The sequence below is a fragment of the Miniopterus schreibersii genome, assembly GCF_964146895.1.
Source record: "Miniopterus schreibersii genome assembly, chromosome: 1".
In the NCBI taxonomy this organism is placed as follows: Eukaryota; Metazoa; Chordata; class Mammalia; order Chiroptera; family Miniopteridae; genus Miniopterus; species Miniopterus schreibersii.
Genome location: NC_138101.1, coordinates 179,372,749 through 179,516,927, shown reverse-complemented (window position 1 = coordinate 179,516,927; position 144,179 = coordinate 179,372,749). Strand labels below are relative to the sequence as shown.

At 45.5% G+C, this 144,179-nt stretch overlaps 1 protein-coding gene and 1 pseudogene across 2 annotated transcripts; one reads left to right on the top strand and one right to left on the bottom strand.

The window, feature by feature from the left end:
• Nucleotides 1–43,593: 43,593 nt before the first annotated feature.
• Nucleotides 43,594–118,934, top strand: MAP3K9 (mitogen-activated protein kinase kinase kinase 9; the record flags this gene model as incomplete). Its single annotated transcript, XM_081161705.1, has 11 exons — nucleotides 43,594–43,984; nucleotides 49,402–49,815; nucleotides 85,293–85,473; nucleotides 94,286–94,434; nucleotides 95,276–95,451; nucleotides 99,016–99,256; nucleotides 101,055–101,177; nucleotides 102,922–103,075; nucleotides 107,473–107,585; nucleotides 108,519–109,322; nucleotides 110,686–118,934. The coding sequence occupies 11 exons, from the start codon at nucleotides 43,594–43,596 to the stop codon at nucleotides 111,168–111,170; spliced, it is 3,231 nt and encodes a 1,076-aa protein (XP_081017831.1). The 3' UTR covers nucleotides 111,171–118,934.
• A 6,410-nt stretch (nucleotides 118,935–125,344) lies between these two features.
• Nucleotides 125,345–125,847, bottom strand: LOC308562382 (ferritin light chain pseudogene; annotated as a pseudogene). Its single transcript has one exon. The product of its transcript is annotated as a ferritin light chain pseudogene (transcript).
• Nucleotides 125,848–144,179: the final 18,332 nt, after the last annotated feature.

Here is a 144,179-nt window from a genome sequence, read left to right as displayed (position 1 = left end):
AACAGGCAGAGCCAGGAAGGAAGCCAGCATCAGGCTGGCTCAACACAGAGAATAAGAGTGTTGTAAGCCAATGGGCAGCTGGAACACAACCTCGGGAAATCCAGGAGCAGACAAAAATTGCAAAATCATGGCAGGCATTAAGAAAATGTGTTGCTTATAGCAAGGCCCCAGCCTTGGTGCTGGATCCCAGGTCAGGATTCCTCTCTCTATGAGGAATTGATGAAAACAAATAGAATTCAGGTCCTTGAGATGATGTACTGGGCAAGTTTCAGGGGCAAGGACTTGGGCTCAGGGTAATAAAACAAGTATCCAAAGGCCAGACCTGGTAGAGTGAGACTTAGAAACAAAGCAGGATCTTCATATGTAGAACTGAGACTGAATTTCACACTGATCATGGTTGCCTTATGTTGAGGTCCCAGCGTGTTAATGTAGAACTCTTAATTCCTTCCAGTATGGCTGGAACTGATCCAAGAACTTAGAGAGGGGAGTCACACGGCACCAGCCACTGAATAAAAAGGGGTCCACGAGATGGGCAGGCCCAGAAGGCTAAAAAGGTAGTTATAGACTACATCTTGCAGCTCTGGGCTGGTGAAAGCATTTTAGAAAAATGCTAATTAACTGGCTTAGGGAGTTAGCAATTGAAAGAATTCAATGAAATGGATGACCTTTCGGAAAGTCTGACTCAGTAGTTGGGGTGGGAGTGGGAGGAGAGAGAATCCTACAGTGCTTTTTATCTGTAGCTTTCAAAATGTTTATGAATGCTGCCACTACAAGCTTCCTATTTATAAACAGGAAACCAAGGCCCAAAGGGGTTAAATGTTTTGCCCAAAGTAACATATTCTATCATACCCATAAATTATAAGAGGGGGACAAAAGTTAAGGAACCTAATTTGCTAAGTGTCAGCCTCCTTAGCCATGCATAAAAGCCATTAACGGCGTTATGCTTAGCATGTGAGTGAGCAGCCATGACATACTAGCAAACCGCCACCTGACATTTGCTCCTCTCTCAGCTAATTCTATTAAAATTATACTTCCTGACTAGTTTATAAGCCCCTGGAGGGCTGTGAATGCTCTGACAGCAGATGCTCTCTCCTGCCTAAAAGGGACAAAGCTGAGTAAGCAAAACCTTTTAATAACCCCCACCCAAGCCCACCTTGGAGCAGAGGTGTACCAACTGCAGCTCTGCTCAGTTTATGTGGCAGGAATGATCTACTTTAGACATCACAGCCCAGGTGTTCTGCCAACAACCTAAACGCAGCAGGTTGCCATGTCTCCCCCACCCCACCCCAGACCAACCTTTCTTATTTGTCTCAGTGAAACTGACACGTTCCAACTCACTCAGACCTGAAACCTCATATACACTCCCATTGTCTGGTTTCCTACCGTCTTTTTCCTGTTCAATCTTCCCTTTACGTTGCCAGAGCAACCATTCTCCTGGATGCCCTCATCAGCTCAACCCAAGTAGCCTCCTGTTGAATCTCTGCAAAACCATGCTACATTCCACCAACAAATTAATCTCTCTAACGCACTTTTCCAGTGCCCCTTCCTTTGTCAGAAGGTTTCAATTCTATTCTGTTGCTAATGGTACTAAAAATCATATTCCTTAGCCAGGCATTCAGTTCGCACGACCTGAATCACTGTTTTCTCTAACTTAGCTCATGTTACTCCTCACCACCAACCCCCTTTGACTGGTGAATATCAGCATACCCTTTTATCCATTTGCCAGCCCATCCATTTATTAATTTCTGCCTCTATGCTCTTATGCCATTTGCCTTACCGAGAAAACCTTGCTTCTCTACCTGCCTCCTAAAATCTGCTATGACTACTCCAAACCCATTCATCTCTTTTTTAAGTAGCCTAGAGCACTCCTATGTTCCATTTATTTAGCACTTCAATGTGTGCTACTTTCTATCCCCCAACTAAACTACATTTCTTGAGGGCAAGGCACTTAGCCTGTTGTACAATGCCTAGCAGAAAGCAGGTCCTATCAACTGACAGTCAATGTAAGTTGAAAAATTAAAGCAATACAGAAAGCAATGACTTTTTTTTTTTTTTAATCCACTTTACTGAGTCACACCCAGCTGTAAACAAGATTTTTAAATTAAAGATTTCAATCTATTTTGGCTTTCATTTGGTAACTCCTCAACATCCTAAAAAAGTGTGGAATAAAGATGAAGATATTTGGAAGAGAAAGGAAAGGCCCTAAAACTCTTCCCAGACTCTCTTTTTAGTCATTCACTATATACCACTTTATATCACATCAGGAAAATTAATGTCAAAGGTAGAAAGGGGGGCTTTCCAAATCTTACATAACATAACTACAAAATACCAGTATCTGGATGTGAAGCTAAATGAAAAAAAACTAAAGCAGCTCATCCTTCTTGGAAATCTCGACTCAATCTATTTTTTTAAAACTTCAATTCCATGTGATGAGTACTTTAGAACATCTTTTAACTGACACTAATTCAGTAAGTCTCACTATGGTTTTGTGTCGTCTTCTGTTATATATCTCAATTCACTTTTCTTAAACTCATTGCAACACTTTGGGGGTAGGGCAATACAAGGAAACAGGAACTATATAGAATATTGCAGAACTCCCCAAATTGGGGGAATCCCTAAATTAGGAACAATATACACACCCATTATTTCCCATCTTTTGACTTTAAAGGATTCTTCTTTGTCAGATATCTGATGTGCTTAGCTAGACTGTAGTAAAAAGCTTGTTTACTTTTCTGTTTCAGCCAGGAAGGGTGGCATAATTCCAGCAGGACCTATTAGGCCAACTGACACAGCTAGGTGATTCTCAGAAGAGCTCCCCCAATTAGTAGTTACCAGTGTCGTTTGGAGGACCTGCCTGGAGTTGTGCAGAGGTGAGGCAGTTGTCACCACTAGAGGCTGGATGTCTGGCTTCTCTAGTAAGGAGCATCAAGAACATTCCTTGGTGGGAAAGAGAGTTTGGTAATGGAAAGATCATGGTGTGTGGAATCACATAAACCCGTGTTTCAATCTACAATCTGTTACTTTCTAGATTAGTCCTAGCCTCAAATCAAGAAATCCAAGCAGAACTGAAGAATCCAGGGGAATTCAGTGTTGCAGACTCACTGCATAGCTGGAGCTTTTTTCTCATGGCAAAATGAACATTCCAATGATGTAATAAAAAGACGTTTCCCTTGGAGACATTTTCACAGCTTTCTTTATGGAAACCTTGACAGCACATGGGAATGTAGTTTTTACTAGTTTTGTTTATTTGGTTGGTTTGGTTCGGTTGGTTTTGGTTTTTATTTTTGCTTTTTGCTTTGCCTGTTGTCAACAGGATTCCACAGCTATTAATATACATGGTGACTTTCTAATTGCACAAATAGTATATTTTGTGTATTCACCTAGCAAAGTGACAAATTCAGGATAAAATCTCGCAAAAAATCAGTAGAGATCATGATGCAAAGTAAAACCTCTCTGTCATTCCAGTTTTCTCACTCTAAGTATTTCCATCTTTTAAACTCATTATGCCCTCAAATCCTGTGGCAAGTGTTTTTTTCAATGTCTCGTCCACGAGCCACCCAAATCCCAACCATCTATTAAAAACATAGAATTGCAGGTTATAGTACAGCTATACATAGGGTATTGAAAAACTCCTTCTCTGTTGAGAATCCCTGAATTAGAGAATTAATATAAACACCCGTTGTTTTCCATCTTGGGTATTAAAAATAGAATTTCAAGTAGCCAATAGAATATTGAAATAGATTCCAATGAACTGATATGAACTGGTCTTTAAGAATGATGGTTAAGTGTGTGGGGGGGGGAGTGTAGAACAGCGTGTACAATGGGCTATTGTTTGCATTTAAAAAAAATATATTTAGCCCAGCCAGGTGTGGCTCAGCGGTTGAGCGTAAACCTGGGATACAGGCGATCGGGGTTCGATTCCCAGTCAGGGCACATGCCCGGGTTGCAGGCTTGATCAATGACTCTCTCATCATTGATGTTTCTATCTCTCTCTCCCTCTCCTTTCCTTTCTCTGAAATCAATAAAGATATATTTAAATTAAAATATATATACTTATGTGATTATGTACTGAATGTTCCTAACAAGACATCGGAGAAAATGTCAGCGGTGGGTGAGAGAAAGATTTTTGTACTTTCTGAATTTATGTCATGCACACGCTACTCCCATTTTTAAAAAGTAGTCAATAACTTGGAAAAACAATGGAACCTGGCCAGCGTGGCTCAGTGGTTGAGCATCAACCCATGAACCAGGAGATCACAGTTCTATTCCTGGTCATCAGGGCACATGCCAGGGCTGTTGGCTCAGTCCCCAGTAGGGGGCGTGCAGGAGGCAGCCAGCCAATGACGACTCTCTCATCACTGACGTTTCTCTCCCTCTCCCTTCTTCTCTCTGAAATCAATAAAAACATATTTCAGAAAACACACAATGGAGACCCCTAGGTTCTACTCAAGACTTAATTGAAATCTCTCACCAGAGGCCCAGAGAGCTGCATTTTTAAGAAGCTCCCTAGTTTCTTTTTCTCTTTTCTTTTTTCTTTTTGGCAAGCAGGGTGTTGCAAGTCCTGATTATGCAGAAACACTAATCACAAATCATGTGAACTCCAATCCTCATGTTCCAATCTGCCCTCCGAACGGAGGAACAGGTAAGGATTATCCTACCTGACGACGCTCCCTTGTTTCTTACAAACCAGTGTTGAGAACTATCATTCCTGATCTTTTTATTTTTTATGTCTTTTCTTTCTCCTGACCCCTCCACCACCACCACCACCACCATTCTCCTCTCCTCAATTCCTTATCTAGTTTAAGTCACATGGTTTTGCAATTCAGTCATTCCGTGGCTAGTGCCCTTTCACTCCTTTGCCTCTCGACTTTGCCATAAGCCAAAACCATAACTCCAGACGGGCCTGCTTTTTCTGCCCCTGGCACACAGGCTAACTTTCCAGGTTCTAACCTCAGCTGCTGCCTGGATTTTTCCTGACAGCTCTTAGGGTCCCGTAGCATCCGCTTAATGACTTAAAATCTCACCAGTGTTCTCAAGACACCTACAGCACCCTCACTCCCATAGCACAAAGGAAATACAGGATTTCAGACTGCATTCCCTCAGTTGCCTGCCCTCCTACTTGTCAATGTACCTATACGTGCATCCATCTTTCCTTTCCTTTCTCTTCTCCTCCTGGGCAAAAGGTGTTCTGCCGAAGGAGTCACTCCACCTGTTCTCTGCACCCCATCTCCGGCCGTCTCTAAGTCAGACTGAATTTATTAACCTTGGTCCCACGGGCACCGTGGTGTTCTTTTTCTACTGGCACTTTCCCCGGGCCCATAAACAGACACTCTGACCCCCAAGCCCTCTGTGTCCTCCAGCTTCCACCCTCTTTCTCGTATCCTTCACAGCCAGGCTTCTTCAGAGCGAAAGGATGCTCCTTGAACTCAGCTCTCATCGCTGCTCTTGCCCACGTCGCCAGTGATTTCCTAGGTGCCGAGTCCGACGGGCACTTTCCAGGCCCTGTCCGATTTCATCGCTTTGCTTCTGGATTATGGATCCCTCTCCCTGGTTTCCTCTTACTTCCCTGATCACCCTTGACTCAGGTCTCCTTTATAAGCCCTCTTCTTCTTTCTCCATAAAGGTTATCAATGGATCAATAGAGGTGGGGGGGACTCTACCTGCACTTCCAGGATTCTCCTTGTCCAGAAGATGCTCAAGTCTCCTAACCTGACCCCTGAAGTGCCCCTCAGCCTGTGGAAATTACCAGCAAACGAAAACAAATGCCACGCGAGGGGGGATTAGAAATAGGACGCCTCAAAAGTATTTGTGAAAATCGTCATCTCAAGAACAGAAAAATAAGCTCTGCTTTAAATATTACAGCTGTGATCTAACGTTGCTTCTTGGGTTCTCTGTGTTTGTCTTCAGTTCCTCACTCCTACTAGCCTAATGGGAGTTCTTAAGCTTCCTACTCTCTAATTTATGAAGAGCTTTGTTGTAAGCATTTATTTATTTAGCCTTCAGGCTTGTATTTTGAAAACCCGACATTAACTTGGTGGTTTGCTTGGCCCAGCCTCTCTCCCATTCTGCTTCCAAGTGGCCTTTTTGGCTGGTATTTAGTTTTTCATCATGAAAGTATCACATTCACATTTTTTATCTGAGAAAATATAGAAGAGAACGCAGTGGGCCCCGTACCCAGTCCCAACCACGATCGATGTTTGGCATCTTCTCATTCTCTCCAGCCCTCCTCCCAACTGCCTCTGTACCATGTTCTAACTGGAGTTCAGAGCCCGATTCGGAAAGTTTTTTGAGTCAACACATGCCATGTGCCTTGGCAGTTGGCTAAGTCTGAGAAACTTCAGGAGGCAATTTTTCCTTCTGACTTGCCCATGTGTTTCGCTTAGATTCTTGGAAACGTATTTCTCTGTGCGACATGGGTATTAGCCTTGGGCTTCAAGGAACAGAAAATTCAATTCAAACTCACGTCAACAATATGGACAAGTATTGCTTTATGTAACTGCAAGTCTGGGAAATAGGGGAGGCTTCAGGGGCGGTTTAACTTAGTGGCTCTGGATCTATTCCTTGGTAATGCCCTGAGATGGCCTCCTTTGGGTGTTGGCTTTGACCTTGGGCTTCTTCCTTCATGGAAGAAGCAGTTACTGGTTTCACATGGAGTTGCCATCAATTTGGGTGAAGTTCACCTAAGAGCAAGGAAATTTCTTTCCTAGGAACCTCTAGCATATTTTTGATCACATGCCTATTCTTGAGTCAACCCCTGTTCTCGGGTCAATGCCACACACTGATTCTGGCCAAGGTTCCTGAGCGAATTATTGGCCGGTTGGATAGAATTACCCTTAGACTGGGAAGTCCCAGATGTGGACTGGGACACAGGGGGGACGTGGGAAGGGGCAGATCCCTAAATAAAACAGAATTATATTAAGAAACATAGAGGAGGAATAGAGATTGAACAGACAACCATACATGAGCTTAGAAACTCAGTCATTTAATTAAATTAATTTATTTAGTTACGATTTTTGACATTACTATTATTACATCTTTTTAAGTTTTAATAGGTGATACCTTCACACAGTTCAACATTAAAAGAAACTACAAAAAAAGGACATATGGTGAAACATTCCTTCCACTGCTGACCCCAGCCAAACAGAGATAGTTTATGTACATACAAGGGAAAAAATTACATGCATATACATACACACTCTCTCTTTGTACAGAAGCATAGCATGCTGTACACACGCTATGCACCTTACTTTTTCACTTAACAATATGTACTGGTGATTATTACATCAGTACACAAAGAGCTTCATCATTGTTTTTCTTTTCACTGCATCATATTATACCGTAAGGATATGCCACAATTTATTTAACGCCCATGGACAGGCATTTAGGTGGCTAGTACTGTCTTGCTCTAACAACACTGCTGTACTGAATAATATTATATATATTTTATTATGTACATTTGGGGAATATCTGAAGCCTAAATTCCTAAAAGTGGATTTAATGCCAAGTTACTCTTCCTGGCTGTTGCACCAACTCGTACTCCCACTGGCAGGGTTTGAAAGTGCCTGTCTCAGAACACCCCCGTCTAGAGAGCATGTGATCAGACTTCTGGGTCTTTGTTAATTTGATCATCAAGATTTAATATCTCAGTGTAATTTGAACTTGATATTTTTTCTATTGTGAATGAGGCTTAGCTACTCTCCTGTGCCTGGGGCCATTTGTGCCTCCTTTTCCTAGGCCTGTTCACATTCTCTGCCCATGTTTCTAGTGCTCTGCTGGTCTTTTCCTTTCTGATATGTAGGAGCTCATATGTTAAGGGAAATTGGTCTTTGGTCTGTAATAGAGCTGCAAATATTTCCATCCAGTTTGTCATTTGTCTTTCAGCTTTGCTCATGGTCTTTCTCATGCAGAAAATTTAATGTTATGAGATTGAATATATCAATCTTTTCTTTCATGGTTCTGGGTTTAATGTCATAACTAGAAATGCCTTCCCCACTCAAAGGTGAGCAACTGTCTTTTAGTTTCCTCTACAAGAGAAGGTGGTTGCATTTTATACATTTTAATATGTCTACTTGGAATTTATCCTGGTCAGGTACAAAAAATAAATTGAACTTTAACTCCCCCCCCGCATTTGATTGACTTTAATGTTATGCTATTTCATGGTGATCCCCCTTCTTGTTTTGTGACTCTCAAGATATTGCCAATATTCTCTAGAAATGATTAAAAATCTAAGTTTTCATTTCCTTTAATAAGCAAGACAATAACTCACAAAGTTTTTGTAACTTACCCTAGGCCATGATATATTTTGGAGGTTGGGGAGATGGTGAGGTAAAAGGCATTGAAATTAGACAAAGAATAATGATTGTTGTATTTTCATCATCATTGCTATTTGGAAACATGCTTACTCAGGGCATGTACTCACGATATAAACAATTAAAAGCAATAACGTATGGCTTACGTGATTTAAGTCACTTAAAACTGTCACTTAATAATGCTCTAATTATTAATGTAGGCTCTTTTTAGACATGGCAGGATGAATCTCCTACAGAATTCTGGCTCCTGCGTGCACTCTGAGAGGCTGCTGAGCCCCAGGGTCTTACTCAAGAGTCAGCTCACCATGGGGTATAAAGCCCCCTCCAAGGCTGCCCATGGAGAGGGGAGCCTAGCAGCAAAGACAGAACAAAGACACATCTTGGTTCCTCAAGCTGTGGATTTGGGCAGCTGGATTTGGGCAGATACCCAGGGACCCTCTACTCAGCTCCCTTTCACTGCAAGGAGAAAGTCACGCCCTGATTCTGTTGTGATAGAAACTAACATCTACCCAGAGCAACAGGGTGTCATGGTCACTGCTGAGTAAAAATCCTTTGACAAGTACAAACAGCCTTCTGCTGTCACACTGTCAAGTCACATTATGGTTATTTGTTCACTTCTCCAATTTTCCCAGGAGACTGGGTGTTCTTTAAGGCAGAAGCTCTTTGTCTCCTCTGAACCCCTATAGCTTAGTACACTCATCCCGCCCTATAGGAATGTGCCCATTGCATGCTTTTGCTCTTATGTGGACAGCCTCTTTATATATCCCAATCATCAGCACTCACCATTTGTTGAGGAGCTTCCAAGTGTCAGCCACTGAACTAGAAAGCACTTCACCTTAAAGAATGTATTACCTTTTACAATTCTCACACCTGCTCTATGAGATACGTACTGTATTTCCACCCATTGTAATGGTGAGGAAACTAAGGAACAGAGAGGTTAAGTAACTTGCCCAAGGTCACTCAGATAATAGATGGTGGAGCCAAGATTCAAATCCCAGATGGTCCAATTTCAGTGCCCACGGCTCTTAACAGCTACATCACATTGTTTCTCCCCAGTCTGTTGGGAAGAAAAAAAAATTCTATGTAAAAATTCTACATAAAGAATTCTATGTAAAACAAGAACTTACAATTTTGCCTTCCAGAACAGTGCCATAATATATCCCAGGGGATATGGGGTTTTTTTTTTGGGGGGGGCGTTGGTGGCAGTAGTGTTGCTTACAGTTGTTTGTCTAGGAACAAATAGGAACTTTGATGTTCCTATTTTTGTAAAACCACTCCCACCCCACCCAGGGCAAAGAAAGAAGTGAGTGAACCAAAGAAGGCCAAACTGCTTTACATAAGAAAGAAACAGGAATTTGTGAGTTTTCCTCTGGCCATTCAGGTGACAGCTTAAGGGACAGCAGGAGTGAGATGTGAGAGGGTGAGGAACTCTGGCAGCTGGGTGGGACACCTAAACCTCATGCAAGATCAGGCCAGTGAGAAATTTCTTGTAGTGAGGAAGACGAGACATTCACAAATAACCCTGAACAACAGCACAATAGTTGCAATAGTTTGCAACCCACCATAAGCGTATGGAAGAGGTGTCTGGGCAGGATTTGCAGCGAGGGAGAAAGAGGAATGGTATCCAGCCTGGCGCCAAATGGTCCTGGGAGGCGGGCAGCAGATGCCTGAGCTGAAAGCAACAGTTTGGAACTGGCAGTAGCAGTGAAAAAAGCAAATAGTATCGACAGCCCACTGCTAAAACAAAAGCCACCTGGAAACCCACAGGAAATGTTGGGAGTGACTTTCCACTGAGGGTTGGGGAGTTGAGCGAAACCGGCTCCCAAAAGTTGAAGGGCAGAGGGATGGCTGAGAGATAGTAACAACTGGCTTTCCTCTTCTGTGAGTGAATCAGCTGCGTCAGATATCAAGTTCTACCAACATGCTGATCATTTCAGTGTCAGTATAGACCAGGGGTCCCTAACCTCAGCCAGGTTGACATTTGGGGGTGAACAGTTCTTTGTTGTGTGAGGCTGTCTTGTGCACTGTAAGATGTTTAGCAGCATCTCCGGATGCTAATAGCAGTGGTATAACAGTCCCCCAAAATAAAAAGCAAAAATGTATCCAGACATTGCCAAGTGTCCCCTGGGGGTTGGGGAGATAGGGGGACAAAAAATCACAACAGCATTCATTTGTGTAAAAATGGCTCCCAAACATATTTCAAGTGTTTCTACTAAGTCCCACTAAGTGGTACAGCACTTCTTCAAGAATGTTTATATTATATTTGCTTAATAATAGTGTTTACAGTTTTCTATAGCCTATATTACAGACATAGTAATAATATTACCATTAATAGAACACTGTAGTCCTAACATTATACACAAATAAGAATGGAGTTGGTTATACGAGTTTTCCCCCATAAGCAAAAGTTCATTAGATTAGTATGTTAAGGTTCAGTACCCAGCAGTGGCTCAAAGGAAGTGAATGGTGTCCTATCATGGTCAGATCTATTGGGAAGGCTGCATGGTGACAACAGTGATTCACCACTTCTGTCTTTTGGAGAAATTCAAGATGAATGACATTCACACAGGCAAAGCACTCTCATGGCAGAACCCAGAATCAAACTTGGGTGAAACCCAGTATTTTGCAGGGAAGAAAACCTGGTACAGTAATTTATAAGCATGCCAACTATTATTACCTCCCCCAGGCATGGTCTTTCTTTGCTATTGCACAGATAAAACTGATACGCATGATTTCCCAACTAGCTGACTGCAATCTGATCCATTCTCCTTATTCAAAAAGTACATTTAAATACAAGAAAATGAAAAGAAACATTACCTACTCTGACTTATGACTCTAAAATATATCACCATCAGATCTCATTTTTTGTTAATGACACATTGTTCTGTGACACACCTCACAAGTGATCACCGTGCAGAGTAATAGAACCTCTGGGTTTATGGGGAAGGAAGCAGGTCTGGGACTCAGATTGGGTTCATTTCTGGTTTGCAACTGATGGACTGTTTGTTAAGAAAGTGAGTCTATTTCTTCATCCGTCAATAATAAAATAACAACAAAATCACCCCTTTTCCTCAGTCTTGTTGAGAGGATTAAATGAAGTTTAAAACAATCTGCTGGAAGTTGCTGAACTAGTGTCAATCATTGTCATTACCTCCTACCACGGCCAGCACCTCACACAGATCAAGTCTATACGACAGCTCTGTAGGGTGTCTGGCTTTTTCCTGCTCCAAGCCCACAGAAAAGCCTCCTCAGAGGTGCAGTACATACGTCACTCTCTCAAGGTGAAAAAATGATTTCTCTAAATTGGGGCGAGTTGATACACTTTTCCAGCCCAAATGCCAGGTCTGCTTAAGCAGCTGCTAAAGGAGAGGGATTAGCTCAGCTCCTATTTCTTGCTGCTCCTGCAGAGTAAAATAGCAGCTGAGAGCCAAGATTCTCTGACACCAGTTCCTTTCTCAGCATTATAGGCCAGCACCCTGGGACCTGACACTAACCATTAGGAATTTTGTAAGCAGCAGCAGACTGGGAAAGGCAACTGCCAATGCTAAAGAAATATGTGAAAACTCCTTTTTTTTTTTTTTTACAGTAAAAGTCACAAAGATAGATGAATATGCTGAGTTGACTCATACCCCTCAATATAGAGAGCAGTCATCCTGCTGGTGACACTCATCCTGATGATGCTAAACAGGTGACCTATTCTGTCAGCAATGGGATCCAGAGAGGTTGCAACACAATGTGTATTATTATGCTGTCTGGGGGGGGGGGGGGGTTGACTAAGTCTCCGAGCTCCCAGTGTTTAAAATTAATAGGAAAATATGATTCAGTAGTCCGCATTAAACAAGTGGAAGGGAAGCGAGGAGTTGGAGAGGTGCGGGTGGGGAGCGTAGGCGGGAAGCGCAGAGGAAAATGCCCGCAGGCTGGCAGCTGGCGCCGCCGCAAGTCCAGGTGAGAGGAGTGAAGAAGCTGAAAGAGACTCGGTGCCCAGGGGAGGCTGGGAGCTGCCCCCAGGGTCATCCTGACCCCGTCCTCTGACCAAGCCAACTCCACTTCCTCTCTTTACCTTCTGCTTTCTCAGTGCTCACAGCTGTTTCACTAGTGGCTCCCCCTGCGGGAATGAGAGGCCCAGCTCCTCCTGTGTGGGTAGGAACAGGGTGCAGAAGACCCCTCAGGCTCTCTCCACCCCCGTGAACATCTCCCACTCCCAATGCCCAGAATCGGCTCTTCTTTGCTAAAAAAATTTAAACCATTCCCCAGAGCTCACCTCGACTATGAAACCTTCCTTCACATATGAATTTCCTCTTTTTTTCTTAACACCTACAGCTTGTACCTCACACAGTTAATGAACACAGAGATGTATTTTTCTCTGTCTCGCGCGTGCTGACCTTTGCTTCCTAAATAGATTATAAGATGCTTGAGGACAGGAGCCACCCCTTAAATCTCTTGAAATCGCATGCCTACTTCTATGCTTTGGCAGTTATCTCAGCAGAGGCCTATCTCTATGGTATGGGAGACTCTAAGGAGCACTAAGCTGGTTTTCTCAAGAGAATGGCACCAGCCCTGCTGTTGGGGCTATACAAGTATCTCTCCTGGTTCTAAGAGCCAGCCTCATACCTAGAGTTTAAGTCCCTAGCAGCCTGTATCTGGGTCTCTTCGGTGACCCTTGCTGTATCCCTTTTGTTCTGGATTGAGTGCTGTGTTCTTGCTCCTTTTATCATCATTTCTAAGTCTTTCAATGTCTAACTTGGAATTTTCTGTAAATCAATCCTCCAAAAGACCCTACCCCACCTCTGAGCCACACTCTCCCAGGCACAGTCCCTGCTACCCACTTCCCAGAGCAGCTTATTTGGATTTCAGGCTGTCCAGACCTCTCGACCATGTGGGCTGTGCTCCACCACCTGTGGTTAGTTCATTTCTCACCCTTCCTGGCACTGACCAGTCAGTCCTCTTCTTGGTCTGACTCTTTCTGCCAAGACCTTCTGGGAATGCCTGCCTTGCTCCAGGGTTTCTGGCTGGTCTTGGAGTCCTTTCCAGTCTGCCATCAACTGAGCCATCAATTTGAGAACAAATATATATATATATTTACCTCAGTGTTGGAGACAGATACACACACACACACACACACACACACACTCAAACTCATTTATCAGTTGTAAAGATTCCCACTACCTTCCTAAAGTCATACTCTCCCTTTGCAGGCATTTATCATCATTTCTAAGTCTTTCAATGTCTAACTTGGAATTTTCTGTAAATCAAAGGGGTCCTTAGAAGTCCTTTACTCCAACCCTCTCATTTTATTCCTAGTCTCTATTTTACTACCCTATGTTTATGCTTCTATTTAGAAGCGAGTGGCATAGGATTTTTTTAAATGATCACTTGAGCAAGGAATTCTTTTTGTCCATTAGCAAATTGCCGTGGTGCTAGAGGACCTATGGAAGGCCTCAACTTAGTAATCAGTTACCATCAAAACGCATTTAGACGTTGCTAAGATGAGATAATGTCCTTCGCTGGCCCAGAAGGGAAACACATACACAACAGAAGCACACACCACTCCCTCACACTCACATTCCCAATGTGACCGCTTTCTATCTGGAACAATCGAAATACCTCCCAGCTGGAATGACAGCATCATTTGATTGACGATGAAACAGGAGACCGATAAAGCAAGTCTCAGCAGGCACAGCAGAGATGTACCGCTGTTATGATTCATCTTTCAGAAATGATGCCATGAGACCAAAAATGCAGAGTGTGTTCTGTGTTGGCAAAAATGTGGTTAAGGGCAGTCACCTCAGCCGTGCCTTTCAAGCTCTGGAGGAAGAAATTTTGCCTTCTTGCCCTGAGGTTGCAATGGACACCTGGATTTTCCCACAGCCATTCCCTCGCTGTGCTCTATGCTGTGAGCTGGCCAAGAAAGTTGTGGTATGTCTTATGTGGTGATTTCGCTACTGCTTTGGAGGCACTACGGAGAATGCAGTGGAAAGAGTATTGCCAGGATCGTGTCCTGCCTAGCCCCGCCCCTTAATGGCAGGCTATCTTGGGCAACACTCTCAAAACCAAGAATCCCCAACACGTGTGCGTCGCTTCTCTCTCTGCTTCGCTTGGAGAGGGAACTCTCCCCACTATAAAAAACAACACCTGGTAGTTCCCTCCCCCGAAGGTTTCTAGCAGCTGGTTTCCCACTTCCTTCTTTGACTTGTCTTCTCACAGACCCAAGTAAGAAAAACAATTTTGGGTTAACATTTTATGAGCTGTGTAACTACAGGACAGTGTCTTTGGGAGGAAAATAGGATAGCACTCAGAAAAGAAGGGAGTGAAGGCCCTGGCCAGATAGCTCAGTTGGTTGGAGCATTGTCTTGATATACCCAGGTTGCGGGTTCGATCTCCAGTCAGGGCACATACGAGAAGCAGCCAGTGAATGCATCAATAAGTGAAACACCAAATTGAATTCTCTCTCTCTCTCTCAAATCAATTAAAAAGAAAAGCAAGGGTGAAGGCCTGGGGAGGGGGTGGGAGTGAAGTGGAGGGGGTAATTTGCGGGGGGAAATGGTATACCTGTAATACTCTCAACAATAAAGATAAATTTAAAAAAGAAAAAAAGAAAAAAAGAAAAAAAGAAAAGCAAAGAAGGGGGTTAGGCCCTGGGACTTCAGACAGATCTTTGATGCGAAGGTATTACAAACCCTGCTTCTTCAAAATGCAGTCACTGATATTTATTCGCTCACGTCACCCAGGGAGCACTTACAGTTCCTTGAGTAGAAGCTGCTGCCTTCGTGTGAACATGATTGCATCTGGAGACTTATTCCTGAACGTTGGTTCTGAGTTAATGAAAAACCCCGAATGATCTATGTATCAGTTGCTATTTTACGCTTTTTGTTTGCACAATGAACAGGGAAAGGGGCTTGGCTCAATTTGCTGTAATCTCCCCCAAGATAGTTTATTTTTATTTTGAAACCATTGTGGGTAAACTTTAATACTAAAGAAAGGCTTACAACAAATGAGTAGAAGTGAAAGCAGAAATAAGGCATTTTTCATAGTCTCAGTTTCCATGACTCTAAAAACACTGATCAATCAACAACTCAGCTCACCCAGGCAAACCAAATACTTATGGACAGAATTCTCAGATGGCCCCCAAGACATCTGGCCCCTGGTATACCCAAGCCTTCTTCTGGTTATCCAAACACTAACCTACATCCTACCATGAAGAAATTTCGCAGATGTAATTTAGGTTCCAAATCAGATAGGGGGATTGTCGGGGTGATCTTGACCTGATTGCGTGGCCCTTTAAATCTGGATCTAGAGGTCTCAAACAGGAGCCCAAGAAACGTGGAGTTTGAGAAGGATTCCATGAAAGGGAGATTCTCCATCGCTGGCTTTGAAGATGGAAGGGCCGGGTGGCAAGAAGTGTGTCTCTAGGAATGGAGAGTGGGCCCAGTTCACAGCCAGCCAGGAAACAGGAACAGTAGTTCACTAGCTAAAGAAACTGAATTCTGTGTCATCCCCAATGAGCTTGGACGAGAGCCCTGAGCTCCAAATGAGAGCTCAGCCTGGCGGACACCTTGACTCAGACTTCTGAGAACCGGAGCGAAGAGTCATGCTGTTCCCAGAGGCCTGACCCACAAAAACTGTGAAAAAATAAATGGGCGGTGTTTAAGGTGCTAACTTTGTGGTAATGTGTTACTCAGCACAGAAAATGAGTACACACTACATAAATGGTCTTATCTAAGACCAAAATCCAACCTCCCCTGGAGAGAAACCTACCAACTAACTACTGTGAACCAAACCTATCAGGCAAGCCCCTTGCTGCTCAAAGTATGGAGCAATGGTATACACACAGCCTGGGAGCTGGTCAGAAATGCAGCATCTCAGGCCCCATCCAGATCTTCTGAATCAAAATCTTCACTTTAACAAATCTCCCAAAGTCTCACATGCACAGTAAAGTGTGAGAAGCACAGGTTATTCAGAGCTGGAGATCTAGAATCAGCAAAACCTGGATTCCCAACCTGGCTCAACAGTGTTACTAGCTGTATCATCTTGGACAAGTTGCTTAGCCTTTCTGAGCCTCTATTAATCTATAAAATGGAGCAAACAATACTACCAATTTCATAGGGTTGTGGTGAGGCTTAAATGGGACAGTGTGTAAAATGCATTAGCCCCGTGCCTGGCATGCAGTAAGGGCTTAAATAAATGCTGGTTGTTATTGGATTGGGCACTAAGAGCTGGGTGAGTCAAATGTAAATGGGGCAATCACATCAGTTGGAAACATGCAGGATCACTGGGGTCAATGTCATTGTCTGATGAAATATGTTGTCACAGACTCCTCAGAGGTCACAGAAGGTCATGACCTTGGTTTTCTACCCCAGTAAGTACCCCTGACACCAGGCTATGTTGGTCACGTCCTCCCATCATAAGCACCATCTCTTGTAACCACCTGTGTCTCCCCTTCCCTCCCTCCACCCCCCTCCCAAGTCCCATCTCCCCTGCCAGCATTAACCTATTGACCTCACTGGGCTCCACCTCACTTAGCTAATTAGATCTGGCCAGAAACCATAGAGACAGTGTCAGAAACCCCAAGCAGGTGGTGTCCCTGGATATCAATGACAGCTCAGAAAAGATAAATGGACATGTGAGGGGCAGAGTACATGCAGTGTTGCTGATTTAAGAGAACCTAAGGCTCTTTCTATTTTTGCTGGAGGCATAGTGACAATGATGACACTGGTGATAGCAATATCGAGAATAAGAACAAATGAGCATACTGACAATTACAAATGGCCGAACATAAGTGAAGGAAGTCATTTGTGATCAGTTCTGGGGAGGCCCAGCTCCCCCTCCTGGTTTCTCTGTTCTTGGCAAGCACTCCTCTCATTTGCTTTACCTTCTCTGTTGAGCTGAAGAAATCTCAGTGGTTCAATATAAATAATGAGGCTGATGCTGATAATAATAACAGCTCTCATTTGTTGAGTGCTCCAAGGGCCAAGCACTTTTCATGAATTATTTAAACTCCTTATAACAACTCTGTGAGGTAGGCATTATTATGTTCTTTTTTAGTCAAGGAAATGGAGGCTCAGAGAGGTTAAGTGGCTTGCCCAAGTTTACACAGCAGATAAATAGTTGCCCTTGGATTCAAACCTGGGTCTGCTTGACTCTGAAGTCCGTGCTCTCTTCGCTTTATCTCTACCACATAGCTGTGGTCCTGTCTCCTTGTCTGGTCTCTTGACCCTCTGCCTGAACTCTATACTTTGGCCTTTGATGCTACTCTCTGGTCAGGGTCAGCTCCGGAATTGCTTTCCTCCTTTCCTTCCCAGGTGTGCACCACTTCTGTGTTCTGTCTTCTCTGCTCAGATTCTCACCTGTCTGGCCCCTGGACATATATAGCACTCACTCGCTTCTTGTTGGTCCACATGGTCCCAATCCAGGGGTTTCCTCATCTCAGTGCTCACGGGTATGTTGGCTGGGCCTGACCAGTGAGACACCTGACACTAGGCTTGACACTCCTAGACTCCGGATAACAGTCCCTCCCTCCTGACCCGCCTCACAAGTAGACTGTCCTATATCCTGCAGCCTGGTTCATGATTAAGGAAGAGTGTCTCCTGGATACTCCAGGTATTAGAGTAATTAAACAAGGAGGCCATTAGTTTGAGGTGGCTCTGATGCCTTGCTAGCCTAAGTAAACCAGAGTCAGTGCACTCAAATCCAAGAAAACGAAACTTAAGAACACTTAATCACTGCCAACTAGGCCTTCCCAAATAAAACATCAGCTTAAGCTACAGCCAATCAAATAATTTCCTAGCAGGTAGTAAATACTCAGTAAGTATTTTTTAAATAACTAATTGAAAATATTAATGTCATTATTGGGTTGGGGGGCAGGGTGAAGGGATTAAGAAGTACAAATTGGTAGTTTCAAAATAGTCATAAGTATGTAAAGTATAGCATAGGTAATATAGTCAATAATATTGTAACAACTATGTATGGTGCCGGGTGGGTACTTGAAATATTTGGGGAACCACTTTGTAAAGTATGATTGTTTAACCACTATGCTGTACACCTGAAATGAATAGAAAATAATATTGAGGGGATGGGGGGGTGAAGGGAGTCTTAATATATGGTGATGGGAGAAGATAAGACTTTGGGTGATGGGCACACAGAGCAATATACAGATCTTGTAACATAGAAACATACACCTGAAACCTATATGTTCACATTAACCCTTGTCACCCCAATAACTTTAATAAAATGTTAAAAAAACAAAGAAAATAATGCCTGGCCAGGTGTTGCTCAGCGGTTGAGCGTCGGCCTTGGATCCAGGAGATTGCAGTTTGATTCCCGGTCAGGGCACATGCCAGGGTTGGGAGCTCGATCCCCAGTCAGGGGCGTGCAGGAGGCAGCCGATTTAACGACTCTCTCATCATGGATGTTTCTATCTCTCTCTCCCTCTCCCTTCCTCTCTCTGAAATCAATAAAGATATATTTTAAAAAGAAAATAATATTGAATGTAACCTCAGAACAATACTGGGTATTGTTAGCAGTCACTTTTCATATATGCTTAGGGTCTGACTACTTGAAATGACACGCAATAGTGTGTAGCAGTGGTGTTGCACCATGCTTGGATTTGGGTTCTAAAGCCAACACACAGGGCAAAAACCATGCATAGATAAAAATCACCATAAAAAAATCTCTTAAATCACTCACACAGTACAGATCGCATGGCTTCATGCGATCTTGCAGTAAGTTCGACAAAGCCAGTTTCCCCCCAGAGCTGGAACAGATGGCATGGCTGTTTCTTTGGTGGAGCACCAGATGAAGAAGTTGGCTTGAATTTAAGGGCCATATTGTTGGGGGGGGAGAAAAATCACACACATATGTATATATTCGTCTGTATTATTTCCTTTTGTTGAACATATAGTTGACTTCAAGCAACTTAAACACGTGTGCATGTAACTCCATTGTACTATTTGATCCTCAGCGCTGCCAAACGCTCCTTATTTATCATGGAGACAGGAGTAAAGGAGGTGAAAACAACCCTTTGGGGGCATTGCAATACTTGGCATGACCGACTAGGAGAATGCCAACTGTAATGATTTTCCAAATTAAAAAAAAAAAAAAGCTTTCTATCTAAATTGTATACTGGCTGGAAATCTCTACAAAAAATAATAAAGAGCATGCGTGGAGTGCCCACTATGACTGGTACTAAGTTCTTTATGTATATCATCTCACTGAATGCCTCGGAGCAACCCTCTGAAGAAGATGTAACCATTCCTGGGACCCTGCTATGATTCTTCACGAAGGCCAGCAGGCACACAGGCTCGGCCCACTGCCTGAAAGAGCCCACTCAGCTGGAATCAATGATGAGCCACTCTGAGTCCAGGGCAAGATACATATATTTTCCACACTTTTCTCTTGGGCTGCCTTTCAGTCCACACAAAGTCAGCCTTGCAGCACAAAAGTCAGCACCGAGGTCACTGTGGTACTGTCAATCAAAAAAAGTAGTGAGCCTGGCCGGTGTGGCTCAATGGTTGAGTGTTGGCCCATGAACCAGGAGGTCACGGTTCGATTCCCGGTCAGGGCACATGCCTGGGTTGCAGGCTAGATCCCCAGGGGGGGGAGTTAACGTAAGAAAACATTCAAACCTGTGAAGAATTTTTTTGTGAGTTTATTTGAGCCAAACTGTTGACACCAAACCTCTGGGATTGGATAAAACTAAAATGATGGACACACTTCTTTTACTTAGGTGGGTGCAGGATAGTTAACAGTCAACAATGAATTCAATAACAGTGAGGGGACTTGTGGTCTGCGCAGAGCAGTGCCTGTGCTTTGAGGGGTCTGGGAAAAGGAAAATTACTTTGACATTCCAATGATATGTTATAGTAGATACAAAAAGACAATCAACAGGCTTAGTTAAGGTGAAAATTAACCATTGTCAGGGAAAAATGCTGCCTTAGGACATGACTACCTACCATAGGCTGCTTTTTGTTTAAGAAGTTTTAATTTCAGACCACTCTGGTGGTTACTTTAGGTCTCTGAGTTTGCAAGAGCACCATGCAGGCCTTCCCTGAGCTGGTCGGGTTTAGCACGTGGCCCCTTTTCATCTACAGGGGTGTGCAGGAGGCAGCAGATCGATGATTCTCTCTCTTCGTTGATTCCTTCCACCTCTTAAGTGAGTTGGTTTGTAACTCATAAACTCCCCCAAAATGGGACTTTGAATTTTCTAACTCTTCCAAATGAAGTGAACGCCATAATGCGGACCTCTTCAAACAAGTTGATTTACTTTCACTACTTTTTTTAAAAATATGGTTTTATTGATTTCAGAGAGAAGAAGGGAGAGGGAGGGAGAGATAGAAACATCAATGATGAGAGTCATTGATCGGCTGCCTCTTGCACTCTCCCAACTGGGGATCGAGCCCACAACCCAGACATGTGCCCTGACTAGGAATCAAACCGCAATCTTCTGGATCCTAGGTTGATGCTCAACCACTGAGCCACACCCGACTGGGCCATGCTAGATGTTTTGAAGGAGATACAGGGCATCCTATAAGACTGCACCCAAGAGATAGTCTAGCTGAAGAGAAAAATTATGCCAGGACACCTCCTGGAAACAGAGACCACACTCAGACTGTACAATTAAAGAGAGTTTAAGGAACTAGTCTATAAAGGTGTGGGTGAGGCTTAGGGAATTGGAAAAGGAAAATGCAGTACCCAGGGGTGAGCAACAGTGGGATTCTGGTACCCAACCCCCACACATGTAGAGCAAGGGGAAGCAGCAGGGCAGAGCTGCTTAAAGAGGAAGGGACACTCCCCTCTCCCAGGGGCTGTGAACTTGAACAGAGAGAAGCAGCCCACCCGTGGTGACCCATCAGGGTGGGAACCACAGTAACGAATATCTCAGCCTCATTCTTTCCACTCTTTAGCCTCCTCCTGCTGATGCTTCCCACGAGCTAACCCCAACCAGAAGTGAGAAAGCAAGCACTGATTTCATCCATAGAGACCTGACTCATCCTGGCCGGTTTGGCTCAGTGGTTAGAGCATCTGCCCACGGACTGAAGAGTCCTGGGTTCGATTCCAGCCAGGGGCACATACCTCGGTTGCAGGTTCAATCCCTGGCCCGGGTTGGGGAGCGTGCAGGAGGCAGCCAATCGATGTGTCTCTCTCATGTCAATATTTCTCTCTCTTCCTTCCACCCTCTCTGAAAAAGCAATGGCAAAAATGTCCTCGGCTGAGAATTAGAAAGAAAAAAAAGAACTAGTCTCCCAGGCACAGCAAGGAAAGGAAAGGATCAGAGAGTGAATGTGAAAGGGCAAATGAAAGATAATTTTATAAATTGGCACACCATTTAAGTGTACTGTAGAGGTTGCTAATGAATTACAAGAATGTTACTGTAAATAATTTTGTGAAATAATATCTTCTTTAGGCACCTTCAATTCACAGTACCATTTTTATATATCCTGATGTTCTCTTATTAGGTTAGTTTCAAGTATGAATGGTCCGAGTTAAATATTAAAATAGACTGGCTTCCTGGCTCACCCAGAGTGAAAAGCAAGCTGAGTTTAAGCCTTCTGAAGAGTGCATTTCAAATGCTTTGCATAAGCAGTGTTTTTACTCATTTTGTTTTTTCCTATTGTGTAACTTTATTTCACTCCTTCAGATTTTTCTCCATCAGTTTTTGTATCTTCCTTTTTCCATTTTTGCTCTCTGCTTTCCTCCAGTAAAAGGGATGCTTGGCTCACACCTCCACCAACAGACGCTTGGAAATAATGCACCATGGCAGCTTTTCAAGGATTTTTCCCTTTCCTCCCTCCAGGGAGAAAAACAAAGGGTTAGGGTGGCTTCAGGGATAGAATCCCAATGTTGTTTTACTGGAATTTGCAGCTGTTTCTGGATTGCAGAAGTCGCTGGAGGGAAACAATGTGCTCAGGGACTGAAGGAAATGGTTTGGCTCCAATCTGTCCCAAGTCATCTGGGGAGGAATTTTCCCATTGTTACAGAGGTGCTACTCAACAAAGATTTTGCATCTCTCCACAGCATGTATCAGGGAGAAGCATATGAAAGTCACATATTACAGGAGCAAAGAAGGCAAAGGCAAAATATAACAGACCTTTGTCAGGGCACAAACCATTCTGTGGGCTCTGGCCCAGATGTATAGCTCACAAATGGTTCACCATTAATTTCTAAGAGCCTAAGGACTAGGGTAAGTCAATGAGATTGCCATTTTCACTCAGCAGGTAAAATAAAGGCTGGACTTCTATAGGCAGGTGGATCTGATTGATGACTGAAGGGGTGAAATGGTGCAGTGGAAAATTTTTAAATGATATTTATGTCGGAGGCTCATTTTGGCTTCTCTTCAATGATGAAAGATTTGATTTATGTCCTTGAGTATTGGTGGCTCTACAGATAGACAAATAAACCCATATATATCTTTGCACTCATAAGTATGTATTATGGGTACTATTTGAAGAAGCTTCTGGAACTCTGTTTTCCTCCCTGGCTATTATCCTTGCCATAGATCCTGAAATCTCTATGAAAGGAGCCTGTAGAACAGTCTGCAAATTAGAGCAAGACTAGGCCAGGTGGGCAGCTGTGGTCACCTACCCAATATTCATTCTAGCTTCTCCTAGTAGATATTTCTCAGTTTGTTTTTAGGTTCACATATATTCCCCCTTATTTTTTTACAGAGTTAGTGCTATAGATTGAATTGTTCCCCCTAAAAAGATACTAAAGTCCTAACCCCCAGTAGCTATGAATGTGACCTTATTTGAAAATAGAGTCTTTGCAGGTGATCTTGATTAGATGAGGTCACTAGGGCAGGCACTCATCCAATAGGACTATGTCTTTACAAAAGGGGCAACTTTGGACACAGAGACAGACAGTCATAAAGGGAAGACAATGAGAAGACCTAGGGAGAAGATTATATAAGCCAAGGAATGCCTGAGGATTCCAGGTCTTTGGTGTGATTGATTGAATCATTGGCCACATGTTTGAACTCAGTCTCCAAACCCCTCCTACCGCTCTCCTGGAGATCAGGCTGATAGCACAAGGCTCAAAGCCCCAACCCTCTAATCACAAAGTTGGTCTTTCTGGTGTAAACAGCCCCTTCCTGAGTGACCTCATTAGCATAAACTCAAGTGTGCTTCTAAGGCTGACTGTGAGTAGCAAAAACACTCCTATCACTCAAAAAATCCCAAGGAGTTAAAGTCTTCCTCCCAGGAATTAGGGGCAAAGACGAGTCAAATTCTTTATCATACATCACTACCTAACAGATTTGTAGTGAGATTAATGCATTTGAAACAGTGCGGTACAAGTCTCTACAAGTTCGACCATCAACAAATCAACAAACAAGAAGTGCTGGCGAGGGTGTGGAGAAAAAAGAACCTTAGCACACTGCTGGTGGGAGTGCAGATTAGTGCAGCCACTACGGAAAACTGTGGAGTTTCTCAAAAAATTAAAAATGGAACTGCCGTTTGACCCAATGATCCTGCTTCTAAGACTATGTCCTAAGAATCCTGAAACACCAATCAGAAAGAATATAGGGTGCCCCCCTAAAATGTATACATACACTTTGAATAATTATAAAGGTAGTGTTTATTAAAATACATTTCATTTTCAAAATTGAACTATCAGTTGTTAAAGTGTGCATACATTTTTTGGGAACACCCTGTATATGCACCCCTATGTTCATAGCAGCATTATTTACAATAACTAAGATCTGGAAACAGCCCAAGTGTCCATCAGTAGATGAGTGGATAAAAAAGCTGTGGTACATTTACACAATGGAATACCATGCAGCTGTAAAAAAGGATCTCGTACCCTTTGAGACAGGGTGGAGGCACCTGGAGAGTATTATGGTAAGCAAAATAAGCCAGTCAGAGAAAGACAAATATCACATGATCTCACTCATTTGTGGAATTTAATGAACAAAATAAACTAACAAACTAAATAGACCTAGAGGCATGGAAGCATGGAACAGAAAGACAAATATTGGAGGGAAGGAAGGCAGGGGAGGGGGACAGGAAGAGATTAACCAAAGAACTTATATGCATTGCCCATGGTCATAGACAAAAGTGTGGTGAAGGCCTGGGGTGGAGGGGGGGAACCAGTTGGAGGCGGGCAACGGGGGCGGAAAAGGGGGACATCTGTTATACTCTCAACAACAAAGATTGTTTTAAAAGAATATAACTTAGTTTCTGAATTTTGTGATATTTGTATTTATCAAAAGCTTTTTAAAATTTATATTTTATTGTGACTGTTTCTCGTTCTAAAAAAAAATCTACATTTCCACTTATATTCATATTCTAAATTCTTATTCATTTCCCTAATGAGGGCCCCAAATAAGGTTTTCCAGGCCCCACAGGGATCTTACCCTGGTTATAACCATGTACTGCCTAGGAAAAATGTTTGCAAGTATTAAAATGAGGTGTGTTTTTAAAAAATATTTTTTTATTGAGTTCAGAGAGAGGAAGGGAGAGGGAAAGAGACAGAAACATCAATGAGAAAGAAACATCATTGATCGGATGCCTCCTGCACGCCCCCTCCAGAGGATGGAGCCTGCAACCCAGGCATGTGCCCCGACCGGGAATCGAACCACAATCTCCTGGTTCATGGGTTGATGCTCAACCACTGGGTCACACCAACGGGGCAAAATGAGGTTTTTATATCTTTAGAGCAAGGACTACTGACAACATTTCAAAATAATGCATATGTGTAACATAATCTAAGTGTTTTCTAACCTGGTCAATTACTAAACATGCAAAAAATACCTCAAAAAAGGAAAAACAGTGTGGTGCATACTAGGTAATTATCAACAAATGATAATTACTAACTATTATTATGTGATAGCTTATATTATAAACTATTAAGAAAAGGTCTTTGTATAACACCTGTATAATACCACATGTAAAAAGACACTTAATAAAGCATTTTGATGGTGATGGGATTACTCTGTTGTTTTATAAAATTTCTTTTTACTGAAGTTGTTAGACCCACATGGAATTGGTACCAGGCTCCCTTTGCAAAATAAGGACCTGCTAACACAGATCTTTTAGTTGTGGGAGAGAGGGTATCAAATGGAAAGAGGCCAATTTTATTAATGATTATGTTGACACTAAAATACATTTTAATTAAAAAATATATAATTCATAGGATTCAAAGAGGTTTAAATATATATCTATGTTCTTTCTTACCAATGGCCTTTTGTACCATTGAAGATGCTTACAGAAACTCTTGCCTCATTTGCTTGCAAAACTTCCTACCTGAGCATATCATAATATCAGTGAATTTAAAATCTCCCAGGCTGGATTCTTAATTGAGGAAGCCTATGATTACGTTGTTAGGAGTCTGAGTGTTAGCTACGTCACCAGTGATAGTGACGTGGAAATTATCATCTCCAGTTTAATACTATACACTGAGATGATGCGATTTTACCTGAGTGGTCCAATACAGGGGAAAAATGGTTACAAGGAAGTTCTCCAGAATGCTATTGGTGGTTATGTTAGGATGGTGGAATTCAGGGTCATTTATTTTCTTTTCCTGAGCTTCCGACTGGAGGCAAGTCCCAATCCAAAGAGAAGCTGGGGTAGGAGGTGAGGAATGAGGGTAAGCCTCAGTAGGACAGCCAGGTGGAGACAAAGGAATGCAGGTGTGAGGGGTGGGCCTGGGGACGGGGCCAACCAGGACGATTCCTCTAAAAGGTAAAGAAACAACAGCTCCCAGAGCTCAGGTTTCCTCTATAATTATGACATTCACCGGATGGAGAGAAAGAGGGAGGGAGGGAATGAGGAGAATGGTGGAAGAGAGCGAGAGAATGTCAGTGAGCTGCTTGTCAGGACAGAAGGACAGGTTTAGATCAAGGGCTGGTCTGCTTAATGCAGAAATTATTATCATTTTATTTAATGGGTTTGCTAGACAAGCCAGCTCTGGCATGTGCTATTTTCCTAATCTTTTCTATCTGCATTTCCACTGCCTTTCAGGCTCTGATGGAAAATTAGCCTCAGTTACATTTTGTTAAATGAACCAGCTTCAGTGAGCTCTATGAAGTCAGCCTCACAAACCGGCTTCTCCGTGTCTTCATCACGTATTCTGCTCTTTCCTGGATTCTCTCCCACTCATCTCTTTCCGGCACGGAGTTATCGATGGCTGAACACAGTGTCCTTGATCACTGCACCAACTGTTACTGAATGTAATCACTCCTATCTTCCCTCAGTCCTTGTTCTTCATTTCTCCTTCCCAAGGTCTTCATTTTAGTGGAAGGTATTTTAGATGCTATTTTGTTCTCAATTCTGCCCCAGACTAGACTCTGGGCCAAATCTTATCTAGGTACTTCTCCTGGGTTTCTCAACTCTGCTCCCAGACTAGACTCTGGGCCAAATCTTTTTATTATTTTTTTTTTTATGGGCCAAATCTTAATAGATGCTTCTCGTGGGTGTCTCTGTCTTTGCCTACACACTTGGCAAAACTTCTTCAGGCAAGAGTGACATATGGTGCATACTACTGAGCAATTAAAAGGAATAAACTATTGCTGCGCTCAACGCTATGGGTAAAACTCAATCTTGAGAGTGCAAGAAGTCAGACAAAAAAGGAGTACATACTAGGCGTTGCCATTTATATAAATCTTAGAAATGCAAAGTCATCATTAGCAACGAAAAAGCAGATTAGTGATAGCCTGGGAGAAGGTCAGGAGGGAGGGATTAAAGTGGCACAGGAAAACTTATGGGGTTGGTGAATATATTCATTATTTTTATCGTATTGATGGATTCATAAGTAATGGCTTCCTTATCATATTATCCACTGTAAATATGCACAATTATTGTGTTAATTATACCTCGGTGAAGCTGTAAAAGAATTTGCATTTAATTAACCCTTGCTTGGACAGATTTAATTCATTTTTAGCAAGGTTGACTTCTCTTAGATACTTTGTACAGAGCCATTTCTGGCTCTTTCCTCACTCGTTGGCCTCCTTGTCTGAGCCAGGATTTTCTTGTGTTCCACCAAATATCAAGAGTTCTGTCTATAAAGACAAACAACAATCAATGCTAGAAAAGTATTTTCTTCTAAAACTTATTTTAAAATCCGAAGGCCCTGGCTGGGTGGCCCAGTTGGTTGGAGCGTCATCCCGTACACCAAAAGATTGCGGGTTCGATGCTGGGTCAGGGCCCATACCTAGGTTGTGGGTTCGATCCCCAATCAGGAGGCGACTGATTAATGTTTCTCTCCCTCTCTCTCTTGATCTCTCCCCCTTCCTCTCTCTAAAATCAATAAATATATCCTCAAGTGAGGATTTAAAAAAATCTGAAGAAAATTAGTAAATTACTTTACATGGTTTTACTCATTATTCTATAGTAACTGTCTTTGGAGAACTGATGTGCCAGCCTGGAGATTCCAGGATATCACCTGCGAAATCACGTGCCCATGAATGTTTGACGTCTGATCTGTGCACCTGGCATGGATGCACAGGCAGCAATTACCTAATGCATCTACACCATGATTGAGAGTCTGCGACTCCATTTATAATTTCAGTATGCATTTGGGATAATATCCTGGGAGTTTGGGTATCATCCAGGGACTAGGCTAAGTCTCCAAGCTCCCAAGCTCCAATGTAGATGTTTCTTGCCACCAGTAGGTAGCAGGGGCTAGTGGATGCTGGCTGGTTCCAGGCTGTGACAATAATAGCGAGTGTGTGTGGACTGGTAAAAATGAGCCATCTCTCACTGTGAAAAGCAAGGCCACAACACTTTGCAGCTCCTCCCATCAGGAGGTGGAGTCTATTTCCCCACTCCTTGAATTTGGGCTGGCCTTGCAACTTGCTCTGACCAATGGGATGGATGTGGCAAAAGTGACATTGTGCAAGTCCAGAACCTAGGCCTAAGAGCTCCTGCATCTCCGTGGTGACGCTCTTGGCACACTCCTGCAGCCACGTGAGCCTGCACTCGCTACACTACTGAGTGACATCAGCTGGAGAGGAGAAGCTGACACCTAGTCATCAGGGCCCCAGTCCTGTTGTCAGTGAGGTCAGTAATATTAGATCACCTGCTCCAGTCAACCCATCTGAAGATTGCGAGCTCACAAGTGACCACAGGTGCGATCTGAAGAACTGCCCAGGTAAGCCCAGTTCCAACCCCAGAATCATGCACAAATAGGTGGTGATTGTTGTAAGTGGCTATGTTTTGGGGTGGCTTGTCATGCAGTAATGGGTACCTGCAATGCTCACCCAGTAGCCAGCCATTTGTGAGATCTAAGGCAGTTCCCAGTAAGCTCTTGAGAACTAGTTTCCAGTGTTTTCAGCGCCTTGTGGCGTAAGAGTGGGCAAGTCATTTACCATCTCCACCTCACTTGTTTTACTTTTCAAACGGAAACATCATCATGTATTTCAGAGGGTGTGTTGAAAAATTATTCTTGTAGGATGTTTCTATATGCAGTTGTGGGGGAGTGAAAAGTGGATTTATTTTGATAGCTTTGGCTAATAAGGTTTCTCTCTTGAGGCTGTCCTTAAATAGACTTAATGTCAGGCTGTTCTGGTTTTACTAGCAAACAGTCTTCAGGCTGCTGATTACTGCCTCTTCCTTCTTCCCCACCCCCACTCCCCTCTCCCCTCTCCATGCCCTTTCTGTCATCTCTGGGGCAGGAGACCTGGGATAGATGTTGCAGCCTTGTATACCTTTTATGTTTCAATTAGGAAAGCCTGTATCTTATTTCTATCTTTTCCTCCTGGCACAGTGACCTACATGTAATAGGTGCTCAGTATATGTTAAATGATGATACTATTAAGCTCCCAATGCTTGGGCAGAAGGACTCAAGAAAGGCAAAAATTTAATTATTTAGTTAGAGAGAGAAGCTGACCCCTAAAAGACGCACCAGCTGAAGCCTGGGTCTAGGATGGGTGCAACAAAGAACCTTGGAGCAGATTCTGTTTTGCAAGAATTGTCTGAGTTGGCTCTTTGGTTATGCAAAAATAAAGCTAGTGGTGGCCCATTGTCCTGGAGGAAGGAAGCAAATAGGGTGAATTTCATGGCAAAGGTTTGGTCTCATCCCAGGTATGTGGTTGATTGTGGGGCAGAGGTTGGAGAAATATGCATTGGGGGCCAAGGACCCTACTTGAATGAAAGGGGTCTAATACTCAGACTACTTCTCTCTTGGGGTTTAACATTATTCTATACTTCTTAAGCCTGAGATAGTCCCAGCTAAGGTCAGCAGGCAAAAAGGGACAGCAAGGCTCCCCAAGGGGCAGCTTAAATCGACAGTGAGGGAAGACTGGAATGGCAATTGGGACTCCACACTAGCACTGAGCTTGTCCTATTGGAAACACTGGTATGAGCAGAATGTGTCTAAGGCTGGAAGCCCTTCCTGACTAGTCATCTAGCACTTTGAGTGAGCTTTGGAAACAACTGTGTGAACGTGAGAAGCACACAGATGAAACTTTAGGAGCCCAGGTCTTCTGGTGTGGTAAGACCATTATAACACCCAGGAGGCATGAACTAGTGGGAAGAGCTCTGATCCAGTGTTAAGGAGACCTGAGTTTTGGTCCTAGGTCTGCTGTTGCTTACTGAGTATTATTGTTGAGTTATTGAGTGTTAGTGAATATGCCGTTTCCTTTCTCTGCACCTTAGTTCCCTTGTTTGTAAAATGAGGGGTTGGATTAGAGAGCCATTGCTTGGAATTCTGTGAGTGTTACTTTGGGAAGCAGACTTTATGAGATTAGCAAGGTGTTTTCATGAGAGATCTGAGTTGACTGAAAAGAATGCATAATGTCCATCAAGAACATTTATGACAAAAAAATTTATGACAAAAATTACAGGCCTGTTTCTTTAAGTACCACTTGTGTCCTACTTTGGAATCTGGGTCCTGATCCTTTTTTATTTGAAAATGAGCCCTAGGTGGCTTGGCAGAAGAAAGAACAGGTGTGAAGGAGCTAACAGGGGCTTTGGAAAAATGACAGGCTTGCCTTCCTGAAATAAGCGTTAGCCTTCAGGCAAACTTGTGTAGATTTCCATTAAAAAAACCCAAAACCTCAAGGTAAATATAGATTCATTAAAGGTTCTTAAAAATAGGATCTAGGCTTGGACTGTAGGCTTGGGTCGGGTACACAATGCAACTTCGTCAGGGCACCTGGGGATCTTTTGTATGTGGTGCTGCTGTGAGATGACCCTCCGTATTTGTCTCAGCTCACAATTCAGATTCTCCAGAAAAAGATTGCCCAGCTCAGGTTCTTTGCCCATCCTGTGGTCTGGGCAGGGGTCCTGTGATTAACAGCCTCACCAGAGGAGCACGGAATGGGGTGGGGCAGCTCCCCAAAACTGTGTGTGTGTGGTAGGAGTGGGGTCTAGTTTATGCTATCAGAAAGGGGAAGGTGATGGACGGATCAATGTCATAATGTCTACGGCTGCAGAACTTCTCAGGGATAACTCCAAGAGACAGCAAGTTCCTGTATCAGCAAAATCCCCCCCCCCCCCCCCCCCCCCGCATAACTGGGTGGTTTCAGGAGCTTTCGGGCCAGCTAGCTCGAAGGCTGACACCCAGTGGCTGGTTTGTATCATAGAGGGTGCAGCCAACCTTTTTTCTTCTTATGAACCTTGTAAATATTTGGCATTCAATCATATTCATTGACTGATTGCCTGAATGAATGAATGAATGAATGAATGAATGAATGAATGAATGAATGAATGAATGAATGAATGGAGTGACACTGTTTTTACATGGGCTAAGGAAGGACTTCCATTCTACATTAGCCTGAGATGAATTAGTTTAGAAACTGTTTAATTATGAATCTTTCGGCTGCAAGTGATTGAAGTTTACCCATGCTATTTTTAGAGTAAGATTTCATTCCTGGCAGGCAGGGACAGACTTCAACCAAGACCTCTGCCTCTTGTTTTTCCCTCCTCGTTGAACTTCTGCACTATTCTTCTGTTCAAATGTGGCAGTTGGCCATTCTTTAATTTTGTGTCCACCTTGTCAGAAAATCAGGCCTCCAGGATTTGTATCTCCTCTACTCAAAAGCCCAGGGTGGATGAACTGAGTTTCCTTCATTCCCATTAAAACTCAGAGTAGGACTCTATGTGGCCCAGCTTGGGCCAGGGGTCTGCATCTGGCTCAATCAACCAAAATGACCAAAGGGTGCTTGGGAAGGGGGCATCTCTGTTATCATGTGGATTTGGCTAGAAGAGCAGTTCCTGAAAAAGAAGGGAGATTTAAGCAGACAGCCCAGTTGATGTCTCCTACAGAAGCCAAATAACAATATTTGCTTATATTTGCATAGTGCTTTAAGAATACTTGAGCCTAGCCGGCGTGGCTCAGCGTTTGAGCATTGTTCTAGGATCCAGGAGACGGAGGTTCTATACCCTGTCAGGGTACATGCCGGGGGGGTGGGGGGGGTTCAGGCTTGATCCCAGCAGGGGGCTTGCAGGAGGCAACCAATCAACGACTCTCATCATTGATGTTTCTCTCTTTACCTCTCCCTCTCTGAATTCAATAAAAATACATTTAAAAAAAGAATACTTGATATTTATGACCTCATTTGATTCTTGGCACAAGCCCATGAGATAAGCAAATCAGGTATTAATAGTCTTTCTTCCATATCTCCTTCATTTCACTCTGCCATGGCCTATTTTTTCATTCCTGTGTCTCCTGTTTGACTTTACATTTATTGAGAGCAGAGACTAGGTCCTATTTATTTTTGCATCTATATCTCAAGTATCTAGTTCTGGGCTCTGATTGCAGTGGTGTCTAATGAATATTTATAAAACGGATTTTCTATTTTATAGATGAGAAGACCGAGGCCCAGAGTACTTAATGGCTTGCTTTAGGACACACAGAATGTAAGAAGCCTGAAGTCTGGTGGCCTCCAGAAGGACAGTCTCAGCCATCCAAGGGTATTTGCCAGAGGATGTAGACTCTGGATGAAAGGGGACACATATTGAACCTGACAAGCTCAGGGGAGGCCTGCCTGGTGGCGCCACAAACTCACAGACTGAAAGTAACCACATAGGATGGTCTGAACATAAAAATTCTTAATTAACAGCTCATCATGGCAGGTAGCCAGGTTCTAGGCCAGAAGCTCCCTTGACAAAAGTCAAACTTTACCTTAAGTGAGCCTATTGTCTTTTTGCACCTAAAATAATAGACCCTTGGAATGTCAAAGTAATAATCCCCTTTCCCAGACCCCTCAGGGCACAATCTCCCACCCGCTGTTATCTTGTCCCTCTCCCACCGCATAGCATCTCTATGTGCGTAAATGTTAGATTCTAACCATCCCTTACCCACCAGTGTAAAAGAACTATGCCTCTCTCGCTTAGTCTCAGAGATTTCCTGGCTTTGTGTTGTCCCGCCTTCCTAATTTACCACCAATAAATTTCACGTAACCCTCCTTACGTCCCCTCCTTTGAGTCTGATGTATAAACTAAACTGCAAAGCTGCCACTCTCCAGAACATTTTCTCAATCTGTTGAGAGGAAGACTTTAGGATCATTAGAAAGGGGTCCCAGAGTGCAGAACTGTCCCAGAGAGTGAGGTCTTACAGGGCGGGTGGGAATTTCCAGGGCAGAGGAAGTTACATTTGCAGGAAGTGGTGGAGTTATAACAGGGTGATGATGAAGGGATGGAATTACAAAGGGGCCTGAGGGTGCTATTACCACTGTCAGATATGGTCAGGGCCTTCATATTTATGCTGGAAAGGTCACACGTGGCTGTCTGATTTCAGGAGACCAATCAAGAAGGCTCTTTGATATCACAGGCTCTTAAGATTCCTTCTCCCTGACTTGCTGGTAGCATCCATTTCTCTGTTCAGCTCCATCTCTTCAGAGCTAGAGGAGACCCTGAGAAATGATCTGGTGCCATCCTCTGCACCAAGGCAGGTATGGATGGGTATCCCCATTTCCTAGATGAGGCTGCCATGGGTGAGAGCCCCATTGTTAACGGGGGACAGAGAACCCAGGACTGCTTTACCTAGAGTTCTTGGAAAAGATTCTTTTCTTTGGTTCTTTTTAAGTTTCAAATCCCCATTTTAGGTAATACTTGAGGTTTAGCTTATTTACACTTCAAGTTTCAAGTCTTTTCTTGGAAGAAGGTTATGGAAAGGAGAGAAGCCGAGACAGGGAGGAAACAAACAGAATAGGGAGGCTGAAGGTTTCACCGATGAGAAGAGAAGCTTCCTTGACTGTTCGTGGACTAAGCGTCTGTAGCAATCCTAGGATAGCGTCTATAGCAATCCTACCCAGTGGAAGGCTCCTGGTGCGAACCACAGACCGTGGGAGCTCTGAGAAGCAGAACCACTGTTTTCATAGCCAATGAGGGGAAGGAACCCAGATGTATATGATGTTAAGGGTTTGAGAGTTTAACAAAATAAATTGCTATTATTTTATTTTCTTCTGTCTCTTGCTTCTCACCTACCCTATTAATGACCTAGGGTCATGGCCATTAAAGGGAGTCACAGCCTGGAGAAAAGAGCAGGCAATGAGGGAGGAATGTGGGTGGAGAGGAAGGGGGGCAACTGTAATTCGTACGCAGACCCAGCTGTAGCTCCCCAGGTCCGCAGATGGCTGGGCCTGTGGGGAGGAGGGCAGGAGAGAGAGAGGGTCACTGTTGGAGTGATTGGAGTGACAGGGGACAAGTGTGCTGACTGTGGGTTATTAATAGGCACCAGGATATGTATTTACAACTAGTGGCTTAAATCAGGGTCAGAACAGTCACACCTGGCCAAAAATCCACGCCCCATACCAAAGACACCTGAAGCGTGCACAGTGACTGTTATGAGCCCAGTTCACCCAATTAGTACTGGTTAGTGTGCAGGCTGCCTCTGGACAGAGAAAAAGATCTTTGGTGCTTGCTCAAGTGTATGCTGCAAATTCTGCCCCTTTGGTGCACCATTCTCTTTGGAAAGAAGGAAGGAAGGAATGGATGAGGGAGGGAGAGAGCTAGAGAAAGCAGGATGCTCCGCTCAGGCCAAGCCCCTTAGAGGTTTTCTAATCTCCCATGTCCAGCCTCTTGTCTGAATGGAGAAACTGTTCCCTTTAACCCCGAGAGGAATTCTAGTTAGGACATGCTGGAGGCCCAGCAGTGGAGCAGGGGAGTCTGAACATCCAGAGGCAAGGAAGGAACGAAGCAGACTGCAACCTTGCCGCAGGGGGGTGGCTCCGAGAGGTGCGAGTTCCGGGTCAGGAATGGTGACAAGGGTGTGGGATTGAGTCAAACCTCAGACTTCCTCTGTGCTCCCCTCTGGCCCAAACAGGCATCCCCAGCCCGCCCTCCATGCTGGGAGAGAGCCTGTGGCCTAGGGAGTCAGCTGGAGTGGCCCTGGGCGTGGAGGGCTGCCAGCTCGGCGGCCTCTCTGAGTTTAGGAGGAGGGGGAAGGGAGTCAGTCTTCGGCAGCTGTCCAGTTGGCCCTGGGTGGGGTTGTCGTCAAGGGGTGGAAAGCCATCTGCCTCCCCCAATCCTACTGAAGTCCTGAAAGGGAGATGCCACAGTACAGTGACTTTCACCCATAGATAACTGCTGGGCGCATAAACGGGGTGGTTCCATAGATTCTGCTCCAACTCACACCCCTCCTGTAACTTCACGGCTCTGAGCCCCCTGTTTTTACACAAAGGGCTTATTAAAAGTGCCTAGCACCCAGGGTTTTAGTGAAGATGAAGTGGGAACAGCACCAGAGGTGCTTGGCCCAGGCAAGACACTCTCATGTGCCCAAGAAAGATTGTTTATTTTGGCTGTTACTCCCCTGCAGTCCCTGCGTGTCACTTCTCAAAAATGAAGCCAGCGGACATCAGGAGACCTGGCGAGAAAGTTGTTTAACACAAAACCAACACTCAGAGGAGATGGATTCCAAGTGGGAAAAGCTTAGGAATTGGAGGCAGTTACTTGGACTGGGTCTAGTGCTTGTGCTACTTATCACAGTGTTATCCCACTGAATAGCCTCTCTGAGCCTCAGTTCCCTCGTTGATAAAGGTGGTTAATAAGAATACCTACCTTCCAGGATTTTCTGAAGCTCAAAGAGGTAATATAATCACTCTGCCCTTGTTGAGGGCTCACGATTTTGCAGGCACTGTTCTTAGTGTCTTACCTCCCTTAATCCTTAAGACCACTTTAGATCACAGGTGTTTCCATACGTCCGCGCTCATCAAATTGTAGGCATTAAATATGTGCTGTTCTTTGTAGTCACTTATACCTCAATAAAGCTATTAAAAAACACTTTAGGAGGTAGGTATCCTTGTTTTATCCCCATTTGGCTGTTGAAGAAACTGAGGCTTAATAGAGAAGTTAAGTGAATTGTCCTAGACCACGCAGCAAATCATAGCAGAACTGAGATTCAAACCCAGGCAGTCTGGTTCCAGAGTCTACACTCTTAAGCAATGCATCAGTGCCTATACGTAAAAGTCTTTGGACCTGTAAAACTCTGTTTAAATGTCGGTTGTTATTATAATGAGAGACACAGCTGGTGGGTTGGTGGCACTGTCCTTGCATACTAAATAAGGGTATGTGGATCAGCTCCTAAGCTACTCCTGGGAGTTAGCAAGCTCTCAGTCCCTGTGCCCTCCCTGGCCCTTGTCCCCAAATAGAGGACATGATACAAAAGAATCTTAATTCCATTACATACAGAGCTACACGGGGAGGAGCGAGAGGGGTTAAGGGTCATGAATTAAAGGTAGGTAATAAAATAATAGAGACAGATCACACAGCTGCAAGCAATTGTACTTGACCTGCGCATCAATAAGATCCAAGGAAGGGAAGAAGAGAAGTCCCCAAATTGGGTTCTTCTCCCCCTTATTAAAACAGGAAACACAAAATAGTTTCCCTGATGGTCCACTGGCCTAATAGGCTACCCGCTGGGGCTCCCACTGACCTCACGCAGGGCTCCATCCGTTAATCCGGAGAACACGCAACCTGTTGTCCTATAGGTGTAACCAGTGTCAAGAGACTCATGTCTTATTTCTGTGGGCAAAATGTTCGTGGCCTTCAACTATGCGAGGCAGAACCACTTAAAAGGGTTTCTTTGGGTAGAAATCTGGAAAGCCAGGTGCTAAAACAGGCAGCATTTTACCATTCGGGCCTGAATGTTTGCTAATAATTACGGTGTCCGTAGACACTTTATGGAGTTAATGTTTTCACTGATTGGACTGTTGCTGCTTAACAGTTCTTGGCTGAACTCCAGACCTACAGAATCACTTGCCTTACCTGGCGTCTCCACTTGGGTGTGGAAGAGCGATCTCAGACTCAGCCTAACATTAAGCTGCTGAGACGCTCCCGTTCTCCAATAATGTCAATACTACGCTTCCCGTCACTCAGGCCAAAAACCTTGGTGCCATCCTTGACTCCTCTCTTTCTCTCATACCCCTTCTGATGCATCAGCAATGATAGTTGCTCTACCCTCAAAATACATTTTTAAAGTTCTGACCACCTTTTACCATACCCATTGTAGCCTTCCCGGTCTAACCTGCTGTTAGCTCTTGCCAGGATTGCTGAAGAGCCTCCCAGTCTCATGTGCCTGCCCTTGTTTTCTGCAGTCCATTGTGAACCTAGCAGCCTGAGTGTTATAAAGTCAATCAGACCACGTCACTCCTCAGCTGAAAACTTTTAAATGACTCCCATCTTGTTCAAAGTAAAAGACTTTCAGGACTTTGACCTGAAAGTCCCACATGCTCTGGTCCCCCATTACCTCTCCTACCTCTTACTGCCCTGGAATTCTCATTCCTGTTAGGTTGGCCTCCTTGTGCTTTTCTTGAATACACAGGCACTTCCCTGCCGCAGGGCCTTTGCACTGTTGTTTCCTCTGCCTGCATGCTCTTCCCCCATTTCTGTATGACTGGCTTCCTCAATTCCTTCAGATCTTTATTTCAAAAGTCACTTTGTTAAGGAGGTCTTCTCTGGACACTCTGAAATGTAACCCCTTCTAACATTCACCTCCCTCCCCTCACCGTTTTTCTTTTTAGCAGTATTTATTATATATTATTATATATTATATTATATTATATTATATTATATTATATTATATTATATTATATTATATTATATTATATTATATTATATTATAATATTAATGTATTTTGCTTGCTTATTTTATTGCTCTGTCCCCCCTATTAAAAGATGAGATTTATGAAGGAATTTTTGTCTGTTTTGTTCACTATGGTATCTCCTTGAACAGCACCTGACACATACTAGACACGTGTGTGAATATTTAGTGAGTAAATGAATAACAAGAGACTCAATTAGCTGTGGACACGTTAGCAAGTCATGTACCCTCTCTAAGCTTTGGTTTCCTTGGATGTAAAAGTGACTTTTTGCACTGGATAGTTCTTAGGTTTCCGGCAGTTGACAGGCAGATATCCTTGATTTAAATTGAATAATTGGAAGCAGTTGTGTGGCAAGAAAGGCTCTGAAGAGGATCTACCTGAAGATTTGGGTTCAAGCTCTAGTGGTATCACTTTTCTGGGTCTTGGTTTCCACAACAAGGTGAAAGGGCTCCACGCAGCGACCGCTATGGTTACTTTCAGCTCTAAAAGTGTAAAACTAAAATAAATTTAAAATTCATTAAAAAAAAAGAGGTCGCCATACCCCCTTAATACCACAGGGAGGCACAGTTGTCTTCCATCATCTCTAAGGATATTGCTGTGCCAGGTCCCGAACTAAACAGCTTCTACTCTTGTAAAATATTTTTCACTATGAGTTGCTCTCATCAGATACTGCTGATATGTTTAAATAACAAGCAACAAAAATCTTTAAATTGATTTTTTAAAATTAGAAGGCATAAATCTCAAAAGCAAAACAGCGAGCTGAAGTTTCAATTAAATCTTTGTCACCAACAGGTTTAAAGATCAAGCTTTGAAAAGCTAAAGAATAAGACAAGCCCTGGCCAGTTCGGCTCAGTGGTTAGAGTGTCAGGCCTGGGACTGAAGGGTCTCGGGTTTGATTCTGGTCAAGGGCATGTACCTCAGTTGCAGGCTAGATCCCAGGGCCGTGCAGGAGGCAACCAATCAATGTGCCTCTCTCACATCGATGTTTCTCTCTCTGTCTCTCTCCCTTCCATGCTCTCTGAAAAGTAATGGAAAAAATATCCTCAGGTGAGGATTAAAAAAAAAGAATAAGACAAGTTTATGCTAGTGTTAGGTGAGTGAGGCCACAGCTACATTAAATTAGCTTTAATGTGTGTAGTCACATATCTGTCTGCACATAACCAAGACCCTCTAGAAGGTAGGAAGGATAGGGAATGAATGAACTGTTTCTATTCCAGGACCTTTTTGTTTGCTTGGAAGAGCTGTTTAAGACTCTAATAAATGGAAAATATTGTGAACAGTTAGTTCATGGCATCTAGTAAGCCCTCAATTCATAGTAGCCATTATCATTATTGTTATTAATATTATTATTATTGTCATCCTTTGGTTCTAATTTTTCCCCCTCCTCTACCATCTCCCCAGCTAGCAACAAGGCTTTCTGCTTGAAATTTATTTCATTATTACAAAAAAATAAAAATGATTTGTGGATTTGTGGATATTTATTCTAATTACAAAAGTATTTCATGGTTATTTTAGCTATATGGAAAATTTTTAAAAAGTAAAATGAAGGCAATCCAAATTACCCATATCCCACCACTCAGCTCAGAAATAACTAATAAAATAAAAAGATTTTATACTACACAAACACACACACACATTTTTGGTCATATTGTATAAAGGTTTTTTTCCCCATTTTTTCATTAATCACTATATTATGCACATTTTCTTATCATTCAAAATTTTCATGATCATCATTAACAATAACATACTTTCTGGTTAGAAAATCAGTACATTTTAATGTTAGAAAATACTGAATTCTATGAGACAAAGAACAAAAATATCACTCCTAATTCCATCATCCTCCCTCCCTCTCTTTTCTTTTCCTATCCTTTTTTTTTTTTTTTTTTCATATATTTGTATTGATTTCAGAGAGAGGAAAGGAGAGAGACAGACAGACAGGCACGTCAATGATGAGAGTGTCATTGGGGATGGAGCCTGCAACCTGGGCATGTGCCCTGACCGGGAATCGAACCCTCATCGCCTGGACCCTAGGTTGATGCTCAACCGCTGAGCCATGCCCGGCTGGGCCTTCTTTTTTTCTTTTTCTTTCTTTTTTTTTTTTTTATTTAAGGAAAAATCCTGGTTCAATTTCCAGTAAAGGGCCCGGCCGGGTGTGGCTCAGCGGTTGAGCGTCGACCTAGGATCCAGGCGATCAGGGTTCGATTCCCGGTCAGGGCACATGCCTGGGTTGCCGGCTCAATCCCCAGTCGGGGGCATACAGGAGGTGGCCGATCAATGACTGTCTCATCATTGATGCCTCTCTCTCTCTCTCTTTCTCTTTCCCTTTCCCTTCCTCTCTCTGAAATCAATAAAGATACATTTAAAAAAAAAAAAAAAATTCAATTAAAAAAAAAATTCCACTACAGGAAACTTTGCTGTTTTCTAGGGTGCCAGTAAAGGTTGTTTCTGAAGGTGCTGGGCAGAGGAAAGAAGGAAATAAATATGTTTAGTGGATGGTAAGAAGCATGCTAAGAGCTTTTGTTTCACTTAATCCTATTAACCTCTAGGAGAAGCAGTTTCTATTTTATTCCTATCTTAAAATGAGGAAACTGAGGTTCAAATAGGTACCCTGCCCAAAGTCATATGTTTTTTTTTTTAGTTTTTTTTTTTTAATATATCTTTATTGATTTCAGAGAGAGGAAAGGAGAGGGAGAGAGGGAGAGAGAAACATCAATGATGAGTAAGTCACTGATTGAGCCCACAATCCGGGCATGTGCCCTGACCGGGAATTGAACCCCGATCGCCTGGATCCTCGGTGGATGCTCAACCGCTGAGCCACCCCCGGCCGGGCGAGCCACATGGTTATTAATGGACAGAGCCAGGAGAATCATGACCTTCTGATGTAAGTCTGGCTGTGCAAGCTGCACCACTGGCTGCTATTATACTCTTCCTGCCTTATGCTATACTTCTCAGTGGGGTAGAGAGAATGGTCCTTTTTGGGGGTGACATTTGTCAACCCCTCCTCAAGAACTTAATCATGGTGAAATCTTGGTAATTCCACCTGACTTTCAAAGTCTTTTGTAATCTGCCTTTCTTTTATTTAGTCAGTTTTATTTCCCATCACCCCCATTTTGTGCTCTCTCCTCCTCTCAGGCTGGTATTTCTATCATTGCTATTAATTTCCAGCTCCACGCTTTCTGTATATAATCAAGTTGTATACATCCTTCAATGGCCAACTTACGCACCTCTTTATGCATTTCTCATCTATTCTAGTCCTCAGGGACAGTAACATTTGATCACCACACAACCCTGCTCAAAAGCTTTCAGTGATAACCTTTTATCTACTAAACAAAGCTGAGGCTTCTTAGCTGGGTACTCAAGCCAGCCATTCAGTCACAAATACATACCGAGAGCCACTTACGTGCTAGGCACTCTCTAGGTGCTGGGAGAACTGTAAAGAAGCAGACAGACAGGTCCCTGCCCTCATGGTAAACACACTGGACATTAAATCATCACAAATAATCAATTAAATAATTACCAGTGTGAATCAAGTGATTATAAGGCCCTCTACAATTTGGTCTCAACCTTGTATTCCATCCAGATGGGCTTACTCCAAGCTTCCCCCCTCTGAGGCCGTGCCCACCCCCTCACTCCTTTCCTGAACACAGGTTCTTCCTGACTCCACCCTGCACCCCTCCAGGGCCAGCTTTGGTTCTGCCTCTTCCATGAGACATTGCTAGACAAATTTAGCCTGAAGAACCTTCCCTCATTTGAATTCCTATCACGAATCCAGTCAACAAATATTTACTGAATGACTTCTTGGAATGTTTGATGAATGACTCTTCATGGCATCCTAAACACATGCTATGGTATTAAAGATTTAGCTTACATGGGGAGTTAGACTTTTCCTACTGAGGGATCAAGAATTTTTTCCCCTTCTCTGGGTGGGGGAGATGTGAAGAGCCACAAAGCTATATAGTAACACACATAAAAAAATCACCAATAAACAAAATGACAAAAATTGACCAATTACGCATAATCCTGCTACGTGAAAGAGATCCACCACTGACAATTTTCTCTGTATCTTTCTAGTGGTTTCCTTTTTCTGTTTCTCTCTGTCTATGTCTACACCATTTTCCTCCAAATTAAATTTTTATCAAGAAAATCTTTTTTCCTGTGGTCTCCTTAGAAACACAAAGTCCCTCTATCCCCATTATCCTGCTCTCTTCTGCTTGGGGGTGGAATAGTTTGTCTTCAACAAAACCTAGAGAATTGGCTCAAAGACTCATCCATATCTTTCCCAGTCCATTGATCCTATGTACAAGAAGAATCTGAACATTGTTTTAGGGCATCTACTCAGAAGTCCTTTCTCAAGACCTACTGGGGACTCTCTTCAGAACAGCACTCAAACCTCTCATCTTCAAGACCTCAGCTGTGTGGGTGGGTAGACAGTGTAGCCATACTCGTGCGCAAACCACAGAATGTTGGGCCTACAAGAACACAGGTGCTCTTCCAGTCCACCCCCTCACTTTATGGATGAGCACACTGCAGGACAATGTTAAGTACTTCCCCAAGATCATGCAGCTGCTGGCGGAGGAGCCAAGATGCCAGCCCTGCTTATCTTTCCCAATTACCCCACTGTCTCCAGTTTGTCCAACAATTAACCCCAAACTAAAATTAAACAAAAAATACTGAGTGAAGCACTAACTCTTGCTAAATAAATTGTATCTGTTCTTACCACTGAAGGGGAAAAGGAAAGGCAGTTGGGCAGAGACTGGGCGAGATCTTTCTGCATTGAGTTGTTTGGAAACCCCAGGAAACCTTCTCATGGGACATCTTCAGTGCTATGATAGGATTAAAGCATGGAAGAAATAGTGGGGACCACCTATCTCATTCTTTCTTAATGTTGGAGAAACGGAGGGTAACAAAAGGCTGTAGAAAACGGTCAGCTCTTGATGATGAACCACAGCACTGTTTTGTGCGTATATTCTACTTTGATTCTTAACTTGACTTCTATATGGGTCACCATGACCCGAGGTGCAGTTCGTAAAACAGTTTTCTCATCAGAGAGACCAAGCCGACTTCGCCTTAGTGTTCCCAGCCTCAGTTCGAAGCCCCTGTAAGGTGCTCTCTTGCCTTTCTGAATTCTAAAAACCACTGGACTGGGGTCTCTTCTTACAGCAACCCAGGAAAAGGAGGGCTCTGTGCACTCGTCATGAAGGCGAGAACTATAGTTTTAAGAGTTTTTCTAAAAAAAACAAAAAACATTCCAATGGGCTTGTAGGCCTTAAATAGGACATGAAAGGTTACGGAGGTGGGGTGGAGCTGATCCACCTGGTTGGACCAGGGCAAAGGCAGATCCAAAAGGGGAGAGTCCAGCTGTAAGAGGATAGAGGAGAAGAAGCTCTCCCGGGGTGCGCAACCCAGCTCCCTTCTCTGCGCACTTTCAAAAGCTCGCTGTAGGATGAAGAACACCGGCGCTGCCCAGCAGAGCCCCTGCCCAAGCACCGCGAACAAAGGAAGGGCCTCCTCCAGCCTTTTCGGGCTGAATGAAGTCTGGGCTTTACCTTTTAGGGTCCACCCATCCCTCCTCATGTACCCAATGGGCGGCGGCCTCTTCCCGCCGGGAGGCGTGGCACTCTCCCAGGAAATGGACAGGTGCCTCGGGCCAATGGTTGGAGCTGCGGCGGGCCAATGGGAGAGAGAACTGCTTGACCTGGGGCCGGAGAGCGAGGGGGCCCGGCACCAGAGGGCGGGAACGAGAGGGCGGATGACGTAGCGCGGGGGTGGAGAGAGGCGGGCTGCGGGGTAGCTCCCACCGCGGCGGGGGGGACCCTGCGGGCCGGTCGGCGGCGGCCAATAGGAAGGCGGGGTGGCGCAGGGGCGGGCCCAGGGGCCGGGAAGCCCCGCCCCGCCCCGCCGGGTCCGCAGGGGCGGGGCGGAGCCAGGCCCGCGTCAGGTGGTCCCGGGCGGGCTGGCCGCTCTGGGGGCGGGGCCCCGCGCGGAGAGGGGAGCGGCCGCTGGCTGGCGGCGGCGGGCACCGGCTGCGCTCGCAGGTAGCTGCGGCGGAGGTGGCGGGGCCGCCCCCAGGGGGCGAACGCACAGGCGGGGGCTCCGCCCGCCGCGCCCCCAGGCTGCGGTGAGCACTCGGGCTGTCTGCACTCGCCGCGCCAGCCGCACGCAGCCGGCTCTCTCTGCCCCGCCAGCCCGGGCCCTACCTGAGGCCGCCGTCGGGGGAGGGGGTCCCCCCAGCTCTGCGGAGCCGCATGAACAATAGGCGGCGGCGGCTCCTGCGGGCGGCGGCAGCCCCGCACCCTATGGATCGGCCGCTCCATGGAGCCCTCCAGAGCGCTTCTCGGCTGCCTAGCGAGCGCCGCCGCCGCCGCCCCGCCGGGGGAGGATGGAGCGGGGGCCGAGGAGGAGGAGGAGGAGGAGGAGGAGGCGGCGGTCCCCCGGGAGCTGGGCGCCGACGCGCCGCTGCCCTACTGGACCGCCGTGTTCGAGTACGAGGCGGCGGGCGAGGACGAGCTGACCCTGCGGCTGGGCGACGTGGTGGAGGTGCTGTCCAAGGACTCGCAGGTGTCCGGCGACGAGGGCTGGTGGACCGGGCAGCTGAACCAGCGGGTGGGCATCTTCCCCAGCAACTACGTGACCCCGCGCAGCGCCTTCTCCAGCCGCTGCCAGCCCGGCGGCGAGGACCCCAGTTGCTACCCGCCCATTCAGCGTAAGGCGAAGGCGGGGCGCGGGACCCCGGGGGTGGGGGTCACGGCGGAGCCCTGCGGGTGGTCGCGGGGAGGTGGAGCCCTCCTGGAGGGCTAGGTTGCGGGTGGGGAGGGATGGGGGACCTGGGGTGGGTGTGTGCGCGTGTGCGCTCCGGCCGCAGGGGCTTTGGTGGCCGCTGTGTGCGCGATGGAGACGCTGCAGGCCTTGCCTGGGGCCTCAGGCGCTCGGGCTTCTCCACCTTCACCTGACCACCTCAGCGGCAACTTCCCGAAGCCTCAGCGTGATAATCTCCCCATTTCCCACTAACCCCCCCCCTCCCCGGACCCCCAAATATCTGGAAGGGTTTCAGGCAAGCTGGTGGTTTCTGTCGAAACCTTTAGTGCAAAAGTCTGCGACCTCCCCGCCCCTTCCCTCGCCTGTCCCCGCCCCTTCGAGGCACCTGCTTTGGGGGAGCTGGGGGTTGTCTCCCGCCGGGCTGGGCGGGCTCGCTAGTCCCGGAAGCCTGCGCGCACTCAGGGCTGAAGCGTCTCTGAAATGCCGTGTTGATCTCTTGGATGCTCGTCTTGTAACTCAGAAGTTGTACCTTCAGGAGTCTCACTGAATACTAATGTGCTGAGAAGGGTGCGTGATGCGCGGACGGGCGGGCGCTGGGTGGGGAAATGATGAGAGAGGCAAGAGTAAGTCATTCTCCCAGGAGAGGTCAGGTCAGGGCACAGAGGCCAAATCCTGGTCCCTCGACACCCAGGATGTTAAGACAATACATTTTCTTATTTCTTCTCATCCTAGATCCTTGCCTATATTTGGTATTTGCTAAATCTCAGGGGGACCATGCCCATAGGTCCCTCCCAGGGCCTTTCTTCCAGTGTCCTGGTTTTTACCAGTTTCCCAGGAGTCACCTGTTCCATACCCTGCAATGAAATTTCCTTTGCTTTTTCAGAGGATGTAAGTTGCCATTAAAAATTTTTTCATCGATGATGCTAGGTGCTTTTAGCAGAAAGATGTGGATATCCCCAGGTGGAATTTACACTATTTTGTATTTGAGGGTTTCCATAATTTCTTTTTTGTGAAAAAGTATTGTTAATACATGTTTATCATTCCTTATTCCATATTTTGTACACTTTGCATCTTAGCTGTTTAAAAAAAAAAAAATCATCACCAATGGCCAACTTTAAACATTTAGTTTTAAAATTTTATTCATGACAGTTATCTTCTGGCCCTGTAACTTATTTTCACCTGGACAATTTTGTTATTATCTTAAGATATTTATTAAATACATTGCTTAATATAAAAATCATTATCTCTTACCCTTTTTTCCTACTCTCTTCTTATTGGCGTTTTGACTGTCAAATTGATGTTTAAATCTTTAGTTCCCTTTGTTTCTCTCTCCCTCTCATTCAATTGAAAACTTCCTGTTTCTACATTTGATTGTACTTGGAGGCAACAAATTAAATTGTTTCTAGGTGTTCTATCTTTTTGGCACTAGCACTGGGCAAATGAAGGCTATCAGTCCCAGCATAGTATCTGAAATAGTGTTGAAGATGAACTTGGTGACACATTGGAAGAAATATTGGAAGAATGGTATGATGTGTTAGAAAACTGTGTTGTTTTAAACATAAGTCAGATTTCAAGGTTTTTTGTGGGTGAAGTTTGTGATTTTTTCCCCCCAAGGACAGCTAATATGAGAGCAGAAGAGCTAGTGTGAGGCTCATTAGCAGGAACTCAGTTTCTTTACTGTCTTGTACTCCCTGCTGTCAGAGCAGTCAGGAGTGACTTAGGCTGGAAGAACCCACCCCCAGAAAGCCAGCCATGTCCAGTGTTTTACAGTAGAAGCTCCTTCTCCATTAGGTGCCCAGGACTTAATCTTTATTGTAACAAAAGTTACCTTGCAGAGAGTAGATTCCCATATCTAGAACTCAGATGATGTGAAACTAGGAAGTACCTTGTGCTGATTGAAAGAACTGACCTGAAGAACAGGCATTTGAAGGTCCTGGTAAGTTACTTTATTTAGGGTCACCAGGAATTCTGATCTTGACTGGAATTAATTCTCGATAATTCACAAAATGTAATTCCAGCCAAAAACCAATTAGAGAGCCTAGTGGAAAATGGATACTATATTAAATACCCAGGGATAAAGAAGTGATAAGATAAGGAGGTGCTTATAAGTCACACATGGGGGAGATTGGTGATGTAAATACTTAATTTCAGTTCAGTGCTTTGATAAAGATGAACATGGGAAGTTGCTGACAGGTGTGCTTCTGATCTGTATGCTAATATCCACCAGTTCAGGTAGGGTCACTCAGAAATTAAAGGTGATTGACACCTCTCTCCAAAGATTTGGAATGAAGTTGAGCCCCTGACAACTTTTCCTTAGTTCCCCTTTTGAACTTCCCATCTGGGGCATGAATTGTGATGTTAGATTGTGAATAGAAGACACTAAGTAATAAGGATCCATTTTAGTTTTAAGTACTGCTTTCAGAGTGAAAAATCTGTTTCAGACTTTATTCAGAACAGAAGAGGGGAAAATTACTAAATCTTATGACAAGGAAAAAATATAATAGTGATGTTATAAATCAGCTAACATTCATACTGTGCTTTTATCCCTTCCAATGTAGCTATTAGAGTATAGCCCTCCATGGAGCTGGCAAATAAAAATTACCCAGGAGCTCTCTGATATTCCTTATTTTAGTAAAAGATGGGAAATGTAGTTCTGAATTTATCATCTTGGGAGATATGTAGGTATTAAAAAAAATTTCTCCTGTAGGAAAACTGTGTCTTTTTCAAGCAGGGCATAAATTAAGATTATTACTGATTTACTTTTCTTCCTCGCACCTACTACATATCTTATAAGGATGCATTTTCACGTGTACTTAAGATTTTTAAATGAGTGAGATATGTACCATTCACTTGCCAAAACCCACCAGAATGTGCCTATACATTTCATTTCCAAGGATGCAATTAAGGGCAAATAACATCTTGACTCAGAAAATGAAAGAAATAAGGTTTTGTTCCTGATATTCCTGGAAATATCCTTCCACAGAAACTGAAAAATGTGGTGAATGTGACTTGACCTGATTCTTACTTAAAACCAGGTCTTGACTGGAGCAGGGAAGGGAAGGAGAGCCCCACATTCTCTCAGTTGCAACTGACGGTCTAGTTCTTACTCCAAGGACTTCTTAACAGGGAAGGGAAAAGAAAGTACCTTCCTCCCTTGCCCCCACCTCGCTCTGCTCTGCCTTCTGTCTGCTTGTAAGCTATGCTTTATACTTTTCTTGAAGTCTGGTCATACTATTTTCTTAACTAATTAGCAACAACCTGAGAATTTATTTTCTACCCAGAGCAAAATTATTGCTTTGCCTTCCCCACAGAGAGGTTTTCTGTCTACTGCAAAAGGCCACCGGAGGAGCTGTCCTTTCAGCACCCTAGTTCAGAATCACATCTTTTAAATCCTCATACATTTAAATAAATATTTTATACCTCCTGTGTGTCCACAACTATGCTTCAGACCAGAGGGAAGAAGGCAGGGTATAAGAGAAAATACAACGGTTCATTCCCTTAAGTATAATTGAGATATTGAGCTAAAGAAATAAGATGTGTAAATACAAATTTGTTAAATAGGCACATATCTTTTCATCAGTGTAAAAGCTGGTAGAAAAAATATGAACTTTCCTTCCCTCCATGATCCAGAAGGCACCTAACATAACTTATATATTTCTCCAAGAGGGTTTCTAATCTCTCTTTAACATAAGCATAGTTTTCCTCATAGAGATAAGGCAAGAATTAGTAATGTCGGGTTTAATTTAGGACCTAGAAACACTCAAGCTATTTTAATCAGAAAGTGCTGTAGCATAGGAAATTAGGTGCTTATCGAATTATTGGAAGGGGAGGAAGAAGGGACTCTCAGAAGGACCTATGGGGAAAACCCACAGAACATTGCAGACCTGGCCCACCAGGCCAGCTGCTACTTCTCTGACTGGGAAGGTACAGCATTGGGAGTTGTCATTGAAGCTGTCGACTTCAAGAAGTCCAAGATTAGGCAACCACTTGGCCTTGCAACATGCCTCTCCACATCCACAGAGTGAGTGATTGGACACTGACGTGCTGTTGCAGAGAAACCCCACCTCTCCACAGCCATGCTTTCCAGGAGAAGCAGGTCTCCATCTCACTTCTGTCTTCCAAACCTTCTGCATCTAATTGGCAGAACCTAACCTGCATCCAGAACTCCAGCTGTGAGGGAGTCTGGGAAATGTAGTTTTCCGCTCTCTGGCCTCTGTAGTACTGAAAGGCATGTTGGAGGGATTTTAGAATGGATGCTGATTGCTGGTCTGCAGGGCCTACCCCTCCATATATTTTTCAGGAAGGGTGCTCAGTGAGGTGATAAGCTTGAATAGTTGGAACTTTTGGAGCCTAGATGGGCTATTTGTATTCTTAAAAACAGTCTAACTAACTTTTCCTGAGTTTCCTTTGTGCAGACTGCCAGTTGCATTACAAAATACAAATGAATATCAGTCCCAGATGGGATAGAAACACTATAATTAAGCAAGAACAGAGCTTGGAGCACCACCAGCGTCTGAGCAGAGAATGGCGGTGGCGTGGGGCTGGCTGTGAAAGGAAGCAGTGGGCAGTTCCTTTTTTGGTTTTGCCAAAAGTTTAGAAATATATTTTTGCTTTCTTAATTTTTTAGCAAAATTTTTTTTTGTTCGTTTGTTTTGTGTGTGTGTTTTGGTTGTTTGTTTTTTTTTAACCAAAGTACAGACTAATCTCTGTATTTGTTTTAGGAGGCCCAATTTCTTTTTCTTTTTTTTCCAGATCTAAGTTTGGTTTATTTCCTACTGAGGTATATTCCCCCCACCCCCATCCATTTTGCTTCACCTACTGAATATTCAGCATAAGTACAGTGGTGAGTAAGGCAGACAGAACCTGCCTTTGTGGATCTCGCAACTTAGCAGGACAACAGGCATTGAACAAATAATTGTAACCGTGTTGAGTCTTGCCAGATAGAGACTGCTATGGAAGTGTTTGATGGGAGCCTGGTGTCATTTAGTTGGGGGTTAGGAAAAGTTCCTTTAGGAAACTGATGTTTAAGTTGAGACCTGAGATATGCGTATGAGTGCGCCAGGTAAAGACAAGAAGACTGAGAAGACAGAGAATGGGGTTTTCTTGAGAAAAATGTACAGTAGCACTTTGCTCATACAGCAGCACCATATCCAGCCCAAGAATTTTGTGCTACTCACTAAGGATAATGCCAGAGAGAGTAAGTTAATCACATTTCCTACCTTACGGAGTTGACCTTATAATGGGAAGACAGAAGAGCCAAGTGAACAGACAACTTGCTGTGTTCACCCATCCGGGTAAGTGGGTGATTAAGTGGTGTTTTCAGGATGTTTTTGATTTGCTTTTTTCCCCCCTTCTCTTTCTCAGTGTTAGAGATTGACTTTGCGGAGCTAACCCTGGAAGAGATTATCGGCATTGGGGGCTTTGGGAAGGTCTATCGTGCTTTCTGGATAGGGGATGAAGTCGCCGTGAAAGCTGCTCGCCATGACCCTGATGAAGACATCAGCCAGACCATAGAGAATGTTCGCCAGGAGGCCAAGCTCTTCGCCATGCTGAAGCACCCCAACATCATTGCTCTTAAGGGAGTGTGTCTGAAGGAACCCAACCTCTGCTTGGTCATGGAGTTTGCTCGTGGAGGACCTTTGAATAGAGTGTTATCTGGGAAAAGGATTCCCCCAGACATCCTGGTTAACTGGGCCGTGCAGATCGCCAGAGGGATGAACTACTTACATGCTGAGGCGATTGTCCCCATCATCCACCGAGATCTCAAGTCCAGCAACAGTGAGTATGAAGGGATGGGGCTGGAGGGCTTCAGAGCATGTTCAGACTCAGTCCATGGCTTCAGTGGGAGTGGATTCCTAAAGGAACCTTAGTGGGCAGTGAAACTCCTTGCTTAAAACCATTCCATCCTTGAATTGAGAGGTCAGGCTGGAATGAGTACCAGGAAAATTGGTATAGGAAGAAAACAGTAAGGAACCTGAAGGGTTGAGATAATTCTGAGCTCATTTTAGCAGGTAAGTTTGGCCATGTATACTTCTGATATACTGTGCAAAAAAAAAACCAACGACATAGATTTACTTTTCCACTTGAGAGAAGTGTGTCTGTAATCACAAAAGGGGTTTTCTTCTTTCATGGAATATCGGGCAAAGCAAACCTATACCGCCTGTTTGCATTTCTTTCTAAACACCCAACTTGAGGCACCCACCAGAGAAGGGGCTCTAAGGAAGAGGAGGCATGTTGTTTAAGCAGTGAGGCTGATTCAGGTGACAGTGTCAACTCGGAGAGCAAGACCTGGCTGTTAGTATTACGGACCTCCTGATAGCCTAGGGGTAGCATTAATTAACTGTCATAACCACCTAGTGTTTAATAGCAGGGAACTGAGAAGTAACTGTTTATTAAACATCCAGAATCCATAAACTAGATCATAAAGCAAGTGTTAGACATAATTAAATGGAGAGCTGGTAGACACTTCAATCTCTTTCCTTGGCTGAATCAGCAGGTACTGGGAATATGCTTCTTTTGTGTGGTCACTTGTGTTCTCTCTTGCCTAAACTGGGTGCTACAGAGGACACAATTTGCTAAATGGTATGTGCTTAAGAGCACTGTGAGCACCCTCTCCAGAGAGGAGGGTGTTAGGACTTTGGGGGGTGTGGGCCCAGGAACTTCACTTCTTTAGGCTTTATTTTGTTCTGGACTCTTCCACATGTGGCTTACTTTTCTTTTGATGCTCTTGTGAATCTGTTTAAGCAAATGCTTTTTAAAATTATGTAAGTAGTAAGTGTTTTTGTTGTACAAGAATTAGAAAGTGTAGATGAACAAAAAGAAAAGAAATATAGCCCATAATGTTTTCCTTCAGGGAGTATAACTATTACATTTGGCATTCCTTCCAGACATTTTTAGAGCATACGTGGTGTATCTATCGTGTATATATATATATATATACACACACACATATATATATATACATACATATATATACACACACACATACACACAGATATATATGTGCAAATATACTTTCCAGTTTACTTGAAGTAGCCTTTATTGCCCTTACCTCTTCCACCTGCTCCCTCTTCCCCTTAGTAATAGAAAATTCATTCTTACCAGAGTATGGAATATTAGGTATGTAGTTTAGATATAATCATTTGAAGGATTTAAGTTCCATAAAATAAAATCTGGTTTCTCTTTTCCTTTCATCATTATTCTGTCTCTTTACTGTATGATTATTCTCATATGGGCCTTCAAAACTCTGTTCTTTAAATTTAATAAATAAATTAAAACTTTTGGTGACCCCTTTTCAAAGTAACTTCTACCTAGAGATTGCTTTGGATGATGGGGTAAGAGTAAGCAGCATGTTGGTGCAAAAAATGATATAGAAGCTGAATTTTCTTTATTTTATTTTTTCTTATATTCTTATCATGCTGGGAGAACTAAGCAAAGTTCTTTAACCTGACATAATTGAGTCCATTTAAAAACCTGGGCTAGGATGATGGAATTGTGGAAGTTAATGATTTCCTCTATGAAGTTTTAAATTTAGGTGTAATTTTAAGATGTAAATACAAGGATTTTTGGTTAATCCTTACCCGAGGATATTTTTTTCCATTGATTTTTAGAAAGAGTGAAAGGGAGAGAGGAAGGAGGAGAGAGAGAGAAAGAGAGAGAGAAACATCGATGTGAGAGAGACACATTGATTGATTGCCTCTCGCACGTGCCCAGACCAGGGCTGGGATCTAACCTGCAACCCAGGTACATGCCCTGGACCAGGAATCAGATCCACGACCCTTTGGTGCGTGGGCCGATGCTGTAACCACTGAGTCATACCCGCCAGAGCTATAAATACAAGGTTTTGCCTTTTATGAGATTTGTATTTGAAAGTCTAGGCCCTTGTGAAGGCATAGCTAACTTGTCAAGGTTCTACTATTTGCAGGAGATGACAAGAGACCTGAATGTCATTCTTTCATCCAGGAGATAAAGCCCTGGTCCTTTCTTTGTCTTTAAGTGAGTTTCAGGATTGCCAAGGGAGAGCCTTCAGGTGCACTGGATTGTGGCAGGTGCTGGACTTATACATAGGGCAGTATCTTAAAGGACCTCATCAAGGTAATTGATGTCCAGAAGTGTGTGAGGTCCATTGGGCTGCATGGTTGGTGTTGATGTTGATGCCAGCTATAAATCTCACATGTGAGGTGGGGTACCTCCTTGGCATTTGCCTGTGGATGGCTGTTTGTCTGGGACTGTATACAGCATATCCAATATGAGCCTTGCTGACACTGTTGTTCTTATTTCATGGCTGTGTGTACATGACTTGGAAATCATTTTTAAAATGTTCTGCCACTTCCTTGCCTCCAGTTGGAAAGTCATAACTTCTTTGTGCTTCGCAAACCTGGGAATACTGGCCTGTCTCGTTTGGTTTTTATTAGGGGTTCCAGAGAGCTGGATTTTGGTCACTGTTGTGTGAGGGCAGAATTCTATGAATTATATGTATTAGTTGACTTTGAACCTCTAGAGAAAAGAGTATGTATATATGGGGGGTGTCTTTGTTGGAAAAAAAAAGTAGTTGGTGATAAAAACATTTAGCTATTACAAAAGGTTTAGTAAAAAAGTGATTTATTAAAATGTCTTATCATCCTGCTCACCTACTTAAAAAACTATATGCTGTTTAATGGCAGTGAAATGTGTATAGCATATAGCATCCTATGTTGATATATAATCTGCAATAAGCTTAGGTTTGACTGCACATAACTTAAAAAGCAAAAAATAACTGGCTAAAACAAGGTATACTTCATTTGTCTTTGAAAAGCAGTATGGAGGGTTTTCGGGCATCTCCACAGTGTCACCTGGGACTGAATTGGGCTCCTGTTTTTCACCCTATCATCTCCGTACATGACTCATATCGTCAGGGGTCGCCTTATAGTCCAAGATGCTATTATTTGGTCTAAGTCACTGGCCTGCAGGAGGAGGAAAGACGAAGGACAGAAGTTGTCCCCAGTTAGCCTCCCAGAAGTCCGGCACAACACATCTGCTTGCACTAATTGGTCAGAATGTAATCACACAGCCATGGCTAGTACAGGAGAGGCTGGGACATGCAGGATTTTGTTCTGGGTGCAGTGGGTGCAGCTAATAATTAGAGTGTGTCACCAAGGAAGAGGGAGAGCATGGCTGGTGGGGGGCCGCTGGCAATCTTACCATGGGATCTCAGTGTGGGACATGCACTGGGAAGAACCATTGCCTCAGGTACTTAGCATCGCATAGCCAAACAAGGTTAGCCAGGCCCTGGGATGTGTGGCTCAGACCCCTGATTTAGCTAGTGGTTTATACTACTTTACTACATTGCATCATTAACTTAAACATCACTTCTTGAAACTACTTGTAAAAGCGCAGGCTATAAAAATGGATTTATGTGTCTCTGTGCTTTCAGACTGAGGAAAACCTGATTGTTAGCAGCAGTGTTAGTGAAAGGTGGTCTTTTAGAGGACAGATTGCCCGTTTGGGGGTAGGAAGATGGATTTCAGGATTTTGACTTATAGGCATTTGGCAGTAATAGCAGTTTAATAGTGGCCATTAAAAGTTAAGTTAGTGTAAAAATGAGGTTAAGAAAAAGCTTTGGAAAATGGGAAGCTGTACCCAAAGTGAAGGTAGTGTTATTTTATTTTATTATTAAATAACTTATTTACTCCTCTTAGGAAATGTGGAAAAAATATAGAGGTAAAAGCAGTGTGTGTTTTTCCAATTTTTGCATCTTTGTGTATTTGTTTTCACTCCCAAATCATGCACAGGAAATCTTTTCATTTATTTGTTTGTTTTTTTAATAGTTTATTGATTTTTGGAGAGGGAGAGAGAGAGAGAGAAACATTGATGTGAGAGTGCAACATTCATCATCTACCTCCTGCACAACCCCCTACTGGGGATGAAGCCTGCAACCTGGGCATGTGCCCTGACCTGGTATGGAACTGGCAACCTGCTGGTGCCTGGGACGATGCCCAACCAACTGAGCCACACTGACCAGGGCTGCACAGGAAATCTTAATAAACATTGCTCGTGGCATGCTTACCCCTCCCCCACTTGTCGGTACACTGTGGCCACTTTCTTATGTAAGTAAATATTCTTTCACCACCAGATATTTAAAGGTTGCACAGTATTCTACTATTTAGATATATTATATTGCACTAACAAAGTCAAGTCCCTATATAATAATAATATCAATAACAACAACTAATGCTTATTGAGTCTCTCTTTAGGTCAGGCACTAAGCATTTAATGTAGATTCTCATGTTATACTCACAACAACCCTGCAGAGTAAAGACTATGATGTCTTTCCTTTACAGATGAGGAAACTGAGGCTTAGAAGGGATCATCCATTTCTCTAGACTCTCACTGCCAGTCCTAAGACCTGACTTGGAACCCAGGTCTGACTCCTCAGCTTGTGCTCCTGATCACTATACCAGTGCCAGCACATTGCTGTTGGGCAACTGGGGTGTCTCACTGCGTTATTTCTTGTGGCCCTATAGTACTTCAGCTGTATATAATTAGAAGTGATACTACTGTGCTCACAGAGCCATAGCATCCACATTTCATTAATGTACGATCACCTTATTCTTAATTTCCCAGTTGAAAGGACTGGTGAGTGTTCCTATTTTTGGATGTCAGTTTAATCTTCTCATGAGGTTTTTGTTTCTTTATTTTCCTCTTTTTCTCAAAGGTGCTTTCTCCCCTAAGCCAAGCTGGTTTCCTATTTCCCTCAGAACACATCCTGTACTTTCCAGCCACTGGGCTCTCATCACCCTGACCCTTGCTGTGAGATAACCTTGCTTTCAGGGTGCCCTCGCCTCATCTCTCTGCCTACCCAAACCACACCCACTTTTCTGTGCTCAGCTGAAAGCTGGCTGCTTCTCCTGCCCGGCAGCCCATCACTGTCATCAATGCTAAGTAGTCGTTTGGTGCTAAACACATTACCTTATGATATGTAGAAGAATATTTAGGGGACAAGGGACTAGAGCTGCCAGGCCAGTGGTTGTAAGCTCAGGCGCCTTCCAGCTGGTCAGTAAGTTTGTGAAGCAGCTGGTATGAAGATGTGGGGCTGGGTGGGAATGATGGTGAAGTGAGTGTCTGCTCCACCCAACACATGCCATTGGAAAAGAAAGCAAAACACTGCTGGCCTGCAGCTGGCTGCCCAGCTGCATCCCTCACCCCCGTTTTTGTTGTCTCTCATCTCAGGAGCATCCCCTATGTCTCTAAATAGATTTTGTGTCTTTAGTTTCCATCACTTGAATGAAGGAGTAGATGAATGAATGGGTGAATAAAGTGTCACTTGATCTGGTCTACTTGCAGGATCTCAAAATGTAAAAATTCCCCTCCTCTTCTCAGAGGAGTTCCCTCATGCCTCACTTGCATGGAAATCCTTTTTATCCTCAGTACAATCTCCAGGCCCTTGATCGATGCTAACATCTGAGTTCTTCAACCTGTTCTGGGTACCGTGTGTGGCATTTTTACAGCACATTCGTTACCAACCTCCAATGCTTTGCCTTCTTTTTTGTCTGCACCCTCCCCAGGTGCTAGCCCTGAGTGACTCTCACTGGCCAGTGTCCCCACTGCAGACAGTTGCAGCTGCCAGGTGCTGCTGGATGCACTGCCAGCCTGTCTCATCCAACCCAGCATTTTAGTTCCCAACATGTGAAGCCCTGTCATGCTCCCCCCAGTTTGAGTTGTTTGATTGGTTGCTCATATTGCAACTGGAGGCCCAAGAGGCATCCCCTCCCTCCACTTCCATGCTCATAAGTGCTTTGTGCCCATCTCCAACCTTCTCTTGGAGCTCACAAGGCAAGGAGGGGGCAGACCTGCTTCCCTGCAGTGCGGGGAGCTTCCATCTCGCCCTTTGCCTCAGGCCAGCGGTGACGGTCTAGGCCCCGTGTGCACCTGGTTGGGGCCTGACCCCAGCCCCTGACTGCGCTCCCTGTGTAGGGTTTCTCCAGCCTGCGAGCTTGCTGGCTGCAAGGCTTGTGGAGTCCCGTGACCCACTGGATTCCGCTCTCTAGTGTCCTTGTTCCTGCACACACTCCTCCCGAGGCGGAGCATATTCCTGCCTTAGGGATGGAGCCACTGAGGCACAGGCCTCCTGGCCAGCAGCAGGGTGGCAGAAAGGACCTGCCTAGAAAACGATGAGGAGTAGCCATAAATGTAGTTTTCCTGTAGGAGGAGAACAAACTAGACAACATTCCAGGGTGGCTCTGGGAGGCAGTCAGGTATCAGCTAGAGAACCCAATTCTTGGTTTTTTCTGAGAGTTCATAAATGGCTTTTCCTATGCCTCACCGATGTCCCCAGATGAGATGCTTCCAACAGCACCTGGCTCTGGTATTTCTGAATCTCTCCCTGCTATTCTCCCCACTTCTGGTCTCGGGGGCTCTTTGCTACAAGTTACCTCTTACAGAGAATTGGACGATGACAGATATGTTTTGAGGACTGTTCCTGGTAAAAGCGTACAAGCACTCTGGTTGCAAGAGACTATACCTGCGGTCAGCCACCAGGCGTGTCCCAGAGCATTGTGGTCAGTTGATGGGTAGCATTTTCCATGACTACAGAGACATGTTCTGCAAGTTAAAATGAACATATAGTGGACAAAACTGAAATGAAGCAAGCACCCAGCCAGGTGACACGACTCAACAGAAGACCCCAGTGAGGCCAGGAGGTCTGGCCTGCAGGTCATAGTGTGTCTTCAGTTCTTTAACTTTGTCTGGGCACCTCGCTTCTTCCACACAAAGGCAGTTCTGCTTTGTGTGTCAGTTTGAGCGTGTGGCATTGGGAATGTGACAGTAAATAGAAACAGCCGCCGTCGTGACTCCTGTGAGCCCAGAGGAAGGAAGGTACAGGTGCCATGAGAGTGACTAACACAGGGACATGCCCAAAGGTTTGCTGAGGATCTGGTCTGAAAAGAGGAGTTAATGAGGCAACATGTTGAGCGTAGGTGGGGCCCAGAGGTTCCAGGCGGCGAGACCAGCAGACACAAACCCCAGTGAGAGCATGTCCTCGCAGGAGGCAAAGGGTACCCTTGACATTCCCTGTGGATTCTCTTGCCTCCGTTCTTTCCTGTGGTTGGAGGGGCTTCATAAGGAAAATTGACCTCTTTGTGGAATGTTTCCCTTTACTTCCCCCACATTTGCTCTGGAGTGCCCCCCCTTTCCCTTCCTCTTTGCTGATGCTGGGGCCTTCTCTGTAGCTTACTCAGTGGGGCTGGAGTGGCTTGGGGCCCTGGGCAACATGTAGGCACTGAAAAGCCTGTGTTGGAGTTGGAATAGCAGCAGAAAATTGTGTTGTGTCTAGGATCTCAGTAGATATTTCTGAACTGTGATTGAGCCATAGGCTTGGGGGAAGTAGCCTCAGTGAAGGGTGGGTCTGCTTGGAGCAAGACGGGCTTTGAAAGGAGTGTCAGCTCTGATTTCTAAATACAGGGTGGGGCAAAAGTTTCACATGCTCACAACTGTAAACCTACTTTTGCCCCACTCTGTATTTCTTTAGTCTTGCTTCCTTTACCTCTGTCTCTGTTTCTGCTGATTCAAGCCACTGTTACCATGAAAGTCAAATAAACTATTATGTCTTCTCTTCCTTAGATCCCTCCCCAAGCGAACCTGGTAACGGCTAAGTAGTGACCTCCTCTTTTCACCGGTGGCCTAAGGCGCTACCATCTCTCAGGGTCAAGATTTGTGCTTCACGACCTCTAAGGAGATAAGATAGGAGCCTACCTGTCTCTCCTTTCCTCCATGTTGGAAACTTTTCCAGTCGTGACTTGGTGTTTCACTTCATTCCTGTGGGGGAGCTCAGGATCACTGTGGATAGGGAACTGAAACATAAAGTGGTGACGTCAGTGGTCAGATTGAGTCAAGAGAAAAACGTAGCTTCTTCCCCAGGTCACCCATCTCTTTACCATGGAGTCTCTTTCAATACCCCCATTGGCTTCTCATAGACCCACACTTGTTGTTAAGGAAGCGTTGTTAACCCTGAACCCTGTAGAATCTATGCAAAATGTAAGTAAGTTCACATGGGGGGAAAGGATTATAGCTTTGACAAGTCCAAGACTCAGATAAAGTTATGAATCAACACCATTATAGAGAACTTCTTTAATTGAACATCTGGGTGAGAGGACTGGTGCAGTGGAAGGGACACTGGCCCAGTGCCACCCTTGGCATTGACTGGCTGGGTAGCTCTGGGCACATCCTGTGCTTTCTCTGGGCCTCAGAGTCCTCGTTTGTAAAATGAGAAGTTTGGATGAGATGGTCTCTGAGGTCCCTCCCAGGGCTGTCATTTTGTGACTTATGTGTGAATGTGCATATTTTGGGAGTAGGTGAGGAGTACGTGGTCTGCCTGAATCTGTGCTCAGGCTACTGCAGGCCCAGGTTTCCTCCCCCCCCACCCCCACCCCCCTTTTTAGCTTCTTGTTGCAAAGGCAAAGCTCCTGGTGGAGAAACTTTGTCAAGTGAGAAAACAGTTGAGAGGAGCCCACAGATGCTCCCTTCCCCCTTTGCTGCCCAGGATATGACAGATGGTTTGCAGAGAGAAGATGCTCTGGTCACATGAATCATAATGGGGATTCACAATAAACCAAGGGCAGCCTGTACCTGCAATCAGGACATAGTCCACCCTTCTGTCCTTGGAACTGAGCGACCGGCATCCTAGTGCCTCAGGACTTTGCTTACTGGCTTCCCACCCACATTTCTGAGTGGACATAAAGCTTTTTTCAGTCGGGGCTCAAGACCATTTTGATGGTTTTAATTGTGTCCCTCTGTCCCCACTCACCAGTACAATTGTGAGAAGACTGCTCTTGTAGGCCATTAGGCTATGACAGTGAGATACGGAAATGGGGCATATTACAGCTGGGGACTGCACATCCCTTTCTCTCCTAACTTCCCTGGGGTTTTGTCCTCTGTAGGAGATTGGAAGGTTTTGATTTGAGGAGAAAGCATTTCCCTCTTAAGCTTGATTTTTGGAACCACTGTGCTCTAATGGAAGGAATACTGGCTTGAGTGTCAGAAAGACTTGGAATCAAGATATTTCTTGAGCCCCTGACATTGGGTGTGTGGCCAGGATTCTCATCAGTAAAATGAGGACAATACAGAAAAGAGCAGGGTTGTCTTAAGATGGTATGTCACACAGGAACCACGGTCAGCAGTGGGACTGCACTTTTCCCCCTCTTTCCAAGGAGCAGGAGAAACTTCTTTCTGTTCCTTGTTTTTTTAGCTGTACACAGGATATAATAGGGTTTTCCCTTTTAAAGTAGAATGAGGACTTCAGGCAGCCCTGAGCTGCCAGGTATAGTTTTACCGAGTCGACTAAAATGGGCAGATTTATTTCCGCTGATCCCCATAAGCCCCTTCCAATTGTGCCTGGGCCTCTCGTGGACCCAGCTTAACTCACAGTGCTTGGCCCCCTGAGAAATGCTGTCTCGTCTCATTATGGCCTTTGGCCTGATTGAATGGGACAGCTGGCCAGTTTTATGGCTCTGCTGGCCTCTTGGCTGATAATTAAAATGCTTTTGCCCCAGGAGGAAGGCCATATATTTCTCTCTCCCTTCTCTGCTGCCCCACTCTGCTGCCGAGGTCAAAGGGAATGCCTTTTTTCAAACCCTCCTCCTGGCCTTCCCAAAGCAACTTTAGCATTCTTGTTGCACAGTCTCTTTTAAGACTGGAATATTCAGGGCAGACGGAAGAGAGTTTATTTTGAGTATTGTGGTCTTCTTTTGGACGGAGAATGGAACGTGATTACCCCTTTTCCATCTCTGTAGAGCAGCTCTTACTTCTACTGCTTTTCCAAATCTGGTTGTGCCCAGCATGTAGTAGGTCTTCAAGAAATGTTTGTGGTTTTGATTATCACAGGTTCCAGTGCTTTGCCTTTTCCTATGTATTAACTACCCCCCTCAAGACATTCTCCAAACAATGCCTGAACCCTCCTCCTTTAGAGCCCACATTTAGGATGTGAACCCCCTTTCTGTTGGAGATGAACCCGCATGAGCTCTGGGTCAGACTGGGTTTGAGCCCCAGCTCTGTTTCTCGCTAACTGGGACCTTGAGCCAATGATAATCTCTGTGCCTTAGCGCCTGTAAATGTGAAATGGGGATAACTGTAATCCCACCTGTCTCATTTTACAGGGTAGAATAAGAATTACATAAAATAATCTAGGTGAAGCTCTTAGCAGTGCCTGGCACGCGGGAAGAACTCCATATATTGATCATTATCGTTAAGTCCAGCAGTTACGTTTATTCCCTCAGTATTTAGATCCACAATTTGTCTTGTACCTGCATTGTCAGTGTTTTAGTCATACTGACTTCAATTGCACTATGGATTTTTAAAACGTAATACATGCACATGGTCAAAATAGTGCAAAACTGAAATCCAAAGAAAAGTCAGTCTCCTGCCTACTCTAAAGTTTACTTCTTGGAAGCAAATGGAATTAAGGTTCTCGGGGTCTCCTTTGATACTTTTTTCCCATGAAAACAGGAACCCCAGTAGGATTCTTGACAGCAGAGGGGTTGTGTTCCCTCCCTCCAATCATGCCTAACGTAGGACTTTGCATATCGCAGTCCAGATGCTCAGCAGCAGTTCCAATTTTCCTATGAGATCTTGCCTTTCCTGTGCCTAGTTCCTTTCTGCATGGACTCAAACTCCTCTGTTAAGTGAGCTGCGCTTGCTTCCGTCAAGCCCTTGCTTTTATATATCCATTTCATATACTTTGCAGGAGCTTGGGATCCTAAAGGAAGGTATTCCTTGGAGTTGTTCAGAGAGTCAGGAGCCTCATGTTTGCCTCTGGAGTTTCCCACTTGTGAAGGTTCTTCCTTCCCATCCCCAGGAGCAGGCTGGGGGTGTGAAAGGGGTGGGGCCTGTCCCCTCACCAGTGTCGCTATAGGGTCCTCACAGTGACAAATATTGTAACTAAGACCTTTCCCTGCAAATTCCTGTGACTTTTGCAACCTGATTTACCTGATAAGGTAGGGTAACAGGAAAAAGTATCATTGAAAAAGAAAAAAATTATCCCAGATTTCACTCTGCAAATGTGACTGTTTTTATTGTTATATATAATTTGCCTATTCTTGTCTGTTTATCTCATCTTCTGCCATTTTAGTCATAGTGTACATGCCTTCTGGACACTTAACTATATTTTTTTGTTTCTGCACTCCATTAACCTTCAAAACCCATGAGGAAGGAGAAAAGCACTGTGTTTGGGGGAAATGATAGTCTTCAGTTTCCAGTCATTCTTAACCTTCTTGTGTGTTTATCAATAAGGCCAGAGCTTAAAGAAACCTTAGAGTTGTGACCCCAAGAAGCTGAATGACTTCCCTAAAGTCGTGCTGTTGACATTGCTGAGTCTCAGGACAGTGTTCTTTCTTCCAGCCACCCCCCCTACCCCCTGACAACGGGGCCTGTTACTCCTCCAGACTTTCCAGCCAGGTCCAGAGTATTGTCACAGTGGTAGAACGAGGCTCTATACACCATCCGAGGAATGCGGATGACTTGCTTATAATGCCCTGGGGTCAAAGCTGGGAGTGAAGTCTGTATCCTTCCTGCTCACCGACAGGAGGTCCATCATTTTCTCCTCTGTGTTAGGCAGAAGGGTAAGAATGGCCACAGCTCTTCTAGGTGGTTTCATTTTCAGGAAGAAAAAACAGTAAAAACATTTTTATCTCCCCCCACCCCCAGCTTCCCTGAGATGTAATTGATACAACATGGTATAAATTTAAGGTACACAGAGTGATGATTTAATACACATATGTATTGGAAAGTGACCAACACAATAGGGCTAGCACCTCCATCACCTCACATAATTACCTTTTTTTATGGGGAGAACATTTAAGGACTTCTCTTAGCAACTTTCAAGTATATAGTACAGTATCGTTAACTGTAGTCATCATTCGATCCCCAGAACTTATTCATCTTATAGTTGGAAGTTTGTACCCTTTGACCAACATCACCCCATTTCCCCCACCCCTAGCCCCTGGGAACCACAATTCTACTCTCTATTTCCTTTAAAAAAATTTTTTTAATCCTTACCCAAGGATATTTTTTCTATTGCTTTTTGGAGAGTGGAAGGGAAGGAGGGAGGAAGGAAGAGAGAGAGAGAGAGAGAGAGAGACATGGATATGAGAGAGACACATTGATTGGTTGCCTCCCACACAGGGATCAACCTGCAACACAGGTATGTGCCCTTGACCAGGAATCGAACCCACAACCCTTCGTTGGGCAGGCCGAAGCTCTAAACAGTGCCCCACGCCGGCCAGGGCTACTCTCTATTAACTTTCTTTTGTGTTTATCGATAAGGTCAGAACTTAAAGGCACCTTAGAGTTCCTTTAAGGTTCCTTTGCTTCTTTAGGTTCTACATGTAAGTGATACCATATAGTATTTGTCTTTCTCTGTCTGACTTATCTCTTAGCATAATGATAAAGTCCATCCATGTAGTCGCAGACGGCAGGACTTCCTTCCTTTTCGTGGCTAATATTGAGTTGTGTATGTATAGCACATCTGCTTAATCCATTCATCTGTAGATGACACTTAGGTTGTTTCTTTATCTTAACTATGTGAATAGTTTCTGTAATAGTTGCTGCAATGAACGTGGCAGTGCAGGTACCTCTTTTAGATAGTGATTTTACTTCCTTTGGGTATGTACCAGAAGTGGGATTGCTGGGTCACGTGGTAGTTCTGTTGGTTTTGCAGAATGACTGTGCCAGTTTACACCCCACTAACAGTACTCAAGGGTGTGTGGTTTTCTCCAGCAGCCTCGTTACCACTTGCCTTGTTGACAGTAGCCATTCTGACAGGTGTGAGGTGATAGCTCATCGTGACTTTAATTTTGCATTTCCCTGATGATTAGGGATATTAAGCATCTTTTCATGTACCTGTTGACTATTTGTATGTCTTTAGAAAAGTTCCTTTTCTGGTCTTCTGCCCATTTTTTAATAGAATTGAAAAACATTTTTATTTCTTAAGCAGTCAATCCTGGTACCTGTGCTTAGGGGTAGGAATCCTGGGGTGGATCAGTAACAATCTCTCTGCCATTGGTAGTTCTTTCTTCTCCCTGCATCGGAGAGCTGCCCAATCTAATTATTTGGATCAAATTAATAATAAAATTAGCTTGTCTATCCCAAGGGTGCGGCAGCTGGTGACAAAGAAAGATGCACCATCAAGTTCCATGGGTGGCAATGGAAAACTGTCTTAAAATTTCCCCACAAGCTTTTTTCAGATGATTAAAGATTAATAACCTTAACCTGACATTATCTGATTTTTTTCCTTAGCCTGTTATCCATGGTGACAGCAGTAAATGAACCTTCATCCCCACCCCCACCCAATATTTCTAGAGATGGGATGAAGAATACTCACATTTTGTATTTGGTGCTGTAGAATTTTATTTGAAACAATATCTATCTAATGCACTCCAGGTGGAGATGATGCTAGCCCCATTTTACAGTAGAGGAAACAGGCTCAGAGAGGTTTAATGCCTTGCCTGAGAATGCACAGCTAGAGAATGGTGGAGTCTGAACTTGAATCCCGGGCTCTTGGGCGCTTGTGTGCTATTCTTTCTACTCTGTTCCTTAAGAGCAGAATTGCAGTAGGAGACTCTCTTCTAGCCTCTTGCTCTGTGGGATGGGCCCCTGTGACTCTCCAGAGACCAGGTATGAGGAAGCGAGTCTCTGATATTAAGCCTGGTCTTGGGGCCTTTGCAGAGCAGATCATCCCCACATCTGGAATTTCAGGGAGTAGATCCTTCATTGCTCTACCTCTGGACTGATGGTCCTTAAATCCAAGGAGATGCAAGCTAGCTTCTTATTTCCCCCTTCCCCAGGCCCCTCCTAAAGCACAATATCAACTTCAGCTTTCATTCTGTAGCCTCCGCTTGGCTTCTTGTTGGTGTTGGTCCTGGACCACAGTGATGCTTGCATGCACGAATGTCCAAAAGTTGGGCCATAACAGAAGTTTCCTATCTATTGGACTCTTGTTTTTGTTTATGTTTGTGTTGTGGTTTTGTTTTTGTGTAAATAAGGGAAGTATGTATAGATTTCAGATAAATTCACAGATGCTCCTTTACGGCATATAAAAATTTTTTACCAGAAAAGTAATGTAAACATTAAAACTGTTTGGACACATCTGGTAATGGCAGAGCCCTGTGTGGTTATTCAGATGCCAAGGCTTTAGCTCCATGTCATCTTGGAGGTGAGCCTGCCCCCCCAGGTATTGCCTTTGCAGCTGAGCTTGTACCACGTGGGACCAGCATTGAGATTCTGTACCCTGCGGAGGAGAGCGAGCCACGCTGTGTGGGCCCACTTACAGTTTCAGATTAACATGAAAGAGAAAGTTGATTTTTCACCATTCATTCTTTAATGCTTCAATTTGGATTGATTGCTGGTGGAACAGCCCCCATACTATTGTGAGTGAAACTTCCCCACTGTTTCCTTCTCCCACCTCACTGCAGAGAATTTGACTTTGTTGCAACTTAGTCCTTTTGAGCTTTTGCTATGGGAGGGAGGGAGAGGGGACAAGGACTGGAATCCTCCAGTTCAGCTTGAGAGAAACGCTTTTTAAAAAGGAATTTTAAGCAGGAAATTTGTGAGCTGCTTTGTGTAAGGGCAATGAGTGGGAGGAAAAAGGGGGATTTGAAGAAGTATTGCTGTGGACCCTATGAGGCCCCTGATGCTGACAAAATAAGGAAACAGTCCAACTAACTTTGAATTTCCTTTAGGATGCTGTTCCCCTCCCCACACTGGGTACATCTTGCCCTGTGATTACAACCTGTGAGCCTGGCTTTATATGCATGGCTCTGGGTGGCATGGACCATGAATCTGGCCAATTGTCGGCTCCTCTAAGCTTTTTGGCACCTGGTTTGATATGTAGTATATTGGAGGAGAGGCTGGGAACAGCAAGGTCACCCATAACGATCTTCCAGAAAGAGTAAGAACTCCCTGTTGAGGAAAAAGGAGATATTCTAAGACCTTTCCCCGCACGGAGGTTCCCTAAGGGTAGGAAATCAGGCATTGGAATATTTTCCCAGCAGTTTCTGGGTGCTCTCATTGTGCCTACCTTCCCAGTTCGCAGGGAAGGAAGGGACAGACTGGCTTCCCCCTGAAACTGAGGTGTAGCACCTCTAGAATCTATGTGGTTTTAGTTTGCCCAGCCATGATGGAGTAAGATCCTCAGCTCCACCACATGGGGAAATGGCATTTGTTGAGTAATTTTTTGGAGGTAGGCTGGGAAGGTACAGGCACAAGCCTTGTCTTACCCTTCCCAGTGGGCGTGGAGGTGGAAGGAAGGTAGTAGGAGAGGCATCCATAGCTCAGGCAGGAAGACAGTGAGTCAGAACAAAGCTAGGCATAGCCTCAGGAGATACTTGAGGTTGGTCTCTCCTTACTCTTGGATGGAGAGGTTGAGGAGTGACTCACAGGAAACTTGAATCGGTGTTTCTCAGCTCTCCGGGACTATTAAGGACTTGTGGTTCGGAATGGCAACTCCCATTGTGTGGAGCCTTTGTGGATGGAGCTTCCTTGCCTGCCAGGTGATGCTGATGGGCATCTGTGGTGGGTCAAGCTGCTTCTTCCTCCGCCCTCAAGTCCTTTCTCCTCTGTGATGCCCTGGGTGATGTGCAGTCACAGAGCCTGGGATGTTTGTGTTTTGGGTGGGTTGTGATTCTCTACCAGGTCCCTGTGAGAAGCTGATGTGCCTACTGCTGTATAGGTGCTGCAGGTTAGGTCACTTTATCACACACGTACCTCAGACGCCACTGCCACCACACTCGCTCCGCCTTTAGGAGCCAGGCTATGGAGCACACCCAGTCAACCGAACACCAGAGGGGTATGGAATGGTGTGCTCATCCTACGCAAGGTGGTGTCCAGAGAAAGCAGAATTCTCTGGAAGGCCTTGGTGTGGGAGTTAGGCCTTAAAGAGTGGGATTCGGGGGGGAGTTGATAATAGGGTGGTGGGCCATAGCAGTGACCTTCCAGAGTGGGGGTTCTGCCCCAGCTCAGACAAGGTCAAGTGCTTGTTGATGCTGTGCCCCTGTCACCTGGAAATTCCCAGATGTGGGCTATGGAACAGGAAGTCCATGCTCCCAAGTAGTTGAGTCTTCCATATGGAAACAGCTCCAGCCTCCAAGTGGCTGGAGAACAGAATGTGGCACAGAGTCAGGCAGATCTGAGCAAGGTCCCCAACCACTGAGCCCATTTCCATTTTGTAAAATGGGCATAATCTTAGTATTTACTTACCACATTGTAATGAGCATTACATGGAATTATGGGTGTAAGCCCTTAGCATAATGCCTGGCACAAAGTAAATGCTCAATAAAAGGGAGCTTATTCTTTTTAAAAAAAAATACTATTTGCTTCTCTGGTAGCAGTGGATATGAGAATAGACTGCCAACTGCTACCATTACTGTTGCTTTGGAACAAACTACCCCAAATGAGAACCATTTCATTATGCTCATGGAGACTTTGGGTCAGGAATTTGTAAAGGGCTCAGTAGGAATGGCTTGTTCCTGCTCCTCAGTGTCCGGGGCCACAGCTGGGAAGATTTGAAGGCTCAGGGTTGAGGCCAGAGGTGGAGACAGGAATCATTGGAAAGGCTTGCTCACACATACACCTCTCATGCCTGGGCTGGGGGGACTTGAAGGCTAAGACCACTGATGGGGGTTCCCACCTCTAACCCCTCCATGGGCGCAGCTGTCTCAGAGCTGTTGGCCTTCTTAACGTGGTGGCTCAAGGCTTCAAGCGCAAGTGAACAGGGCAGAAACTTCTGACCTGGCTTAGAAGTCATGCAGAGTCACTTCTGCAGCCTTCTAGTCATTAAAGTCCAGCAGAGGAGACAGAGACTGGCCTCCCAGTGAGAGGAGTGTCCAGTCACATTGGAGAAAAGCATATAAGTTGGAAGATGTTGTGCCATCTGGAAAATGCAACCTGCCATGTCCGCCAAAGGAACTCTGGTGGCCAAGTTTGGGGATAGAGGTCCTGAGTGCCTGCACCCCAGCAGCACCCCATGTCCACATGCCAAGGAAGAAACACAACTTTTTTTTTTAATCTTCACCCAAGGATATGTTTATTGATTTTAGAGAGAGAAAGGGGGAGAGAGAGAGAAATATTGATTGGTGGCCTCCCATACTCACCCTGACCAGGGATTGAACCCACAACCTAGGTATGTGCCTTGACCAGGAATTGAACCTGCAACCTTTTAGTGCACAGGATGATGCTCCAACCAACTGAGCAACCCAGCCAGGACAAGAAGCATGACTTTTTATTGACAGCATCATCGAAGGTCTGATGTGCCACTGTTTTTTTTTATTATTTTTATCCAGTTGGAGCTGCGTGCTTCCAAGGCGCGACAGAGATCTGGCAGCTCTGCTCATTCAGCCTGAGCTGGTGCGGTGGGAATACGCAAGGCAGACAGGTGTTTGAGGAGATGTTCTTTCATGAGGAAACGGGCTGCACAAAAGCTCTGCCCCCGCCTTTCTGCTTCCTGCTGGTGGTACCTGTGTCTGGACGAGTGCAGGCTCTGGTGCCAGCTGTGTTATCTGGGCTTAATTTGTACAAGATGACAGCTTTGGAAGTAGTCATATTTTAGGATGTTGGAGAGAGCAAGGTGTCCTGCAGACACATGCTGGGAGCTTTGGCCTTGGAGATGACACTGATTTTTCTGTTTTAATCACAAGTAGCTTGTCTGTAAAAAAAACCTTTCTGCAGCAGCATGAGAGAGATAGGAAAGGGGGACAGCATCCAGGGAAGAGATGAAAGTGAAGTTCCCATGCAAAGCTGGGGCTGCTTAGAGGGGTCAAAGGGTCATTGAAAAATAGCTTGAAAAAGTTCGATGAATTGTGCTATGCCTGCTGAGACCAGCTGTTATTATTCTATCAACATTGTACTTCCCTACGGTGTCCCCTTATTGTATGCTCCAACCCAGCAAGGCAGCAGAAATCCACCCCTCTTGCTGTCGAAGCATGTGACAAGCACAGATGTGGGCACATTATGCAGGCTGGTCCACGTGGATGCAGCTGACTTTCTCTTGTTCCCCATGGCTGGCCAGAGTTGGGAGTGGCCTGGAACCCTGGACACTCTCTGGGTTTGAACAGTTGCACAGTCCTGTTAACTAGCCTGTCAGAACTTTGTGCTTAAGGCCCAGGTGCCAGTCTGAGAACTGGCTCATGTTTCAGTTCTGTCTCCTCTGGCCTCATTCCTAGGTGTGCTGTTCCCTGAGCTCTCTATTGCATGCCCTTGGCTGACATTGAGAAGCTCAGTCCATTGTCCCAGATGAACGCAGGACTGAGCTGCTTTGGCAGTTAGCGTCTGGTCTCAGCATGTCAGGACTATGGCACTGCACGTGGTCCAGACAGTGGCAGTTAGTAATGTGAGAGTTGGTGGTTACAACTGGAAACAGAGAAACCGTGATCCTAGGTGGTTGTGGAGCAGGTGCGGGGGGATTGGAAGCTTCAGTCCCTGTTGGAAGGGAAGAGTGGGTGGGTGGGTGTTGGCGCAGCAGCAGGGGGGATGGGACCTCTAAAAGCCCCGTGCTCGCTGAGCCTCATACCTTCCCGTAAGGTTGACGACATACATGTACCCAGCAGAAGGAAATGAGTGATGTGAAACCAGGAGATTTTCTAGGACTCGTTGGCCACTCCTGCTCCCTGTACATGTAATTAATTACTCCCCCTCAATCCCATCATCCCCATCTCCGGTACCTTAGTTTATTCTTTACCACCTTCCCCTGGGTAATTGTAATAGGTTATTGTGTCCTTGCCGCCAGTCTGTTCTTGCTGTCAATCTCTCTCACTGCAACCATGATGTTTTGCTAAAACACAAACCTGATCATACCACTTCCCTGCTTAAAAACTGCCCGTGAGCCCTGGCTGGGTGGCTCAGTTGGTTAGAGCATTGTCCCGTGCACCGAAAGGTTGTGGGTTTGATTCCTGGTCAGGGCACATACCTAAGCTGTGGGTTCGATCCCCAGTCCGGGTATATATGGGAGGCATCCGACAGATGTTTCTCTCTCTTTCTCTCTCTCTCGCACATCCTTCCCCTCTCTCCAAAATGGATAATCATGTCCTCAGGTGAGGGTAAACAACAACAACAAAATGCTTGTGACTCCAGGGTGGGTTCCAGGGTCCTCCTCGTGGCCTATATATAGTCTTCCACTCCTGCCTCAACCCTTTGCTCCAGCTCCATCGTCTCCCTTTTCCCTTCATGAAGGTTCTGCTCCAGCTACCAGGGACTGTTTGCTAGGTGTGTCAGGGTTTTTATTTCCCTTCGGCCTTCTCCTGATTCTGTCCCTGGACCAAGCCCTGTCCCTTCTTTACAACTCTAAGAGCAGCTATATATTCTGTGGCCCCTTCTAAGACATTTCTTTCTCTCTACCTCTGTTATTTTCAGAGTTCTCCACAGTAGGTGTTCAAGTAAGATGGGCAGGTGGGGTAGAATAAGGCCATCATTAAGAGCATGGGAGCTGAAGCCAGTCACCCTCGCTGTGCCACTTACTGGCTGGGTAACTTTGAGGGGTATCCTCACTTCACTCAGCCACAGCATCTTCATCTGCAAACAGAAATTTAAACAGTACCCATCTCGTGAAGATTTAAAATGAGATAGTACTTGTAAAATGCTTAGCTCAGTGCCTGGCATATAGTAAGTGCTCCGTAAATAGTCGCAATGATGATGATAACAGTTATAGGTGTAGACTGATGGCCAGAATGAATGGGAGCAGAGATGTGAGAATGGGGGAAGTTCCATCCTATTTTTTTTTTATAGGATCAACTCTCATTCCTCTCTCCGTCTCTCCCTCTTGCATGTGTAGATGACTGCTAACCTTGCCCAATAACCAAGGCAGTTGGTATCTTTTACTGGCCAAGGTCAGTAGATTCTCAGGTAGGAATATTAGCAGGGAGAACTCCTGATCTCTTGGAGTAACAACCTGGATTCTCTTCTGGTTATAGTTCTGATCCTGGATGTCGATTGTGTTTTAGAAGCTGTAGCCAACCCCAAGTCCCTTTCCACCCATGGTGGTGGTGCCTCTTTCCCAGAGAGGAGGGTGGATGCTGCAGTTTGTCAGGGTGGGATCTTGTCATTTGGGGACAAAGCTGGCGGCATCTCAAGACTTGACTTGCTGGGGCGCTTGACCCTCTGGTGAGGGGTTGACTCTTGTGCTTCAGAACTCTACCCAGTGTACCGTGACCACTCTTAATAGCACCAGCCTTGTCTTGTAGGGGAGACTTACTGCCCCCGGGGCTGTGATGGAGCAAGGAGAATCTTCCTCTCTAAAATAACTTTCCCCTCCAGTTTTGAATGTGAATAATAGTTCTTTCTTGGGTGATTGAGCAATGAGTAATGTTTCTCCCATGGTTGACTGTGGCCATTTCCAAGCTGACACTTATCCTTTGCCTTTTTTACCACTCTCTGGAGGTCTTTTCTGCTGGTCTGGGAATGAATCACTGGGTAGGGCACACATTATAGGAAGGGACAAAGAAATGTGGATGGTCACTTGGCATGGGTGGGACAGGAATGAAAATTCCCGTGTTAAAGGGATAGTGAGATAGGCATTGGGCCAAGCAACAGGGCTGTAGATGGGTAGAAAGCTAGAGATGGGCCAGTCAAGGGCTGTTCATGGTTCCTACAGCCTAGTGACTGAAGGGATGATGGAAGAGGATTCTGTGAATCCAAGTGGAAATCCTGGATTGAGAACATTTCGCTTTGGACTTTGCTGAACGCTATATTGGGCCTTCCTGTTGAGCACCAAATACATATTTGTCTTGAGGATGAAGGTCCAATGGCGATATCTGAACTTCAACATCCCAGGATTCCTCTGCTTTATTAATTGTTATCCTCACACTTTTGAACACTTAAGTTTTCTCTTCCCAGATTTCCCACTGACCTTACTGATGGCTTGCCTAGAGGGGTATGACTTAAAGATGATTGGTGGTATTGAGTCTACAGGGTCCAGCGTGTACAACTTGAAACTTCTAAAATGGTGTTAGACCTGGTGTAGGAGGGTTACATGCCCTGCCAGTCAACATCTTCTCTCCTCAACCCCCAAGTTAATGTACAGTCTCAGCCATAGTGCTTATAGCACACATCTGCCCTAAATTACGCCCCGTGAGATGCTGCCCATCAGCCAGCTTTTGACATCACACCTGGCTAGCGCTGCCCTAGTTTGAGTGTCCGGCCTTCCCAGATATTTACAGTCTTCACTTCTAAAGCACTGCTATTTACATCTAAAAGGCTGGTTCCCTTCCCTAGAAAGATACAGAGCAATACTTAGGTGGTTTGGTTTCAGAGACCCCCTGAGTTCTAGTGGAAAGGACAGTGGACTCAGGTAGAATTAGGTTTTACTCTGAGCTTTGGTGGCTTCTCTGCCAGTTCCCTTTTGTTCTAGACTGTCATCCCTCCTTGTCCTGGCCAGTGAGAAGTAGCCATAATTAACTTGACAGTTCTCTGAGGAAACCATTCTTTGTGGTGGCCCTGTCCAATAGGACATAGGGTTAGATGAGGTGCCTGCCCAATTAATTTATGATATGAGCCCATTCCAAGACAACCCATAATATGAAGATGTGGGGTGCACTGTGGCATTGGAGAGACCAGCATTGTAGAGATGTACAAGGTCTTGTAGAGATGTAATTGCTAAACATTTCAACCCCAAGTGGAGGGGACAGTGTGGTATAGTGGAAGGAGCTTGGGCATAGAAGCCAGAGCAGGATTCAAATTTTGTTTCCCTCCCTTCTTTGATGCAGAAAAGTTACTTAACCGTTGATCCCCAGCTTTTTCATTTATAAAATGAGCACCCTACCTACCTTACAGGGTTGTCTTGAGGATGAATGAAGTAACATATGTGATGGTCCTACCATTATGCCTGGGACATAGTACGCATGCAAGAAATGGTAGCTGGCGCTATTAATATTGTTGTTATTATTAATGACCTATTTTTTATATTAACAAAAATTTTTTATTTTAGATGATGTTGGCAATATAGATGAGTATAAAGAAAAATTTATCACCTCAAATCCCAGTAGCCAGAGATAATTACTGTTAGCAGTAATTATACCTCTTTCAGGTGTTTTCTATGTGATAGGTAGGTAGATGGACAGACAGCATATTAGCAACAAAAAGAAATATGATCAAACTATGTATTTTTGTATACTGATGTTTAATCTTAACAAAGTCACATATATAATTCAATTGCCTGCTACATCTTTTTGATATGTATTTTTAAAGTTATATGTATTTTTTATGTATAGTATTTAGTCTAGAAGTCAAGTTATATCGCAGGGTTTATAACAAACAACAGATGTCTCCTGTTCTATCCTTTTTGACTCCCTGAACCTTCCTTCTAGCTAGTGATCTTCTTGAGGGGAGGTACTGGCTTAATTTATATTTGAACACCCCGTTCTTAGCGCAGTGCGTGCAGGCCCTCCATCCATGTGGCCTTTTGTTTTTGAAATATTTATGTCAACACTTATTATAAAATATGACATCCTACTCTAAAAATATGCAGTTGAAACATGTTTCAGGTTGATTCATTTTAGAGCAGCTTGGAGAGACCATCCAAATCTTTGGCTATATTGGGTGAGGATTTTATTGGCTGGAATGTTGCTTTTGGTTTAGATTTTCAATTTTAGTATGCCTATTTCTGTTTTGCTGTTAAGAGATTTTTTAAAAATATGTTTTTTAAAAATAATTGATTTGAGAGAGAGAGAGAGAGAGAGAGAGAGAAACATTGATGATAGAAACATCGATCAGCTACCTCCTCCATGCTCCCTACTGGGGATCAAGCCCCCACCCCAGGCATGCCCCTGACCAGGAATCGAACTGGCGACCTTTCATGCATGCGATGATGCTCAACCAACTGATCCAGGGCTGTAAAGAGCTTTTGTAGGAGTGGAATTCAACTTTGTATTAGTCAGACTAAGTTATCCATGAGAAGTGGGCACTCAGAGTACCGGTGGCTGAAATAAGGAGTCTGTTTCTCTGGTACGTGAAAGGCTGGTGAGAACAGTCCATGGTTGGCATGGCATCTCTGTTCTATGAGCCCTAGACTTCTTCCCATTCACAGCTATGCCAACTTTTGGGCATGATCTTGTCCTCATGATCCAAACTGGTAGCTGGACCTCCAGCTACCACATTCATGTTCCAGGCAGCACAAGGTAGGAGGGGATGAAGAAGCAGGGCCCAAGGCCCTGAGCTTGTATCTTTCAAGACAAGTTACAGAAAGCAGCCACAGGACACGTCTCAGTCACCCGGCTATTCCTAGGAGCAAGGAGACTGGGAAATGTAATTGATGTTATAGGTGGCTGGGTGCCCATCTTGAAATTGAGGGTTCTGTTACCAGGTGAGGAGGGGGGAATAACCACTGAGGGGCGACCAGCAGTCTGGGTCACAGATTCAGGCTCTTGTCCTATCATTAATCCCTGGTAGTCCTTCCACAACATGTTGCCAGGATTGCTAATGTAGCAGTTCATTTCTGCTGTGTTTTCAATTTGTTTTGTCTTTCTCACGAACCTGCTGACTCTGTCCTTCTGTTTTAACCCTTCCTTGGAGATTCTCTCCCATCCACCCTTCTGGAGCTGGAGGCTTTGAGACACCTGCTTGGATGTGTGTTGAGGGCAGACAGAAAGCAGTAGCATCCTATTGCTTTCTGCATGACGGGCTTCCAGCCATTGAGCTCAGTGGTTCCCAGTAATGGGCTGTAGACCTCTGGGGAGGGGACTACTACAAGGTGTGTTTGAATCTAAATATGTTCATAGAAAGTGCAAGTATTCATATTTCTGTTTTTCAAATGTGTGTAGGTGCTTCTGTGTTGATAGAATACAAATTCACTTAAAAGTGTTTTTCTTATTGGGTGTTTAATTTGGTTTGGTGGTCTGGGCCCCTGACTGTGATTCCATTCAGACCTGGGTTATGTCCTGGCACTGCCTCCTCCCACTTGTGGATTAGCCTTTCTGAGCTCCAGTCTCCACATCTGAAAGTACCTTCCAGAATTGCTGAGGGAATGAAACAAAATTATGGACAAATCACTTAGTCCGGTGCACAGCACACATTAAGGCCTTCATAAAATTAGCTCTGGTTATTGTTTTCTTCTTAATTGACACACCCTAAAAGTAAATTTGCCATCATAATAACATTTTTTAAGGCTAAAAGGACATATTTTAGGCTAGGAATCATTGCTATAGTTTCTTTGGTGACTCTGGTGTCCTTAAACAGGTATTTGGGGACCACTGCCTTAACTGGCTTCATCAGAAACCTTTGAGATAATTTGTATTCACTCATTCATCAAGACCGATCTTTATTGAGCACCTGTATGCCTCTTCAGGTTACAGGTATAGGAAGGGAGGCCATTATAGCTCAGCTTTGTTCTAGCTCGGGTCGCAGGACAAGGGCACTGTGCTGAGTGTTCTCTGGCTTTTCCAGGACTGTCTTGCACACATCCAATAGTTTCCTCTTCTATACCTAGAGGGGGTAGATCCCAAGGACCCAATTCTCTCCACCTGTCTATAGTTCTTCTGACAGGGTCTTCTAGCTTCCTGGGCCCAAATGTTTGTTGGGAAGCACAGCTTAGCTGGTTGTGCCGGTGGACTCGGTACAGCTCTGCTGACATTGCTGAACCCAGTTGGGGCCTTAGCAGCTGCTGGCATCTCCCTGCCGTCTCCAGACTACACCACACCTCTGCTGAGACAGAGAGTCGAGGAGTCTAGGTGGTGAATCATTTGCCTCTGTAAGCAAGTCTGGCCTCTCTTGGCCTTGCCTGGAGGGACAGAGTGAGCTGAGGGCCAGGGGCCAAGAGGGGCTTGGGAATTCGTACTGGCCGTGTCCTCACTACATGGTAGTGGTCCATGAATCAGGCTCTTCCATGTGGCTCTTGCTGAGTCAGCACAACAGGGAGTCTGGCCTGTGGGGCTGGAGCCTGAGATCTTGCTTCTTCCACTGGAGACAACATGCTGTGAGAAGCAAATGTCTCCAGTGCTGACTCAGGCACCCAGAGCCTCGCTGCATCTATGGACGCAGGATTTCTCTGTGATAGAATCCTCTGCCTAATTTCTCTTTGCCCTTGAGTTTAGCTGTTCTGCAGCTCAGATGGGTGATGGAGCTTGGCTGGGCCCAGGCAAGACTGACACTACTTTCCAGGAATTACAGAGGTCAGAGGTGGGAGAATGGGATCCCAGTGGAGATCACAAAGTGGCGGCAGAACCAGACATTCTAGGTCTTCATGTGTCGCTCTTTTCTTCCTTCCTTGCTGAAGCTCAGAAATTGTCCTTATTAAGGTGGCAGAGGATGCTGTGACACAGATCTGGTGGCTGATCTGAGCTTTGGCAGGAATAAGCAGGAGTACAGATTTGGCATATTGGGCGAGATGGAAGAACTAAGCCAAGGAAAGTAGGAAGCCCTTGCAGGGTACCAGTTTCCTTCTCCCTACTCAAGAAAACAGATAAACCATAGGCAGGGTTCCAGGCTAAGAAGGCAGATTAAATACATACAAACACTATATCTGTGGTGCTCTCCTGCAACCCAGCTAAATGAAGTCACAAGGTAAACAGGAGAGGAGACAACAGCAGTAAAGTTTTGGGAGCTGGAAAACGGGTAGATGAGTGGTAACTGGCTTAGGATATTTGAGAGAGAGAATCTTACGCTGACAGTGAGGAAAACAAAGGACCAATCTGTTTATATCACAGACTCCTTACAAGTCTAGGAGCTAGCAACACCAGGTACCTCAGGAACTGGGGTGAAGGGGGTGCTAAAATAGAAAAGATTGGGTAGCATTTGTAGGACATGCATTTGGGTCCATGGACCGCTTCCTTCCGCTCTCCACGCAGCCACCTGACTGCCTTTCCTTTGGAAGGGGTGAAACAGTTTCTGGACTAGGGGACGCCAAGCATGTGGAGAGTGTGGGTACTTTATTTTTTAAAGCGGGAAGATGAAGTCACTGTTTCTGTACCGAAGCCTACGTCCTGAGACCAGTTGCCCTTGTTATGACCTGATTCCCAGCACACTGGCAGCCAGACCTTTATTTTCCTAGCAGCTTGGAACAGTACTGCCCTCTGGGGCTGACCAGTTCAAGAGAAATGACCTCCAACACTCTTGTCTAGGCTTACCTGGATCTGCCTACAGCGAAGTTCAAAGCTGACAGATTCCTTCTGTGTACTTAGAGGCTCTACTCAGCTTTGGAACCCCCCCACCTTATTATTATGAACAACATATACACAACAACCCCCATGTACTCAGATGGTTTCAATAGTGATCAACTCGTGGGTAATCTTATATCTTCTGTCACCCCACTCATTCCCCACCCTTGATGATTTTGAAGGAAATCTGCAATATCATTTAAAAAAATTTTTTTCTGGTAAATATTTCAGTATGTACCTTTAAAACCTAAAGACTTCCTTTTTAAAACCTAAGCACGATTTGGTTTTTAATCATGAACAGACAACCAAGGATTACTATAATTCTGAGCAAAAATGTGTTAGAGACCAAAGCCCAAGGAGAAAAAGCAGCTGGAACACACAATATTGGAGAAAACAGAGAAATAAAAAAGAACCACCAGTAATACACTCAGGTAAAAGAAAATATATTATACCCATACTGCAAAAACAGCTGCTACACAGCTATGTGTGTGCTTGCCCCACTCAATTTCTTAAATGTTCAGTGAACAAAAAAGAGCTGTCTTAGAAATTAAAACTGTGATAGGGAAATGGTAAATCCAATGGAAGGGTTAGAAGATAAAGTGATGATGCCTTAGAAAGAAGAGCAAAAGAAAAAAAGCTGGAAAAAGTAGAAGAGAGAAGAGAAAAAAGTTGGAGCCCGGCCGGGCGTGGCTCAGCGGTTGAGCATCGACCTAGGATCCAGGCGATCGGGGTTCAATTCCCGGTCAGGGCACATGCCCGGGTTGCGGGCTCGATCAATGACTCTCTCATCATTGATGTTTCTATCTCTCTCTCTCTCTCCCCTCTCCTTTAAAAAAAAGAAAGAAAAAAAAAAAAGAAAATTGGAGGAGCAGTCTAGAAAGCCCAATATCTGCATAGAGGTTCTAGAGAAAGAGTGGAAATTAAATACAGAAGGGAATTAACAGTAAAATACTTCAAGAAAATTCCCTGTAACTAAAGGACATGAATGTTCAGATTTGAAAGCATTCAGTAAATTTCCACCCTCTGAGATTTCAGAACACTGGGGATTAAGAAGAGACTAACAATTTCCCAGAAGAAAACGATGCACCACGTACAGAGCACCAGGAAGCAAAACGGCTGGGGCTGCCTGGCTGGGGTGGCTCAGCAGTTGAGCATCGACCTAGGATTCAGGGGATCACGGTTTGATTCCCGGTCAGGGCACATGCCTGGGTTGCAGGCTCAATCCCCAGTCAGGGGCGTGCAGGAGGCAGCCGATCAATGACTCTCATCATTGATGTTTCAACTCTCTCCTCTCCCTTTCTCTCTCTGAAATCAATAAAGATATATATATTTTTAAAAATGGCTGGGGCTTCTTAACAGCAGTGTTGGAAGCAAGAATATAATGCATGATGCCTTCAGATTTATGAAGGAAAGTCTCCAGTCATTTTTGTACTAAGTATGGGGGTGGGATATATAATTTTCTAACAGAAAAAAGTGCCTTCCTCTTTCTAAGGAGCTACTGGAGAACACATGCCACCAAAGCAAGACAGGAAACCAGTCAAAGGAGAAAGTGGGGTGCAGGGCACAGGAATTAACACAGGAGAGAGATGCAGGGAAACCCCTGAGTACCATGAAGGGAGATCCCAGGAGAACACTGTGCACCAGACACAGAGGATGGGCAGTGGGACTCAGGCTCTTGTCACCTCCTCCCCTACTGCTGGTGTTCCATCACTTTAACCTGAGGCTGACTACCTGGGGAGCCTGGTCCTGATTCTTATCTGCACTTGGCTATCTGGCTCCTGTACTGATGAAGCTCCCGCTCACCCCTCCTTGCTCTGCTGACTGGAGAGACAGAGTGTTTTCTGTGCCCAAGCCTGAGAAACGGCGGCAGGCCATAGTGACTTTAGAGACAGCATCAGAGGAGCTCACTCCCTCAACTGTATTCCTGACGGATGTCCAGTATCTGCACCTTCCCCCACATCCGCACTGTCAGATGTCCCCACTGTGGCCACCTACCAATATTGTTGGGACTCATTTATGATCTTGCTTATCAACTTTCCCAGAAAGGGCCTTTGGCAATTCTCTGGGACCGCGACCAAATAGTCTGTTTAGCTTATTACCTTCTGGGAGGCTTCGTCTAGCAAAGGCAATATTTTTACTGTTATACAGTATTGTGGGTAGAATTATGTCCCCTAAAAAAGATATGTTGGTGGCCTAACCTGTGACTGTGACCTTCTTAGCAAATAGGGTCTTTGTAGATGGAACCAAGTGAAGATGATGTCATGCTGGGCGCAGATGGGCTCTAATCCAGTGACGGGTGTCTTTACAAGAGGAGGGAAATTTGGACATAGACACACAGAGATGAGAATGCTGTGTGAAGACACAGGCAAACACCCAGCGGGCAGAGGGCCAGATGAAGAGATTGGAGTGATGCTACCCTAAGCCGAGGAGCATCAAGAATTGCCAGCAGCTGCCAGAAGCTAGAAGAGACAAGGAGGGATCTTCCCTGGAGCCTCTGGAGGGAGCATGGCCCTGCCTACACCTTGATTTTGGACTAGGATTCTTATCTCCACAACTGAGAGAGAATAAGTTTCTGTTATTTTAAGCCACCAACTTTGTGTTAATTTCTTATAGTGGCCCCAGGAAACTAGTACACACAGCTACATTTGAGCTTGTCTCACTCACTTTTTCAAAACTAAGCAGTTTCTTATTTAGGGATATAGAGATGGGAGGTGATATTACAAAGAGAAGTAAAGGGGTGAGTAACAGAAGTCAAGATTGTGTGACATCTGGGGAGAGAGAGGGCTGTGACAGAAAGGGACACCTGGAGTTTCTCAGAGGCTGGATGGGGTCACGAGGGTTTTCATCTTATTTTCTTTAAACCGTAATACATGTTTTATAGATACTCTTCTATGTGTATATACATTTGACAATGGACTTTATTAGACCAATTGTTTAATCTGGGAGAGATGATGCCGAATCTTTAGAACCAAATGAAGATCTGGGGATGGGAGCCTGGGTGCCAAGGTGAGCGTTCAGCAAAGCAGAGCCCCTTGTGCTAATAAATAAAAAAAATCTCAAAATGATAAGTCATCATTTACCATTAGGACATATGGGGCAGTCTCATCTGTTATACGCCGAGTTTTGAGAGCCTGGCCTCCAGCTAAACGATGGGAGGTCATCGCAGGAAGCCTGTGGGGCCACCTGCCCGATTCAGTTCCCGCTCTGATATCCCAGCAGGGGATGGCCTTGAGGCCCTCTTGGATGGTCTGTATTAAACACCGTTGAGCCCTGTGGGAAGTCACTCGACCGCTTGATATTTGATAGTCCAGAGAATCATTCATTCTGGTGTTAGCTTGCCTTTATTCCTCTCACATTTCTGTCCTTCCTAACCAAGACAGCAGGCCTTAGGCTCCAAACTTTGGCCAGCATCAGGATCTGCTGAAACTTAGCAAGTTCTTTTCATCTTATTTATTTGTACCTAGTGGCGAATATTTGTTTTTTCCATTTGTTATGATATAAAATTTCTTCTTTAAGTAATTTTTAAAAAAAGTCATTTTAAAGTCCATTTTAAGTAAATGGAATATAGGTGGTACCCTGATCTGGAAATTATCATGAATAATGTCCTTGAGTTACCGAGGTTTGGAAAACCGTGATTGCCTTCCTGACTGCAGCCCTTACAGTTCCTAAGCCCTCACTGATGCACGCTTCATCCTAACCTGGTGTTCAGCTCTGTCGCGTGTCTTTCCGGAAGTATGGCTTTTGGAAGGCTCTCTGGCAGAGTCCCCAGCTTGTCCTCCCTGGGTTCCCCTCCCCGGCACCAGCGGGATGTGCTAGTCACTAGTGAACCTGGCTGAGGTGGTGTTCCTCTTTCTCCAAGGTCGCTATCCTCCCTGCAAAGCACTGGGCTCCGCTTAGTCCCCCAGGGATTGGTAACACTGGGAAGATGCCCCCACCCCCGGCGACAACAGGATGGGGCAGTGCAGAGCCTGAGAATGAGGCACAGAACTCCTTCAGTGGGATCAGTGACCGCGAGGGGTCAGCTCTTTCAGGGAGCCCGGCCCCGTGCTTGGTTCCTGCAGTGGAGACTGTGGGCCCCAGAAGAGAGGGAGGTGTTTGCCCCTGTATTCCATCACATTCTGGAGGAGATGAAGAAACATGTACATGCAGCAGTGGGATGATTGAAAGGAGCATATAATGTTAAATCATGTGGTATTGCTTCGGGTGCTGAAGGAGTAACTCAGGAAAAGGGAGGGCAGTGAAGACTGGTTAATCAACTAGGCCTTAAAGATGCTTAAGATTTCTTTCTGTCCTCCGGGTGGCATAGCACTCGAGAGAGATGTGGCTCCAGACCCCATTTCCACCCCTCGCTAGCATAACCCTTCTGTGTCTGTTTCGGCATGGGTTAAATGGGGGACATAGTGATGCCTACTTCATACAGGTTGATTTTAGGATTAACTAAGGTGATGTATGTCAGCCTGTTTACATATATCACGTACATATATCATGTTACTGCATAGTAAGTGATCAATAATGGGTAGCTACCATTATTATTTAATCAACCATTTCACTTATTGATACAGTAATAATTTATTCTGGGGTTACTGTGTGTCAGGGACTGCCAGGCTTCCCACCTCAACACCTTGGCTACTGAGGCCTGTGGTTTTCACTTATGTTCAAGAAACTTAATTGTAATGGAAATAATAACAGCGTAGTGTCCTGAGTGCCTATTTATGTGGCAGGCCACCTGCTAGGTGCTTATTCTGATACTGCCTTTAATCTTCATCCCCATTTTACAGAAGCAGGAATAGAGGGGCCCGGCTTATGAACCTTGTCCAGGACCACATGGAGAGGTCAAGCTTGGGATTTAAGTTGCCTGCTCTTTTTTTCTGTCCCATACTGAGTCTTGTTACCATTAGCCTGAGCCTGTTATGTCCTAGACTGATCTTGGCCTCCTCTTTGTCTCGACTTCTCCGTTAGGCTCATCACCACTCTGTCTGAAAGGCTGGAGACCTGTCCCTTCTCCATCAAGCCCCTATATCTGTTTCATCACTAGGCTTTTAGTTCAAATGCATCTTTTCCCCTCCACTCCCCTTACCTTGGCCAGGCCCCCACTGACTTGGGCCTGACTTCTCAGTTGTTCTCAGTATTTATTTCACTGCCCCACACATGAGAGGTGAAGTTCACACAATATACTTTGATGGAATTCACTAAATTTTGTTAAAGCATTCTTAAAGTTTCCAAGGAGTCAAGCACAGTAATTTGTCACTGCTGCAACTGTTTGTCAGTGGTCGAGGTTTAGAATGGGCTCACTACAGTGTACAGATATGTCAGCTGCTGTGAATATAACCTTTCTTTCCCTCCTGGGAAAGCATCTTGGGAAAGAATTGGGCTCTGTTCTGTTCTAAAAGGTATAGCTTTCCTCTTTAACAAATGGCATGGGGACAGTTGGATATCCACATGCAAAAAAATGAAGTTGGGCCCCTATCACACACGATATACGAAAATTAAGGATGGATGAATGACTTACATACAACAGCTGAAACCATATAACTCTTAGAAGAAAACATAGAGGTAAATCTTCATGAACTTGGGTTTGGCAATGAATTCTCTGATAGGATACCAAAACCATGAGCAACAGAAGAAAAAAATAAAGTGGATTTCATCTAAATTAAAATTTTTTATGCATCAAAGGACATTATTAAGTGAAAAGGCAGCCTGCATAAAGGGAAAAATACTTGCAAATCATATATTTGATAAGGGTCCTGTATCTAGAATATATAAAGAAGTCTTATAACTCAACACAAAAAGGCAAACAACAGACATTTCTCCAAAGAAGATATACAGATGGTCAACAAATGCATGAGAAGATGCTCTACATCATTAATCATTAGGGAAATGGAAGTCAAAACCGCAACGAGATACCATTTCACACCCACTAGGATGGCTATTAAAAAAAAGAAAAGAAAAAGAGTAAGTGTGGTGAGGATGTGGAGAAACTGAAACCCTTGTACATTGCTGCCGGGGAAGTCAAGTGGTTCAACTGCTGTGGAAAAGTTTGGTGGTTCCTTTGAAAGTTAAACATAGAAACACCAGATAATCTAGTAATGCCACTCCTAGGTATATATACCAAAGTACTCCAACGAATGTATGTACACACATGTTCATAGCACTGTTCATACTAATCAAAATATTCACAATAATCAAAAGATGGAAACAACCCAAATGTTTTATCAATGGACAGATGGAGAAACACATTGTGGTATATTCATACAATGGAATATTATTCAGCCATAGAAAGGAATGAAGTACCAATACAAGCCATAATGTGCCTCAACCTTGAAAGCATGCTAAGTGCAGTAACCATATGTGTCACATATTATATGGTCCTGTTTACGTGAAACATCCAGAATAGGTACATCCACAGAGACAGAAAGCAGATAGGGCCTAGGAGGAGGGGAGAATGGGAAACAATTGCTTAATGGGTATGGGGTTTCCTTGGAAGCGTGATGAAAAGATTTTGGAACTAGATAGAGGTGGTGGTTTTACAATATTGAAAAGGTACTAAATACCATTGAATTGTCCACTTTCAAATGATTAATTTATATTATGTGAATTTCATCTCAATTTTAAAAAAATGTAATCACAGACAGTGTAACCATAATTATTACTGGTAATAGATGTTTGTTGATACCAGTATGTCAGGACACTGTTGAGAATCCTTGCCTGTGACCATCTGCCAGGATTACTAGCTGTCTTCTAATTACAGCTTCTCCTTGTGGCTGAGGGTAGGGCACATCGCCAGGGATTTCTAACTCAGATGCCTTCAGGGGCCCAGTCTGTTGGGATAAATGTTTGAGGTCAGCTGGGTGTAAGACAGCAGGGAGCAGTGGGGATTAGGTGAAACTGGGCTGCACCTGCACGGTCTATAGACGTTCAGATTTACACCGGCTGTCTCCAGGTTGATTCTTGCCCCATCTCCATCATTCTCCCATCCCTCTTAAACCATCTGACAGGCTAGCCTATTTTATTTATTTACAAATATATCTTTATTGATTTCAGAGAGAGGAAGGGAGAGGGAGAGAGAGAGAGAAACATCAATGATGAGAGAGTCATTGATCGGCTGCCTCTTGCACACCCCCCACTGAGGAAGGAGCCTGCAACCCAGGCATGTACCCTGACTGGGAATTGAACCCCAGTCTCCTGGATCATAGGTCGATGCTCAACCCCTGAGCCATGCTGGCCAGGCTAGTCTATTTTAAAAAAATCACCTTTAGTATGCCATTCAGTTGCTAAAAATCCTTTTTCTGTAACAGAATCTAAACTTCTCTGCTTCCCCTCCCAGCACAGAGTATGAGGAAGTTCAGCCGGTTCCATATATATGGTGAAACACTTACCCCCCTCTCCACTGCACCCTGGGCCAGCCACCTGGAGATTTAGGGTAACAGGACTAAACCCGTTGACTTTGGAAGTGGGTGGGGGGGTTCTCTCTGAACTTTTGGTTTCAGGGCTGCTCAGAGAGAAATGGCCAGCAGCTGGTGGCCCCTCTACAGAGGGAAAGACGGGCTTCTTTACTGTCACTTTATTTAGTGTCAGCAACCTGAGTGCACATTTGTCCATTGTCTCTGTTAGAGGAGGGGGAGAGAGGCACAGAAGAACCTGGAAAGATTTTTTAGTAGATGACATGGAGAAAGGGTTTTTGTTGTTGTTTTTGTTTTTTCATCTGCCTAAGCATTCAGGGGCCTGGGCCCATTCAGGATGCTGGAAGCTCGGAGTGGGGAGGGGAGTGTCAGGGGAGAGGGTGTGGAGGAAGGAGACTTGGTCCATTAGATCTAGAGAGTGCCTGGCACTCCTGCTCTGTGGCTTCTCGTAACCCCTGAGTCCTACACTGAGCACATAGGATTTAGAGATCTTCGGTCCACACCCTTTTAATGTGGTAACAATTCAGTGGACATTTGCTGGGGGTGGGGCAGGGCAGGAAAGGTACAATTGTGTGACTGAGGGACCTACCTAAGGCCCTTGCCCTAAAATCGCCCTTCCCCCACTCTGAGTTGGCAGAGAGAATCTTTCTTCTTTCCCTGAATTCCATGTGGCTCAGCGTCTGGCCCACAAGAGGTTGTTTGCCACAGGCCTTCAGAACCATCCCACTTGTGAAAATGGAGGCTTGCCTTCCACAGATCCACAGCATTCACTCGCTGCCCCCTCAGGCAGAGTTCCTTGGCTTAGCTTACAGCACTGTACTCAATTAGCGTTTCTGCCCTTGTGGAGGAGACTGGCTCCCACAAGGGCACACTTAGCACTGGAACTGCTGTGAGTGAGGTGGCTGCCTCAGCTGCTATCCTAGGAACGCCGAGAGGGCTCCCACACCCCAGTTCTTTGGCATTAGAACTTGAGAGACAGGGCCCAGGGTATAACCAGTTCAGTGCACCAGTTCTTCCTTCCTGGGCCATGTTCACAGAGAGCGGGTCATGGGTATGAACATGTGTGTGCCCTCTGACCCTGTCCACCAGTTCACTATGGGTAGGCATGAGTTCCTGGATTAAGGAGAAATCTCTGTGTCTCAAAATATGTTTTCTTAAGAGCTTAAGTAAAGTAACTTGAATTGGTTCATGGAAACTGTTCAGACACGGAAACCTTGAAAATCCAACATGCATGTCCATTCCTTGTGGTCTGAGACTGTTTATAGCCCAGGGGTGCCCCTGCAGCCAGGAAGCCCAAGTAGCCCCTCCTCAGAAGGGTCAGCTGTGACCTCACAGCTCCTTCCCTAGGTGTGAACAGGCCCAGATGCTATAAAGCTTAAGAGAGAAGGCTCTTGAGTGAGGCTGCCTGAGTTTCAGTCCTGGCTTATTTGTTGGGTGGCCTTGGAAATTTTATTTAATGATGCTGTAGTTCGGTTTCCTCATCTCAGTTTCCTTTGTAAGCACAGATGGCAATAGTACCTACCTCATAAGGCTGTTGTGCGGGTTGGAGATAATGCCCATAAAAGACTTGCCATAAAAGTGGGTGCATTGTGGCTGTTTAAGAGATGATGGCTCCTACCACCAGTCAGTCCACGGTAGCTGCGTGATGGAGCCTGCAGGAGAGGACAGGTGGATGGCAGGAGGGCTCTGTGTTTGGCTCTTTCCGTGTAATTAATGCAGATTCTCTGGTTTCTTCTGTATTCCTCTCCTTGCCCAGTATTAATCCTCCAGAAGGTGGAGAATGGAGACCTGAGCAACAAGATTCTGAAGATCACTGATTTTGGCCTGGCTCGGGAATGGCACCGAACCACCAAGATGAGTGCGGCAGGGACATATGCTTGGATGGCACCCGAAGTCATTCGTGCCTCCATGTTTTCCAAAGGCAGCGATGTGTGGAGGTAAGGTCCAGGGGTACAGGGTCAGTGTCCCCCACGACTGTTTTGGCTGCACACATGCTTTAGGACTTGGAGAACTGAGGTTGCGTAGACTCCCAGGAACCCCAAGTAGGTATAAGTGACCCCTTCAGAGCAGTCTACACTAATTCCCATGTTGCCAGCGACAGTTTCCAGTGCCTTCGTCTACCAGAAATCCCTCCAGTGCTGTGGCAAGTACAGGCCTAGGCGCAGGCCTCTCTGTGTTGGTGATTGCTCCCTAGGGAAGATCAGTAGATTCCAGGGTGGTGCAGACATTCAGTCATTCCTGGAGACCTTCACCAGGGTCATCCTGGCTTGCTTAGCAACAGTGGCTGTTACTGTGGGGCTTGTCCTCACTGTAAGCTCCTGGGCCAAAAAGTATTCTTGATGCTGTCTCTTCCCTTGGTGGGCTGGGAATTATCGTTCCTAGTTATCCGGTTAACCTTTGTAGTCTATCTGTCGAATATGGATATAGAAATGCCAAAAGACAGGTCCCAAGCATGTGCTCAGAGATACAGAGTCACAGGTTAGAGCAGCCATCAGCCCAAGAGGTCACAAGGACATAGATCTAAAACTTGTCCCCACGGATGGGAGGATGAGCATCCACAGAATGTGTATCCTCATGGCTGTGAGACAGTAGAATCACCTTGGTATGCAAAGGAAAGGGCTATAGGTTATCATTGCACTTTGGTCTGTGAGGCCGTTGCTTCCTGATGTGTTTTAAAGTGAGCTTGTGTGTTTGGAAGTATGTGTATTTTAAGTAATAGCATTATTGAGGTATTGTTCATATTACATAAAGTTTACCCTTTAAAAAGAATGTCAGTGGTTTTTAGTAAATTTACAAAGTCTTATACCAGTCACCATTGTTACTAGTTTCCTAGGGCAGTGGTAACAAATTACCACAAACCCTGTGACTTAAAACAATAAAGATTTATAATCCGGGGACCAGAAGTCTACAATTAGTGTCAGCAGGGCCACACCCCCTCCAGAGATGCTAGGGGAGATGCTGTTCCAAATACGGGCTCTGGGTATTAAGACATGGACATAACTTTTAGGGCCACCATTCAACCTACTATAACCACTGTCTATTTTCAGAATATGTTTATTACCCAAAAAAGAAACCTAATACCTGTTAGAAGTCATTTCCTAATCTGCCCTGGCAACCCCACCTTACTTTCTGTCTCTGTGGGGCTATTATGGACATTTCATACAAATGGAATCATAGAATACGTGATCTTTTGTGACTGACTTCTTTCATTTAGCATAATGTTTTCAAGGTGTATCCATGTTTTAGCATGTGTCAGAACCTCATTCCTTTTATAGCGGAATAAAATTCCATTTATGGATATACCACAATTTGTTTATTCATTATTCATCAGTTAATGGACATTTGGGTTATTTCCACTTTTTGGGTACTGTGATCGTGATCAGTGCTACTGTGGACATTTGTGTACAAGTTTTTGTGTAAACATATGTTATCAGTTCTCTTGGGTATATACGGAGGAGTGAAATTGCTGAGTCACATGGTAATTCTACGTTTACATTTTTGAGGAACTGCCAAACTGTTTTTCACCCTGACCATACCATTTTACATACATTTCCAATAGCAATGTATAGGAATTCCAATTTCTCCACACCCTCTCAACACTAGTTATTGCCTGTCTTTTTTATTATAGCCATCTTAGTAGATATTAAGTGGTATTTCACGGTGGTTTTGGTTTGTATTTTTCTAATGACTAGTGATGTTGAACATCTTCTCATGTACTTATTGGCCATTTTTATATCTTCTCTGGATATATGTCTATTCAAATCTTTTTCCATTTAAAAAATTGGGATATATGTTTTTTTATTTTTATGTTGAAAGACTTCTTCATATATTCTGGATATAAGTCCTTTATCAGATACATGATTTTCCTCCATTCTATGTTTTTTCGTGGTGGTGTTTTTTCCCCACTTTCTTGATAGTATCCTTCAAAACAAACGTTTTTAATTTTGATGAAGTCAAATTTATTTTTTCTTTGATTGCTTGTGCTTTTGGTGTCATACATAAAAAACAATGGCCTAAGCCAAGATCATGAAGACTTATACCTATGTTTTCTTCTAAGAGTTTTATAATCTTAACTCTTAAATTTAGGTCTCTGTTCCATTTTGAGTTAATTTTGTATGTGGTGTGAGGTAGGGGTCCAACTTTATTCTCTTGCATATGGCTATCCCAGCACCATTTGTTGAAAAGGCTATTCTTTCATAGTTGATTTGTCTTGTCACCCTTCTCAAAAGCAATTTACTACAAATGTAATTGTTTACTTCTGGCTCTCAATTCTACTCCATTGATCTATGTGTCTACCCTTATACCAATACCACCTTGTTTTAATTACTATTGTTTTTTAGTAAGTTTTGAAATTAGGAAGTAGTTCTCCAACTATGTTCTTTTTTAAAGATCATTTTGGCTACTCTGCATCCTTTGAATTTCCATGTGAATTTTAGGATCATTTTATCAATTTCTACAAAATAAACAGCTGGGATTTAGATAGGGATTATATTAAATCTGTAAATCACTTTGGAAGGTATTATTATCTTAATATTAAGGCTTCTAATCCATGAACATGGGATATCTGTCCGTTTATTTCAGTGATGCTTTGTAGCTTCTGTATATTGAATCTTATTTCAACACACAGTAATTACAGGGTGAAGCAGCTATTGTGAAGAAGAGAGTGTTTTTTTACTTAAAATATATGACCAGATCTCATTAGGTTGACCTATGCACTGATACTCAACTGTTTGTGACCTACGAAAACAGTGATTTCATATGCTTTAACCTGATACTTTTCATTGCTTGACCATAGGCTAACATGATTAATGTATTAACTAAACTAAGCTGCTGTTACAAAGAGCTTATAGATATGGTGGCTTAAACAAGGTAGAAATGTATTTCTTCTTTTTTAAAAAATATATTTTTTTATTGATTTCAGAGAGAGGAAGGGAGAGGGAGAGAGAGATAGAAACATCAATGACGAGATCCATTAATTGGCTGCCTCCTGCACACCCCCTGTTGAGGACTGAGCCCACAACCTGGGCATGTGCCCTGATCAGGAATTGAACTGTGATCTCTTGGATCATAGATTGATGCTCAACCTCTGAGCCATGCCATCCGAGCAGAAGTGTATTTCTTTTAAGGTGTAGTCCAGTTAGTGCAGGCTGGTGGGGCAGTTGTGCCATATGAGATCATTCAGGAACCCAGGTTCTTTCAGGTCCCTCAGTGCATTGTGCTTGCCTGAATGGTACATCTAAGTGATTGTTACTTCTACATTTTAGTCTGCAGAGAAGGGGAAAGACCTTATTCATGGCAAGTAGCTTCTCTTTAATTTGGAGATGACCCAGAAGTTGTGCACATCTCCTCTGTGCATACCCCCAGAGGTTATATTGGCACACCTGGCTGCCAATATAAGGGAGGCAGACAAATGTAGGCTGGACAACTGTGTGCCCAGCTAAAACTCTTACTATGGAAGAAGGAGAGAATTGATTCAAGGGGACAAGCAACCACTTGTCACACTCAACTTTATCTTACCTTTCTCAATGGGAAAACATGACTTCTCAGTAACACGCTTGTTTTCTGCTTTCTAAATTCTTGCTGGCCTCTCCTCCCAGCCTGGCCCTGAAATCATTCAGATATTATTGCCACATTCCAAAGATTGCTGCTGCTGCAATGATTTGGGCAGACCTACCTCTCATATCCAGGTACATTCTTAGTGAGAAGGGAAAACCCAAATGCCTAATGTAGGATCTTCTCATAGTTATAGAAGTGGCAGGCAAGCAAGGGCAAGGCCATTGCAGGGCTTTGTCCATTATGGAAGGAACAAGGCAAGACCTTTCAACTTTTACCCAAAGTGTCCTTGTTCTGAGACTAACCTCCAGGTCTTGCCCTTAAACCACAGATTCTGAAAGCAGGTTTAAGGAGCCTCTGAGGCATCTGATGATGTTATCCGACTATCTGAAGGGAGTGGCTTGGAGGTAAATTTCAAATCAACAGCACCTTGGAGGAGGTGTCTTGGAATTTGTCACATGCTCTGCTGATGGGTCTTTGGCTTAGAATTGTTCCCAGGACTTAAGCTCCTGACTCAGCTTGGCTGATGAATGTGGTTTGAAAACATAAGTCACCCTGTTCCCTTCCAGCTTTCTTAGCTTCTGTGCTTCAGTATTTCTTTCTAGGACACAATCTATTGAACCCATTAAATGGGCTTTTATTTCTCCCTCCACAAGCCTACTCATCTAAGTGGCTCCAAATGATTTTGCATCTTTAACGTGTGTCCATTGCTATTCGTGCAGTACACATACACTGGAAGCAGTATTTACTGCCCACGGATGCTTACAGGCCAGGCTCTGTGCTGAATGCTATGCATCGTTTATCTCACGTGTGGGGTGAAATGGAGGGATTTTATTATTGATCATTGTAAGTTTTTAACATTACAGTAGTAAAATGTTTTCACTGTAGAAAAAAATTAGAAAATATGGATACACAGAAAAAAGAAAAGAAAATCACCCACAACCTACTTCTAAAGATAACCCATATTGGTATTGTGGCGTGTTTATTACTGTGCACATGCTCACCCACCCATCCCTTAAAATGGGATCATTCTGTTTTTTAAGCTACTTTTTGAATATAATATCACATGAGTATATCAATATATATTTATTGCCAATAAAAATATTAATGTGTATGTTACACATATATGTTAGTAAATATGCCATCATTTTGAATGAGAGTACGGTTAACAAGAAGAATTGTATGCTACTTTGCAGTCTACAAAGTGTTTTCACATATTGTAAGTTCAGTTGTCTTTGCCAAAGGTTAATAAACAGTCAGTGTGGTTCCTGAACGAGGGGTTACAGCTATAAGAGCCCATTCAAGGGGCACCTCTCCTTTCAGAGCATGGACCCCTGAGTTGAGAGTTCTCTCTAATAAACAGGCTATCTCTAATTTAGAGACTACACAGTTAATAAGAAAACAGTCCTGGTGCTGCTCAGGTGCGGAATTGCTGTGCCTTTGGTTGTAAAGGGTTGCTATCCACTCCAATGCTTTTCCTCAAGTTGAAAAAAATAAAACACCCTCCCCCACCTTTGATGGTACCAAACGGGCAAGGGTTATCACACCTCTGGAGGTGGCTAGTTAATGGCACGGGTGAGTTCCCTGCAGGTTCGGGGTTTGGCAGTGAGGACTCGGGAAACCACTGGCAGCCCTGTAGGAGCTAGCAGTTCTCTGTAGGGGAGGGACTTGAGGCAGTGTTTTAGCTGGTGCTTCCAGGCTGCTTGTAAAGGGCCTCTTGACCTTTTCTTGCAATCCCCAGAGGACAACACAGTAGGCTAAACCTGAGGGAAATCTGTGGGTTTCTGCCTACCTCTCCCTGGAGCTCAGACCCAACTAAGGTATATTTCTCCAGTTCCCTTCTTGGACTCTATTCCTGTGAAAGGAACACCAAGACTTCATTTATATCACCCACCTTCTGTTACAGAAATAAACAGGAACATTGGCAGAGGCAAACTTTGACTGGTTGAGTCATCCCCGGAAAGGCTCCTTCCAGAAGGCTGGTGTCCTTCAGCAAGGCTCTCCAGGCGTGGTGGGCTCTCCCCAACTCGCACCAGGCGCTGTCTCATTTCAGGTCCTTTCCAAGGGGAAACACGGAGTTTGTGAGCCATAGGTGGTGATTTCTGGATGAGGAGCAGTTGTTACATATTCTCTGCAATTCTGTGAGGTGTAGAGATGGCTGTCTTTGTTGTACAGATGAGGGAACTGAGGTCTGGAGATGTGAACTTGCTTTCCCAAGGTCACATGGCTGGTAAGTGGTAAAGCAGGCATTTGACTTAGTCTGTCTCAGTCTTTCTTGAGCAGCAGTTCTCCCGCTTCACTTAGTTGTAGAGCCCTTCAAATGGAATGGAATGCCAATGAGCAAAGAGGCGAGCCACGCGTGAGCAGAGTTGCCCTTGTTGAAGCCGGGAGGGGTAAGGTGCCTGGCTCCCTCCCCCCTTTTCCAGGTGGCCTGAGACATCTCAGGGGTCACCTAGGGCTCCACGTGAAAACCATCACAGAGGGGGCGCTAGGACACTAAGAGGACACCTTTGGATCTTTGAAACACTCTACTGTATTTCCAGGTGTTTAGGGTTCAGGCACCAGTTGTTTCTGCCTGGATGGGAGAAAGGGGTTCTTTGGGACCTTGGGCTTTCATTCCTCAGAGTGAGGTAGGCAGTAATGCCAAGAGTGGGCAACTGAAAATGAAAGTCACTCTAACTTAGGAATCTAATCAGCAGTGTTGAGGGTTCTTAGAGGTCACTTGGTAGAAGCTACCCAGCATGACCACTGTCTGGGTGAGTCACATTAAAGGTTTGGCAGGAAGTATAAAAGTGCAATTCTTGGTGGTATTTGGGACTTACTCTAGGGTACCCAGTGCACCCTGCAGGACCATTTCACCATGTACTCACTCCCACACCCATCCACTAACTCACTGTATGAGTGCCTACTATGTGCCAGAGCCTGAGCAAGGCCCTGAGAATGCAGATTAGAAACTACTATCCTTGCCCTCTAGGAGGCCATAGGCTGGTGAACAAACAATTGCAGTGTGTGGCAGCCCAACTAAAGGCTGAGTAACACCTGGAGGTGTTAGGGAAGGCCTCCTGAAGCGTCCAATTGTTCCCATCAGTCTGTCTAAAATCCAATTCCTTGTCTAGACAAGAAAAGACTTGAAACTGTCTACCAGGCTTTTTTTCTGTCAAGATACATAAAGAAAACAATAATATTGGGAGGGGTAACTGGGATAAAGCCATTGTCCAAGGAGATTGGCCAGGCCACTCTGAGAGTCCATCTGTAGGGATGCCCCTGATACCCTGGCACATGGGTTGGCACATTGCTGCCCTTTGGAGCCATGTCAGGCCACTTGAGCTTCTTTAAAGGCAAATTCATGTCCTTGTTCATGTTGATCCCTGTCTCTAGAGTACTGACTCTTCCTTCATTCAGCTGTCAAAGGTTTAGCTTAGCGTTTAGCATTCTCCTGCCCCAACCTGGTCTGGTTTGGGTGACCCTCTTTTGTACTTTCATAGTATTTCTGCTGTATTTATCTGTATTCTAGTTGATGTTTCTTCCATTCCTGTCACTAATTCTTCATGGATAAGATCTGTATCTGTGTGTGGGTTTTTAATCCTCACCTGAGGATATGTTTTTATTGATTTTAGAGAGATAGGAAGGGAGAGGGAGAGAGATGGAGAGAGAGAGAGAGAGAGAGAGAGAGAGAGAGGAGAATTGATATGAGAGAGAAGAAACATCGATCAGTTGTCTCCCATACACACCCCAACTGGGGATCAAACCTGCAATCTGGATATGTGCCCTGACCAGGAATCAAACCCGTGACCTTTTGGTTTACAGGATGACGCTCTAACTAACTGAGCCACACCAGCCAGGGTGAGATCTGTATCTTTATCCTGTACCCCAGTGCCTGGCATTGAGCTTAATGAATAATAAATATTTAGTAGATGCTTAAAACAAATGAATAAATGGTGGTGCATTTGAATCAGATCTTGAAAGACTATCAGAGTTTACCAGGCAGAGGAATGGTAGAAGGGCATTCTAGAGAGAAAGAATTGAAGTTGCTTCGGGGTCCACCATGATTTACTTCATCTATGCCCTTAATATATGCTGCTAGACGTGTCTAAAAGGTGCTTTCCTTCTCTGCAGAATGATGGTGAAACTTACCTTGCAGGTTTGTTGTAGGGATTCAAGATGATGTTTGTAAATGGCATAGCACCCTGCACATGGAAGCTTCCATGATAAAATAGATACTGGCTTCATTTTTTTCAAGTTAATATGACTTTTTGTTGGTTGTAAACTACTGATGAGTATTAAAAAAATGTGAGGTTTGTGTTGCAAATATAAAGGAGAGCTACTGTTTCAAATGTTCATGGCCTTATGTTTTCTTGTCCTGACTTATTCCTGGAAGGATTGAACGCTTCATAATTTTGTCTAGTTCTTATTGTGAACTCATAGAATAATTATTCTGCTAAGCTTTGTGCTCCTCATTCTCTGATTCCCAGGACCTGTGAAAAGAAAGTCTTCATGTGGACTTGCAAAGTAGGGAGGGAACTCTGACATCTTCACAGCTGACAATCTGCTCTGCTGCACTGGTGCAGGCCACCCTGGTGACACTTTCCCCTTTGAATTAGATGGTAGTGTCCATTAAAGACTCACACCAATGGGGGCAGGAATCTATTCAGCCTAGTGGGCATTAAAGAAATCTTTTACATGGGGGAAAATCTGTTTGTTTGGAGGGTCAGCTCTCTGCATTTCTAAAGTGTAAGAAAATACGTATTTGTGACTATAGCTGAAGTTTTAAAACAGAAAACTTCTGTTTTTTTAAAACAAAAAACATGTATTTTGAGGAGGCTGCCACCTTCTCCCAGCTGATTACATTAACAATAACAACAACAAAATAGCTGTGGCCCTTGAGCACCAATTTAAACACTAGAGGAGCTCATTTCATTTCATGACAGTCTTGAGAGACTACAAGTGTTATTTGTCCTTTACAGGTGAAGAATTTGAGGAACAGACTTTGAAACCAAGTGTGCCTGACTTGCAAGAGTATTTGCTTTCAGCCAGAAGGCCTTATGGTCCCCCTTTCATATTACATTAGTATGTCTCTTTTGTTAGTCTCCCTACATGCAGGAGAGAATGTGGGATGCTCAACAAGGCCTCATGAGCTATTTCAGTGAAGCTGCACCTGTGGTCATCTCGTGGCTTCTGTCTCCTTCCTCTCCTTAGCTATGGGGTGCTGCTTTGGGAGCTACTGACTGGTGAGGTGCCCTTCCGAGGAATCGATGGCTTGGCAGTCGCTTATGGAGTGGCCATGAACAAGCTCGCCCTCCCCATCCCTTCTACATGCCCAGAGCCTTTTGCCAAACTCATGGAAGGTAAGTGATCCCTGGCCGGAACAAAACGAGACAGTTCTCCTTCCTATCAGCACTTGATAGATTTTGGCCAATTCTGCAGGATCAGTTACTAAAAGAGGAGATGAAGTCTTAGTCACTCAAGGAGGACTCCTATGGGTGGCTGAAAGAGCTACTTCAGGATGATGTCGGCATCCTGATACATAGATTATTTAATACAAATGAAGAAGGTATAACAGCTTTTATTTCAGGACCTCTGAGTGTTTTACATATAGAAATGTAGAGCACCTGAGAAGAAAGGAACTCTTAAAGTCATCTAGTCAAATCCTATAATTTTGTAAGTGACAAATCCAAGGCTGAGAGAGGTCACTCCAATTAGTTAGAGCTGAGCTGAGAGTAGAAAGAATTCACTTTTCCTGACTCCCACTCCAGTGCTTTTGATCCTTGCCTTCTCAACTGCCTATTGAGCTGGGGAAGGGTAGGTCATTTATTTATGGGAAATTGAGGTCCAAGGTATAGTTGCCCATTGTGGGTACTGGAATCGCGAGTAACTGGATAAATGGTGGTAGTGTACTTTGCACAAGGGAACTCTCTGGAGTTGCTTTTCTCGTGCCGAATCAACAGTCACCACCGGATGGGTGCAGAGGTGCAGCATTTTCTTTCCAGATGCACTCTTCATGGTTGTGATGTTGGCCACCTTGCTTTACTTCCCAGGCCCTAAATTTGTGGGACCTAAATCCCAGTTTCTGTTTCTGGAAAGAGAAATGAGAGGCAGTTTTCTGGTAAATGAGGTCACATAATATCCTACGTCTTATATTTGCCTCTGTCCGTTCATGCTTTCTGTCTGCTTATGTGTTCTGTGAAGATTGCTGGAATCCCGACCCCCATTCACGACCACCCTTCACAAATATCCTGGACCAGCTAACTACCATAGAGGAGTCTGGTTTCTTTGAAATGCCCAAGGACTCCTTCCACTGCCTGCAGGATGACTGGAAACATGAGATTCAGGAGATGTTTGACCAACTCAGGGCCAAAGAAAAGGTAAGAAAGACATGATAAAGGCATGCATTGCATCAGTGAGCCTTCTTTCTCTACTGGGGCATCTGGACAGATCCTGACACCACCACCTTCCTGCTTGGTTTGCAATAATAGGGCACTCTTGGGCAAGTACTAGCATGGTGTCTCACCCTGCCAGCTGAAAATACCAAAGGGTTCTAGAAAAGTTTGTGGGTTTTGCCATGGACTTTTAGAGGGGTTAACTTGATACAGGGATACTTCAACATCAAGAACAGTTATCAGAACATCTTGCCAGTGTCTTTTGGTATCAGAATCAGAAATAGCATGTGGGTTAAAAAATGAGTCTGAAATTGTTGTTTGGCATTTTTAATGTTTTTATGAAGAGGGCTGACAGCCCAAACCAACTGGGTAGTTCAGAGACTTAGCCAGGTAGAGGTCCACCTTCTTGTTTTGTGGCCATTCCCTAAACGGCCCCTCTCTATGCCCTTGGTGCAGTCAGCGTCCACGCAGGTGAAGCTAATCGAAGCGGTTGTGTTGCTTTATACCGCAGGGGCAGCACTAAATCTAAGGGCTACAGCTATATACAGACTTGGTTCATTTCTCTTTCCCTTCTCACTCTCCACCATGGGAATTTGGGAAGCAATATGATAATAATAGTAGCTAAAATCAAATATCTCTTTATGACTTTCCCGTTCTTTCACCTGAAAGGTATGATAAGAGCTTTTTGTCCTTTCTATCCAGGAGTCTTATGGCCCCTGCCACCAGCGTATAGGCAGGTGGTGTTACCCTTTTCTTCCCAGAGCTGAAGGTCGGTGACATGTCTAGTAAGCGGGGAAACAGAATCTTCAACCTGAGGCTTCTGGTTCCAAAACCATCCCCTTCCCAGCATCATTATTATTTCCTTAAACAAATGACTTCAACATCATTTCTGGAGCTGATGCGAAGTGACTGAACTCTTTTTACTCAGCACGGCCATCCTAAACTTGGTACTGTTGGACAGCCAGCAAGCATTCTGCAGGGGAATGGAATGAGCTTATGACTAGTCTTTAGGGACCCGAGGGGAGAGGAGGGTGGATCTGGACTGACCATTGAGCAGAAGGATTAAAAGAGACTGTTCCTACTATGAATGCTATTCCAACTAGAAGAACCACAAAGTTGCTGGCATTTTTTTTTATATTGCTGAATCAATGACTCTTGGTCATTTTTTTGATGGATGAAATAAGTACCAGTGTTTTTCACTGGTACCAGCCAGTAAAAAAAATGAAAGTTGGATTTTGTCAATAAGTAGTTACTAGGAAGAGTCAAACCCGTTCTCCTAATAGCTAACATTTGTAGAGCATGTACTATGTGTCATGGTCTGTTATAAGTCATTTATATGAATTCTTACATAATCTCACATAATAAGATAATGATTATCTTAGGTAATACAACCCTGTGATGTTGATGCTATTAATTCCATATCACAGATGAGACCCATATTAAATTGCCCAAGGCCACAATTCAGGCAGTTTGTCCCAGAGTCCTCGCTGTTAACCACCACGCTGTGATGCCTCTTCATTATCAGGCTCGTAGTTGAGCAGTTGAGGGTATGGTGAGTAGTGAGCTTTCTCTCTGGAGCGACTGCTCTTAAATTATTGTATGTGGAGGATGTGATTGGCATACTGTGATGTTGATCCCTAAATAGGTGTTTCACAAGAAGGAGATTTACCATGTCTGAGGGGCTTCCAGGTATATGGAGCCATAGGCAAGTACTCTGTAAATGTCCTGGTTTCCTGTGTAATTCAGCTTATTCTTCAGGTTGGCTCAACCTACAGCTTCTAGGTATTGTGACTATGGGTTGGTCTCTGGACTAGGGTTCAAGTTCCCTTAAAGGAAGAGGCTTAGACTGAAACCATCCCTTAGACAAGAGCATTCAGGAGAGAGGACTTAGGAAGGCTGATATTAGCTTGAAACGGTTCAGCTTTCCCATTTAGCAGCAAAGTCAACCAACAAGTAATACTCTTTCTGAATCTTCCATGTGTTTTTGTCTTCCTGATGGTGAAAACAAAGTAGCAGGACAGGGAAGCCAAGGATTTAGAAGGTGCACAATTAATCTCTTTGGAGTTTGTTTCATCAAAGGAGGAGCTCAAAAGTTCACGCTCATCTCGTAGATACTTATGATGAATCTATGTTTCCATAAAGAAGGATGGCATTTATAAAATTGTCTCCTTTCTCCTTTCTCATTCATTCATTCATTGACTCCACAGTTACTCAGCAACCTCTCAGCATCCACCATGTATTAGACAGTTTTCTAGGTTCTAATCTTCTTCTCATTTCTCTTTGTATTACTTCTACGGTTATTTTGATATTCTCTTGGGAATGGAAGACAAGTCCAATGAAAAACTTTCAATACCAGAATATTTTACTCCCATCTCTGTTCTCTCTTCTGCTCTCTACCTGCTGCTCAGCTTCCCCAATATGTGCTCACATACTTTTTAAAAAAATAGCTCTAGGTTCCTTATCTGTAGTATTTTGTTTTTGTCCAGAATGACTTCTTCTACTGGAGCATGTCATTGAGAATTTTAAGTTTCGACCATAGAAGTGTTCCTCTGGCTTCTTTGTTGAAGGAACTGCCCACTTTTTAGACATGGTTCTCTCAGGTTATTGGCCCGAAAGCATCTTAAATTTTCTCCTGTTCCCACCCCACTTCGGTCCTAGGCCTGTGGTATCCACTGTTAACAATTGAGATTCCATTTTAAAATTTTTATACACATGCTTTGTTCTCTTTCCTGTTTTCGCTCCTATTTCCTGATTCCATGTCCCTCACCTCTCCCTAGGACTCCGTGCTGGGTGCATTGATAAATTCCTGCAGAAGGAAACAGGGGAGGCAGGGAAGAGGCTCGGCCCCCCTAACGTGCCAGTGGTTCTAGAGCAAGTGCCTGGCAAAGACGTCAGGAAATGTCCTCTCTTCTCTTTGCTGCGCTGTCACGATCCTTCTAGAGCAAATGGCTATCCTTTGAGATAACACGAGAATTCAAACACATGCCTCAGCCGATTCACTCACTGAGTGAACATGCCCCCCATACCTCTTCAACAGCCACCGGGAAATATATTTATTTTTATTTGAATGTTTTAGGTGATGCCTAGAGGCTGATTCATTTACAGTGGGCACATTTTAAGCTAGAGCACGTTAAGTTGGCTCTGGTTTAAAAAATTTTTATGTGATGGAAAAAATTAAAATAGAACCAAGTCTGTAAACTTTAAGTACATATTATATGTTCTACCCAAACCCCCGTTTTTTCCCAAGTCATGGGCAATTTTAATCAATAATCAAGGAGCCACTGGGAACTCTCAGTCTGGGGCTCGGCCTCCGGCAGCTCTGGCTGCGTCCTCGGCGCGGCTGTTCCGAGCCTGCCTTCCCCGCCATCCAGGTGCCAGGTGTTCATTTACCAGCGACCACTGTGCCGCCGCCCCTGCTGGGGACTGGACGTAGGGGGCGGTGCAGGGGCGCCCTCCAGGTGGCCAGGAGCACTAACCCTCCGGGGCTCTCAGCCTCACCCCCCGCGCCGATCGCCCCACTCTTGCTCATGCCCCCCCCGCCCCCCGCAGGAGCTCCGCACCTGGGAGGAGGAGCTGACGCGGGCCGCGCTCCAGCAGAAGAACCAGGAGGAGCTGCTGCGGCGCCGGGAGCAGGAGCTGGCCGAGCGGGAGATCGACATCCTGGAGCGAGAGCTCAACATCATCATCCACCAGCTGTGCCAGGAGAAGCCCCGCGTGAAGAAGCGCAAGGGCAAGTTCAGGAAGAACCGGCTGAAGCTCAAGGACGGGAACCGCATCAGCCTCCCTTCGGGTCAGTGGCCAGGGACCTGCTGGGGAGTGGGGGCGGGGCAAGGGGCTGGAGGGGCTGGGGGGGGGGGGCGAGTGGGAGCCAGGGACTGAGCTGGGAGCCACCCTGAGGCTCAACGTGGAGCCTGTTTGTGATGGGCCATTCTGTTCAGTGGAAAGACCCGCCTGCGGAAAAGCTACCCCATCCAGGGGACTTTGTGAGTGTGACTAATCCCAGGATATGAAGGGAAGACAGACTGGTGATGGACCTGACAGGCAAGCACAGGGCGGGAGGCGGGGGGTCTGCTAGCATGATCGCTCAGGGAGGCACCTCTCACTGTAGGCACACCTGGCGGAGGAAGCATGTCACTGGGGGGAGCAGAGAATTCCAGAGTGTGTGTGTGAGAGAGAAAGAGAACTCCTGTCTCCACAAAATAACTCATCTCAAGGTTTCTTTAAATAATTAGTTCACTAGTGGCATGCAGTTGAGATTAGGACTAACGTGTAAGAATTTGATTTACACATCGGCTGAATACAAGTACATTTGCAGTATGCACAGCCTTGGAAAAATGCAAAGAAATATGAAACTGTGAATTAGAGTATTGTGGGGTGCACTATACCCATGGAGGGAGGTGAATGCTCAAGTGTGTGTTTATGTAAATAAAAATGTTCACTGTGTTCTGAGTCCTTAAGGGCCCAGGAAGCAAGCTTATTAGAAATTAAGGAACCAGCCATGGCCAGTGTGGCTCAGTTGGCTGGACGTGGTCCCTTGCCCTGGAAGGTTGCTGGTTCCATTTGGGGTCAAGGCACATGCCTGTGTTGGGGGCTCCATACCCAGTAGGGGGCGTGCACGAGGCAGCCAATCAATGTTTCTCTCTCTCTCTCCCTCTCATTTCCTCTCTCTTAAATCAATAAAAACATATTCTTAAAGAAAAAAAAAAAAGAAGAAGAAACCATGGGAAAGGAGCCCAATAGGAACAGTAGTGGGTGATTTTAAGCACAAGGATGGTGGCATAATTACAGATAAGGGAATTCATTTGGTGACTGTGTTCATGGGACCTGTTTACTGGTTTCCTTGTTGCGCATATGTTTTCTTTTCAGGCAACACAGAGTCTCTAAGCACCTCTTGAGCCTCCAGCATGTGCCGGTATACTGCTGCGTGCCAGGGAATCAGATCAAAAAGTGACAGTTCCCACCTCAGGGAGATCACAGTCGAGGAGGGAGACTTAGGTGTCAACGTGCAGCTGTAATTATTTTACCTCTTTGATAGATGAGGAGAATGACACCCAGAAATTCAGATCTGTACCTTTTACATTGCTTAGGCCGTACCCTAACTGCCTTTGGAATGCCTCAGAATTTGGACCATTAGCTCCAGGTCCCTCATGTCCCTGGGTTCTCACCAAGGAGCAATTATTACCCTGCTCTGCCTGCACTTGGTGAGAAGCATTAGCCTGCCTGCTTGGTCCCTGAGAAGAGGGGGTGCGTACTAATAGATTATATAAAATGGAAAATTTAAAGTTAGATTTCCTAGAATAATCAACAACTCTCTTAATCTAAGACTAATGTAAATATGTAATTGCTACACCTGTATACATTTATGAAAACTGTCTAATGACAGGAATTTTCCTGCTCCTTGTACATTCATCTTGCCATCTCTTAGGGAAAAGAGATGATTCTGAAAGAGAATTTCCCAGGTGAACAAGGAGTTTCTCAGGAAACGGAGCCCATCCCTTAAGCCTGCCAGGAAGTGTTAGCTTTTTCCAAGGAACTTGATTGTGGGAAAATTCTAATGCACACACATGTGTTTGTCTTTCCCCAAGCAGATTTCCAGCACAAGTTCACGGTGCAGGCTTCCCCCACCATGGATAAAAGGAAGAGTCTCATCAACAGCCGCTCCAGCCCTCCCGCAAGCCCTACCATCATTCCTCGCCTTCGAGCCATCCAGTGTGAGACTGTTTCCCAAATTAGTTGGGGCCATAACACACTAAGGTCACCTGTCCCCTACTCTGTCCAGCCACTGACTGGCCCAGACTTGCACCATCCATAGCTTCTGCCACCTTTCCTTGATAATCTGTATGTACATGCACATATGTACGCAAACCTTAGCCCTCCCCCTTGTCTCCCTCCATTAGCTTTACTGCTGCCTCCTCTACCTCTTACTCATAGTCAGATAACAGCAAGGGGGGCGTGGGGGTATTGTGGGCACAAAGCAATTTGGAAACTGGTGTGTGATGTAGATACACATTGGTACTGTGGCCTGGGCCCCTTGTGCGCTCTGCCATATTTGGGGCATCACTGTTTTTCTTTTGTTCGTGCTTCTCAGGGAAGGGTGTTTTCAAAGTGTAGGTCCTAAGAAAACTTGCCAAGTATTTTATGATGGGCCAAATCTGGACCAATCTTATTTTTACTGTAGTGTTTATTAAAAAGAATTTATACATACACAAACATACATGTATACACATGTGAGTGTATAAATATGAATGAATTAGTTTCCCTGATTTTTTTTTTTTTAAATATATCTTTATTGATTTCAGAGAGAGGAAAGGAGAGGGAGAGAGAGAGACAGAAACATCAATGATGAGAGAGTCATTGATCAAGCCCACAACCCGGGCATGTGCCCTGACCGGGAATCGAACCCCAGTCGCCTGGATCCTAGGTCAATGCTCAACCGCTGAGCCACGCCCGGCCGGGCAGTTTCCCTGATTTAAAGATAGAGAGATTTTGCCCGGCTGGCGTGGCTGTGGTTGAGCGTCGACCTATGAACCAGGAGGTCACATGCCCAGGTTGCAGTCTCCATTCCCGGCCAATCAATTATTCTCATCACTGATGTTCCTGTCTCTCCCTCTCCCTTCCTCTCTCTAAAATCAATAAAAGCATATTTAAAAAATAAGTAAGTAAAATGCTTAAAGATAGAGAGATTTCATCAAAAAATCCTGGATTTCTGGCTTTCCTTGAAAAATCAAATCAGTGAATTCCCTTTTGCATGTGGCCAGTGGTCTGAAACTCACAGCAGCTTCCACATGCTCCAGATTTTGCCTCGGCTCCCTCAGCTCCTTATTTTTTGGTAACTGGCTCACTTCACTCATTTATGGTATAAGCCAAGTCTCTGAAGCACTTGGGTTTCAGCCCGTGCTCTACGGTACCAATTTCAGAAGAATGTTCTTCCCCTCTTATCTCTTATGTTTCTCTAGGCCTATTCCTTCCCCCGTTCTCCTCCTCCTGACTTGCTTTTTTATAGTCTTAAAACCCTCATTTGCTTCCTTTCCGACATTTTTCTTGCACCATTTTCTTCCAAAATTTCTTCACTTCCCCGCCTTCCTTACCCCTTATTTTTTCTCTCTCCCACCTATCTCCTCACTCACCCACCCCACAATCCGCTTCCACCCAACAAAACAAATTCCTTACGTCACATCTGTTCGGATGCTGAGGCCTTGCTGGCCTGAGCTCCAGCTTTACGCTGGGTTCGTCAGCAGCTGGGAGGTGTTTCCATGTGTGGTGCTTGGAGAATGCTGAGTGATTGGTGGCTGAGAACTCCACTACTTTCCTGGAAGGCTCTGCTCGGGCAGAGTGTGGAAGAAGTCTGACTTCTTCTTGTGTGTGTGTGTATCAGGTTGGGTAGAGACTAGTTTGTGGGGGAGGGGAGAGCCCTGTATCTGTCTCCAGATCCCATCCCACCTTTGTTATTCACAGTGACACCAGGTGAAAGCAGCAAAACCTGGGGCCGGAGCTCAGTCATCCCAAAGGAGGAAGGAGAGGAGGAGGAGAAGAGGGCTTCCAAGAAGAAGGGACGGACCTGGGGGCCAGGCACACTTGGTCAGAAGGAGCTCTCCTCAGGAGATGAAGGGTAAGAGCCAGATGATGGGAAATTCTCGTTTAAAAGACTGGCACCCTTTTAACAGTGTGGTGTGGAATACCTTTCTTTCTGTTGTGTGTGTCACTCCTATCTGAGACATTATAAGCTTCTTGATCCTTACAACAGAGTTTCCCAACCTCCTTTCCCCCTGGAACCTCCTAGGACAGGGGTCAGCATACTTTTTCCATAAGGGCTAGATCATAAATATTTTAGGCTTTTTGGGCCGTGTGGTTTCTGTGGCAACTGCTCAGCTTCACTGTGGTAGTTCAGATGCAGCCACAGACCATGGATGAGACATAAGTGGAACACAGGCAGTGGGCAGGAGGTAGCCCATGAGTTACAGTTTACCAACCCCTGGAGGTGACCTACTTAGAGTAGCAAGCACCCTGAGCATGAATGAACCAGATGTACAGAGTTCTGCCTGAGTATTGTACTTATACCAGGCTCTTCCGCTAAAACATCTGCTCAGAGGAAAGAGAAGGAGAGCGGATTAGGGGATTCTCTCTACTGGAGGCTCATCCAGAAGCTGGGGCAGGCAGAATAATCCAGCCCTGGTAGATCAGTTAGATAGAACTCCAGCACCCTAGAATTTCTTTGAGGCCTCACCCTGTAGCCACACTGACAGTGTGAGTGCCCTTTCTGGACAAAACACAAAGCACTTCTTGGTGCCTTACGTGTGCTTGTGTTTGCTCTGTGGGCTTGTGGCCTAGGACTCAAATTCCCCAAGTCCCTGTCCCTCTGAGGCCCGTCACTTGTAGTATAGTAGTGAAGAGCTTGGATGCTGACCCCGAGCTGCCTGGGTTCGAATCCTGGCTCCACCATGCCCAGCTGTGGGACCTTAGGGTTTCTTAGCTATAAAATGGGGGTTATATCCATACCCATCTCGTGCAGTTGATGGAGGAGTAAATAAGTTCACCTTTGTGAAGTGCCAGAGAGGATTAGCTGGCTCATCATGAGTATGTGTAAATATTTGTTCTGCTTCTTCCATGCTTCTAATGCAGTTCTGTTTCATACCTGAGGAACAACCATCATGGTTTATACTTCTTCTTGGTGTTAGAATCTAGAACCGTGTGTTCTTACTTTTCCTGTGAGTATAAGCAGCAACCTGCCTCGCGCTTTCTGGTGGCTTCCGGAAGAGCTCCTAAGGTTGACTAGTAGGTTTACAGGTGCCCTGAACCTATAATTGGTCTTGGTATTCCTCTGAACACTAAGATTTCATGTCCAAAATCTGGTTCCCTATGTCACATCCGAGCTGAAGGTGAAAATTACAGTTTGGTTCATAAAGGATTGACTATTGGCAGCCAGGCATTGGAGATCAGTGGCTGCCTTGGAATAGAAAATTTAGGTATGTAGGGCAAACTGCCTAAGCTCTGTAAGAATTCAGTGATTGAACCCCCTGGGGATGGCAAATTACTCTGCTGTACTAAGTCCCACAGGAGCAAGAGCTCCTCCATCTGTCCTCTTATCCCTAGGCTAGAGTAAGGTTGAGCCAGGGCCAAGAGGACACTCAGTCACCCTGAATCCCATGATATTTCTAATATTAATGTGATTACAGATAGGACTTAGCAGGTTGGCTAAGGATCCCAATAGTTTCTGTGGTTCCTCTTCATTTAAAGATTTTTTTTGTCTTGCTAGTAAATTAAGTTTATTTTGCATTATAAAATATTACCTTTTTCTTCCTTCTTACATAAATTTGCCCTCAAAACTTTGTTTTTTTAAGATTTTTTTTTTCAATCCTCATCCGAGGATATCTTTATTGATTTTAGAGAGTGAGGAGGGAGAGGTAGGTAGGTAGGTAGGTAGATATAGATAGATGATAGATGATAGATAGATAGATAGATAGATAGATGATAGATAGATAGATAGATAGATAGATAGATAGATAGATAGATAAACATTGATGTGAGAGAGAAACATCGATCAGTTGCCTCCTGTATATACCCTGACCTGGGATCAAACCCGCAACCTAGGTATGTGCCCTGACCAGAAATCAAACTCACAACCTTTTTGGTGTATGGTATGACACTCCAATCAACTGAGCCACCCAGCCAGGGCAAGATTTTTTTTTTTAATATTTTAAAAAATTTATTGATATGAGAGAGAGAAATATCCATTTGTTGTTTCACTTATTTATGCATTCATTGGTTGATTTTTGTACATGCCCCGATCAAGAATTAAACATACAACCTTGGGATATAAGGACCACGCTCTAACCAACTGAGCTACCGTGCTAAGGCTGCCCTCAAAACTTTTGAAGCAGTTCAAAATATGTGCCTTCATTTTTCATGCTTCTCAATTTCTATTGAAGAAATAAAATATATTCCACCCAGTCTCGAGTAAAGGAATTCTTTAATGTCAGAAGTTTTTGAGAGCCTCTATATGACAATATTTCTAAATTTGGTCCCTGTCAGCTAAAGAAAATATGTAATGACATAAAGCTATATTGAATTTAGTAATGTTAAGTGAATTTGCATCTCCATTTTTTCTTTTTAAATAGTCCACATTTGTAGGAAACACATACACTTGTCTGTAGACAGCTTGGGTATCTGAGTTCCCAGGTCCCCTGGAATTATTCTGTGGCTGCCCAAGGACTTTGTCCCAAGGACTGGGAGGTCCTGGTCTGTAGCAGCTCAAGCAGGGCCAACTTCTTAAGATTCTTTTGTTTTGTGGGCTTTGCTGACTGGACTGGGGGAGGGTGGCTGGTGACATAGCTCGAGTCCAGCCTTGAGGGGTCTCATGTTGAGGAGGCTGAGCTGGATATACCCACTGCTGCCCACTACTGATTCTCTTTATTCATTGAAGATCCCCTCAGAGACGTGAGAAAGTTAATGGTTTAAGTACCCCATCAGAATCTCCACATTTCCACTTGGGGTGAGTCTGATCTTCACCCTTTCAGATGTAGTGGCAAGAATTCCCCTTCCATTTCCCTGTTCTCACAGCGCACCTCATAGAATCCATCCTCATTATTGCCAAGCTGCGCTGACCTTTTTTTTCTTTAAAGCAGTACCATCGTGCACCTTGGGGACATTCCTGTGCTGGCCTGACTCTACCTTGTTCTTCACTCTCCTGACCACTCCTGTTGTTGGGGTCCTCCCAGTACCCTTATTTTTAGGGAAACAGTGCTCTTTGTCCTTTGGTTTGCAGCACTGGTTCTGACTTGGCTAATCTCAATTTCCTTGGACCCAGAGCCAGAGGCAGTGTTATAAGACTGTCAGGTAGAAGTCCTAGGCTATGGATTTAGCTTATCTCTGGCTGTGTATTTTGTTTCCCACCACTGGTGGCTGTAACGTATTTTAATTCATTGATATTTGGGATAGCACTTGAAACAGAGATGTGAAGTAAAACAAAAGTTGGTCCCTCTCTCTCCCTCAAGATAAGTTGGGGAAGAGTGGGCTTTAGTTAATGGCTCATTCTAGCCCTAAAATGAGAGCCACCCCTGGTTATAATCCTGCCATCTCTAAGGCAACCGTAGCATAGATTCCCATCCTTTCTCTCATTGTCCTCAAGCGAAAAGACCAGTGCTTTCGGGCCCCTGATCCCCCAGCCTATAAGGGGGTTGGTGAGCTTCCCAGGCTATGCCTGGAGTTACCAGCCTGCTAGTGTGAGCTGATTACATGGATCCGAGAGCAAGCTCCTGTCCTTTTGCTCTCCAGTCCCAGACAAACTGAGGGCTCGAGTACAGCATTATGTCCTCCCCCACATAGGTCTGTCCCAAAGTGCACTGGGTTGATGCAGCTTTGTCGGTTGATTTTTGTTTTTGAAAAGTGAATGGCTTTAAAAGTTGCCAACGCCTGGGGAGGGGGATGGGACGGGGTGGAACGGGTCATTGGGGAGAAAAAGGGGACATCTGTAATATTTTAAACAAAAATAAAATTAAAAAAAAGAAGTTGCCAAAGCATGCCATAAGCTTGGAAGAAGAAGTGGAGAAATGATGTGAGTGAAGCGATCTGGCCCATCTCTGCTAGCTCATCTGCCCAGGGCTTGGCTGGCACTGCAAGTCTTTGCATTGCGGTGTTTCTGATGTCACCACTGTGTTGTATTCAGTGTCTGTGGATTGATGACCTCTCCTTTAAGATGGGCTCAGGCAACACCCTGGCCGACGCTGGGCAGTCCTTATTCCTTCTGTCCTGTCTCCGGCCTGCCCATCAGATCCTTCCTCAGCCCATAGCAGCATGTGAAGGGGGCGGGTCATGCCATTGCTTTCTTTCCCTAGAGCATGCGCACTTTTGTTAATGAAGCAGGTGGGCTCAGTAAGGTTTGTTGCCTGTTCCCCAAGGCTCTTGGGCTTTGGTGTAATTGAGGGAGACACATTTCCACAGGCCCATGGAGCTGAGGGTGGAGTAAGGAAGTAACCAGTATTAACAATTTCCTCATCTCCCCTTATTCAGCCTCAAGTCCCTGGTAGATGGATACAAACAATGGTCGTCCAGTGCCCCCAACCTGGGGAAGGGCCCGAGGAGTAGCCCGGCCCTGCCAGGGTTCACCAGCCTTACAGAGATGGGTAAGCATTGCCCTAGTCTTGGCTCTCTTCCTGTTCCCTCAGGGGATTCTTGGTCAAGCTTCTAGGACTGTTTAGGGCCTTCAGTATTACTTCATGAGGGTTATCTCCTTTCACTCAAGTCCTGGTCCCCCACCCTGTTCCCTCTTAGTTGGCCCTGTTCCCATTTCATTGAATCTTCCCAAATCACTACTGCTGCCATGGAGCCTGCCCTTTGCTTTCCTGTCCCAAGGGGCCAGTTACAGCCTCCTTAGGGTGAGTCCTTGAATCCGCCATTTCCCTTTTCTGGGTCTGTTTCCTGGTATTTCAGTAAAGGGCCTCCATACAACAAGAGATGGTGGTAGCGGATGCCACAGTCTGCCTCTTAAGGAAGCTTTGCAATGTTGCCCTGATCACTGAACGGGTAAGGTCTTCTCCAGGCACTGCCAGATAGTCCTCTTATTTATCTGGAGATTTCCGAGGTTGTGGTAGGTGAGTCTATAGAGTAGATTGGCTTTACCCATGTAAGAGATACTGATCCTTTGCAGAAGTCTTGTCTTAAGACAAATCTCTAGGCTATCATTCTAGAAATCTGAGGTTCCTGGCAATTCCAAGGTGCAAAAAAATTAGGGATGTTTCTGTTCTATCCAGTGTTCTAGGAAACTTGCTGCACTTCTTGCATTGAGGCTCCCTATGAAAGAAATAAATTAGCAATCCGCTTCTGCAGATAGGGAAATGAGCTGTGGAGTGGACAGTGGCTTCTCGTTGGTCACAGTTGAATGTGGAGGGGTAAAGCCCTGTTTGCTTACTGCCTAGTCCCTTGTCCTGCCCATCAGACTGTTTGGCCTCTGCATCCCTGACACGAAGGCAGGAGGCCTGGGTTGGGGAGAGGGACCAGATCCTCTTGCTGCTGCATTCCTGTTTTCTATTTCCCGCCCACTCCTCTCATCTTTGCAGAAGATGAAGATAGCGAAGGCCCAGCGAGTGGGGAGAGTCGTCTCCAGCAGTCACCCAGCCAGTCCTACCTCTGTATCCCATTCCCTCGTGGAGAGGATGGGGATGGCCCCTCCAGTGACGGAGCCCACGAGGAGCCCACCCCAGTCAACTCAGCCACCAGTACCCCTCAGCTGACGCCAACCAACAGCCTCAAGCGGGGCGGCACCCACCACCGCCGCTGCGAGGTGGCTCTGCTTGGCTGTGGGGCTGTTCTTGCAGCCACAGGCCTAGGGTTTGACCTGCTGGAAGCTGGCAAGTGCCAGCTGCCTCTCCCGGAGGAGCCTGAGCCACCAGCTCGGGAGGAGAAGAAGAGGCGGGAGGGTCTATTCCAGAGGGCAGGTCGCCCTCGTCGCAGCACCAGCCCCCCGTCCCGAAAGCTCTTCAAGAAGGAAGATCCCATGCTGCTGCTGGGAGACCCCTCTGCCTCCCTGACACTGCTGTCCCTCTCCTCCATCTCCGAGTGCAACTCCACCCGCTCCCTGCTGCGTTCAGACAGCGATGAGATTGTGGTATATGAGATGCCTGTTAGCCCTGTGGAGGCCCCTCCGCTGACCCCCTGCACCCACAACCCCTTGGTCAACATCCGAGTGGAGCGCTTCAAACGAGACCCTAACCAATCTCTGACTCCCACCCACGTCACCCTTACGGCCCCCACGCAGCCCAGTGGTCACCGGCGGACTCCTTCTGATGGGGCCCTCAAGCCAGCGGCTCTCCTAGGCAGCCGGAGCTCCTCTAGCAATGGCTTGAGCCCCAGCCCTGGAGCAGGTGAGTCCTGCCCTCTTTTCTCTCTCCTGCCTTTGTGCCTCCCCCAGGAGTAGAGATGTTGGAGTGAACGCCATTCCTCCTCTGACTCAGCCAATCCAGACAGGTTGTTCTGGGGTGGAGGAGGTGGCCGACTTCTCTCTGTCCTGTGCCTCAGGGGATCTTCCCTGAGGAACAAAAGAAGACAGGCAGGTTCTAGGAAGGATCAGAGCCGGAACTCCTCTGGATGTTTGGGTCCTGGGTCCGAGAGTGTGCAGGGCAGTGATTCTGAACCTGGATGTGGAGGGCCAGCATCAGGGTACAGGAAGGGTGGGGGTCCAGTTCTGCTTGTTCCCTGCAGGGGAGACTGAAGTCACCGGAAGGAATCCTGCCCTGAACTAGGAGAGGTGTTTTTTGCCACATAGCTATGCTCTTGCCTCTCATTAAGGCATTAGTACAGACACACTCACAAGGCAAGCTTCCGCCCAGCCTCGCCTCCACCGCTCACCCCTTACTCATGCCTGACTTTTCGTAAAGTGGAGGTGTGTCCAGGTAAATTGCTGTGCCTGTGCATATGCCTGCCTTCTCCATCTGACCCCTGTGACCCCTGGGCATGACTATGCCCATCCCAGGTCTTTCCTGCCACTGTCCCCGCTTCCTTAGAAGACCTGGATTTGACTTGGAAACTGCCCCTAATCCAGCAGGAGAGGGGATGCTATACCCTTTCAACAGGATTTGCCTGTAAATGATCATTGCATTTGACTGTTCAGCTATCTCTCCCCTCTTTACATTTTTTTGTTAAGCACAAATATGTGGCCTCTTTGGAGATAGAGACCCCTGTATTACTTTTCTTTTTTAGATTTCTGATACCTAGCTTTGTTCCCATCATGTGTTCATTAATGGATGGACTGTGAATGAACAGACATTTCCTTTCATCATGGGTCAGCACACATTTTTGGTAAAGGGCCAGATAGTAAATATTTTAGGCTTTGTGGGTCATACGGTTTCTGTTGTAACTGCTCAACTCTGCTGCTCTACTGGGAAAGCAGGCAGTAGGTGTGGTTGTGATCCAATAAAACTTTTTATTTTCAAACACAGGTGGCTGGCCTGTGAGTTGTAGTTTGCCGACATCTGCCTTAAGTAATTTTATTACAGATGTAATCCTCATATGTCCCATTATTATTGTCAGATATAGTGACCATGGCCTTCTAGTTCACTACTTCCAGTCTCCTGACACACTGCATGGCACAGAGTAGATGCTCATTAAATACTTGTTCATGTTATTCCCAGTGAGGAGGGCTATGGCAAGGTGGGGTGGAGCAGAGTATACCTGGCCCAGAAACAAAGTGCCCTCGTCTGATGCCTCTCCCTTTGTCTTTTTGACCAGGAATGTTGAAAACCCCCAGCCCCAGCCGAGACCCAGGTGAATTCCCCCGTCTCCCTGACCCCAATGTAGTCTTTCCCCCAACCCCAAGGCGCTGGAACACACAGCAGGACTCTACCTTGGAGAGACCCAAGACCCTGGAGTTTCTGCCTCGGCCACGTCCTTCTGCCAACCGGCAACGGCTGGACCCTTGGTGGTTTGTGTCCCCCAGCCACGCCCGTAGCGCCTCCCCGGCCAACAGCTCCAGCACAGAGACACCCAGCAACCTGGACTCCTGCTTTGCTAGCAGCAGCAGCACTGTGGAGGAGCGGCCTGGACTTCCAGCCCTGCTCCCATTCCAGGAGGGGGCGCTGCCCCCCGCCGAGCGGACGCTTCTGGACCTGGATGCAGAGGGCCAGAGTCAGGACAGCACTGTGCCACTGTGTAGAGCTGAACTGAACACACACAGGCCTGCCCCTTATGAGATCCAGCAAGAATTCTGGTCTTAGCATGAAAAGGGTCAGGGGTGGGCAAGGGGGAAGCAAGAGGAGATGGGGAGCTGGCTGGCACAGCCCGTCCTCAGAGTTGGACCCCCTGAGATCCAGTCCTACTTCTTGCACTGATAATGCACTTTGAAGATGGAAGGGGTGGGAGCAGAGCCACTTCAGAGGGTCTCTGGCCCTGCAGGGCCTTTTACCCATGTCCACTGGAGGGGCTGTGGCTATCAGCTCTGGCTGTGTAGGGGAGGAGGGGTGCGTGCATGTCCCCCACCCCCCACAGTCTTCCTCGCCTTTAGGGTGACCCTGCAGCGTCACTCAGCCAAATCTGTCTGCTGCTCCCCCTCCTCAGCTGCCTGGGGTCTCTCTGTTAGCCGAGTTCAGCGCCCCAAACGGTGTTCTGTGATTGGCTTTGTCCCTCTTCCACAATCTTCCCCAACACCCGTGAGTCAGAATCTTGTTTGATGTGAGAGATGAGCTTTTCGTGCCCTAAGCCCTTTCATGCCAGCTGGAGGACAGGCAAGGTGCCCCAGGGCGGGGCAGGGGAGTCCATGGGCCTGGCACTACCTTCCTGCACTTCCAGGTCCCCCACTTGTTTATTTGAGCCCACCAGTGGTAGGGGGAGCTGCCTCGGTGAGAATTGGGGAGGGGAGGAAGTGAGGAAGAATACAGCCCAGGTGCGGTAAAGAGGGTAAGAGTCTGTCTGTCCTTGTTCCCTTTGGGAAAACTCAAAGAAGGGACGAGACCAGCTCCTGTTGACAGCACCCATCTCCCACCTGGGGCCAGACGTGGTCAGACCAGGTTCTGATACAAAATATGCTCATCCCATGATTACATTTCTTGGGATGCCAGAGACAGGGCTCCTCAGTTTCTCCCTTTTGTTGTCTGACCTTTACGTGTTATTCCCTTCCCCTGAGCTTTCCTCCAGCCCCTGGAAATAGTGGACTTTGGGTTACATATTTGGCTGGTAGATATCTCTGCCTTGCACTGGAATAGCATATGGGGTTGGGGTGGGGTGTCCAGGACATGGAGTGGGAACTGGGCAAGGGTGTTCCTTCCCAGCCAGACTGTCCATTCTGTGATGCCCTTGAAGCAAAAGGGAGCCATTAGTAGTATGTCCTATAAGTGGACGTAGTGAGGCGACGACTGTCGGCTGCTGAGTGAGCCTCTGACACACTGTAACCTCTAAGTCCCAAGCACTGGAGACTCACCAAGGCCTCTTGTTTCTGTGCACAGATGGCCCCTAGCGCTGGGCTCTGGACCCCGAGCTAGGGAGGAATAACAACAGTGGCCAGCCCTGACTTTTCTGGAATTTGTTTCCTTGACTTGAATGTTGAACTTCTGGAGCTTTCTCGTGGCCATCTTCACTGTTCCACTGGCTCTGAGGCCTCCTGTGTCAGTGCACATAGTTGTCTGTGTGGGAGCGACAGCTTGATTGGGAGTAGAGTCCTTAGGTCCTGCTCTGCCCTTCGAGGCGCTAAGCGGGGCTCCACTGTCTTTTGTCCTGAATATTCCTCTGGGGACGTTGGAGGCCAGCCTGCAGGTTCCTTGCTCTCACTGCCTGAATGCCAGAAACGGGGAGAGCGGTAAAGCAGGTCCAAGTGATAAATACAGTCACTGCTCTCTCTCTGCAACTGTGACACACATCCTGCCTTGGGGTGGCAAAGGGGGTGACTTTGGTTTTCAAATCGTCCCTTGTTTTATGAGCCTGCTGGACCTTCGGCTCAAGGGCCCCACCTAGTCTTTGGCGGGGAGGCACTATTGGTTTTGTGGCCCAGGGTTTTGTTATTGCATCTCATCCTGTATTTGCCTTTGTTCAGTGAAGCCAACATGTAAGAGATTATTTTTGCCCCAATTCCCCACCCCTCAGCTAGGAGGGGTAAAATGTGAATCCTGCCAGCAGTTCCAGCCAGCCAAGTGACTCCTTCATTCTTGGTAGGGAGAGGGACATAAGTGGTCTGTTCTGTGCCCTTCCCTGGGCTCTGCATATCCCCACTGTCTAAGCCAGTAACACATCTGTCAACCACTAACGCATCTGTAAGCCACTAAACGGCTCTCTGGTGGGGTGCAGCCTGCAGCGTACCCCAAACCATGCAGACTCTGGGCAGTGCTCTGTGGTATGAGGCAGGGAGTTTTCCTTTGCTTGTTTTCTACCTTTTGCAGTTTTGTTAGGTTGTAGCTGTCTTTCCTGGAAGTGTAACTGATGTAGCATAAACTGAAAGATGACCACTTGCCACTGAGTGACAGGTTGAACCCAGTTCTCACTCCTCCATCCAAGGGGAAGACCAGAAGCCTGGGCCTCTGTTAAGGGAAGAACTGCACCTGCCAGAGGCAGAAGCAGGGTTGTTCTGAAAATGCTTCTGTGAGTTTCCGTGAGGATGAAGGAGTGACCATCTCTCTCTGATGGGCCCCTGCCTGCCACACTGTCTCCCTGTAGGGCAAGGCTGGGATGGGATGCAGACCCTGTATAGTAACAGGTTTGGGTTGCTTTCTGTCCACTCGGGTTCCCTTGCCTCTGTGGTCATGGCCAGTATCAGGCCTTGAGCCTGGGGATCAGCCCCCCACAGGGGCAGTAGTGGTCTCCTTTTTCCCTTCCCTCTTTCCTCCCTTGCTCCTGGCAGGTGCTCAGTACATGGGAGATGGTGGCAGGAAACAGATCCCGTGCTCTGCCCCTTCTCGGACCTGTGGGCTCCTTCCACTGATGCTAAATAGGATGATCCTTTGTTCGCCTCCTTGGGCATCCAGGCCACTGCCAGGGCTGAGTAGATGTCCCAGGTACCCTCATCTGCTATTTCGGAGAGGCTTTGGGGGATGCTCTTAACTTCACACCCTTTAGTACCTTGCGGGCCTGGTAGCGATGACGCCCATGCTATCTTGTATTTGCATGACTCGGGATAATGCTAACCTTTCCTCCTGACCTTTACAGAATTACATCATTTTCCTTCTACATTTGATATCCTTGCTGGTAGAGGAGGGGAAATGCTTAAAGACAAAGATTCAAGTGAAGAGATATTAAAAAGCTGCTTGGCTTGATTGCCCAGTCGGCACCAGGCTCTGAGACCTGAACAGGTTGGCTCGGTTCCCCATTCTGCTTTTGCCATCTGACCTCGGGCTTGTCTCTTTGCCCCTCTCAATTTCCTTCCTGTAAAAGCTGCCGTCACCAGCCTCCCTCACAAGGGCAACGAGAGTAAGTTCCAGCAGGTCAGTGAGGCATGCGGGGCTAGGATGAGCTGCTGAGCTTCACAGTGTGGTTCCCACCCCTTCTGCTGCTAGGGGCCTTGTCTGCTGTTTCCTCCTTTGTCTTCTGGAAGGGGAGTGACTGGGAGTTGGTATTGCATGACAAATAGGGACCATGGTCAGGCACAAGCTTTTCTGCATTTATGTAACACCTGATGTCTACAAGCATCCTTCAAATTTCCCCACTTAATGTGTCAGGCTGACCATCCCCACCCTGAGTGTCTTACAGAGGAGGGAGTGGCTGGAGGCACCGGAATGACAGCTTGGGGTCTCTGATTTCTTGGAGTCATTCCCAGATTCTTATTTGTTTAGAGACTGAAGTCAGGCCAATTTCTGGAAGAACCTTTGGGACAGAGTCCTCTGGCCCTTGGGACATGTGTCATGGTGTGGACTTCCTCACAAAGCCCTTTGCCCTCAGACCACGATTGCTCAGGGACACGGTGAGACACCCCAGGGCAGCTAGGCCTGACTTCTTGTCAACACTCTTGCTCCACAGTCCCCACATTGGGGGCCCCTCCCCCCTTCCTCCCCCACAAGGAGGGAGACACCTCCTGAGCATTCCTAACTCTTCACGCTCGCTTTTAACAGAGCCCAGAGCAGCAGATACTAAAGACTGGGTGGCTGTGAATGGTGCGCTGCTTCAGGGGTGAAATGTCGGTTGGGCAGCCCCTCTAAATCCAGGACCTGACCTCCTTTAATTAAGCCTATGCCTTTGACTCGGGTGTGTGAGGCCTGAAACACTTCATTGCCTCTGGGAGGACTGAGGAAAGAAGCAGGTGCTGAGTTTTCTGTAGGACCAGGCTTTTCCTGAGGGCTGTGCCAGAGCCTGCAGACATGAGTCAGAGGTGAGAGCGGCCCATGGCCCTGCACGTGACCCATTGTGATGGGGGTTTGAAGTGGCAGCCGAAGCCATAGGGATATGGTGATCTGAGCTGCCTACTAGTGTGACCTTGTAGGTGTCTCCTGTCTGTGCACCTCTGAGCCCAACCGTGAACTGAGGGCAAAGCCCTTCTAGCTTTAAAATGTATGGTCCTAGAGCCCCCGTCCAGCACTGATTAGTCTCATCTTGCTAGATTGCTTCTCTTTGTGGAGAAAATTATGTATGAGGTGGGGAGGGGAGTGGTTATAGGGCAAACACTAGGAAGAAAAGCAATTTCTTATGGTTCAACCTACGAGACCACTGGCCCCTCTCCTTGGCTTCAGGCCTGAGGAGGATTTCACGGTAAGCTACAGTTATTGTAGCAACACATTCCCAGTTGCGCCTCTCTTCCTCCAGACAAATCATTGTTTTCTTAGATCAGGAATTCAAATTAATAAAAATCCACATCAGAAAGGAAAACCCACTGCTGCTTCTGGCGGGGTTCTCAGTCCCTGGCTTTTTCCTGGCCTGGCCACCTGGGCTCTCCCCGCCTCAGGCAATGGTCTTGGAAGAAAGGAGGCAGAAGCTAGAATCCTGGCTGATTAAGGCTAATTAAGAGGGCTTAGGTGCCTAATTAACCTGACCCAGCCCTGGGCTTCTGGTTGGCTGTGCGGGCCAAGTGAGCCTCTTCTAGATTTCTCAGACTGTTGACTGAGTATTTTCCATTTGTCCCGATGAGATACTGACAGGTCCCACCCACTCCTTTGTCCATTTCCAGTCTTGGGCCCTGGAAGCACCCAGGCCTCTAGGCTTCTGAGGGAGCCCTGGCATTTGTCTTCCAAAGGTTGGGCTCCCTCCTTAATCTGGAGCCAGTAGGACTGGTCCTTCCTGATTCCCACTGTCTGTGGTTCCCTGCACCCCCTGCTGGAGCCTTGCTTTAGGTCTTTAGCTCACAACTGCAGCTAGAAATAGAGCATGAGCCCTGGCCAGTGTGGCTCAGTTGGTTGGAGTGTCACTGAAAGGTGGCCGGGTTTGATTCCTGGTCAGGGCGCGTACCCAGGTTGTGGGTTTGATCCCTGGGTGGGGTGCTTACAGGAGACAACCAATCAATGTTTCATATCAGTGTTTCTCTTCTCTTAAAAGAGAGAGAGAGAGAGAGAGAATGAATAGAGAAGGGCCCAGTGCGTTACCAGAGCCAGGAGCTTCTCCACACCTCTCTTTGTTTCTCTTGGAAACAGACCCACCTTTCTTCTGACCCATCTTCCCTCCTGACTGGTCTGATCCACCCTCCCTGCAAACACCCACAGCCTAGTTTTACTATGATGGCAGACGTCGACCTGACAACCAGATAGGTGTCTCGGGACAGGACACTGGGATACAATTCCAGAGGTTCAGAGGCAGCCCTTCTCTACGAGCACAGGTGGGGCTGACATCCCAGAATTCTCAACCAACGTCAGGTCGGTTTTATGAAGGAGCGTCCTGGGGAGTGATGGCCCCGTGGATATGGTGTCACTTGTCTGCACATACTGGAGGACAAGACCAAGTTTCAGAAGTCATATGTTGCCCACGATCCTAAACTTCACTCTCAGATACCTGCATTGACAGATCCTGACTTTACTTAAAATTCTGATAATGTGTTCAACATGGATTTTTCCCCCATTAATGTAAATTTTTTAATACTGCACTGAAATATGATTTATCTTGATAACTGAGTCTTTTTGGTGCCCCTTAAATTTTTCATGCAAGGTGAGCACCTCACTCCTGTCACCCTAACCTGGGCCCTGCCCTGCCTGCCCCTAGCCTGGGTCTGTGGGAGCTCAGGCAGAACTGTGAAGTGGCTTTTAGTTTAGTTTTGTTTTGTTTGTTCTTTCTGGTCACCCTTGCCCTCAGTCCTGAGTGAGGTGGTAGTTCTCTGGGAGTATTTGCATTTAATCAGGAATGTGTGCACTTATAACAGTGAAGCATCTTAGGACAGTTTTTATCTTTGGACCTGTAATTAGGGGTAATTTTCCTTGAAGTTCTCCAGCTTCCTTTCAGCCTCCCCAAAACTCTGAGGCCACTTAGAGGTGTGTGAGTGTTTTAGGGGAAAGGTAAGTGATTTCAGCAGCGAGGGCCTTTTTGATTCTCTTTGGGACATCTTGGAACTCCCGGAGATGTGAATAAACCACACTCATTGTCCCAGACTTCAGACAGGGCTGCAGTGGGTGGAGGCGCCCTCACTGCCTTGCAGGCCTGGAGCGTGCTCCGGTGCACGGTGCCTGGCCCCCAGCGAGCCTCGTGTCAGCCATCACACCCTTCTCAAGGCCTTTGTCATTCTCTCGTCTTTGTTTCCCTCTCGTCTTTATCTCTACCTCCAGTGCCAGAAGCCATGCTGGCTGTGGCTCTTCTCTTCACTGTCGGAGTGAGGCATGGGTTGATCCTGGCCTAGGCACAAAGAAACCATTACATTTCCTCTGTGTGGGAGGTGGTGTCCTAGAGGTTTATTATCATCATTTTGATTCACAATAATCCTGGAAGGAGAGGTATGACCCCCATCTGAGGATGTGAAAACTGAGGCTCAGATAATTATATAACGCTCCCAAGGTCGCTAGGAAGCAACATTACTGATCTGCTTGGCTCCAAAGTTGTTTCTCATTGTCCTCTGAGCACATTTTAGGCCACTGTTTAGAAGCCCTGGGATAAGATCGGCCTAGCATAGGTCCACCTAAGATGGCTCTGTGTCCAAGGAGGGCCGTGTCCTGTGGCTAACCCCTCTCCCTTTGCCACTGGACTCACCCAGCTGGACTTGCAACTCCCAACGCTCAGCTGACTTCCTCTCTGCTCCTGGCTGCTTTCTCCACCTTTCCCCCCATCTTTCAGGGATTTGTTCCACGCGCGGGTTGAACATACCAATTCTGTAGCTCTTCTCCCAGCACCACTGAAGCCCCGTGGGCCTCGCTCCTCTGTTTCCAGCCCCAGTGTCCCCATGACTGCTCTTTGCCACAGCTTCCCTCCCAGTCTTTTGAATTTGGAAGCCTTATTGTAGCTCCTCACTGGGAACTTGAGGTCAGGCTTTTGCCTTTTTGTTGTTGGAGGAGCCACATGCCCTTCATACCCAGTTGCAGCAAAGAAGGGAGCTGATGAACTTGCCAGCTCTCTCCTCTGCTTTGCCTCATCGCCCATCCTGCACACAGGCACGCATACATGCACGCACGTGCTCGAAGGCAGTCTGAGACTGTATCTGTGTCTTCAAGGATGAAGGAAAGGAGTTGGAGATGGGTTTTAGCTAAGCTCACAAGAAAGCTTTCCTGGGGATTTTCCTCTGCGTTCGAGCCTTTGAGTCTAGGTCAAGTGGAAGTCCACACGCGTGTTTGGTCCGCTTCTCTGTAATTAGCTAGGTCTTCCCTGCTCCAGTGTCCTGCCCTTGTGTCCTGACCCTGTGTCCTTGAGTTCCCATTTTGCTTTGGGATTTAAGTTATTGTATTTCGTCAACAATATTTAAAAATAGAAAAGCCCTGAAGGAAACTTTTCAGGTTCTCGTCTTTGGCCTTTTTTTTGTTTTCAAGGTACTGTAAATGGTCGAGTAGTGGTGCCAAGCAGGCTTGGTTCAATGAAACCTCTTATCGTATTACAGTGTAATGCTGGTCTCAGCCTGGTCTTACCACCAGAGCACACACAAACTTGAATAAAACTGTTCCAATAATGACTCCTGGTCTACCGTGGTCCTTTATAAACTCGTCCTTTCCCCTCTTTTCTTTGTAATTAGGTAAGATGTCCAAGTAACTGGCTGTTTCTGGGGAATTTTCATATGGAGGAAAAAAACAGAGAGAGATGGATATGGCACAGGAAAGAAGTGGGAAAGGAGTCTCCCTTCTGAAGGTCCTTGGCACCCCCAGCTGGACCAGGGGGGCCTTTCTGAAGCATGGCTCTGAATGGCGCCTGTCCTGATTCAGTCTCTTCTCACAACTGACTTGGACATGGGTCATGGGTTTTGGCTTTCAGAGCCCCTAAGCAAGTGTGCATTGTCTCCCACTCCTATTGTCGTCTACCCTGACTTTGCTGGTGAAGTTGTGAATGAGGTTAAGAGAAGAGACACAAATGGAGCCTGACACTGGTAGACAAGATTTGTGGGCTGTGAGTCATGGATTCCTTGTGGTCTGGGTAGTCTTAATGGCACTTGTGAGCTGTGTGACCTTGGGCAAGATGCTTTACCTCTCTGGGCCACTCCTGCAGCAAGCTGATCATAGCACAGCCATTGTGCACTAACTTTGAATGATTATAGGTTGGATGGGACTGAGGGTGAAAGCAGACAGGAAGAATCTTGTTTGGGGCCATTCCTTGCCTCTGTAGTCCCCTATTTCATCATTTAGCTGCATGTGGAAAAATGGCTTCTGAACTTCTATATTGACACCCTCATGCCCTAATGCTGTGACCTTTCATTTCACTCCACACCTTTCCCCTGCAACCCCAGGGAGAGGTGACAGTGAGGTGGGGTTCTGTGCCGGATGCTTGGATTGTGAGGAGAAAGATGACCTTTTGCTTAAGCAAGGCCCACATAACCTTTGTCCAAGGCCCACACAACCTTTGTAAAGCAGATTGGGTCAAGATGAAAAATTGACCAAACCCCTTGCTGAAGAAGACACCGTGGGAGGTGCCCTATGCTGTATGTATGCGTATGAGTTGTTCCCATTTCTGGAAAGCAGTATGGCCATGCTGTTCATTTTATAACATGGGCCCAGAAATTCCATTTAGTGATAAAAACTAGCTACGATGTGCTAAGACTAACATCTCAGCGGCCCTTGGAAGAGATGTCATGTGATCTCCACTTTCTGTTAAGGAAGATGAAGATCAGAGTCAAGTAACATGCCCAAGGCCACACTGTCCAACAGGGGGCTGGGCTTTGTCTGATGCCAGCATGGGCGCTTGCATCCTGAGAATGAGCTGGATACAGACAAAGATTCATTTACAGGTCATCCCAATGTTATTTAGAAGAGGATTCCAGTGACTATAAAAGACTCAAAACAAGATGTGTTTTGGTCTTCTCCACCCCCTTCCTCAGCCAGCATAGAAACCGAGGCCGTGAGAACATGCAGGCTCTCTTTACAAATTACCGTCTAAATGCCTACAGCAGGAGGCTGCTTGCACTTTGCTTCTCTGCAAGGCACTTATTATCTTCTCTGTGCCATGCGCAAGCTGGACACTGGAGGTTCACGGCTTGTTCGGATGGAGCCCAGTTCTTAAAGACCCTATGGTCTGATGGGAGAGATTGAAATATAAAGAAATCTGTTAAATGTGATGCGGTCAGTGCTGTGGCGGTGCTAGGGGAGCATGGTGGATGGGCATTAGCCCTCGCTGAAGATTCACAGGCTGCATGGAGGCCACACATCTGAGCGGAGTCCTAGTGGAGGGGCCAAAGGCACAAAGACATGAGGTGACTCCCCCTCATATCCAGCAGCACACTGTCTCTTTTTTGAAAGTGACTATTGGGATACCTCATGCTAGGTTCCTATTTCTGATTTTGTGATACAACCATATATGGTGTTATGTAGCCATTAAAATTAGATTGTTCAGGTAAGGAGCCTGGCTGGTGTGGCTCAGTGGTTGAGCATCGACTTAGGATCCAGGAGATTGCAATTTGAATCCCGGTCAGGGCACCTGCCCAGGTTTCGGGCTGCATCCCCAGCAGGGTGTGTGCAGGAGGAAGCCTATCAATGACTCTCTCATCATTGATGTTTCTATCTCTCTCTCCCTCTCCCTTCCTCTCTCTGAAATCAATAAAATATATTTCTTTAAAAAAAAAGAGTACGTAAGGAAATAGGGAAATGTTCATAAGTTAAACGGCAGGATATAAAAACTTCAAAAACAATTTTGTCCTAATTATATACTTCCTTTTCTATACTTCATATATTTCCTTTTCTTTCCATCTTTAAAAAAAAAAGACACTTGATAGGCATAAGGAAAAAGGTAGAAAGCCATTAGTTGTTATCTTTATGGAAAGGTATGGATGATCTAAAAATGGTTTTTGCTTTTGGAATTTTTAAGACTTTTCTTTTTAGAATGAATATATGTTACTGTTACATTTAGCGAAACAATGGTGAATACAGTAGTTCGAGGATACTTTCCAGTGATACCAGTTTCCTCTGCAGATGCTCCAGAAGCCCAGCACTTGGAGGCTGCCCCTGCCCTGAGCAATATAGTGACTTCAGAAGCCCTGCTCTTAGAAGGTAGAATTGGGGCTGGGCCGGGTCCAGCTCCCAGTCCTAATGGACTCTCCCCCTTTCCTCATCTCTTCCTCTCAAGTGCTGGAATGGTGAGTCGCCTGCAGAATGCGAGCAGAAACTAGTGAGAGAGGGAGTACCGAGGAGGCCTCCTAGAGGGCAACACAGGCTCACGCTCCTCCGAGCGGGGCGGGGCCTCCGTCCCCCGCACCCTGTTTACTTGACTATGGCATGTGCTACCTTAAGACTGGAACTGACATGCTAATCTCTGAGCGCTCTGGTCCCCACCCAATCTAGTCCGACTAGCTCAAGTTGAAGAACGTGTTCTGGCACAGAGGAGTGGGGTGGTGGTGAAGGGTGGGCCTGCGCTGCTTTGCCCTGCTCCCCCTGGAACACAGGTCGGATCATGTTACACTCAATGTCTGTAGGAAAAGACACGCATTCTCTAGCATGGCCTTGAGGGCCCCGTCACGATCAGTGCCCAGCCTACCTTCCCAGACTCCTACCACAGTTCCCTGGCCCCTGCCCTTCCCCTCGGGCAAGACTGCACACTTCCCTGTTTCCCGTAAGACCTGATCCTCCAGGAACAGAGGCCTCCTGCTGGAGAGAGCTGATCTTCAAGAGCAGACGCTCTGCTACCTACCCAGGAGTCTAAACTGTCTGTAACCTAATTAAGTGGTTGAATTAGGGTTGGAGGAGGCAAGGGAGAATTAGGCAAGAGAAAGAGGGAAAGAGGAGAAAGGAAGAGAAACTTGGATTCTGCCCCCTAGAAGGTCACAGCCTCCCTGGTGAGACCTCCTATGCTGGGATGCACTGAAGCAGTTGACCTAGCACAGAGGGACTGCTGCAAAGAAAGGCGGTCCTGGGCCATGGTTAGTGAAGGGTGCCCAGTGAAGAAGCATGGACTGTCATCTGGTTTTGTGCTTTACCCAACCTGAAAAGAAAAGAACGATGCCTCTGATAAATACCTGCAGAGGGCCTCCTCTGGTCTGGGCTGCAGTGTGACTGGCAACTTCCTGTTCATTCAGGGCCAGGCAGGTCAGTGAGTGATGCATTCTTACGACAATAGGATGTGGTGGGGGACTGCGGTGAATGGAGAGGCACGCTCCATCTAGAGGCATCTGCTTAAAAAAGAATGCATTAAAAAAATGCGTAAACCATTCACCCTGTGTTTTAAAACCCCTGAGTACTGAAAATTACTGCCTTTTTGGAGTTAACCATCTAGTGGGGAGAATCAGGTAAGGCAACAGACAATTAAGGCACCAGAGACTGTCTATATCTATGTACCTCTTACCTATATCTCTGATCTGCAGGTCACTCGTCATTCCAGCACCATCTGTATCTAAATGATTGATAGATAGATGATAGATAGATATAGATAGATGATAGATAGATAGATAGATGATAGATGATAGATAGATGATAGATAGATAGATAGATGATAGATAGATAGATAGATAGATAGATAGATAGATAGATAGATAGATAGATAGATAGATGATAGATCGATCGACTAAGACAGAAGTAGTCACTGGGTGGTAATGGTTATGGGGATTCCAAGTGTTGCAAGCAGCCCACGCAAAGGGGATCTTTATCCTCGGACAGATTGCTTATCTTGCGTTCCTCGCTTCACAGAGTGCTTTGTTCTTGAAGTCTTTTCTTTATCATAAATATTAGGGTTAGATAATAACTGGGAGAGAAAAAGAAAATATATTAGCCCAGGTGGGAGGTGGAGAGGGTTCTTCCAGCTGGGCTCCACCAGTGCCATTTAGTCTACCTTGGGGTAAGAAAAACAATGTCTCTCAGGAGAATTTCTATGGGGCATCAGAAAAAGATACTGGGCAATGGAAAATAGCATGTGGGGTGAGGGTGTAGGAGACAGGTTCTGGCTATGGGGATCTCTTTCTTGACCCCATCTCTGAGCAAATGATATTAATGATGGAGCATAGCAGCCCCTCCCTCCTTTCTTTTGCAGCTCACATGATGAGGTTTGTCCCAGCAGACCCCTGGGGGCCTGCGAGGTTGAAACAATTTTTCCAATGGTGTTAACCAGTTGTTTGCTTTTTCAGCCTTTTTTTTTTTTTTTAATATATTTATTTATTTATCTTCATTGATTTCAGAGAGAGGAAAGGAGAGGGAGAGAGAGAGATAGAAACATCAACGATGAGAGAGTCATTGATCGGCTGCCTCCTGCAAGCCCCCAACTGGGGATCGAGCCCACAACCCAGGCCTGTGCCCTGACCGGGAATCGAACCCCGATCACCTGGATCCTAGGTCGACGCTCAACTGCTGAGCCATGCCCGGCCGGGCTGCTTTTTCAGTCTTGATGTCTGCACCCAGGGTACAAAAAAGCTACGGTGGGTAAAACTCCTGGGACCTCAGCACACGTCATGGCAGTGACACCAAACTGGACAGCACGCCTTGTATTCATTGGCACCATGCACTCGCAGTGACAGACGCCAGCCTCACTTAGGAACGTACTGATAAAACAGAAAACATTACTAATTAAATTATGTCTTAACTCGTGAGTACATCTTTTTACCATTCTGTGTGATGAGATGTGAAGTTTGCATAAGGTGCTTTTGCTGCCTATGTGAGTGTAAGGGTTGTCTCGAATCAAAGCACATTTATGATTGAGTTGCTGGATGAATTAGCTGTCTTTATTTTTCATAGATCACCATTTTTAGTCGAAAGAATGATTCTCAAAACAGGCTATGGCTGCCCAGCCGGCGTGGCTCAGAGGTTGAGCATTGATCTAGGATCCAGGAGATCGCGGTTCAATTCCTGTCAGGGCACATGCCTGGGTTGGGGGCTCGACCCCCAGTGGGGGGAGTGCAGGAGGCGGCTGATCAATGACTCTCTCTCTCTCTCCCTCTCTCTCTCCGTTCCTCTCTCTCAAATCAATAAAGATTTTATTTAAAAAAACAAACAAAAAACAGGCTATGGTTATTCAGGCTTGCCTATTTGGCTGATATTTTCTCGAAAATGAATCAAGTAAGACTGTTACTTCAAGGAAAACAACTGATAGTATTTGTTCCCAATGATGAAATTTCAGCTTTCAAGTGAAAATTAGGACTTTGGAAAATTTGAGTCTGTCATGAGCTTGACAGCTTCCCAACAATTTTCTGATGAGAATGATAGTGATATTAATGAATATGTTTTTTTGATGTCATATAATAAGGTGTGTCAACATTTGGAAATTCTGCATAAATTAGTGAGCCAGTATTTTCCATATGACAATGAATGAAGTTACAGAATCATGCATTCAAAAATCCATTCCAAGTCCAAGATAGATCAACGAATTTTAATATAGCATAGTACAAAATGTCCACGACTATGATTTCATAGTCCACATTCCAACTAGCCTTTAATAAACTGTATAACTTGTTGAGTTTTGGAATAATATGAAAGAATACCCACAAATATCTGAAAAGACTATTAGATACTCCCTTTTCCAACTCCGTATCTGTGTGAGGCCAGATTTTCTTTCTTTCTTTTTTTTTTTCTCCTGCAAAAATCTTTATTGTTTCCATTTGGTCCAATGCATGGGAGAGGGCTCCAGGTAGTTAAAAGAATGGCTAGTGGCTCTAGCTGGTTTGGCTCAGTGGTTAGAGCGTCAGCCTGCGGACTGAAGAGTCTCGAGCTTGATTCCGGTCAAGGGCACATACCTTGGTTTCAGGCACCATCCCCAGCCCGGGTCGGGGTGTGTGCAGGAGGCAACCAATCGATGTTTCTCTCTCTCTGAAAAAGCAATGGGAAAAAATATCCTCAGGTGAGGATTTAAAAAAAGAAAAAAAAAGAATGGCTAGTGGTCTCAGGGCGAGGCTCAGGCAGAAGCCAGGCACCCGGGGATGCAGAAGGGCCCCTCAAAGATCTCTGGGCTCCAAAGGCTCCTAGTCCTGCTTGAGGGGGAGCCTTTCAAAGAGATACTCGCCCAGCCCGGCCTGGGGGCCGCCAGCTGTGGAGATGAGGCAGGTGTCGCCCGTCTTCTTGATGAGTTTCACCTCCGGGAAGTGACTCTGCAGAAAGTCACAGAGATGAGGGTCTGTGCGGGCAAGCAGATCCAGAGGGGCCTGGCTCGGGATCCTCTCCAAGGCCATGCGGCTTCCATGGCGCCCTGAGTTTTGCCCCACTCATCCTGGGAAGGCTTCAGCACGGCCTGGAAGAGAACGTGGCCATGGCACTGGTTTTTCATCTTTAAGAGAAGCTCAGCGCCCTTGGGCTTCTCTTTGGCCAACTGGAAAAGAAGTGGCCCAAGCCCTCCAGAGCCACATCATCATGCTGGAAATAGAAGCCCAGAGAGAGGTAGGTGTGGGGCCCGCAGAGGCAGGCTGGCCAGGTGGTCGACAAAAGCCTCCACCTCGGTGGAATAATTCTGATGAATCTGGGAGCTCATGGTTGGTCAGCAATCAGGAATTAAGCTCAAAAAACAGTGTCAGCTGGTCTTGGAGGCTGAGGATGGCTGAGGTGGTTCCAAAGGTTGAGACTGGAAAAGAGGTTGGGGGTGGGCGGAGGCTGGAAGAAGGGGCACCCCTGGGTTTGTTCCGTCCAAACACTGTTGAAGCAAGAGACAGATCCGGGGGACTGTAGAGGGCACTGTGAGAGGTCGTGGCCCAGCAGCTTCTTTTATAGCGCGAGGGGCCCCACGAGGCCAGATTTTCCTTATATGTTTCAACCAAAAACAAGATATTGAAACAGATTGAGTGCAGAAACAGATATGAGAATTTGGCTGTCTTTTATTAAGCCAGACATTAAAGGGATGTGCAAAAAAGTAAAATAATGACACTTTTTTCATATATATTTTTTGTTTTGGAACATACGGTTATTTTTCATTAAAATATGTTTGTTAAACATGTAATGGGTTTATTACTGTTATTTTTAAATGAGTCAATAATTTTTTTAATTTCTGGGTTTTATTTTTGAATACAATGGATAAGTATGATAGATATAATATGTATGCAAACATACAGAGGCACTCTGGAGTCAATATTTTTTAAAGTACTAGAGGATTTGAATCACCACCAGATGGAGATGATGAGAATAAAGAGCTGGTTATGGAGTGTGTGTGTGTGTGTGTGTGTGTGTGTGTGTGTGAGAGAGAGAGAGAGAGAGAGAGAGAGAGGGAGAGAGAGAGGGAGAGAGAGACACACACAGAGAGAGACAGAGACACAGAGACAGAGACACAGAGAGACAGAGAGAGACAGAGACAGAGAGAGGGAATAAAAGTAGAATTTGCAGCAGTGAGTTTCATGGTATGAGATTTCCTAATAAAAATGATTTGTAGCTCCATAGGAAAAAATGACCGGCCCAGGGCTTAATCAGTTGGGTTTTCACAATCCAAATTAAATAGGCAGATTTATGCCAAATAATATGTTGGACTTTCCCCCCCTTCCTCTAACAAAAGCTAACCACATTCCTTGGAGAAGCTCCTTGCAACCTTGGCAACTAAGCAGATTAAACTGAAAGAGCTCAGTCTTTTCCATTTTGTGTTGCTAATAAGATAACATTAATCTCTGGGGTTTAAAAGTGAAATTTAGGCAGATTTATTCCAGTAAGGAGTGCATTGTAGAAACCTCACAGCCAGCAGCTTATTCCCATAGGTCCTTGGCAGCCCTGTGTGGGGGCAGAGGTAGTTGGGGTGGTGTTATTGGGGTGGAGTTGTTGGGGGGTGGAGGGAAGGTTACCTTTGAGAGAGTTCACTGGCCACTGGAAGACAAAATAGTATAAATGTCTGGGCTTTGTGTGAGGAACTATAAATGGGCGTTGGGAAAACTTGAAGCCAAACTTATTTTTCCTTCAAGGGCAGTCTGAAATAGCTGACAAAGGAGAGAAATTTTTTCCAGGAGTGAAGTTTTTATTGGCAATGCTTTCTTTAAGGGTCAGCAAGAAAAGGAGCCAGAGCCTAAAAAGGTGTGTGTGTGCGAGGGGAGACCGGCTCTCTGAACGGATTTAGGAGGTGCTAGGGAAGTGGGTGTAATGAGGCTGAGGGTGTACATGTGTCCTCCTCGGATATGTATTCATTCAGCCGCTCATTCATAAACATTGTTGGGAACCTGCTATCTGTGTGCTAGGCACTGTGCCGGGCGCTGGGTCAACAGCTGGGACCGGAATAGGCCTGCTTCCTACCCTCCGTGGGACTTGTTTGAAAAAAGCGAAGTCAATACTGAAGAAACCGAGACATCTTCACGCCACCCCTCACCACAGACTTTTTAAAAATGTTTCAAAGTCCTTATTCTCTAGTAAAACTATCGGTGCCCTTGGCCAAGTTGAATGGCAAATGTTCCACATGAAGTGGACGGTGGGAATGATACTGGCAGAGGCTCGGGAAGAGCGGGTGGGCTGCTCGCCCTCTCCCTTCTCCTTCCTCCCTGCTCATTCCCAGGGGAGGGGAAAAGTGACAGGGGCCGAGCTGAGCAAGACCTGCTCGGTCCCCAACCTGGTGGAGCACATACCAAGTATGTAAACAAAAACAAAGACATATTTACAGACAGGGGCAGGGGAACCAACTTTAGATAAAGACACTCAGGGAAGAGCTCTCTGGGGAAATGAATTTAAGCCAGGATTTGTCAGCCTCGGCACTATTGACACGTTGGGCCAGACAATCCTTTGTTGTGGTGACTGTCTGCACACTGCAGGATGTTTAGCAGCATCCCTGGCCTCTGCCCACTAGTTGCCAGTAGCACCCTCCACCCCCATTGGGATAACCAAAAATGTCTCCAGATATTGTCAGATGTCCCTTGGGGCCAAAATTGCTCCCTATTGAGAACCACGGATTTAAGCTGAGACCCGTAAGATGAGGAGCCCATCAAGAGGGAACAGAATTGCACTGGGAGGCTTTTAGGCCGTAGTAAGGAGTTTGTATATTTTAGGTAGAAAGAAATTAATGTTTTTGATCATGGGTGACATAATTTACTTTGAATTTTGAAGAGATTATTCAGGCGTGAAGTGGAAAATGGATTGACAGGGAGAGAAAGTCACAGCTGTCAAAGGAGGCAGTTGTCTGCCCGACACCCAGGAAATGATGGTAGCCTGGATTGGGGTGAAGAGGTGGAAATAAATGTTCACTTATTTTTTTTTTTTTAAATATGTCTTTATTGATTTCAGAGAGAGGAAGGAAGAGGGAGAGAGAGATAGAAACATCAATGATGAATCATTGATCGGCTGCCTCCTGTACGCCCCCAACTGGAGATCGAGCCCACAACCCAGGCATGTGCCCTGACCAGGAATTGAACCTCGATCTCCTAGATCCTAGGTCAATGGTCAACTGCTGAGCCACGCCGGCTGGGCTGTTCACCATTTTTTGAAATAGAACACCCAGGTCTTGCTGGTGGATTTGATGTGGAGATTCCATCCCTAAGCATATCCGATGGCGCTCCCTTTGCTCCCTGGTCTAGGGGTAGCATTTGCTGGGAGAAGGGTGACATGGGTAAGCTTTAAGCCTGACCACATAGCTGCCTGCTAGCGTAGCTCTCATAGAATATGTTGTTGGGGCTAACATTTGTTTGGGATGATGTATAGAAGTGAGTGCAGTAGGTTCTGTCCCCTGGGATTCTGGCTGATAGTGTCTCTTAGGCCCCAATTTCTACTCGTAAACCTGGAAAGGCAGAAAAAGCAAAGCTGATTAATGAGTGAAGGCTAATTGAGGCTGGATGCTGAAGTCTTACTTTCAAAGCCACTGATGATGCAAAATCCACTAAGCATCCTCGACTCAGAAATCTTGTGTTCCTTGACTGGGAAAAATGGAAGCACAGGGACCTGGAAACTCAGATGGGAGTAAGCAAAACTGTTGGTTTGGATGGAACCTGACCTTGGGCCTCTTCACTGGGGTTGGAGAGTGATCAGCAGGCATTAGGGAACAGGGGACTGAGGCTGTTTGGTGAAGACCATTATGTGTTACCCTGCGAGTGGGAGAACAACCGGGACAAACTAACAAAATATTAGGGGCTCAAGGAAGCCCTGTTTGTTACTGTGTTTTTAATTGCATAGAACATGGTTGCCAGGATTTTAAACTGTAGTGCTCTAGGCATGTAATTAAGCGAGAGGGCTTAGTTGGCACCAAGTGGGATACCAAATTGTTGATGCAGCTTATGAGAGTGATCTGATATTAAAATTCAGGGATTGAGTGTGTGTGTCCCTAGCTTATTTGTGTATTTTTCTTCTGTGCCTCAAAGCTCAATGTGAAAATCACCAGCTGCCTCATCCCAGCTTAATGTGGGCTTTATTTATTTATTTATTTATTTATTTATTTATTTTCTGTCTATGTGGAAATCCCTGCCTAGGCCTCTGTCTGGTCTGCAGCAATAATGTTCAGCTGAAGGGGTTTATGGGCCTAAAACAAAGATGGATCATTCAGCGCAATCATGAGCCATCCCAGTCATTGAAAATTCTCCATGCAATATCTTCTTCTTAAACTCACAGAATTTTAGAGCTGAATGTGAACTTTACAATTACCTCCCCATTTTATATACGAGAAATCTGAGGGCCAGAGTCATGACTGACTTGCTCAAGGTCGCTCAGCTGATGGGTGGTATCAGGAAGTGATGAGGACTGGAACCTGGGCACAGGGTCCTCATCAGGTATAATCCTGAGGCCTCTACATAGCTATGGAGCAGTCTCTTCTGCGCCCACCCCGCCTTCAATGTGAATTCCCACCCTCTTTGGAATGCGTGCTATTTTCCCAGTGTTTTCACCAGAAGGATGCAGACTCTGCTGCCGAGGTTTCATGGAGAGAAAAGGGGAATGTCATAGCCCAGGTAACCGAAGTGCTTTATGAAATGGTAGAAGACAGTTCACTTTTCAAGTCACAAGGGAACCATTTCACCTTGGCAGAGGCAGCTCACTTAGTGGACCATAATGGCCTGGAAGAGTGCCTGCCCCTCCCCAAAGCGAGCAATTTCCTCTGCGCCGCCAGCACAGGCCCATTACATCATGAAGACACTGCGTGTTTACCTGGCAATTATCTGGAATGGGAGCCAGCCCTTTCAAGAGGTTCTCTTTGATCCTTCCTGGCAATATCCTTAGAGGTGGAGAGATGGGGGTGGAAGCCCATGAAGGTCCTCAGAGGTTCCTGAGAGTGACCAGAAGTCAAGACCAGATCTCCAGGCCTCTGGGCCCACCCTTCCTGCGCTCTGCCCACTTGGACCTCACTGCTACTACAGCAGATAGAGGATTTTAGAGAGTCCCAGCTTCCCCTTACCAAGGCCAGTGAAGGAGTGTCTCATGTGCTGCTTAGCAGAGGTAGATAAAGGGAAAATAGCTGTGGGTCTTTGGGATCAAAGCATCTGTGCTTGTTTAAGGGGACCACGTCCTCGATGTCTTGGATGCCCTGATTCCAAGTATTTTGTCCTATGTTCTTTATAAATGTATGCACTTACTGAAATTTGTATTCTGATGTTTTATTCTGAAGATAGAGACATCACACTTATTTAGAAATGGAATTCTTCACCCCCTTCCTGGTATCTGACATTGAACCACACAAAACCCTCTCTGGGAAGAACAGAATTAACCCCCCAGTCACACCAGCCAGTCATCTAGGGAACCTGTGAGGGAGCCCAGCAAGGTGGGGGTATGTGTGAGCATAGGTTTGAGAATCAGTTCTGGGTTCAAATGCCCGTTTCCAGCACCATATTGATATTATTTCCTTTTTCTTTTTTCTTTTTATTGATTTCAGAGAGAGAAAGGGAGAGAGAGAGATAGAAACATCAATGAGGAGAGATGGTCATTGATCAGCTGCCTCCTGCACGCCCCCACTGGGGATCAAGCCTTAAACCCAGGCATGTGCCCTGACCAGGAATCAAACCACGATCTCCTGAACCATAGATCAGTGCTCAACCACTGAGCCACTCCAGCTGGGCATGATATTATTTTCTAACTTCATCTCCTGCTCCTCCCTGCATGCCTCTGCTTCAGAGCACTGGCCTCCAACTTGTCTCTGTAATACTTGGTGCCTGCCTCAGGGCCTTTGCACTTGTGTTTCCCTTTCTCTGGAATGCTCTTCCCCCACATGCCTGCACTCCTGCCGCCTTCAAGCCTTCCACGGCCACTCTTTAACATTGTAGTCCCCTACACCCTCACACCATCTCCTTCTTGCTCTGTTTCTCCATCGCATTTACTACCCTCCAGCATATCCTACAAGTCTCATATATATATATATATATATATATATATATATATATATATATATATATATAAATATTTTTTTGTTGTTGATTTCAGAGAGAGGAAGAGAGAGGGAGAGAGAGATAGAAACATCAATGATGAGAGAGAGACATTGATTGGCTGCCTCCTGCACACCCCTGACTGGGGATCAAGCCCGGGCATGTGCCGACAGGAATCGAACCTTGATCTCCTGGGTTCTAGGCCAACGCTCAACCGCTGAGAGATGCCCGGCTGGGATCACTTATATTTTTTGGTGACTGTCCATCTTCTCCAAATACAATGTAAGGGACACAAGGGCAGGGACTTTTGTGGGCTCTGCTCACTGCTGTATCCCCACGTCCAGAAGAGTGTCTGGCTCTTGGCGTGAGTTTAAGGAATCCGAATGGATACATGGATTTGAGCAGGTAACTTGCCTTTCCGAGCCTATGCCCTCCCTCTCTTAAAAAGGAAGGTGTGAGAATTAAACCAGACAACTGCTGGAGATAAGAATGAAGGCCTACACAGATCAAGTGCTTATTCAGGGCCAGCTTTCAAATGTTCTCCAGGGCTTTACTTGGATTATTTTATTTAATCCTCTCCTAAATACCTCCTACAAGGTATTCTTTTTATCTTCATTTTACAGAAGAAGAACCTGAGGCTCAGAGAAGTTGAATCACCTACCCAGGGTCACACAAAATTCAAGTCCATATTTGTTTGAGCCCAGAGCCGGCATAAGACAGGCCAGGAAGCCGGGAGAAATGGAGTAGGGAAACAGAACAGATAGCTGAACAAACTGGCAGAGCTATTTGCAGCAGATGCAGAAGGTCACCTCCCTAGAGGTAACATCTAGGCCTCAGTTGTATTTCAGCTCCAGGCCCAGAAAAGCAGTAAGACCAGATGGGTGACACCAGGACCAGCTGCAATGACTAGTGATCCCTGCCCTGACACTGACCAGTCAGTGAAGACGGTGGCCCTAGAGGAGCACACCTGGAAAACTGATGACTCTTCTGCTGAAAATCCTCCCGAGACCTCCCCTAAGATTCCTGCCTGCAAGAGAGAAATAAAAGCCTCAAGACAAAGGACCCAGGGTACGCAAGCTTTCCTTCTGGGGAGCAGCTGGTGCCATTCCCTCCCCCCACTTCTTCCCCCACAGGTGTGTATCATCTAAACTCTAAGGGACCCCACGAGACTTGGAACCAGGGGAGCAGTGGGCAGCAGCAGCTTGCCCCAGGCTCACCCCTTGAACCTGTCTCCATGGCCCTCTTTTCTCTGACTTCCCGATGAGCTCAGGCAGCCCAGCCTAGGCTTTCCTGTTTCTTCTCCTATGCTACGCCCTTCCTTGTTTCACTGTCCCCAGCTTTAATAAACGTACCCCCAAAGTCACCTGGATTCGTGTGGTGAAATTTTTCCTATGCTAAGTCAAGTACTCACCCACTACCGGCCGGCCTAGGCAGACCCACTCTGGGACAGTTTTCAAATGTTCTAAGGGCTTTATGTGGATTATTACTTAATCCTCTCTGAAATCCTAAGAGGATTTTTTTATCTTCATTTTACAGAAGAACCTGAGGCTTAGAGAAGTTGACTCACTTACCCAGGGTCACACAAAATTCAGGTCCATATTTGCTTGAGCCCAGAGCTGGCATTTAACCCCGACACCACAGTGCACAGGGCCCATAGCCACAGCTCTACCAAGTCACACAGCACATGACCCTTGTGTTCTGTCTGCCCCTTCTCTTTTGTGAACATGTCCCTCCCACTGAAACCTGACATTTGGAAGGGCCCGCTGTCCTCAGGCGTCAGTGTGGTGCACATAGCAATGAGATGGTAGGTTTGATCACTGGGAGACCTAAGGCTCTGGCACCTCCTTTGCCAGTAACTTACTGTGTGATCTTGGGCCATCACTTCTCCTCCCTGGGCCCCAGGTTCTCCCGGTGTGATGAGCACTGAGGTCTCTCCCAGCACTGGTGGCCCTCAAGACAGAATGATCTTGGAGAACCTTGCCCCAGGCTGTGGCCCTGACCCCACTCTGCTCAATAACGTAGTCTATCACACTTGGACAACCACAGCAACAGCGACAAACTGACTCATCTTTTCAAACTCGCTTTCTTCTCCATTTCCTGCTTGCAGAGCGGATTAAAAAGTTTGACTAGGATTTTTATGAGGACAGACCCGTGGCTCCTGGAAGAACCCTGAGGGAATTTATGACATGCCAGGGGAGGAAGGAAATCCTTTGTCTTACTGTTGCTGTTTTATCTGGAGTGTTTCCAAAGAACACTGGCCTGTTGACAAGGCATCCCCAGGGCCTTGGGGTGGCCTCTCTCTCTTTTCTCACCCCTGGCCTGTGCCTGTGCTGGCAGCCTGCAGACTGCTTCAGGGCTAGGGGACCAGCATTGCCAGGCATGCTCTGACCCTGCTGGCAGGAGCACCAGTGTCTGGCCTCCCTTTTGGCCTCTCTGGCCCTCTCCTCCCCAGAACCTGGGGCACCCTGTTGAGAGGCCACTGGCATCTCATGCCTATGGAAACACTTGGTCAGTAGAAGCCTGGAATGATGAGCTGATTGCTTTAGGTCTTAGAGTCAAAGTTGGTGACTGCCTGGGTCAGCGATCCAGACATGGGGTCAGCACCTCTGGGGTGCTGCTCCCCAGCTCCTCCCATTGTGCTGCTTTTTTTTTTTTTTAAATTTGATTTTGAGAGAGGACGAGAGAGAAATATCGATTTATTGTTCTACCCATTCGTGCGTTCATTGATTGTTTCCTCTATGTACCCTGACCAGGGATCAAACCCCCAACCCTGGCGTATCAGGGTGACTCTAACCGACTGAGCTTCCTTGGCGTGCTGTATCTACCTCACCGCCTCTCTCAGGTCAACCTGTGAGCATCCCTGGCCTCTGGGCGCCCTCTGACACCTCCTCCCTTTCCGCTTCCTTAGTTTCCCCTCCTCACTCCCGCCCCACCGTACCGTCCGTGAGAGCCAGCTCTCAGTCCCAGTTCCTCTGTGGCCTTTGGCTCCAGTCCCCTTTCTGCGTTCTTTCCCTTCCCTCTTTCAGGCATCTGCCCCCTCATGTGCCTCTCTACCCATCCCATCACCACCAGTTCTGAGGAAAGGACTGGGTACCAGTCCTGTGTATCTCTGGTGGCCTCGTGGCATGATGTTTGGGAAATGCCTGCGCTCTGAAGTATAAGAGCTTGGGTTGGAATCTGGGCTCTGGGCCTTACGCGCAGCTTCGGGTATGTTACCAAATGTGTATGCTCCAGTTTCCTCAGCCTGTCAGTCGGGGCTAACAATAGCATGGACCTCGTGGAACTGTGAGGATTAAGTGAGTAATGCATGGAAACACTTCGGACAGTGCCTGGCACTTGAGACGTTTTATAAAAATTAGGTGTTGTTACCCATGTAAATAGGAATTGATAAAGTGCAGCTAAGAGTTCTTTAGCTGCACGTAGCAGAGGACCCCTTTCAGCCAGGGCAAGCTGACTAAAGGGCCATTATGGGGTGACCAGGCTCCAGGGGTGGCCAGGCCAACATTGGTGATACCCAGGAGAGGCTAAAACAAATTCCCAAGTGACACAGTCAACCTGAGACCTGGGAGCCACTATAGAGGGAGGAGCTGAGGCAGGGAGTGGAAGGTGGGTTCCACACACACAGGGATGACATCGCTCCAGCACTCAGTGGGCTCCTGGGTAAACCTCAGGCCAGCGTGGGCAGAACAGGGTGCTGTTGTTGGGGGGATTCAAATGGCCAAGACAGACATGTAGACTTCCTTAGGAGCCTGCTGGGGACTGGTCTGCGGGACCCACTCGCTGCTGTGGAGGGCTGACATGCCAATAAAAACCATCTTAATGGTCACAGCCCCTCCCCTACATTTCCTCCGCTCCTCTCTTGTTCAGGCCCTCAACACCCTTCATGGCTTCTCCTTTCCCCTCCCCGGAGAGACCCCTTGGAAAAGGCGTCACATGTCTTCTGAGTCTTCCCTACGTGGGAGGGACGGGAGGCCCTGACTTTTATTAAAGAAACACTGCCTCACCCGGCAGGGGGGCGGGTGATGGAGGTCCCCGACCTCCTCCCTCCTGCTCCTTGGCTCAAGGGTGGGCCTGTCTTTCCGGAGGGAGGAGGCACCGACACGCAGGGCCCCCACTCAGAGTGTAGAGGCTCCGCTCATCCTGGAGCGCCACACACACCTGCCCTCTGGTGAGCAGGGCCCCTGCCTCAGGCCCCTTCCTCCCTGTGCTTCGCTGTCTTTTGTGAAGGGCAGGGGCAGGAGGGAGCTGACTGCGGGGAGTGGGAGTAAGGGGACTGACAGGCAGGGCTGAGCGGGATCACTGCTTAGGGCAGGAGGAGAAAAGTGGTAGCAGAAGGACAGCCGGCCGCAAGCTTCTGCCTCTGCTTCCCTCCTGTCACCTCAGAGGGAGCGTATGACCTCGCAGATGAGTCGGGAGCTGGGCAAGGAGCGATCCAGTACCAACCGATTCAACTCTCCACTGGTTCATTAGGAAGACAGATGACTGAGCCAAAGCTGCCAAGAACCAATTCTTTAGGATTTTTTTTTTTCTAGCACTTTCCACAACATTGCCAAGCTAATGGAGGGATTAGGGATATCTGATGCTGGGAGTGACAGGAAAGCCAGGTGTCCGCAAGGCAGACAGTGAGTTGTGTGCCTAGCATGGTGGCCAGGCCCAATGTCCTGATATGGATGGACCCTTGTGGTCTCCCTGGGTTCAGAAAGGGACCCTCTCATGGCTGGTACCTCCAGACTCCCATATAACAGTGTCATGGCTGGGCAGGGCTGCCGCCCCGGTGACTCAGCAGGAAGAGAGTTCCTGGCAGTGCTTACTCTCTCTTGCAGGGATCTTGCCTGAGGAATATGAGGGCAGAGTGCAGTGGTTGGCTCTGTTTGCTTTTTCAACACTCCTCCTCGACTCGTTGATACAATTGTTGTGTTTTTCCATCTTAAGAAAAATGCTGTGCAAAGACATCTTCCAGCCAGGTCCCCTAGCCCCGGGGGTGATTTTCAAAATAGTGCCAGACATTAATCCTTTTATAGCAGGATGTCAAGGAGTTCCAGGGTCCAGGAGAGGAGGCCTTGGGTGGCTCAGGGCAGTGCCATTTACCAGCTGGATGGAAAGCCCTTGAATATATTGGGGGGTGGGGGGTGGAGGATTCACTTTTTCTTTACTTTATTGTAAAAAAACACCTAACATTAAACGTATCGTCTTAACAATTTTTAAGAACTTAGTTCAGTAGTGTTAAGTATATTTACATTGTTGTGCAACAGATCTCTAAGACTTTTCCAACTTACAAAACTGAAACTCTATACCCACTGGGCACTATTCCCCCTTCTTTCTCCCTTCAGCCCTTGGCAACAACCTTTCTACTTTCTGTTTCTATAATTTTGACTCCTTTAGATACTCTATATGAATGGAAGCATACAATATTTATCCTTTTGTGATTGGCTTAGTATAATGAACTCAAGTTTCAAAACTCTAGTATTTTAGCAACTCATATTTACACACATGTTGGCTGAATGTCAGCCTTGCTTCGCCTCTGCTTCAAGTTTAAGCCCTAGTGCACAGTTCTGGAAACTATTCTTGCCTGATTATTAAATAAATCCCCTTCCTCATCCCCAAATCCCTCCTATTGTGCTTTCCCTGGTGTATTTAGCAGACCCTTGGAGTATAAGAAATCCCTCTACTTTAGCCAATGTTCTGGTCAAGACTTCATTTACCAATACTTTCTAGTTCATTCCCAACTATTTTCTTCAATATACTACTTACTGTCTATATGGAACTTCCTGTTACTTTTCTTTCAAACACACCCTAATAATTCCCATCTTCACGTTTTTGCTCATGCAGTTTCCTTGTGAGTGCCTTTTTCTTTTGTCGACAAAAATTCCCAAATACATGCAGAAAAAGGAGAAACTTTATCCACGTGAGCAGTTTGCAAACTGGGGAAATGCAGCCTCTGGTGTAAACAAAAAGTGTGTTCCATGGAGACAAAGGGGAGGCCACCTTTTATAGAGAAAGTTACCAACCAGGTTTCTGATTGGCCCAATTTTATGTAAATGAGGTTTCAAAATGTGTACAGTTCTGATTGGTCTGAATTGTGCAGTTGTGATTGGTCAGTATTGTATGTTCTAATTGGTCTTTATGGAGCAGTTCTGACTGGTCAGTTTAGATGCAAATGAAGATATAATTGCCCAATTCTGATTGGACAGGGAAGGTGTCAGTCCATTGGTCAAATGACAAAATCAGAAACTCCCTTATAATGGTTGACCCAGATGGCAGGAGCACACTACAGGAGGTTGAAAGTTCAGTCTATGGCTTTTCCTGAGATGCAGAGTGTGTGAGCAATGGCCACTAGACTCTGGTTAGGAATTTGGGCCCAGTTAGCCCCGAGAAGGTCGTTGTGACAGATTTCTTCTCTTTTCTCATTGAGTCCAACTCACACTCATCTGCTAAGTCTTGCTCAAATGGCACCTTCTCCATCAAAGTCTCCAACTCTTCCGCTGTTCAGAAATGATCTCTCTTTCCTCTGATGCTTTAGAACCCTTTTTTCTAAAACTTTGGTAGGGTGCTTTATAATTCTGTCATCATCATCATCACCATTTGGTACCATATTGAGAATCTACTCTGTCATAAAAATATTCTACACTTTACAGTCTCATTTGCTTTTCTATCTTGTAAAATTATTGTTTATACGTGTTCTCTTTCTTTCTAGGTTATGATAATAAAGCAGATGGGATTTGGTATCAAAAAGACATGGGCTTGGACCCTAGTTCCATTCTTGGCTGAAGCACTCTGGGCAAATAACTTACCCTCCTAACCCTCTGCTTTCTTGCTGGTAAAACATGGATAATAATACCTCATACCGAGTAGTTGCAGTGCATGAAATGAGAGTAATAGCATTTACTGAATGCTCATTATGTGCTGAGCAGTGCTCCAAGTACCTCTTCTATATTATCTAATTTAATAATGTAAACCCTATGACAACCCTAGAAGGTAAGTTTACATAGGGATAATCTCAGGCAAAGAAGTTTAAGTCAGTAAGTGGAAGAGCCAGAATGGAAACTTTATTATAGAGTTCTCGCTCTTCATCATTACCAACAGCTGTCTCCCTAGGCTGGCTAATCTCCAGGCAGGCTGGACAATATCTGCATAGTGTCTGCATAATATTTAGCCCAGTGCTGGCGAGTGGAAGCTCTTATTCTTATCCCTGTTCTTACTGTTGAGGGCTGGGGTCTGTCCTGTGCATCTTTGCTTCCCCACAGCATCTCATGGTTGGTCATAGGAGCTTGCATTCATTAAGCATTTTCCATGAGTTTGCATTTGCCAGGAACTGTGGTAAGTCTCTAGCCCCAGCACAATGAATGAATGAGAGATTGAATAAATAAATGGGTGAAAAGAGGAGACAGAAACTTGAACAATGGGCAAAAGTGGTCTGAAAAGAAGGGTCGTCCCTGCTAGGTTGATAGGCAGGCAAGAAGAGGTTGCAGCTAAGGAGAGGGCTCCCAGGGATCCGACTTATGCCCAGTGTTCATCAGTGTTTTCATTAATGACTCAAAAGATGGAGTGCAGAGTATGCTAATCAAATTGGTGAGCCTGCGAGGCGGGATAGAAGCTGAGCACTTAGGAGGCAAGCTCGAGCTTGCAGACAGTACTTGACAAATTAGAGAAATAAACAGTCAATAAACAGAGCTCCAGGAGCTGCAGACTTCAAGTGGCTCCAAGGGAGCAGCTACCTCTAATGGATCTGCCTGAGAAGGCTTGACCCACTTTTCTTTGGGCTTCATTTGGCTTGACTGCACATTTGGGGCAAATCTGAATGCCGTTCCCTTGAGGGACTTCGGCCTAGAGGCCTCATGGTCAAAGTTCCCTGTCCAAAGGCTGAGATGTCTCCATTCCTTCCTGTCCTCTCCCCTCCTCGCCCGAGCCTTCTGCTTAGCTGGTCTCACGGAGGGAAGGAGATGGCTCCACCTGCTTCTGCAAAGACCTGTGACTTGGTGAAAACAAGGATTTGCCCCATGATGCTCCACCCCCACCCCCCAAAATGGTGCTGCTCTTCCTAGACATTCTCGTCATTAAGGAACTTCTTTTCTCATTTGAGGCTGTTCTGGAGATTCCTTGGCAAAGTGTACTGGGTGTGAAAGGGCCAAGGAGACAGTGTGATCTGGCAGGGAATGCCCTACGTCTGGGAGGAAGACGGAGTCTGAGCGGTTTGGTGGTGGGCTTTGCAGCTCCAGCTCCATGCTTCTGGAGCTATGTGGCATCAGGTTAAGTTACTTAACTTCTCTGAGTCAAGCCCCTTAGGTTACCAATCATTGAAAGCCACTCGATTTATCATAATCAATATAGAGTACTTAATTTGAAGAATAAAAGAGATCTTCAGAATACCCAGGAGCTGGTGGGAAGCCTCTGTGGCCTGCAGTGTGGCCTTTCCTCCTCTTTCTGCAGCTGCAAAGTTCTCTGCTCTTCTTTTAATCTTTTTTAATCTTCACGCAAGGATATTTTTTTCATTGCTTTTCAGAGAGAGTGGAAAGGAGAGAGAGAGAGAGAGAAGCATTGATGTGAGAGAGACATTGATTGGTTGCCTCCCAAACGCACCCCGACTAGGGCCCGGGATCAAGTCTACAACAGAGGTACATGCCCATGGCCGGAACCCAACCCGGGACGCTTCAGTCCGCAGGACGATGCTCTGACCACTGAGCAAACCAGCTAGGGCCCAACTGTATCTTTTATTATTTTTTAAAAAATATATCTTCATTGATTTCAGAGAGAGGAAGGGAGAGGGAGAGAGAGAGATAGAAACATCAATGATGAGAGAGTCATGGATTGGCTGCCTCCTGCACGCCCCCTGCTGGGGATTGAGCCCGAAACCTGGGCATGTGCCCTGACTGGGACTCGAACCCTGATCTCCTGGATCCTAGGTTGAGGCTCAACTGCTGAGCCACGCCTGGCTGCGCCCAACTGTATCTTTTAAAATGATGTCTGGTTCTGATAGGCAGACAGATTTCTCAGTCGCTTTCACCCACTTACAGTTGAGGATGAGGTAGGCGAGGCCTGCCACAGGCTCTAGGTCCCACAGGCGATGACGGCCGATGGCGATTCTCATTTCCTCATCAGAGGTTTGTGCTTATCTACATTTCTAAGTCCATGTGCGTGTCAAAGACACAGAAGCCCAATAATGTTGAATCAAAAAGTAAAAAGCTAAGGACCATTTTGATTAGGTGAGCTTTCCTTTGCCAGAACTGTCCCCAGCATGTTGCAATGTCCTTTCCCCCAGCCCTACCCCTCAGCCTGTCCGCAACAGGGGACAGGCTTTTGGGTTGGAGGAGTGAAGGGAAAGACTAAGAGCCCTTCATGATTTTAACAATTTCAGTACATTCTAAATCTAGGAAAATAATATTCCGTATAAGCTGCCAGACTCCATTTAGGACTTATCAAAACAAGCAAAACAAAACATAAAACCAGACCAAACAATAACTGCAGCTCAGGATTCCTGTGATGATCTTGGAAACCCTCCTGACCTCCTAACTTCTGGTGACTGATGGGCCCTGTTCTTCCCCGCGGGAGCTCTTTACCAACTTCTACTTCAGTGGTCGTTTCTATGCATGTGACTCTCAGACTTTCCCCTGCAGCCCCTGTCCTCTCCCAGCACACATCCCCATTAGGCCTGTCACCAGCTCCCTCTTCCAATGCATTCCAGACAGAACTCTGTCCTCTCCATCAACACACTGTCCCCTCCCCGCCCCTCCTTTTGGCCAGTGTCTCCACAATGCTTCTCATATCCTGAGCTTTAAAGGAAGGTTTCTACTTAAGTGTTGCTAGACTCCATCTCTGTTCTTATTTTATGTTGGATCAAAGACAGAGAGAATTATTATCAAATCTGTAAATGGCCTGAAACTGGGGAAATTAGCTGCCGTGGGTGATGGAGTCAAGATGAAACTGCTCACAACAAGCTGTAAGGAAAGACTGAAATCAATATGATTAAATTTAATAGGAAGAAAATTGTGCATTATGATAAAAATACAATGTTACAATACTAGATTATTCCATTTATATGAATTTCAAAAACAATTTTGTTTTTGCAAAACTATTCCATGGAGCTAGAAATCTGAATAGTAGTTACTTCTAGGATTTCATGGAGAAGATTTGCTGGAAAGGGGCATGAGAGAACTTTCTAGGGTGAGGGCAATGTTCTATATTCTGATTGTTGTGTTGGTTGCAGGAGTGCATCCATTTCTAGGACTTATCAGTTAACATTCGAGATCTGTGCATTTTATAGTATGGAAATCATGTGGGTCATAAGGTAACTCCGTGTTTAACCATTGGAGGAACTGCCAGACTTTTCCACAGTAGCCGCACAGTGTTGCCTCGCCACCAGGAGTGTATGAGGGTTCCAGTTTCTCTGTATCCTCACCAACACTTGCTGTCTGTGTTTTTGATGATAGATATCGTCATGGGTATGAAGTGCTTTGCATTTCTTTAGTGGCTAAATGATGTTGAGCATCTGTTAATGTGTTTAGTGACCATTTGAATATCTTCTTTGGAAAAATGTTTATTCAGAGGCTCTGTCCATTTTTAAAGTGAGTTATTTGTCTTTTATTAGTGAGTTGTAATAGTTCTTTATATATTCCAGATAGATTCAAATATCTTATCAGATATATGATTGCAAAATTTTCTCCCATTCTGTGGGTTCATTTTGCTTTCTTGTTGGTGTCCTCTGAAACACAAAAGTTTTTTATTTTAATAGAGAAAAAGTGCAGATTATCTATTTTTTTCTTTTGTGGCTTATGCTTTTAGTGTGATATCCGGGTAAGCATCACCTACCAAGATCACAAAGACTTGCACTTACGTTCTAAGAGTTTTATAGTTTTAGCTGTTACATTTAGGTCTTTAATCCATCTTGAGTAAATTTTTGTACATACTGTAAGGTAGTGATCCAGCTTCATTTTTTTTTTCAGGTGGCTATTCAGTTGTCTGAGCACAGTTTGTTAAAAAAAACTCCCCCTACTCTCCCCCCCCCCATTGAATTCTCTTAATACTTTTGTAAATTTGAGGGTTTCTTTCTGGATTATCATTTCTATTCCATTGATCTATTATCTTTATGCCATTATCACACTGTTTTGATTACTGTAGGTTTGTAGTAAGCTTTGAAATCAAGAAGCATCAGTCCTCCAACTTTGCTCTTCTTTTTCAAGATTTGGCTATTATGGGTCCCTTGAAATTCCATAGGAAGTTTAGGATCAGTGTGTAAGTTTCTGCAAAGAAATCAGTTGGCATATTGATAGAGACTTTGTTGCATCTGTATCACTACCTTAACAATATTAAGTCTTCCATTTCATGAACATGGGCTATCTTTCCATTAATTTAAGTCTTCTTTCAACGTTTTGTAGTCTTCAGGCTGTAAGTTTTGCACTCACTTTGCTAAATTTATTCCACAGTAGTTTATTCTTTTCCCTATTTTATTTTTGTTTAGACTACATTACTAATTTCCTGTTTATCATTACTTTTTAAAATGTGGCTACTGGAAATTTTAAAATTACATAGGTGGCTCACATTATATTTCTAATGGACAGTGCCGTTTTAGAAAAAAAAGGCTGAGATTAGAGAAAACAAAGGAACGTAAAACAATGAGAGATATTCGGGCTGCTCATGGCATTATGACTACATTTGTGAAAGCTGGTCTAGAATTTTTACTTATTATGGAAACCAGAAGTCTTGAAGAGCTTCTGATCACACTCAGAGGTAACATGTGTAGCCACTTGTCCCTGTTCTACACGGAGAGGATTTGATCAGATATAGCCTTCAGTCTTCTGTGAGTTCTCAGCCCTTGGGTCTACAGGGTGATAAAAGTGACATTGCCTGAGCTCAGGAATGAGAAATCAGGAAAACGATAAGAAAAGACAGCTCTTCATCTCAAATCTTTTCACATTACAACCAGGAAAAGAGCTAGCAGAGCCTCGCCATCGACCCTGGGCTGAAGTTGACTCACCTCTCACCACTTTTGCTCTACCAGTTGGGTGCCCTTGGTGTTTTTATTACACAGGTTTGAAGTTGCCTATTTTCTTTTCTTTTTATTTATTTATTTATTAATTATTGATTTCAGAAAGAGGAAGGGAGAGGGAGAGAGAAATAGAAACATCCATGATAAGAGAGAGAGTCCTTGATCGGCTGCCTCCTGCACACCCCCTACTGGGAACAGAGCCCGCAACCCGGGCATGTGCCCCGACTGGGAATCCAACCACGATCTCCTGGTTCATGGGTTGATGCTCAACCACTGAGCCATGCCAGCTGGGCCTGCCTGTTTACTTCCTTTCTTCCCTGCAGTCTCTAAGCTTGTCCAGTGGAGAAAATGCCTTGTTAACCATTGAACCACCTATACTGAAGTGACTGGAATGATGAATATTGAGCAAGGGAATGAATGAATGAGCACTGTGAGTACTGTGTTCCTTCTATATATATATATATATATATATATATATATATAGAGAGAGAGAGAGAGAGAGAGAGAGAGAGAGAGAGAGAGAGAGAGAGACTTTAAAATGGAGTTGGAGCTGTCATCCCAGAGAAACTGTCTTGCACTACAGACCTCTTA